The 144179-nt window shown below is 44.9% G+C and overlaps 3 protein-coding genes across 5 annotated transcripts; all 3 read right to left on the reverse strand.

Annotated features, from left to right (window-relative positions):
• Positions 1-11664: 11664 nt before the first annotated feature.
• On the reverse strand, positions 11665-52001 carry RFWD3 (ring finger and WD repeat domain 3). 2 transcript variants are annotated; one of them, XM_046682803.1, is made up of 13 exons: positions 51904-52001; positions 46754-47579; positions 34383-34585; positions 29114-29184; positions 26982-27173; positions 26791-26882; positions 22256-22370; positions 21525-21753; positions 19008-19158; positions 17674-17850; positions 15810-16024; positions 14345-14556; positions 11665-12522 (listed from the first exon to the last, which is right to left on the reverse strand). In XM_046682803.1, exons 2-13 carry the CDS (start codon positions 47575-47577, stop codon positions 12379-12381), a joined length of 2625 nt encoding a protein of 874 aa, XP_046538759.1. In that variant the 5' UTR covers positions 47578-47579; positions 51904-52001; the 3' UTR covers positions 11665-12378. The 2 variants fall into 2 exon arrangements, with proteins under 2 accessions (XP_046538759.1, XP_046538758.1); XM_046682802.1 differs by having other exon boundaries at positions 26982-27176.
• Positions 52002-55703: 3702 nt separating this feature from the next.
• MLKL (mixed lineage kinase domain like pseudokinase) lies at positions 55704-76725 on the reverse strand. 2 transcript variants are annotated; one of them, XM_046680425.1, is made up of 11 exons: positions 76366-76725; positions 72029-72497; positions 68789-68863; positions 67764-67947; positions 65520-65617; positions 64272-64407; positions 61620-61704; positions 59624-59775; positions 59365-59414; positions 58971-59111; positions 55704-57203 (listed from the first exon to the last, which is right to left on the reverse strand). In XM_046680425.1, exons 2-11 carry the CDS (start codon positions 72483-72485, stop codon positions 57172-57174), a joined length of 1410 nt encoding a protein of 469 aa, XP_046536381.1. In that variant the 5' UTR covers positions 72486-72497; positions 76366-76725; the 3' UTR covers positions 55704-57171. The 2 variants fall into 2 exon arrangements, with proteins under 2 accessions (XP_046536381.1, XP_046536380.1); XM_046680424.1 differs by having other exon boundaries at positions 72029-72487; positions 76366-76722.
• A 9722-nt stretch (positions 76726-86447) lies between these two features.
• On the reverse strand, positions 86448-136148 carry FA2H (fatty acid 2-hydroxylase). Its single transcript, XM_046681849.1, has 7 exons — positions 135826-136148; positions 109725-109817; positions 99031-99173; positions 98322-98428; positions 90857-91029; positions 89154-89406; positions 86448-87917 (listed from the first exon to the last, which is right to left on the reverse strand). Exons 1-7 carry the CDS (start codon positions 136093-136095, stop codon positions 87838-87840), a joined length of 1119 nt encoding a protein of 372 aa, XP_046537805.1. The 5' UTR covers positions 136096-136148; the 3' UTR covers positions 86448-87837.
• Positions 136149-144179: the final 8031 nt, after the last annotated feature.

Raw genomic sequence — 144179 nt, forward strand, 5'->3', positions numbered from 1 at the left:
AGGTGCATATATATTCATATGTTATAGCCTCTTGGTGAAATGCCCTTTTTATCATTATATAGTGCCCCTCTTTGTCTCTCATTGCATTTTTCATCTTGAAGTCTGCTTTGTCTGATATAAGTACAGCAACACCTGCTTTCTTTTGCTTGCCATTTGCTTGGAGTACTGTTTTTCATCCTTTCACTCTGAGCCTGTGTTTGTCTTTGGAGCTGAGATGTTTTCCTGGAGGCAGCATATTATTTGGTCTTGTTTTTTAATCCATCCAGCTTCTCTGTATCTTTTGATTGGAGAATTCAATCTATTTACATTTAGATTTATTATTGATATATGAGGGCTTAATACTGCCATTTCATCTCTTGTTTTCTGGTTGTTCTATATTTCCCTTTTTTCTCTTCCCTTGTATTTCTGACTGCCATTTCAGTTTGGTGGTTTGCTGTGATTGTTTTCTCTTTGTTTATGATTTGTGTCTCTGCTCTGATTTTTTGTTTAGTGATTATTGTGAGGTTTATATAAAGGATCTCATAGATGAGATAGTCCATTCACTGACAGCCTCTTATCTCCATTAGCCTAAGCAGATTCCATCCCTTTCTTCTTCCTTGTCTAAGTTATTATTGTCACAAATTAGTGTTCTGTGTTGTGAGTTTGTGATTAAAATGAAGTGTTTATAGTTATTTTTGATGGTGTCTTTCCCATTATCTTTTATGTTATAATTAAACATTTGCTAACCTGTTCTTTTGGGGAAGAGGAGTGAAGAAGATTGGCCCTGAACCAACATTTGTTGCCAATCTTCTTCTTTTTGCTTGAGGAAAATTGTTGCTGAATTAACATCTGTGGCAATCTCTCTCTATTTTATGTATGTGAGATGCCGTCACAGCATGGCTTGATGAGCGAGGTGTGTAGGTCCACATCCAGGATCTGAACCCATGAACCCCCAGCTGCTGAAGCAGAGCACATGAACTTAACCACTATGCCATCTGGGTCAGCCCCTGCTAACCTGTTCTGATAGAGAGCTGTAATTTTCTGATTTTGTCTGTCTATTTATCTTCTTGCTCAAGGCTTTGTAAACCTTTGCTTTTTTGTTTCAGGTATGAGGGCATCCTTGATCATTTCTTGTAAGGTAAGTCTAGTGGCAAAGAACTCCCTCAGCCTTTGTTTATCTGGGAAAGTTTTCATATACTTGTAAGTCCATTTCCTTCCCCATGTTTGGGAAATTCTCAGCTATTATTTCTTTGAACAAACTCTCTGCTCCTTTCTCCCTCTCTTCTCCTTGAATACCTATAATCCTTATGTAGCATTCCCTAATTGAGTCAGATATTTCTCAAAGAATTTCTTCATTTTTTAAAAGTCTCAGTTCTCTCTCCTCATCCACCTGAAGCATTTATGTCCTCTAAATTACTAATTATGTCCTCCATAACATCAGCTCTTTTTCCTAAGGTTTCTAGATTGTTTTTTTAAAATCTCATTTGTTGTGTTCTTCATCTCCAGAATTTCTGTTTGCTTTTTTCCTAGAGTTTCAACCTCTTTGGTGAATAATTCCTTCTGCTCATTAATTTTATTCCTGATTTCATTGAACTGTCTTTCTGAGTGTTTCTGTAACTCATTGAGTTGGTTTTTTTTTATGCTTTTTTCTCCCCAAATCCCCTCAGTACATAGTTGTATATTTGAGTTGTGGGTCCTTCTAGTTGTGGCATGTGGGATGCCGCCTCAGCATGCCCTGACGAGTGGTGCCATGTCCACGCCTAGGATCTGAACCAGCGAAACCCTGGGCCACCAAAGTGGAGTGCGTGAACTTAACCACTCAGCCACGGGGCCAGCCCCTCGTTGAGTTTCTTTATGACAACTCTTCTGAATTCTCTGTCATTTAGATTGTAAATTTCTATGACTTGAGGATTGGCTTCTGGATACTTGTCATTTTCCTTCTGCTCTGGAGTGTTAATGTAGTTCTTCATAGTGTTTGATGAAGTGATCCTTTGCCAGTGCACAGTGGTGATATCAGGTCACAGATTCCACCTGCCACCACTGGGGAGAAGGGGACAGGAGCTGTGTTTTCTGAACCTGCTGCATATGCTGGAAGTTGTGCCAATATGCCTAATCTGCATTTGCCCCCTGGCTGCAGCCACTTGGCAGATCACACATGCACATGCAGGTGTTCTGGTGCAGGTCTGCTGCCTTGGTTGGGGACTAGCTGAGCTGGTGCGCTAGGTGGAGTAGGGGGACACTTTATTGAATGCATGCTGGCCCATTCTGCACTCACAGGTGGCCCACCTGGGCTGCTGCATTTGGTGGGGGTGCCCATGTGGTGGCTGACTTGCACCACTTGGTGTGGAGCATTCCTGTAGGCCAGGCTGCAACTCTGAAAGTGAAAGCATTCACATATGGGCCTGCTTGCTCCCCCACCTCCTCTTACAGTCACACACCGGCTGCTGTGTGAGGACCTGCAACTTAGATTGGAGGGGGAGGGGATCCACTTACCTCCTTCCACTGCTTCCCAGGAATCCAGTACCCCCATCTTTAGATGTATGGGTGCTTGGATCTCTCAGATGTCATTTTGTGCTTTGTAGGGAATCCTCTGTTGGTTAACGAATGTCCATCTGGCTGTTACTTAGTGGGGAGAGACTAAGGGAACAGCTTTCTCCACCATGATGCTGATGTCACTCCATATCATTTTCATATTTATTCATTTATTCAGCACTTATTTTCTGGGCACCTTTTATGTGTTTTCTGCCTTGACGACAGCACTGTTGTTGGAAGAACCAGCCAAGACTGTCTAGGTTTCATTATCTACTCCACCATTTATCTGCTGATGAGTTAGTCTGGGTTCTATGAAAAGCAGTCTCCAGAGAGGATTAGCCATGGAAGAGATGTATTAAGATGAAAGCCTCCCAGGAATGGGCCTGCTGTAGCATCTCTGCCATGCTCCCTTCGTTGGTGGGAGAAACTCTTTGGGAGTGTGGTCTCAGAGTGAATGCCATGATGGATTTCAGCAGTCCTGGTAGCAACCATAACTTGTAGTTCAGTAGGACACTTGCTGTGTCCTCTGCCAAGGTGCACCCCCTGTAGGAACCCAGGACCTTCAACCATGTGGAGCCCAGAGTTGCGGGGATGGGAAGTACAATTGGTCAATTACACTCCCCACAGTTGGAGATCTGAGAGGCAAATTTTCATGACCACCATATTTCACCCCTTGTGCCTCACAGATTTATTTCTCCACACAATTTTGGTGAGCAGCTACTCCTTAGTGTCCATGGATCTCTCTTTCTGAGGGAAAAGCTCAGAAGAGGGAGACTAGTGGGATAAACTAACATCCATCACTGCAGGTCATTTCAGAGCTGCCACTGTTATTCATCCCCTTCTCCTCCATTCTGAATTTCCTTTATGCTCAGCTAGCATCTCAGAAGTCTTTATGGCTTACCGGGTGATGTGACACAAGCCTTTATTTCTGAGGTGGCGGTGGTGGTAGTGTCTGAACCCTTATTAGTCACCATACCCTTCTTGGTCTGTTGTTGTATTGTTGCACATGTCTGCTCACAGTTACAGAGAGGAAATGGAGTACCAGAAGGCACCCAAATAGACCACCTGGGTATTTCCCCCTGCCTCTGTTATGTACAAGCAGCTGTACTTCCTCTTGTTGATCAGGGTTAGTTACCACAGTCAGTATGATGATTCCTCTTCTCACCTACTGGTCTCTGGCTACAAGGTTCCAAAGTGTCCTGGTAGCAGCCATAACTTGTAGTTTCAGTGGGATCCTTGCTGTGACCTCTGGCAAAGTGCATCCCTTGTAGGAACCCAGGGCTTTCAACCATGTGGAGCCCAGAGTTGCTAGGATGGGAAGTACAAGGTCACCCAGGTCACTGGGAGCAATGGTAAGTGGGACCCTCCTGTTTCCCCATGTTAGTTCCTGGACCCATACATTCTCTTTTAGGGACACAGCACCATTTAGAGGTCTCTTATTTAACACTGCATCCTGAAGAATGGCACCCCACTCTTTCAGAGTGTTGTTTCTCTGTTAGTGCTTCAGCTGTGCCTTTAGAAGGTCACTACCAGTATTCTGTCAACTGGCTCCTTCTGGACGGTGTAGTATATGACATGACCAGCAGATCCCATGGTCATGGGCCTGCTTCTGCAATCCCTTCCCTGTAAAGTTAGTCTCCTAGGTCAAATGCCATGCTGTGTGGCAATTTGTGTCTCAATCAGGCATTCCACTGGCTGAGGCTCTGAAAGCAAGAAAGGCAATTCTACACCCAGAATAGGTATCTATCCCTGCAATGATGAACTGCTGGCCTTTTTAGAGGAAAGGGGCCCATTGCAGCTGACTTGCCACCAAGTAGCTGCTTGGTCTTCTCTAGGAATAGTGCACATCAGAGACTCAGTGTTGGTCACTGTTGCTGACAGGTTGAACATTCAGAGGCAGCCTTGGTAACTGGAAGTCTGTTCTCCCATGTGGACTTTGGGCCCATATGTAGCCTCTATCTCTGTTACCATGGCCACTCTCTTCTTGTGCCTAGTATATCAGGTCTGCAGGAGCTGAAGCCTGGCTAATGTCAACTGGCTGAGTCATTTTGCCTACTTGGTTGTTCAGTACCTCTTCCACGGTGGAGGCTTTCTGGTGGGCATTGTCATGTGATAAAAAATCTTTACCTATTGTGCCTTCTCCCATATAGTTCATCCACATGCCTATATCCCAGACTAGGCTGTTGGACCCTGCCCAAGAATCTGTATATACTCTCACTTAAGACCACTTCTCCTTCCATACAAAGTGGAAAGACTAGGGGCACAGCTTACAGCTCCACTCATTGGGAATATTTTTCACCCTTCACCATCTTTTCTGGGCATACTTGCATCCTTTAGGTCTTTTATTTTTTTTTTTAAAGATTTTATTTTTCCTTTTTCTCCCAAAGCCCTCTGGTACATAGTTGTGTATTTTTATTTGTGGGTCCTTCTAGTTGTGGCATGTGGGATGCCACCTCAGCATGGCTTGATAAGCAGTGCCATGTCCGCGCCCAGGATTCAAACTGGCGAAACCCTGGGTTGCTGAAGCAGAACATGAGAACTTAACCACTTGGCCATGGGGCCAGCACCCATCCTTTAGGTTGTTAATGGTGGTTGTAATCTCCACCACCATCCATCCTCCAATAAGACATTGCTTTTAATTTACTATCTTGGCTGGTGGTGGGGAGCAGTTTCCAAAGTTTACATTTGGCCTTGCCTGTCATGCTCATTCTTACCCCATAGGCCAGAAACACAATGTGAGGTTATTCTAGATCATTTCCAGTTATATATCTGGGGACAGGGGAAATGACCACTGGTTGGGTCCACATTTCCAGTTGGGTCACTGTAAGCCATACTTCAGCCAGGACTCCACTTATTACCTGGCCCTCAGAGGCCAGGGGGCTATGACGCTTTTGGTCTCAGTATCAATTGAACTCAGACCAAGTGTCTAATGGTCCTCAAAATATTTGGTTATTTCCCTTTCGTGAATGTACATCCAGCCAAGTAAATGGCCAGGAGTCTCTCTGGGGAAGGACTGAGGGAATCACCGTGGTGGTATATACTTGCCGTGGGGCTGCAGGGTCTTTATTCCTAGGTTCCCAATTACTTATTCATCAGTGGGTTCTGGATCTGAAAACTGGCTCAAGTCTAGAAACTGAGCAAGAGAGCATGACTTAGTGGGGATGACCACGCTTAGCCTCCTGCTCTGCCATTCTTGTGGGGTTTTTTGGTTGGAGATGTTAAAAAGCACCCTTGTTGGCTGTATCTATTTTGCCCCTAGGGATTTTCTTTTTTCTTTTTCTCCCTAAATCCTCCCAGCACATAGTTGTATATTCTAGTTGTGGGTCCTTCTAGTTGTGGCATGTAAGACGATGCCTCACCATGGCCTGATGAGTGGTGCCATGTCCACGCCCAGGATTTGAACTGGCGAAATCCTGGCCGCCCTCCCCCACCCCCACCACCCCCGAAGCAGAGTGGAGGACTTAACTACTCGGCCACGGGGTCGGCCTGGGATGCTATCTTCTATTAACCTTCTCCACAACTCCCTGCTGGTTAAGACCCTTGGTTGCCTGTTCATTCTTGCTGGTAACAATGGTAATTGTGGTCTTCTGGCTTGTGGCAGTTAAGCATTACCACCTGGGCTTTATAATTCTGAGGCCCCAATCATCCCAATCTTAGCACCTGTTTTCTGGCACACTCCTGGCACTACTTGTGTTAGTCTAGGTCTACCAACAGCAGACAAGAGGGGACTAGCCATCAACAAAAAAACAAACAACTCAATTAAAAAATGGACAAATGGGGTCAGCCTGGTGGCGTAATAGTTAAGTTCGCACACTCTGCCTTGGTGGCCCAGGGTCCATAGGTTCAGGTCCCAGGCACAGACCTATACACGGTTCATTAAGCCATGCTGTGGCAGCATCTCACATACAAAATAGAAGACTGGCACAGATGTTAGCTCAATGACAATCTCACTCAAGCAAAAAGAGGAAGATTGGTGACAGATGTTAGATTGGAGCCAATCTTCCTCATCAAAAAAAAAAAAAAAAAAACCCCACAAAACCATAAAAAATAACAAATGTGCAAAGAACTCAAATAAACATTTCTCCAAAGAAGATAAACCAATAGCCAATAAGCATATGAAAAGATGTTTCACATCCCTAATCATTAGGGAAATGCAAATCAAAACTACAACGGCGACTACCAAAAAAAACAGAAAAGAACTAGAGTTGGAGAGGATGTGGAGAAAGTGGAACCCTTGTGCACTGTTGGTGGGAATGTAAAGTGATACAGCTGCTGTGGAAGAACAGTTCCTCAAAAAACTAAAAACAGAATTATCATATGATCCAGCATTTCCACTTCTGGGTATACACCCAAAAGAATTGAAAGCAGGGTCTCAAAGAGATATTTGTACACCCATGTTCACAGCAACATTATTCACAATAGCTAAAATGTGGAAGCAGCCCAAGTGTGTACTGACAGGTGAATGGATAAGCAAAATGGAATATTACTCAGTCTTAAAAAAGAAGGAAATTCTGACATGTTACAATATGGATGAACTTTGAGGGCATTAGGCCAAGTTAAATAAGCCGGCACAAAAAGACAAATACTGTATGAATACATTTATATGAGGCAATTAGCAGTCAATTCACAGGGACAGAAAGTAGAACGGTGGTTGCCAGGAGCTGTGGGGAGGGAGAAAGGGGAGTTAATGTCTAACGGGTAAAGAGTTTCAGTTTTACAAGATGAAAAGTTATGGAGATGGATGGTGGTGATGCTCACAGAACATTATAAATATATTTAATACCACTGAACTGTACACTTAAAAATGGTTTAGATGGTAAGTTTTTATGTTATGTGTATCTTCCCACAATAAAAAGAACTGGAAAAAAAGGGGGGAGGATTAGCCTTGCAAGAAATTTATTAGGGGCAACATCTATAAAAAAAAATTGGGTGAGTGAGAAAGCCATCAAACCGTGATGCAGGTGTCACCCTCTGTGAAGCAGAGAGGGAGGGAAGGAAGGATGGTTGGGAGAAACAGATCAAATTTAGGCTGAAGTTCAATTCTAAGAGTTTGGCCAAGGCCATCGGAGAGTCTTCAAGCTAAAGTTGCCCGTCAGGAGTTCAGTGTCTCCTAGAAATGGGCCTGGCTTAGTATCCCTGCAATCCTTAGTTGCTGGCTGGGAGCAACCCTTGGGAAGCGTGGCCTTGCTGTGGATGCAGTAATGGATTTCGGAGCTGAGCAGCTGGAACTATAGTCGGACATCTGAGAGGTTCATTTTTATGGCCACCACACCCAGGCAAATTCTATTTTTTTAGAAATGTTATTTTTCTTTCTTTTTTTTTTTTTTTAAAGATTTTATTTTTTTCCTTTTTCTCCCCAAAGCCCCCCGGTACATAGTTGTATATTCTTCGTTGTTGGTCCTTCTAGTTGTGGCATGTGGGACGCTGCCTCAGCGTGGTTTGATGAACAGTGCCATGTGCGCGCCCAGGATTCGAACCAACAAAACACTGGGCCGCCTGCAGCGGAGCGCGCTAACTTAACCACTCGGCCGCGGGGCCAGCCCCTATTTTTCTTTTTTTTGGTAAAGATTTTATTTTCTCCTTTTTCTCCCCAAAGCCCCCCGGTACATAGTTGTATATTCTTACTTGTGGGTCCTTCTGGTTGTGGCATGTGGGACGCTGCCTCAGCGTGGTTTGATGAGCAGTGCTATGTCTGCGCCCAGGATTCGAACACTGGGCCGCCTGCAGCGGAGCGCGCGAACTTAACCACTCGGCCACGGGGCCAGCCCCTCCCCCCTCCCCCCATCACTTTCTTATGACAGGCCCTCATTCCTTCCTGATCTGTTCCTGGCTAACCTGACAGACAATCAATTTTCTGTACCATGTTTAAGAGAAACAACTGAGCCACACCAACGCCCAATACCTCCCTCCCACCATGGCTCAAGCCTGGAATTACCAGGACCCTTCTGGAAGCACTGCTTTAACCTTATGGTGACATTTTAATCAGATGGTAGGGAAGGTCTATGGGCATGATTCAGACCTGAGCACTGCAAAGAGTTTGAAGGCAGAGTATGACTATTTATCCCGGGGAAGACATTCTCTCCTCTATTCCAGGAACAAGTGCCCTGCTAAGCCTCCACTTTCATTAACCAACAGTCCATCCAACTGTCGGCAGCTCACAGTTTAGCTTAGGTAACAGAACCTCCAGTCTTTTTACCCAAGCATCTGTTAAGTGAAGTTCTGAACTTCCTTTGTTTTCCTCTCAATGTGCAACATTTCCTTTTAATCCAGATATTGTTATTTGGGCCCACGTCTAGCCTCCAGGTGAGCCATTCTGCTTGGTGAGTCCATAACTGGATGAACCTATTGTTACTCTTTAGGGGCACACGAGGGGTCATGGCACTCCTTCGCACATCGTCTCAACAGCAGGCTCCTTCCTCAGCCAGCACTGCACTCCGCTCTCTAGGAGCAAGACAGAGCAGCTCCACCCACTTCTTTCCCCTTTCAGCTGACGTCTGTGATAGCCCTGAACTGGGGGGGTTCTAGCCCATGTGTCACGGACTCTTCACTGGATGGTGGTGTTCCCAGCCTCAGCACCCAGAAACTCAAGACAAATGAGGGCATTTGTAAGTGTCATGATATGCAAGACTGTCTGTTTTATTTTCATTTTAAATGTAGGAGAAGTTGTAGGGAATCAGCCTAGGCTGTTCTGGAAACAGAGACATCAAGGGTGGAAGTGAGCTTCCACCCAGGTTCCCCAACTCCTGCTCAGCTGTCACTATTGGAAAGTAGAGAATGTAAAGACTAGGGAATGTAAAATTTAATTGAATACCACCTAAATGCCATTTTCCTTTAATAGAATTTTTAACCTCTTTCTTCCCCTGTAAATTGGAGTAACAATACTTATTCCACAACATTGTTTAAAAATATATTAGGAAGGGGCTTTGTAAACTATAAAAGGGTTAAATAAACAGGAGATCATTACCAACAAACAGAAATTGACTGATAAAAGGGCAAGGACACACAAACATCTATTTTCAGAATTTCACTTACAGCCAGTCACTGAATGGGAAACAAGAGGCAGAGTATTATGAACAAGAAGACAACGATGTAGGGTTTCTTAGTAACTGGGGGTTTATTTCTGCCCCAGGACCTCTGTCATCTTCTGTTGGAGTACCAGGCTCCATTACAATAGTAAGCTAAGACCTATGGATTCAGTCCTCCCGGAATCTAGTATACAGACTCAATTTGCTATTCAGCTGGAACACATTTTCAGCCCTTCCAGTCTAATCCCAGAACACCATGATTTATGGCAATAGAAATTCCTAAACTAAACAGAACAAAGAAACTGAGGCACTTGGCCAGAACTGTGCTCAGTAGGAACCCAGGAGCCCACACTTGCCCGACACTGCTGCCACCATCAGAAGTGCTGCCAAAGACTAGAAGAAATAAAAGGGTAAGTCGTCTTCTCCTCCTATATTGCAGTCTTCTGGATTCAAAGAAACTAACAGGAAGACAGCAGGCAAAGGGAGTCTGGGATATGTAGTTTTTAGGAGTTAGCCCCTTGGATCTGAGAGTAAACAGACAAATAACCAGCGAAGGGGAATTCTTACTAGGCAAACACACAGCTTTCCATTAGCAACAGTGAAATAGAATTGCCAGCTAACCCTTAAACCACCTCATAAACGTAAATGAGATGTTTACTTCAGATCCAGGGGCCGTCCTGTGTAACTCAGACCTAGGACACTGCCTGAAATGGAGAAATCTCCCAGACTGGGGTTATCCCCTCTCCCAAGAGGCAGGCCTGTTCCTGCCTCTGGCAGTCAAAGAGACAACAGACACCAGGAGCCGGTACACATGGCAGATGCTTTATTTTCATAGTAACATTAAAACATAAAACACAAACATTAAAACATAGAACACGAACAGAGATCCAATTGCCCTGTTTCCAAAGTAGGTAAAGGATGTCTACAATGACAGGGTATTTTCAGTCTGCTTAACTCCCACCCTCAAATAGGAAAAGCACTTTACAGACAGGGTGACTGAACAGAGTGGGGCAGGGCCAGGTCTATAGATGTAATCTCCTGCCAGGCAGAGGGGGCCTGGGGTGGGGGGGTTGGGGGTGAAGTTTTTTCCTTTGGAGAAATTAGCCATAGTCATATGAATTTGTTTCTAAAACATTCAAATTTACCAGAATAATGCAAGGCTTGGCAAGACATGAGGTTCACTCAGCTTCCTTCGGTTCCTACGCGTTGGGGCATCAGCTTCAGGTTAGTGTACTTCAACACTAGTCCAGTCCTAACCCTGCCCAGGTTCTGCCCCTGCCAAAGACAAAGGCAGCCAGGGCCTGACCATCTGCATCCTCTCTGTGACAATCTGTGGAAACCAGATGAGTTCTGCTTTTTAATTCAAATCTCTTTCTGCCACTGATGCTCTAGGCCTGGCAGTCATTCTTAATTATCAACATAGCAAAAGGAATATCTTTGAGAAAAGGGGGCTCTTTCCAGCCCTGGAAACTGGCTTTTTGAAAGATGACCTTAAAGAGAAAGAAGCCACTCTTTAAAAGGCATACCTAGAACTTGGAACTCTGGGAAGAATCGACTGCAATAACCTCTTGCTGCTAAGAAATACTGGAAACAGCTCAGGAGTTGACAGGTCATAACTGTTGTAAAATAAAAATAATGATAACTTTTCTCCAACAATTATTTAAGAAAATCACACTGTTAGCCATCCTGCTCCCAAGAACAGGGCAGTGGCCGTCCAGCCCTTGAGGCACGTTCTGCTGTGGACCGGGGTGTTGCAGAGTAGCCTCAGGCAAAGCAAACAGGTATAAACTGAACCCTCCGCTGGAAAAATTGCAGCTCCCAGTGTCGGACAACCCAGGGATGGAATGAAAGCTGGTGGGCATCTCCCTGCAAATCCACACACATCTCAAACCACTATTATCTTCCTGAGAATAAATATTTCACTAACAACACTTTATCTTTGATACTAGTAGAGACTTAAGCAAGAGCTTTGACATACCACTCATCTTTTCCTAATGAGAAGGAAAAGGAGTGATCGTCAAAGCTGGGCTTATATAAAACCCATCCTGAGATTCTAAGCTGGCTAGAAAAAAATGAGTCTTCCCCACTGCTCAAACAGCGGGTCTCTTTCCTTGGCTCCCAAACCTTCATGCCTTAGGAAAAGGTCTACGTCTCATCAGCTGCCTCCATCACTGGGCTTGTCAATATCACAGCACTGCACACCTGAAAGATAACTGTTGCTGCCACAAAGCAGATTAGATGTACTCTACCAGACACTTCTGTGGGGATAAGACCAACTTACTAAAAGGTTGTCAGCCCACAAGGTCAGAAATAGATCAAATCCCTCGCAAGGTTCTACAGTGCCCTCTTGTGTTCCACTGAAGACTCTTCTGCATCCATGCAGCGTCAAGAAGATGGTTAGTCCCTTCAGGGACATAAGCATTCTCAACTCACGCAGCTCAAGTGACAAGACCACTCAGGCATGGTGTGACATCCTCCAGAAAATGCTTGGTGCACACTCATATCCTAAATAACTGCCAGGGGAGGATACTCTCTGAGGTCCAGCAGAAAGTCTGATCGAAAATGCAGATTCTCAACAAAGATTAATGAAAACTTTTAACCCAAGGAATGGATAACGTAGATGGAGTACCAGTCACTTACTCTTTTGGTGGACACAGCAAATACATGATCTGTAGTGCTTCAGTGACCTGGAGTCCTAGAATTACACCAATCCAAAGGAACCATGATCCCAAAAGTTCTCGGCCACAGACAATAAGCAGAGCTCTTGCTCAGGGCTGCTAGGTGCTAGCAAACGATCTTTAATCTTAACCAGCAGCATGCCTGGTAAGTTTCAAGACCATGGTCACTCCCACCTATAGAGGTGGACCATCTTCTCTGTTAAGGTAGCCAAGTAGCTGCTATGGTTCACCTCAAATGGGCAGATGTCCAAGACAGGCTGATGGGTCTGCAGATCCTGTAGCAAGGAGCCACTGCCAGCATCCCACAGCTAAAGATGACAAGCAGAGATAAAGGTCAGGAGTCATTCAGGTCAGCTGAGAGACTTGCTTTCTATTTTTTTAAAGATTTTTTTTTCCTTTTTTTCCCCAGAGCACCTCCGGTACATAGTTGTATATTTTTAGTTGTGGGTCCTTCTAGTCGTGGCATGTGGGATGCTGCCTCAGCATGGCTTAAGCGGTGCCATGTCTGCACCCAGGATCTGAACAGGTGAAACTCTGGGCCACTGAAGCGGAGCGCATGAACCTAATCACTTGGGCATGGGGCCAGCCCTGAGACTTGCTTGCTTTATCATAAGACAACTTTGAAAGAGCTGCAGAGAGCACACTGCCTGGGGAGCAAAGTAGCCCATCCCTAACCTTCACAAGGTTGCACCAAGCCAGCACACTTGACATGCTTCAGGCACAGCCTCACCTACTGCAATCAGCCATTAGTCTGCCTGGCTTTCAGAGCGGATCTGAAAATCAAGCTGAGCATCACCCCTTTAATCTGTGTGCCTGGCACTCTTCTAGGGACAGACAGGAAAAGAAGACAAAGTCCCTGTCTCTGCCTTCATGGACCCCATCTTCTAACTGGAGTTTTCTTTTCCTTTTAAAAAATGTTTTTTAATGAAAAAATTCTTAAGTAATAATAATTTTAAAGTAATAAAATTTTAAACTACAATGAGCTACCCATCACTCAGATCATTAAGCTTCTGCCACCTCTGCTTTATTGATTCTACTTTTTTCTTGGCTGATTTCATGTCATTTTACTCCTATATACTTAAGTATGCATCTCTAAAAAAAAGTTTCTTATAACAATGTCATCATGCCCAACAAAACAAACAATAATCTCATAGTATTATCTAACATCCAGTGCATAATCAAAATTTTCTGATAGTCTCTTGTTACATTTGGTTTGCTTGAATCAGGATCCAAGTAAAGTCTACATTACATTGGCAGTTATAAATGTTAATAAGTCTATTTTAATCTAGAGCAGATCCCAACCTCCCCGCTTTTTTTCTTCTGCCATTGTTGCAGAAGCTGGGCCCGTTGTCCCACAGGACGCCCGCAACCTAGATTTGCCTGTTTGCTTTCTGTGCTATTATCTACATTGTTCTCTATCTATTGCAATTCCAGTAAATGAAAGTTAGCACTACACTCTAGAGTGGTGCTATCCAATATGGGGGCCACTAGCGACATAAAGCTACTTATATTTATATTAAAAATTTAAAAATTAAGATTTTCATTCGCACAAACCACACTTCAAGTGCGCACGTGGCTAGTGTGACTATATTGGACAGTGCTGCTCTAAGGCTTGATTTAAATTCAGGTTCAAGGACATCTCACAGAAGACACCATGTGCTTCATATTGTCTTAACATTAAGAGGCAAAGAATTCCTGGTTAACCCACTTACAGTAATGCTAAGGCTGATCAATGTTTTCAGGTGGTGACAGGCTGACCCCTCCACTGTAAAATTTCCCATTAACCTTTCATGTGTTGGCTTTATCCTGAATTGATGAAGTGGATGCCTGAATCAATTATTTCATAGGGGTTTCAGTAGCCCCTTTTTTCTTTATAGGTTCACAGTCCCACAGGACACTATAACTCAGGTAAAAAGAATGAGGTGAATCTACAGATATTGAAATGGAAAGATATCCAAGATAGTAAGTTAAATGGGTAAAGAGCCAACGACAGAGCAGTATGTAAAGTGTGACTTGTGTAAAAAATAGTTTAAGCAACCACAGATATACACACATATGCAGATATATGCAATTACAGAGAACTTGAGCTTTTTGCTTTAAATTCTTCTGTATCAAAAATAATAGGCTTACCAGGGCAGAATTTGACGCTTCATCCCCAGTACACACCAGGATGTTGCCATCATTCTTTGGGTTTTGGAAAATGGCACTTTTGGTCAGCAGTTTGCAAGTGGGTCCCCCAAGGAATGTTTGTACAGGATGGCAGGAGCAAACTGGCTCTCCAGCATCATCCAGCTTGTAGGACATTTCCATCAGCACGCTTCGTAAGGTGGTATGATTTTTATCTACGGGACAGAGAAATCAGTGTTGCTTCACAGGGATGATCCAAAGAAAATAACCAAGTACCTGAACCTCAGATGCTTACAACCTAGTTGAATGGAAAAGCCACACTTTGTTAAACCATCAACAATAGCTACAAAGCAAACATAATAACAAGAACAAAACAATACAGCAAAAATGAAATGTAGAACCCTAGGCTAGGATGAAGCAAGGTATTTACAATAGGTTTTTGCCCATGAGGGAAATAATTCTGAGATCCTTTTTAGTAAAATCACTGTATCCTGCCAGACCTCTGCTTGGGTTTTTATCTTCCTTAAGAGTTCTGACCACAAGTTTTTTCTTCCTTCCCCCGTGAAGACCCCATGAGCCCCTGGAATTGCACATCTTTATGAAGTGAAAGCATACTATTACAGAGGGGGAATAGATACCTGCAGTTCTGCAGAGGCAAACAAAAGCTGGAGGACAAAATGGGACGCCCAAGCTTTCTACATAAGTCACAGCAAATCACAGCCTTGGAGAGAGAACACCTACGAGGTAACTAAGAACCAAAACGGTAGGAAGAGTTGGCTGACGCAGATGCTCAGCCCAAAAAACACATAACTGATTAGGCCTACCCAAAACTAGCTGAAGTATGGGCACTTTAATGACTATCTCTGCCAAAACACCTGCCTCACCATCAGTATAGTTCATTAGGAATTTAGATTCAGACCTCTCAGGCTACAAGAACCTGGGAGTTTAAGCACAGGTGGCTGTCCGGGGCTCCACCCTGGTTCTGGAGGCAGTGAGAAGTTCAGCCGGCTAGGCCCACCATGGCTGTCCATCTACTCCCCATTTACCTTTGTTGGCCCCAGATAAGGAGGAACAGCTAATACCCTACTCAGGCCCACCGGGCTGCCTTCATCTGGTCCTTTCTTTTAAGTGAAGTGAGGGGCAAGCAGCAGATATGAAACGGATGTGAAGGTGGCTCAGTGGCTTCAAGAGCTGGTCTCCTCATACCACCACTGTTCTAAATCATAGAGGCTCCTAAAGTGGCTACTTCACTTCCAGGGAGTATCTGGCAGACTATGTTCCCGTTCACACAAGTGAGGAGTCGGGAGGCAGGCTCTATGGAAGGACTTGGGGCCACCATCCTCACTGTAGTAGCAAGAGCTGTTAGCCTGTGAGGGGCCTCAGTACTATCTGAAGGGTAGGGCAAACTCTCCTGTCTTCCCCTCTACCCAAACCACAGAAGGTCCCACAAGGACACCCCAACACTCACCAGGCCTGTAGGTCACAAGACAGTGGCGGGTACTGCTCTCTGTCTGAAAGTCTATGCAGCCCCCTGGCTCCACAGGCAGCACATGAGGCCAATGAGAAAAGTCCATTTTCAGTTCCCAGAAGGAAGCGTTCTCCAAGGTTCCAGCCAACACTCCACCATACGGAAATGTAGCTGAGGCAGCTCGGGGTATGTATGACAAGGATACCAGTGGGCATCTGAAGGGAAAGAAAGGACACCATGTCTTTCACGTTCCAATACTTGGACTGCTCCAGACCCCACTACCAGGAGCCCTCAAGCACATTCCTACCTCTATAAGAAGAGATTAAAAACCTGTGGGTCACTATCCTTTATGTGATAAAAACTACCAACCCACTTGTAGAAACAAAAGGGCATATATGTAACATTCTGTGTCCAATTTCAGAGGAGACACCACATGCCCTAAAAGCAATGAAAAAATGGACTAGGAAATTGAATAGTATAAGATCACAATTACAAGAAAGCTAGACTGGTGTGAGGCTTCTGGAAATGGGGTTAGCCACATATACAAGAAAAGTCAGGAAGGAAACACAGCTTATACATCTAATAAAAGAAAGCTTCCAAGCTGTTGTTGACAGACCCTTCAATTAAAATACAGCCTAAAGCAACCACACTTTAATTCAGAAATAGGATCTTTTCTTTAGAGATTTTCTAAATCTCTTTCTGCAAGCCTATGACCAGCGTCACATGCCAAGAACTCTTCTCAGAAATACTGGCCTGCAGACCATGTTACTATGAACCCGTTTCTGCTGAAGTTGCCAAAGCGATCACTTTGTCTGCTTTATTTCACTGCCCTGTCAGAATGAAGCCAACCCAGGCAAACTAAAAAAATGAACCATACATACACATATTCTTTCCTTGCTGCTATTTGCTGTATTTTACTGCCTGCTCTATGTGGATCCTTCTACATCGATGGCAGTTACCTTGTTTGCCTGGAGCTCACATTTGTCTAAGTTTACATCAATCATCTTCAGGCCCACGACCACATCACTGAAGCATGATTCCACCCCACCGAAATGAAAAGAAAACCCAAGTGCTGGGCTGGGTTTCAGAAGTCATTATCACTGTAGTGATATCTTTATATTTAGATCCCTGTGCCTCTTTTTAATACATATTCAAATTGGAAATGGAAATTCCTCCTAAGACACTTCTCATTTTGGCCCAGGTCACAGACCCCACTCCCCTTTTGAGAACTTTATGCCTCTAGAAGAGTATTATCCCCAAATGGCACTCAACACATTCTGAAGAGCCACAGTAGCGCTGGTGGCCACCCACCCTCAGAGACGGGGCTGACTTCGCAAACCTCCCAACTCTGTAACTTGATTATGATAAATCATAGTTGTATTGTATCCTTAGACCAAGTTGGTTTAGCTGTGGATTACGGAAGTTTTAAATCACTTTTTATTGGGCTACTCTTTACTGATCTCTTCTAGTGTGTTAGACATGCAACTATTAGAGCAAATCTATGCTAACCATAGTTTACAGATGAAGCTACGACAGGCCAAGAAACATGACCAAGGTCACACAGCTCGTACACTGTGGAGCTGGGTTCTGAACACAGATCTGACTTCATTTTGCCATGCTGGGTGATGAGTATATATACTCTATATACTTGGTACCAGAGCTTTCTACCATGTGAAGTATGAACACAAAACTCTAAGGATCTTACTGATTCTGAAGTGAGAAGTGAGACTAATCAGTGGACTCAGAGAACTGCCCTCTGTGAGAAATTCTGACCATCTGTGAAACACTCTGGAAGGAGAGGATTAAAAAATAACAGTCCAAGAGAAAGCTGCTACCTACAGGAAAAAAGTGAGCAGCTCCGTACCTGGCTTTCTGAGGTACTAACTCCTGGATATGACTGCTCGTGTTTCGAAGGTCATACACCAGAACCGAACCATTGACCAGTCCGGCGTACATGTAATTGTTTTCATCAAGACACCAGCAGCAGCTCCAGACAGGACGTCCAGCGTTATAAGTCTGGACCACGGTATTTGTTTCCAGGCTGTGGAGTTACAAGAGACTTTTACAACTATGCATTAAGAAAATCAAATATGTAACGAAGATGTAAAGATTATCATTTCAACGATGATCTTTTAAGAACACACCCACACACCCAAACTCTATTTGGATTCCCAGTTTCTTCTAGGGGACTGCCCAGATAACTCCTTCTCATTCAAAAATATTTGTTTTGGGGGACACAGTTTTCCTTTGAGCTCTAAGGATGTAAAAGAATAAGTTAAAAAGCCATATAAACAGTACATTCCCCACCCTACCCCTTACCTTCTCCATAGTTACCTATTACACAGGTAATCATATTCAATGTGAAAAAATTAGAAAATACACATAAGGGAAGTAAAATAAATTATAATCTAAACACCCAGAGGTAGTCAATAACACTCTGGTATTTAACTTTTCTTCTTTTCCCCCTATTTTTGAAAACCACTAGAAAAAAATCATAGCACATACATACATATAAAATATAATGGTATGTTGAGTTTTGGGGCAAAATTAAGCTGAAGCAGTCTTGAAAAGTCAAAAGGCTTATCAGGCCTGATAGTGCTATCATGATGTCCCTCAGATTTAGTTGCAGAAATTAAACAGGAAGCCAACTATCAGAGATCTGATGAGAACTACTTCCTAAAAGATAAGGGCATGGAGCACACTGAGATCTAATTCACAGCACTTGCAGAGCATGTGAAAGATAAAAGGCAGTAACTGAGGGTTACTGATGAGAGAAGTCATCCTGGTACCCCAGGAGAGTGAGTTCCTGGTAAGCATTTCTGTTAGGCAGAATGATCCACGTAACAGATCAGGAATAAGCAATGCCAAGCTGGTATGGTGACTCCATGGTGCCAGATCCCAAGGCTCTCTCCATATTGTCATTCTACTATCTCTAGCGTACTACTCTCGTCTGTATGGCTTAAGAAGTATGTTGCAACATATATAATTTTAAAGAAACAGGACACTACACATACTGTTTTATAACCTGCTGTGTCCACTTAAAAGCAACAGATTTTAAATTCAATGAGCCTGAATCTCAGAAGACAATGCCTCACACCAAAAAAAAAAACAAGCTAAGACCATCATAATAAGGATATTAATTTCCACACTGTTCAACATTAAACAGCCCAGGGCCCATCTCCTCCCTGAAGGACTCACCTGGTCAGTTTAATAGTGCTGTCCAGAGAAGCAGAGAGCAGCAAGCCTTTGGACCGACTGCTGAAAGCCAGTCCGCGGATCTGTTTGCTATGCATGGGAATGTACTGACTGCTCTTCATGTTGGCAGTACTCAACATCTTAACACCAAAGCCTGCCAAAGGTAAGACAGAGTGAAACAGCACAATGAAAGTCAATCTAGGGCAAAGCAAACTACCTGTTCAAGAGGCTCCCTTGTTCATCTTTCTTGGCATACAAGTCCCTGGAAAACAGCAGGTCAAACAAAGAAAATAAAAATTCCCCAGGGTTATAAGTTATTTTAAAAAGCATATTCCATTCCAAACCTCCAGCAACAGGTAAATGGATAAATCATTGTATACATATACAGTGGAATACTAGCCATAAATAAAAGAGAATGAACTATTGATATATACAGTAATATGGACGTATCTCAAAAAACTTATGCTGAAAGCAGCCAGACAAAAAAGAGTAACACTGTATGATTTCACTTATGTAAAATCCTAGAAAACGTAAACTTATCTATAGTGATAGAAAGTAGATCAGTGGTTGCTTGGGGATGGTGAGAAGGGAGGGTCAGGTGGGAGATGGATTACAAAAGGGCATGAGAAAACCTGTGGGGTGATAGATATGCTTATCATCTTGATTGTGATGATGATTTCAGGGGTATACAAATATATCCAAACTTACCAAACTGTATGCTTCAAACATGTGCAATTTATTATATGTCAATTATACTTTAATAAAGCTGATAAGAGAGACAGAGAGAAAGAGACCATACCATTTCAACCACCAACACTCAAGATGCAGAAGAGACACTGAACAAAAAAGAATGAAGATAAATTTCTATCTCAGGGGGTCAAGATATGCTACATTTGTCTGAAATGGAATGAAAACAGATGACACCTCAAGAATCCCAATCAATGTATATCATTCCAGGAGGGCAAAAAACTCCAGAACTTGTCCTTTTTAATTTATTTCTTACTCTGTTCTCTTACTAGGCTATGATGATATATTTACTTTCACTAAATATCTATTATTATCTGAGTTACACATGATAGCCTTGAATCACACTTCAGCTTCTCCAGGAAATCAAGTGGGAGAGTTCTTTGCATTTTCTCCTGAAACAGAATTAGGAGAGCCAGAGACATAAACAGGGAAACTATAGGCTTTAAATCAAGAAGGGAGCATGAACACTTGCCTAGGTAATCATCAATGGCAACAAGGAGAAATCAGCACCAGCAGGATATCAAGAAGAGCTAGCGCTGGGGCTGGCCTGGTGGCGCAGCGGTTAAACACACACGTTCTGCTTCGGCAGCCCAGGGCTCGCTGGTTCAGATCCTGGGTGCGGACATGGCATGGCTTGGTAAGCCATGCTGTGGTACGTGTCCCACATATAAAGGAGAGGAGGGTGGGCACAGATGTTAGCTCAGGGCCAGGCTTCCTCAGCAAAAAGAGGAGGATTGGCAGCAGATGTTAGCTTAGGGCTAATCTTCCTCAAAAAAAAAAAAAAAAAAAAAGAAGAGCTGGGCTGTGCAGGGTGGAATAGATACATCAAGGAAAAAGGAACAGATCATACCCAATTGGGGGAACAAGGAGAAGAAACAAGTATTCTTCCAATTTTCAAAGACGTTTTATTTAATTATAATTCTTTTTATTAAAAACTTGGATGAGAAATAGGAACATTATAAACAATCTTCATATTTTCCCCTCAATTGGAGCCCCTTGATAATCTCTCAACTCATAGCTAATATCAGTGACTAGAAAAATATATGACAATCTAGGGATTCCACTCCCAATCCTAACTTTGAGGACACAGTTTTGAAGCATGTGAATGGAACTTCTAAGTGCGGAGACAGAGGAAATCAGGCTGAAGCAAAGGGCCCTGACAGTTGGCAGAAATCACAAGCTGAAGGTGGTACAAAGAAACATCCACAACACTGAGGAATGATTTAATTGGGCATGTGAGGAGATCTGGTTTTCCAAATTAATACAACCTAAAATTAAGGTTAAAAAGCACAATACGAGAAAATTAGTAGAGTATCAATGTATTCCCAAATTCTTTTATTTGGAATTTGTACACTACAGAAAATAAGTATTAGATCTTATTTCAACTTGAAGTAGCCCTTGGGGGAGTGTTTTTTGAGTACTCCCAGTCTAAAATGAATCTGTACCTTTAATAGGACATCCAGGGGGTGATGTCCCCCCTGGACTATCCCAGGAACCCACACTTCCAAGTACCTCATCTTCTTTCACTTTATCCCAGTTATCAGTATTTCTGCCCTTTTGGTGAACAACTCACAGAATGAAGTCAACAGACGCTACAGACATCTCTGCAGCATGCTAAGTGTCTGCACTAACAGGGAACTGACTAGGAAAGGTGATTTGGTGGGCTGTGGTCAGTGTGCACCCACTAGTGAGTCATGGATTCTCCAAAAAGAGAGGAGAGAAATAAATGTAGTCCAATAATGAACATGAAAGCAGAGGTTGTGGACTGTTCACCTGGAAGGAAGGAGGCCTGAGGAGAAGGTTGTGACACCACCAGGCAGCCCAGAGCATCACAGTATGTCATGATTCGGCAGTTTCCTGTCTGAGACACCGTGAAAGTCTTCTGGAAATGGTACTTGTGCTGGCCCTGGCTGGAGGGCATGCTGTTTAGTAAACGTCCTTGGGAGCCCCTGGGTTGCTGTGAAATCTGATCCTGATGCTGCACAATAAGTTTTTGCAAGTCCTAAAATAAAAAATATTTTATAAATGTGAAGCTTTTTCGTTTGATATTCCCTTCATGTACAATTCCTTGATTTAATTTAACATATGAAAATGTTAACACAAATCCCAGAGAGCTGCTGCAGTTTTCACGGTATTTCAACAAGCAACTGAAATAAGGAGAGCACAGAATCAGAAAATATTAGGGTTGAAAGTCTTCAACGGTTGTTTTGTCTAAAACTTTCATTTTATTGGCAGATTCAAGGAGGCGAAATGACTTAAACAAGCTTGAATTATCAGCTGGCTGTTTAATTTTTTTAAAAATCCAGACTGCAGTAGAATTCATCATAAAGTGTGTAAGCTTCAGACAAATACTCTAATCAGAAATAAAATAGCAGGTCATGTTTACATCCTGAAAAACTTAGTAAATCCTATTTGTATCCAAGATAAACCCAAGCAATATTTAGATTCCTTTTCTTTTCAATTCCTATCCCCCAAATTCTTCGGATTGGAAAGGGCCACCTCACCTGGACACGACTATGAAGCCTGGTGCACTCCTCAGTGAGGACTTGCAGCTGGAGCCGGCACTGTGCTGACTCTAGCTCGGCCTGCTGCCGCAGCATCTGCTCCTTCAGTAAGGAACTAGAGAGGGAAAGCCAGCAACAAGGGGAGATTAGGAGGCTACAGAAGACTTCCCATCAAGATGGCACAGTAAGTTCATGCTATGATATACATACTGTGCTGTAACTATGTCATGATAGTGAGTACAATACGAGAAAAATCTCTCAAGTCCAGAAACAATACAGAAAAGTAGCATGCAGGGCTGAACTCATGAGCCTACTGGGCTTTGGTGTCAAAGCAGGTAGTGACAGCCAGAAGTCAGGCTCCCTCTAGGGAATGAGGACTAAAAATAGAAAATGAGAGAACAGAGCCAAGTTCACTGCTTGAGTTGGGACCAAATTATATAAGAGTAAAATGACATGTTAAAAGACCAAGGTTCTCTATTCTATTAAAAGAAAATAATAAGCTATTCATTGTTCATCAGATACTCCTATAATACCACAAAAAAGGGTTGAAGTTAAAAAGAAAGTATATACCAGGAAAATGCTAACAAAAGAAAGACCAATTAGAATTAAAAAGCACAAATAGCTATAAAGAACAATGCATAATGAGAGGACACATTCACCAAGAATAAAAATCAGTGCTTGAATCAAGATTAAGAAAATTAGATAATAGCATTTTCTAAACACCAGATAACTGATCAGGAAATATAATAGAAATAAATTCACTGACAACAGCAATTCTAACAATAGCAACCTAGGAATAAAGGTAAAGGGCATGCAGGATCTTTACAAAGGAAAGCACACTTGTAAAAGACACAAGAAAACAGTGAATACATGAAAGGATATTATATAATGTCCATGGCTGTAAAGACTCAAAATCATGAAGATGGCACTTCTCAAGTTACTCTAAAAATATAGTGCAATTTCAATCAAGATCTCGGAGTTTTTCAGGGAACTCACCAAACTAATTTTAAATTAATATGGAAGAGCAAAATGGCAAGAACAGGAAAGTGAGTTTTGAAGAACGAGGTGGGAGGATGTATTTTAAAGCTACAATAAATTGTAACTTGGGAGTACTGGGCGAGAATCAACAAACAGAGCACGCAGCAAGAGTAGTTCATTCATACGTAGAAACTTAATTTAGGATAGAGGCAGCAATGAGAATTCACATAGAAAGAATATACTTTTTAATAATTATGCTAGAACTTGTTATCCATAAGACTAGATTTTAGATAGATTAAAAATCTGTGTAAAAAGCAAAACTTCTAAAGACTTTAGAAGATATTACGTCTTTATGACCTTGAAGCGGTAGACACAAAAAGCACAAAACAAGATATTCATAAACGATTATGTTAAAAATTAAAAACTCATGGTCAATAAAAGAGACCATAAACAAGTTAAAGAGAGAAGCCACAGACTGGGGGATGACATTTGCAATGTATACAACCAACAAGGAATCAATATAAGGAAAACACAAAGAAGTATAAATTAATAAGGAACAAACAATACATTTTGCTCAATATAAATGAGTAAAAGATATAAACACAATTCATAGAAGAGTATGTTCAACCCCATTAGTAATTGAGTAAATGCAAATTAGGTAAATACTATTTCACCCCATGAGACTGGCAAGAATTGAATCTGATAATAAAAGGAGACGAGTGTATGAAAAAAACAAGAAATCACTTACACTGTTGCTGGGGGGAGTATAAATTGTTAATCTTTTTTTTTCCCTTTCCTCTTCTTCTCCCCAAAGCCCCCCAGTACATAGTTGTGTATTCTAGTTGTGAGTGCCTCTGGTTGTGCTACGTGGGACACCGCCTCAGCATGGCCTATTGGGTGGTGCCATGTCCACGCCCAGGATTCGAACAGGTGAAACCCTGGGCCGCCAAAGTGGAGCCCGTGAACTTAACCACTCAGCCACGGGGCTGGCGCCCTGGTAGGAGTATAAACTGAAATGACTTCCTGGAAAAGCAATTTGACAAAATCTAGTAAAGTTGAAATTACAAGTACCCTACAATAAAGCAATTCCACTTCCAGACCTAAAGAAACTCTCGCCTGTCTCTGCAGCGTGGCTTATACTAACAAAACTACAAACCACCTTAACTGACCACCAATAAAAAACACATCTAGGTAAATTCGAACTAGAGAACTAGAATACCACACAGAAATTGAAACGAATAAACTAGAGCTGCAGGGATCAACTAGCATATATGCCCCAAACATAATATTAAGCAAAAAATCAAGCTACAGAAGGAAAATTATAATCTTGTAACATTTGAATAAAGTGTATAAACCTTCTAAATCTACTATATATGAATTATGGATATAGATCCTCTAGGGAGAGAGATGGAATTAAGGAGAACTTGGTTCACAAGGAAGCTTCTACTGATCTATAATGATTTCTTTCTTTCTTAAAAGGCCCAAAACAAATATGGCAAAACATTAGGATTTGAAAAAGTTGAGTACAAGGGTTTTCATTTATTAGTTTCTGTATTGAATGGCATTTTGAAATTTTTCACATTTTCTAAAGAGCCTAGGGAGCACCCTGATTGATTATAGTAATCAGCAAATTTTTTAATACAATCATCCATTACAAGCACACCTATAGGTTCCGCCTTTTCAACAAAATTTCCCTCTTCACATAGCTGCCATTTTAAAATGCTACAAATAAGTATTGGAGCAAATGAGAAAAAACCAGTAAGGAGGAAAATTAAAATCGTCTGCAAACCCACTCCTTAGTGACTACCTGTGTGGTTTTTTTCCAGTTCACACAAATAACGTGCTTTCAATGACAACATATTATGTGCACTTCAACATCAGTTTTAATGAGTGTGTAATACCCCATCACATGGATATGCCAGTGTACTCAACCCACTAACATGACAATCCTCTCAGCTTGGATTATTAGCAATGCTAAATGAAAAGTCTCAGTAAGTAAATCTTTGCATACATCCTTAATCGTTTCTTTAGAATAAATGCCTGAAGAATTACTACATCAAAGGCTTTTAATGGCTTTTGAAGCATACAGCCCAGGGCCTCTCTAAATAGCTGTGCCTGTGTACATTCTTACCAGTAATGTGTGAGAGAACCCATGTCCCATGCTCTCTCACAGTGGTGGGTATTTTTATTATTTAATGTTCTTGAAGCATATTTTAAGGAGCGTCACTAGCAACTATTCTTGGCTTTCAAAATCCTGATCATTTCTTGCATTGCACTGCATGTGCAAAGCTTCACCTAGGAGTCTTCTGTGTAGAGTGCTGTTGTAGGAGGGCTTAGAGACACGAGAAGCAAACATGGCAACATTTAAGCAATATGCCAGATGGTCTTTCTTTAAAGTATCATTAGCCCTATTCTAGTGATGAGGAGACTAAGACTTGGAGAGGGTTCACATGGCCATGAATTGGCTACAAAGAGTTAGGCAGGGAATCCCCGATTCAGTGTTCACGGTATTTAGCAGCAGAGGCAGGCAGTAAATTTAATCCCTAGCGAAGAATCTAGACAGGCTACAAAAAATCCAGGATATCTTTCAGCTTGGGTCTGCTGCCCAGGCAAGTGTGAGGTATTACTATAGGGCTGTAGGTTTCTCTATGGCTCCTGGATTTCAGGAAGGCTTAAGACACCACGTTATTGTACTTCCTAGGTCATATTACCAAAGGCTTAAGTCTGAGAGCTGATTCCAAGTTCATGGAAATGCCTAAGTGCTCCTGCAGAAGGAACGGCTGCTCCACTCCTGCTGAATCTACTTGTTCCAATCAGCACGCAAGAGAGGCTTCTGAAAGCAGAGGTTTACGAGAGGTGCTGAGGACACAGAAGGAGTAAGTGGCATAGTCTACCACCTACCTATCGCCCTGCTTTCACCTCCCTCTCTTTCAAGGAAGGAGAGTTTCACCACCCAGGTGTCAGTCTTCCCAGGATGGCTATGTCAGGTGACACAGCACTAGTCAATACTCCTTAGATTACAGGGATGAAAACTTTTTTAAACTGGCAAACTAAAGCTGAAAACCAATGTATTGACTCATGTAACTGAGAAATCCACTGGAGTCTAACCGCAAGCACGGTGGATTCAAGGGTCAGGAACCTGTCTTCCTCCACTTCTCAGCTCTGCTTTCCTGTGTATCGACTTCATTTTCAGGCAGACTCCCCCGTCCTCTGGCTGAGAAGGCACTTGGGAGTTCTGGGATTACCTTCTATTCTTTCTCAAGGGTTCGAGCAAAAGTCCTAGAGCCTTCATTCATTGAGCTAGCTGAAGTCACAATTATTTGTTACTCCATATCCTCATTTTTAATGCTGATGGAGAACAAACCATGCAGGCCTCCTTCAGAAGATGATCAGTCATGTATTATAAATCACAATGTGAGACAGACTGCCAAGAATCCCCACTCACAGCCCAAGTAGCCTCAGAAGCGCACTAACAGTGACTTATACCTCCTTTTTCAGATGCGCCTACAAGGAACCAAAAAAGGAACGTTCCAGCTAGGCAGACTCTTGCCACCTACCTTTTCATGTGCTCATGTTCACTAGTGTCCAAAGCTCTCAAGGTTCGGGCATAAAGGACAACGATGTCACTTTGCTTGGCTTTCTTGTTGCACTAAAGAGCCCAAGAGGACACAATTAGTGTAGTTCTAGCAATCCTCCTGACTCAACACATTGACTGTGTACATGCATAGTCCTTGCCTATGGTCCTTACCTGGGGACATTTTCGAGCCTGTCCTTTAAGCCACTTAGAAATGCACCCATATCCAAAGAGGTGTCCACAGCGTAATGCTGAGAGTCGGTGATCCCCAACATTGGTCCACTGTTCCAAACATATTGTGCAGGTGTCCCCTTCTTCCTCATCCACAGAAACCAAAGGTACAAGGGGGCTGGACTTCTGGGGAGACTGCTGGATGGAAACCAGAATACATTCAAATTACAGAAAATGCAGTCTTGAAGAAGATGTGCAACTCTATCAAACTAACAAAACCCAACTGAAAACTCTGTAGGAAAACTGCAATGCCTATGAATCACTTGCCATTCTTTCTAGAACGTAATCTAGTCAAACGTAATACAAGCCATGAAAATATCACTACCCTTTGAACTTACGAAATGCTTGCATTTTTTTTTCATTCAAATGAAGGAGGTATCTTTACAAAGATTAAAAACACCTAGCAGTTACGTAGATAACCAGGAGGAAATAGTAGGTTTGTTATACATTCAACATTAGGTTCATAATCAATTCAAGTGGCTGCAATATACTTGGCTCATGTGAATCAAAGGGAAAAAAAACCAAGAAAACAAAGAAAGGATATAAACAGTTTACAAAAAAATACAAATGATCAACAGGTGTTCACCTAGCAATTTAAGAAATGCAAACTAAAGAGACCATTTTTTTAATCTATTAGATGGTATAAAGTGATGTCTGATGACACAAAGCACTTTGACGATGAGGGAGAAATGGGCATGCTTACGTACTGCTGCTGTAAAGAGAAAGTGGCACAAAGTTTCCAGAGGGCAACTTGGCATTACCTATCAAAGCTAAAGTACATATATCTTTCCTCAGACACAGCAATCTCTCTCTAGAAATATATCCCATAAGCAGAGTCATAAATATTTGCCAAGATAATTGTACAAGGATACTTAGTCCAGTTTGATTTCTATCAAAAAAGAATGAGGGGGCCAGCCCAGTGCTGCAGCAGTTAAGTGCACACATTCCGCTTTGGTGTCCCGGGGTTCATCGGTTCCGATCCCGGGTGCGGACAAGGCACGGCTTGGCAAGCCATGCTGTGGTAGGCATCCCACATATAAAGTAGAGGAAGATGGGCACGGATGTTAGCTCAGCGCCAGTCTTCCTCAGCAAAAAGAGGAGGATTGGCAGCAGATGTTAGCTCAGGGCTAATCTTTCTCACAAAATAAAAAAGAAAGAAAGAAAAGAAATAGGGAACCATTAGTGTACATGACAAAGGAAGAGTTAATCAAAAATTTATTCATATGATGGAAACTATGCAGCTATTAATGAGATTTAACTTTATGTACTGATAACAGAAAACTCTACCAGATGTAATAAATCACAGGAAAAAGGAACCAGGCTCAGAACAAGGTATAATATAATCCCTCTTGTGTAAATTTAAAAATAGAACATTTATACACAAACTTACGGGTACATAAAATTGTTTTAGAAGGAAGAAATAAAAACACGGAGGCCATACAGAAACATGCAAAAAGTAGATCAATGATGTTTTGGGATTGGCAGAGTCCATAGTCGATGTAAATAACTCTCGTATTAAGGACAATGATGTGTTATTTTTAAAAATCAAAATATATCACATAACAATCATATTCTGCCAGGTAGTTCATAAACTGCATTCATATCTATTATTTTAATTGATACTTAACCTTGTTGTGTAGGTAGGACAAGTTATCCTCCTCCCCACCCTGCTTCCCCCACCCCTTCTACTTTTTAAACCTAAGCGGAAGCAGTCACACAAATGAGAAACTTGGATAGAATTCACAATTGCACCTCCTGCCTACAAAGTCCGGAAGCTTTCCATTTTGGCCTTCAACCTCCTTTTTTTTTTTTAATATATTTTTTTTAAGATTTTATTTTATTTTTTCCTTTTTCTCCCCAAAGCCCCCCGGTACATAGTTGTATATTCTTCATTGTGGGTCTTTCTAGTTGTGCTATGTGGGATGCTGCCTCAGCGTGGTCTGATGAGCAGTGCCATGTCCACGCCCAGGATTCGAACCAACGAAACTTAACCACTCAGGCACGGGGCCAGCCCCCTTCAACCTCCTTTTAAAACAGAAATCCAAGGCTTTCATTTAAAAAGATGCTCATATTACCTGTTTGGGGAGGGTCTCTTCTCCACTGATACATGTGACTTCTTGCTCTGCTGAGATACCTCCTACTTGCTCTGCCGAGCCGTTTCCAGAAATGATAGGACAGGTAATATACAAAAGAAGACACAAATCAGGCATGAGAGGCTAGCAGGAGGGAGAGTCTGACTCACCAAAGCTTTCCATTTCTAACTGGCACTGTTGTCGTAAAAGGGATGACAATTTCCCCAAGAAGCATCAGTGAATTTATTTTTTTAAAACTTATTTTGGATATTTTCACACAAATATAAAAGTAGACAGAACAGTATAATTAACCCAAGAGTACCCATTACCCAATTTCAAAAATAATCAATACTTTGCCAATCTTGTTCCACTGAAGCCCCCATTCCCATTATCTTCTTTTGGAATACTTAATAACAAACCCTAAATATCATTTCACTTGTAAAAATGTTTGTAATACTAACTGATAAGGAATTTTTTTTACATAAACACTATCATTATTATACCTAACAAAATTAGCAATGATCCTTTAATACCATCTAATACCCAGACCCAGTTCAAATTAAAAATTTTCCAATTATTCTAAAGTTGCTCTTTACAGTGGATTTATTCCAGGCAGGATCCAAACAAGGTCTCCACAATGAGCTTGAGTGTTACGTCTCTTAAGACTCTTTCGGGGGCCAGCTCCATGACACAGAGGTAAAGTGTGATGCCCTCTGCTTCAGTGGCCTGGGTTTGTGGGTTCAGATTCTGGCTACACCACTTGTCAGCCATGCTGGGGTGGCAACCCACATATAAAGTGGAGGAAGACTGGCAACAGATGTTAGCTCGGGATTAATCTTCCTCAGCAAAAAAAACCCAAAAAACAAATAAGAAAACCCAGACTCTTTCATTCTATGACAATTCTCCTTCACTCATTTTTAGCCCTTCCTTGTCACTGATTTGTTAGGAAGAGACCTGGCCATTTGTCTGATGAATGTCCTACCTCCTGGATTTGGCTGACTGCTTCCTTGTGGCACTGCTTCCTTGTTGCTTTATCGCCTACATTTCCTATAAACTGGCAGTTAGATCTAGAGGTCTCAGTAGATTTAATCCTGTTTGCTGGGAAGAGGAACGGCAGCAAGAACACTTCACGGGTTGTGTGCTTCTGACTGCAGCACATCAGGAGGCTCACAGTGGGTTCAGCTGGTGTCAGTCCAGTCCCTAGACCATCAGGTTCCTCATCAACCTTTCACAACCTCCATTAATGATCAAGAAGAGGATTTTTAATTTTTAGTCACTTTTCTTTTTGAGGCTCAAATTGTCCCACTATAGGCCAGTGGGGGGGGGGGGAGGGATCCCTTCAAATTGGCTCTTCTTCTTTTAAAAAATCCAAACTTTTATTGAAGTGTAATATGCACACAGAAAAATATATCATAAGTATTCAGTTTAAAGAATTTTCACAAACTACTATAAACCAGAACATCACCAATAACCACAAGAGTGCCTCTTATACCCTTACGTCCTCCTCGTATCTGCAAGGGGAGGGGCTCACCTTGCCTGCACCACAGGTAACCACTACACTAAATTCTAACACCATCGATTGATTTTTGTGTGTTTCTGTATATAAATGACATCTCAGAGTTTTTTGTGTCTGCTACTTTTGTTCCTCGCTGTCTGTAAGATTCTTCCATACTAATGTGTGGAGTTGTAGTGCATTCATTTTCACTGCTCCAGTGTTTTATTACATACAGTACTACATATGTAACAATTATTCATCCATTCTACTCCTGATGAGCATTTGTAGTAATCAGTTTTTCACCTATTACAAACAGCACTGTTACATTTTTGTACTTGTCTTTAACAAAAGTATGTACTCATTTCTTTGGGTATATATCTAGAAGTGGAATTGCTGAGCCATAGGTTATATATGCATAACGAGCTTGAAGGATACTATCAAAATGTTTCTACCAATTTACACTCCCATCAGCAGTGTATGAGAGATCTGGTTACTTTATACCCTTTCCGATACTTGATATTGTCAGTCTTCGTAATTTTAGCTGTTGTAGTGGGTGCATACTGGTTACCACACTGTGGTTTATTTTATATTTCCCTGATACTAATGAAGTCTTTTTACATATTTATTGGCCATTTGGCTACCCTCTTTTGGAAAAAAAATCTTTTGCCCATTTTTCTGTTAGATTGTAGAAGTTATTTATATATCCTAGATATAAGTCCTTTTACAGATATATGTATTATGAATGTCTTTTCCAGTCTGTGGGTTGCCATTTCACTCTCTTAATACTGTCTTCTGATGAGCATAAGTTCTAAATTAAAATTCACCTGTTTTATTATTGATTTGCTGGAGAAATCTGGTCCTTTGTCCTGTAAAATGTCCTACATCCTCGACTGGACTGACTGCTTCCTCATGGTACTGCTTAACTTTCATTTACAGTAAAGTTACAGAGTTGTACGACCATCACCACAATCCAATTTTAAAACATTTCCATCACTCCAGAAAGACCCATCATGCCAATTTAGAATCATTTCACATTTGCAGCAGCAGTCCTAGGCAACTACTAATCTACTTTGTCTCTATATTTACCTTTTCTGGACATTTTATATAAGTGGAAATATCTACGCTGGCTTGTAATTTTCTTGTATTGCTTCTAGATTTTGAAGTACTCCTTACTCCTGGGTTTTATCCTTCACATATTCTTCTAAATATTAGAATGGTTTCACTTTTTACACTAGATCTCTGATTCACTTATAATATATACTGAATTACAGTATGAGGATTCTTGCAACTTTATTGTTTTCTAGTTAGCTATCCAGTTTTAACAATACTAATGCAAAAGTCTATCTTTTCTCCACTGATTTGAGACATTCCCTTTACAATATAGATTTTCATACTCATTTAAGACCTTTTTCTAGATGTTCCATTTGTAGAATGTCCTACATTTTAGATTTGAATGATTACATCTTTGAAGTCTTGTTCACCTTTTTCTTCTACTCCTGCCTATAAACTGTGCAAAATGGTTATCATATCCAGAGTCTTAAGTAGACTCAGAGTTTTTTGGGGCAGCAACAGTACTTCCTAGGTGGTGTGGACATTTCTGACTGCCACACATCAAGAGGCACACAGGGTCTGGTGGTTTTCCTTCTCTGAGATGCTAAGACTGATCAATGGATTCTGGCGGTATCAGCTTGGTCCTTCCATTACAAAGAATCCCACCAACCTTTCAACCTAATGGTTTTAGGATGCACTGATGATCTTTGCCTAAATACATCATTTCATTAGGAGTCATAAAATGATGATTTATTTTCTATCATTCCTGCTCCAATTATTGGCTGGAATTTTTCTATTTAAAAAAACTTCCTTGGGGGTGGGTGAGAGGGATGAAAAGGCAGAGAATAGAGAATTTTTAGGGCAGTGAAAATACTCTGTATGATATTATAATGATGGATATATGTCATTATACATTTGTCCAAACCCACAGAATGTACAACACCAAAAGTGAACACCAATGTAAACTATGGACTTCGGGTGATCGTGGTGTGTAACAAATGCACCATTCTGGTGAGTGATGCTGATGGGGAAGAGGCAATGCATGTGTGGGAACAGAGGATATATGGGAAATCTCTGAATCTTCCTCTCGATTTTGTTGTGAACTTTAAACTACTCTAAGAAAATGAAGTCTTAAAAAAACCCAGGGGCTGGCCCCGTGGCCAAGTGGTTAGGTTCGCGCACTCCACTGCAGGCGGCCCAGTGTTTCATTGGTTCGAATCCTGGGCGCGGACATGGCACTGCTCATCAAACCACGCTGAGGCAGCGTCCCACATGCCACAACTAGAAGGACCCACAACGAAGAATATACAACTATGTACTGGGGGGGCCTTGGGGAGAAAAAGGAATAAATAAAATCTTTATAAAAAAAAAAAACCTCAGGGGCCGGCCCCGTGGCCGAGTGGTTAAGTTCATGCTCTCTGCTTCGGCGGCCCAGGGTTTTGCTGGTTTGGATCCCAGGCATGGACATGGCACTGCTCATCAGGCCACATTGAGGCGGCATCCCACATGCAACAACTAGAAGGATTCACAACTAAAAAATGTACAACTGGGGCCGGCCCTGTGGCCGAGTGGTTAAGTTCGTGTGCTCCGCTTCTGCGGCCCAGGCTTAAACCTGTTCGAATCCTGGGCATGGACATGGCACCGCTCATCAAGCCATGCTGAGGCGGCATCCCACATGCCGCAACTAGAAGGACCCACAACTAAGAATATACAGGGGGCTTTGGGGAAAAAAAGGAAAACAAATCTCAAAAAAAAAAAAAAAAATCTGCGTTTAAAAAAAAAAGCACAACTATGTGCTGGGGGGATTTGGGGAGAAAAAGCCGAAAAAAAAAATTAAAAAAAAAAACAAACCCAAATCTCTTTCATCAACTATTTGGTTTTCCTGAATACAGTTCACACAGGAAAGGCAAGATAAATGCCTAATCCTTTATTTATCAGTTTTCAGAGTAATGAATTAGGGCCCTAATAACTTATGATGGTGATAAAAGAGGTTTTTAAAAAAGTGCATAATTATGAATTTATAGCTTTTCATAGATTTCATGTATTTCAATCTATTTCAATCCACAATCCAAGATATATTCATTATTCTTTTTAATGCTCAAATTGTCCCATCTTAGGCCACTAGGATTTCTTTCAAGGCTGCTCCTGGGCCTACTGACATAACTCTACGAAACTTAGATGGCTTCCCTGCTTTCTAGCACAACAAAATGCCCTAAAAACATTGTCTATTTCCTATCCCAGACCTGGAAAGCTATTTCTCCAAGAAGCCCTGGTTTTTTTTAGTGGGAAAAGACCACAATGTGGGGTATCAGGAGGTTTTTAATGTAAGCAGATCACTACATAAAGTTCATGTGCACAATACATAACATTATAGTAGGACTTAAAGAGTGGCAGACTGGACAGGGGGCTGAATTTACAAAGCTTTTCTTTTAAAGAATCAACTTTTTTCTCAGATATCTAAGAAAATAAAGGGGAATGTAAAATGCCATTACAAAGTGACTGACTCACTGGGTCACAAATCACATTAAATTGCAAGCTAGATCAAATCCTCTCTATATAATTATGGCCAGTGAAAGCTCTGTACTATAAGGCAGGAATCTATCAGATTGGGGGCGGGGGGTGGGGGGAGAGAAAATATCGAAACACAAATCTAGAGTTTCTAGCCTTCTGAAGTCTAAGCTTTCTGCCTGATAGCCTTGCGAATCCAAAACTGGACAAAATACACACCTTCTAAAACGACAGCTCCAGGTTCCTCCGCCAGGACAACAACCTCTTCATTCTCTGTGGAGCTGTCACTGTCAGAATCGGACCTACTTGATACCTGCAAGTCTGCAGAGACAGGATTCCTGGTCTCTGAATCATTAGAGGTAGCTGGCAAGTGAGGCTGGGTCCTGCTCACTTGAAAGTAAGCATCCAATGGTGCTCTTGACCTACATATGCAGAAAGACAACAGAATTATAGTACAATGGATCATCATCACAAGAATAATCCACAGGAAGAATTGGAATGTAAATCCTAGTAATTTCAACCCATCCCCAGGTTATTAAATGCTGCCTTTGAACACTGAAGCAGGAACAGCAGATTTAGGCAGATGCTGGCTGACCTGGACATTCTCTTTTCCACTCAATTATTAGCCCACACTGGAGCTTGACCCTTCTGTTAAAAGCTAATTCCACTTTACTGGCCTTTGGCAGTGTGTCGCTATCTTTTAACAGACATGACTCAGCAATTTGTTCGCTGTTACTAGAGAACTGAAAAGAGAAGATGGGCAAGAAGAAAAAGGACACTGTTGATCAACATGACCCTACGGGATTCTGCTGCTGCAGCTCCGGAGACAAGTCTTTCAGAGCATTGTATGAAGTCTGGCTTCAGTCATCATTGCTTCACTTCTTATTTTAAGATAATATTTTTTTCTTTCTTGCAGGGGAAGATTTGCCCTAAGCTAACATCTGTTGCCAATCTTCCTCCCCACCCCACCCCCGCCCACAAAGCCCCAGTATACAACAGCTGTGTATAGTTCTAAGTTCTTCTGGTTCTTCTCTGTCAGCCGCCGCCACAGCACGGCTACTGACAGACAAGCAGTATGGTTCCATGCCCAGGAACTGAATGCAGGCTGCCAAAGCAGACTGTGCCAAACTTTAACTGCTAGGCCATCAGGGCTGGCTCTTAAGATGCCATTTTTCTTTTCAAGTTTAAATAATGTCAGGTTAAGATTAAAAACAGTATAATATCAAAAAATAACTCAAAATAAGAAGAGCTGGGAGGAGACAACACTCCAATCTATTCTGGCTGGCTGAGTTTCAACCGTAACCACTACTATACCTCAGTTTCCCTCACTTCCAAGAGAACAAGCCATCCCCACTTATGGCACAGAATTAATGAAGTTTAATATTAAAAACCAAAAAGGTGTTCTGAACTTTAGATCATACTTCCTAGCTAATAATTACAAAGTATTACTGAAAGGTGGCCTACTTTAAGTTTTAATAACTATCTTTATGACATTAAGATACATTATTGTCCAGAAACATTGTCAGACACTGCTCACACAAAAAAATTTTGATTTTTCATAGTTTGGCTGCAATTTATGACAAATTAGGGCTTTTTATTAAAAAATTAATGATTGAATGGAACAAAATAAACACTATTTGGTATCTAATTCAGTAGATAAAAGATTTGCTCTTGTAAAGAAAAAAGAAACGTGAATGAATTGAAATGAGAAGTAGCAATCAAGTGCTTTTTTCTTTTTGAGTCACAATTTCTAAGTGTACAATTCAGTGGTTTTTAGCATAACCATAAGGTTGCAGAACCATCGCCACTATCTGATTCTGAAACACTTTCATCACACCTAAAAGGAACCTTGTATCCATTAGCAGTTACTCCTCCTTCTCCCTTTCCCCCAGTCTCTGGCAACCACTAATCTACTTTTTTGTCTCTATGGATTTGCCTACTGTGAACATTTCATAAGAAAGGAATTACATAATATGTGGTCTTTTGTTCTGGCTTCTTTCACAACTTGATATATACAGAGATCACATCATCTGCAAATAGCTATGGTTTTATTGCTTCCTTTCCAACTGGAAAGCCTTTTATTTCTTCTTCTTGCCTAACAGCTCTGGCTAAAATCGCCAGGATAATGGTGAATAGAAGTGGCAAAAGCACACCTCCTTGTCTTGTTCCTGATCTTAGGGGTAAAGCTTTCAGTCTCTGTCCATTAGGTATGATGCTGGTTGTGGGTTTTTCACTGATGCCCTTTATGAGGCTGAAGATTCCTTCCATTCCTATTCATCGTTGTTGTTATAATACGATTTTGTCAAATGCTTTTTCTGCATCTGAGATATTCATGTTTTCTCCCTTTATTGTATTAATATGTTGTATCTCATCACTTTTTATATGTTGAATCAACCTTGCTTTCCTGGAACAAATTCTATTTGGTTATGGCCTATAGTACTTTTTATATGTTGCCGGGTTTGGTTTGCTAGTATTTTGTTGAGAATTCTTGCTTCTATATTTATAAAGGATATTGGTCTATAGTTTTCTTGTGATGTCTTTGTATGGTTTTGGTATCAAGGTAACACTGGGCTTACAGAATCAGTTGGGAAATGTTCCCTCCTCTTCCATTTTTTGGAAGAGTTAATGAAGTACTGGTGTTATTTCATCTTTAGGCATTTGGTAGAATTCACCAGGGAAGCCACCTCGTTCTGGCCTCTTCTTTGTAGGAAGCGTTTTTAAATTACTAATCCAATCTCTACTTGTTATTGGTCTATTCAGATTTTCTTTCTCTTGACTGTGTAGCTTAAGACTTTCTAGAAATTTGTCAATTTCACCTAGGTTACCTAATTTCTTGGTATGAAACTGTCCACAGTATTCCCTTATAATATTGCTTTCCTCTGCAAGGCTCACAGTAATGTTCCCCCTTTCATCCCTGATTTTAATACTTTGAGTCTTCTCTTTAGTCAGTCTAGCCAGAAGTTTGTCAACTTGGTTGATCTTTTAAAAGAACCAACTTTTGGATTAGTTGATTTTCTCTCTTGCTTTTCAATTCTCTATTTCTGCTCTACTGGTCATTATTTCCTTCCTTCCTTCTGCTTGCTTTGGATTTTGTTTGCTTTTCTTTTTCTAAGGCTAGGTTATTGATTTGAGTACTTTCTTCTTTTTTAGTATACCCGTCAACAGTTATAAATTTCTCTCTAAGCATTACTTCAGCTGCATAAAAGTTTTGATATACTATGTTTTTTTTGTTTTGGAGGAAGATTAGCCCTGAGCTAACTACTGCCAATCTTCCTCTTTTTGCTGAGGAAGACTGGCCCTGAGGTAACATCCATGCCCATCTTCCTCTACTTTATACATGCAACGCCTACCATAGCATGGCTTTTGCCAAGTGGTGCCATGTCCACACCCAGGATCCGAACTGGAGAACCCCAGGTGGCCGAGAAGTGGAACGTGCAAACTTAACCACTGTGCCACCAGGCCGGCCCCTATGTTTTTCTTTTCATTCATCTCAAAGTACTTTTTAATTTTCCTTGGGATTTCTTCTCTGACCTATTGGATATTTAGGAATGAGTTGTGTAATTTCTACATATTTGTGAATTTCCCAAAACTCTTTCTGGTACTGATATCTGCTTTCATTCTATTGTGGTCAGAGAACATACTTTGTATCACTTCAATCCTTTATTGAGGTTTGTTTTACGGCCTACTACATGATCTGCCCTGGAAAATGTTCTATGTGCACTTGAGTAATAAGTATTCTTTTGTTGTTGACTGGAATGTTCTATAAATGTCTCTTAGGTCTAGCAGGTTTCTTTTTTCTTTTCTTTTCTTTCTTTTCGAGGAAGATTAGCCCTGAGCTAACATCTGCCACCAATCCTCCTCTTTTTGCTAAGGAAGACTGGCCCTGAGCTAACATCTGTGCCCACCTTCCTCTACTTTATATGTGGGACACCTGCGACAGTGTGGCCTGCCAAGCAGTGCCATGTGCGCACCCAGGATCTGAACTGGGAACCCCCGGGCCGCCGAGAAGCAGAATGTGCGAACTTAACCGCTGCGCCACTGGGCGGGCCTCAGGTCTAGTAGGTTTATAGTGTTGTTCCAGTCTTCTAGTTCCTCGTTAATCTTCCGTGTAGCTGCTCTACTCATCATCGAAAGTGGGGTACTGTTTTGTGCCAGTCTTAGCCTACTGGTAGTGAAGCTACCAGCTAGAAATGCCGAGGGGTCCCAGTGAGTCTCCCACAGACATCTTTCCTTTCCAAACCAATGTTATGACCAGATCGAACCTTGTGGTTCTTATTATGATTGCAAGACGCCCTTCAGCAATAACCATCAGAAAACTTGGAGAAAAAAACATTTATCACTTACAGGCCCTGGAGTGTACAAAGCACACCAGGGAGCATGTGGTGAGGTTGCAGGTAGAGAGGGAGAGTGAGCAAGCATGGGCCTAGGGTTCTACTTTTATTAGGGTTGAGGGTAGGGGTCTAGGGTTTCGCAGACTTGCTCTCTATTGGCAAATTTAAAACATAAGAGCGGGAATTTAAAGTGCAGGGGAGGGGGGCTGGCCCCGTGGCCGAGTGGTTAAGTTCGCGCGCTCCGCTGCAGGCGGCCCAGTGTTTCGTTAGTTCGAATCCTGGGCGCGGACATGGCACTGCTCATCAGACCACGGTGAGGCGGCGTCCCACATGCCACAACTAGAAGAACCCACAACGGAGAATACACAACTATGTACCGGGGGGCTTTGGGGAGAAAAAGGAAAAAATAAATAAATAAATAAATAAAGTGCAGGGGAAAAAAGAAAAAGAAAGGAAGAAAACCCAAGCAGCCCAAATGGCCAGTTACCTAAATCAACCGGGACCTCTAAAACAAGGGAGCCTCATGGTTGTGGTGGTGCTAGGCACTTATCTAGTTGTGTGGCTGGCAGTGTCTTTATTGGAGACAGCCTTCAGTGAAGCACATGCCTCTTCGCAGTGGATGCCTCAGCAATAAAAGCTTAAGTCAGGTACTTGCTCTACAAAAGAAGAGCCCCTGCCAGGACTTACACCACAGGTACTGACATTTACTATTATTGGTGAATTATCTATCTCTCACATCAATTCTGTCAGTTTTTGCTTCATCTATGTGGGGGCTCTGTTGTTAGGGGCATATGAGCTTATAATTGTTATGTTTTTTAGATGGATTGACCCTTTTATCGTTACAAAATGCCCCTCTTTGACTCCTAGAACAATTTTTGTCTTAAAGTCTATTTTGTCTGATATTAGCATAGCAACTCCAACTCTTGCGTGGTTACTGTTTACATGGTATATCTTGTTCCATCCTTTTACTTTCAACCTATTAGTGTCTTTGAATACTAAGTGTGTGTCTTGCAGACAGTATATAGATTTTTATAAATCCATTCTGTTGATCTATGCCTTTTGATTACAGCATTTAATCCATTTGCATTTAGCATAATTACCAATAAGGTCGGATTTATGTCTGCCATTTTGCTGTTTGTTTTCTATGTCTTAGGTCTTTTCTGTTCCTCTCTCTCCATCACTGCCTTCTTTTGTGTTAAATATTTTCTAGCATACCACTTTAATACTCTTGTCATTTCTTCTACGACGTATTTTTGAGTTATTTTCTTAGTGGTTGACCTCAGGATTACAATTAACACCTTAATTTACAATAATCTAGTTCAGAGTGATATCATCTTATTTCAACAGTAACAAAAACTTTACTCCTATATAGCGCCATTCTCTCTCCACTTTTGCTGTTGTCATATAAATTACATCTGATGATTATGTGCCCATCAACACAGATTTATAGTTATTTCTTTTCTTTCTTTCTTCTTTTTGAGGAAGATTAGCCCTGAGCTAACTACTGCCAGTCCTCCTCTTTTTGCTGAGGAAGACTGGCCTTGAGCTAACATCCGTGCCAATCTTCCTCTACTTTATATGTGGGACACCTACCACAGCATGGCATGCTAAGGGGTGCCATGTCTGCACCCGGGATCTGAACCGGCGAACCCCAGGCTGCCACAACAGAACGTGCACACTCAACCGCTGCACCACCAGGTCAGCCCCTATAGTTACTTATGCTGTTGTCTTCTAAATAATATAGGAGAAAAGGAGAATTATAAATAAGAAATATATATGTATTGTCTTTTATATTTACATATGTAGTTATCTTTGTGGTGCTCTTTGTTTCTTCATATGGATTCAATTTATGTCTGGTGTTAATTTCAGCCTGAAGAACACTCTTTAGTAACTCTTGTGGGACAGGATTCCTCTGAGGAAATGGTTTTTTTTAAAAAAATCCTGGGGCCGGCCCAGTGGCGCAGCGGTTAAGTTTGAACATTCTGCTTCTCCGCAGCCCAGAGTTTCCTGGTTCGGATCCCGGGTGTGGACATGGCACCGTTTGGCAAAAGCCATGCTGTGGTAGGCATCCCGAGTATAAAGTAGAGGAAGATGGGCATGGATGTTAGCTCAGGGTCAGTCTTCCTCAGCAAAAAGAGGAGGATTGGCAGTAGTTAGCTCAGGGCTAATCTTCCAAAAAAAAAAAAAAAAAAAATCCTGAAATGCCTTATTGCTCTTTCATTTTTTAAGGATAGTTTTGCTTGACAAAGAATTTAGTTGAGTTTTTTCTTTCAATACTTGGAATAGGTCATCCAACTGCCTTCTGACTTTCATGATGATGAGAAATCAGCTGTTAATTTTGGGTATCCTTTGTACACGATGAGTCACTTCTCTCTTGCTGATTTCAAGATTCTCTCTTTTCTTTAGCTTTGACAGTTTGATGTGTCTAGCTGTGGATGGATCTCTTTTGAGTTTATTCTACTTAAGAGTTTGTTGAGCTTTTGTAATGTTTTACATCAGATTTGGGAAGTATTTGGTCATTATTTCTTCAAATATTCTTTCTGCCCCTTTCTCTCGTCTCCTTCAGGGACTCCCATTATGCACATGTTGAAATATTTGATGATGTCCCACAGGTCTCTTGAGATTCTGTTCATCATTCTTCATTCTTTTTTCTTTCTATATCTAGATAGGATAATCTCAATTGACCTATCTTCAAATTTGCTTCTTGACTTTTCAAGTCAATTCTTTCTTTTGCTTGCTCAAATTTGTTGTTGGGTCCTCTAGTGATTTTTTTCACTTATTGTTCTTGTTTATGCCAGCATTTCTATTTTGTACATTGTATAATTTCAATCTCTTTATTGAAACTATTTGGTGACACATTATTTTACATTTTCCTTTAGTTCTCTGAATATATTCATTTATTTTAAAGATTGGTGGGGCTGGCCCTGTGGCCGAGTGGTTAAGTTTGCACGCTCTGCTTCGGCAGCCCAGGGTTTTGCCAGTTCGAATCCTGGGCACGGACATGGCATCACTCATTAAGCCACACTGAGGTGGCGTCCCACATGCCACAACTAGAAGGACCCACAACTAAAAATACACAACTATGTACCGGGGGGCTTTGGGAGAAAAAGGAAAAATAAAATCTTTAAAAAAAAAAAAAAGATTGGCACCTGAGCCAATCTTCTTTTTTTCCCCTGCTTTTTCTCCCCGAATCCCCCGGCTACATAGTTGCATATTCTAGTTGTGGGTCCTTCTATTTGTGGCATGTGGGACGCCACCTCAACGTGGCTTATGAGTGGCGCCACATCCGCACTCAGGATCGGAACCAGCAAAACCCTGGCCCTGCGGAGCAGAGCGGGTGAACCTAACCACTCGGCCACGGGGCCGGCCCTCTCTGAATATATTTAAATAGCAGAATTAAAGTCTGTCCAGTAAGTTACAGTTCCTTTTTCTCCCCTGTGTATGGGTCATACTTCCTTTGCACATCTTGTAATTCTTTTCTTGAAAACCGGACATTTCAAATAATACAGTAACTTTGGAAATCAAATTTCCCCCTTTCCATGGTTTGTTGTTGTGATTTCTTACAGTTGCTACTGTTTAGAGACTTTTCTTAAGTAATCCCTAAAGTTTGTTTAGTTAGCTTAGTGGTCAATTCCTAACTGGACAGAGATTTCCTTAAACACCTAGAACTAGCAAGTCTCCCAGTCTTTGCCGAGGGACTGTGTGTATGTGTTGGGGCATGCCTTCCATAATCAGCCAGCTAGGCGACAATTCTGCCTTGGCTTTCACTTCCTGCTTGTGCAGAGCCTCAAGGTCAGCCAGAGTTGAGAGCTTAGTCCTTCTTAGGTTTTTCCTGAGCATGGGCACAGCTGCACAAAGCCCTGGGCATACGTGTGGCCTTCTAGATTCCCAAAAATACATCAGAGCTTTTCGAAACTCCTATGAAGCCCTCATTCCCCAGCTTTGCCTTTTAAGCTTTTTGGTGAGTCTATTGTTTGCCCCAGGGGTTATCTACCGCCTCAGGCAGCTGTTGGGGAAAAGGCTTTAGTCTTTTTAGACTTGGCAAGCTCTAAGTCAGGGACAGTCTTGTGAGTGGGATCTTCTAGGAAACCACTAAACAGGTCAAAAAAAGAATTCTTGGGGGCTGGCCTGGTGGTGCAGTGGTTAAGTTCGCACATTCCACTTTGGCAGCCCAGGGTTCGCTGATTCAGATCCCAGGTGCGGACATGGCACCACTTGTCAAGCCATGCTGTGGCAGGCGTCCCACATATAAAGCAGAGGAAGATGGGCATGGATGTTAGCTCAGGGCCAGTCTTCTTCAGCAAAGAAAGAGGAGGATTGACAACACATGTTAGCTCAGGGCTAATCTTCCTCAAAAAAAAAAGGAGAATTCTTTGGGAATGAGGCTTTGAAAGAGCTCCAACCCCATTTTCCTCCCTCTAGTGTCTGCCAGGCCATTGGTTTTCACTGTGATTGCAGGCAGTTGGTTTTCAAGGTCACCAGGGAGTTGAAAAGGGGTAGGGAATAGGGAATGCCACAAAGCTCACTGTTCTTACTGAGATTCAGCTGTTTTTCTTTAATAATCACTCCCTGAATTGCTACAAGCATTTCGTAAATTTCCAGAGTCCTGAAAAAGTTGATTCTGTTAAATTTTGCCAGTTGTTTCATTGCGTTTATGGAGAGAATTTTCTGAAGTCCTGACTCTGCCATCTTCACTGATATCACTCAGGTTTTCTTTTTGAAAAAATGCTAAGCAGGTTTACCAACTTATTTTCGGGAACTGTGTGAACAGCAGCTTTCACTACCATGAGAATAAGTATAAGAACATAACAGCATTTCCAAAGAAAAAAAATTTTTTTTTTAAGATTTTATTTTTCCCTTTTTCTCCCCAAAGCCCCCCGGTGCATAGTTGTCTATTTTTAGTTTTGGGTCCTTCTAGTTGTGCACGTGGGATGCCACCTCAGCATGGCTTGATGAGTGGTGCCATGTCCAAGCCCAGGATCTGAACTGGTGAAACCCTGGGCCGCCGAAGCAGAGCGCACAAACTTAACCACTTGGCCCCAGAACCTTTTAATCAAATTAAACATATACTAAAGTTAGGCTAATAGTTGGGCTACTGACATGCATACCAATAGCATAGAAACCAGTAAAAAATTAAGTGATTAACTACTTTTTAAAAAATCACTCATGAATATTGCTTTTATATAGCAAAACAGGCATTTCCAAGGTCAGCTGGGGACACAGAAAAGGGGAGCTATGAAGAGTAACAGGAGGCAGTGCTAGGGTTTCTCAGCCTTGAAACCCAAGAAATCCTCCTCCTTCCCTGCACTTATCTTTGAATTAAATAATAGTATAGTAAGTACTCGCCTCCTGCTTACCCTCTGTCGTCCTAGGTTCCATAAGCTCCCTGAGAACATACCCTGATCTGTCCTGATCACCAGTGTATCTCCAGGGCAAAGTTCAGTCTCCCACATAATGGAGTGTTATAGACATTTGATGAATGAGTGATGACGCTGGCAGCCAGAATCAAGCAGCCTCAAACAAAGAAACAGGAAAGGAGTTTGTGACCTTGGCTGGGAAGCCTGTTGGGAAAAATACCTCACTACTCAGCTTTCCCCAACTTTGGCTTCTTGGTGGAGTCTGACGCAAAAGCTGCTCACCTGGCCCAGGTTCTCAACACCTGGCCAGTGAGTCTGTCAGGCGGAGTTAATGCCAAATACCATAATGAGAAATTCACCTCAAGAAATGCAGAAGGAGTAAAATCAGTCCTGAGAAAGCTCACACTTTCATGTGACTTTAGTGTGAAATCTGCTTACAACACAATATTTAGGGAAAAAAAAGTTTTAATACCACGTTTATCTGGCTCCGGAACCCATGTTCTGTCCACTGAACTGCTCAGTCCCTGGCCCTTTAGGTTTATTCCCTTTGCGGGGAGACACATGCAATTGTCAGTCAAATAACTTGACTGACATCTTTCAACATCTAAATTTTGCAACCTAGTCCCTGAGCACAGATTCTACATACATCAAGCAATTTTCTGACTGGAGTTTGGCTTTGTGTAAATATCTTCTGGGAAAATCATGCTGACCAGGCCAACAAGAGAATTTGGTTTCTATGGTGTTTCTATTTCTCTCTGTAAATTAGTAACTGGTTTACAAGTGTCACTCTCCCGTGAGTTGATTAAGACAAGTTAGCGCCCCCCACCATGAGCAATCAACTACCCCTGACAAGAGTGAGCGTATGAACAAGGCTGAGGACTACTGCAGAGGCCTCTTGGCAGCCACCAGCTCCTGGCGACACCATTCTCAATTCTCAACCCACTTACTCACTTCAAGGGGGTCCCCAAATTGCAATACAAGTTGCCTTCACCTATGACACAAATGTAAGAAATCTTATCTTGTCTTCATAATCCAAGGGAATGACATCCTAAAATAACAGAGTAACATGCATTTGCAAGTCCTGTCAACACAGAACTATGCACCCAGCTTCCTTGATGGGTCACACCCAGAAGTGACCAGACACTACAGAGCAGGAGCCACAGTAAGAGTAGGCCCTGAGACAGTAATCAGCAGGATCCATGGAAAAAAGATGCTGAATCCAGAATCAGAAGGCACAATCCCAATTCCAGAGTTACCCCAGTCGAATCACAAATTATCCCACTGGCTTTCTTATTTGTTAAATGTAGGTAGTAGATGGCTACCACTTTTTAGTATCATCTCGTTCTTTTCTCTTTTTTTTAAAGATCTTGTTTTTTTTCCTTTTTCTCCCCAAAGCCCCCCAGTACATAGTTGCATATTCTTCGTTGTGGGTCCTTCTAGTTGTGGCATGTGGGACGCCGCCTCAGCGTGGTCTGATGAGCAGTACCATGTCGGCGCCCAGGATTCGAACCAATGAAACACTGGGCTGCCTGCAGCGGAGCAAGTGAACTTAACCACTTGGCCACGGGGCCAGCCCCTCATTCTTTTCTTTTTTTGAGGAAGATTTCCCAGAGCTAACATCCGGTGCCAATCCTCCTCCTTTTGCTGAGGAAGAGCTAACATCCCTGCCCATCTTCCTCTACTTTATATGTGGGACGCCTGCCACAGCATGGCTTGATAAGCGATGCATAGGTCGGCACGTGGGATCCAAACCGGCGAACCCCCGGCTGGCCCCATCATCTCATTATTTTCATAGTGTTAGAAAACAAATGGATCTGACTGAAGCTTCCTTTACTTGCCTGTGTAGAAAACAAGTCAGATCCAGGTTCCAATCCCAGCTCTAACCTCCTCCGCACTGGGGCAGTGAGATCCTGAAGCAAGTACTCTCTCAGGGTCCAAGTTCCTTCACAGTAAAATGAAGAGGTTGAATTCAATCTCTTCAAACATTATGAAAACACTTAGAAGGCCAAATGTGAAATGAAGTATTTCAAATAAAGCAGGAGGAAGTTAAAAAACAGACAAGGCATAGACAATTGTTATTCTTCATAATCACCCTGTCAAGACTTGACAGCTAAGCCCTTTAAGAGGCAACTTCAAACCAAAAAACTATGAAAGAAAACTATTTTTGACTCTGTAACACATTCTCAGGTGAAGGCTGGAACATTTGCCACTTAGTCAGATAAGCTGTAAACTAAGTGACATCCTACTTTTCACAAGGCTTCTCTAAATCCAGCCTGCCTGTCTCCCAAGACCACTGCACCACTAAGTGGAGCGCCAACCAACAATGGATCTTGGGAGAGTGCAGCAGCCTTGCAAATTAAAAAACACTTTCTTGGGGCCGGCCCCGTCGCTGAGTGGTTAAGTTCGCACGCTCTGCTTCAGCGGCCCAGGGTTTCGCTGATTCAGATCCAGGGCGTGGACATGGCACCGCTCATCAGGCCATGCTGAGGTGGCATCCCACACGCCACAACTAGAAGGACTCACAACTAAGATACATAACTATGTACCGTGGAGGGGGGGTGCTTTGGGGAGAAAAAGCAGGAAAGAAAAAAAGATTGGCAACAGTTGTTAGCTCAGGTGCCAATCTTTAAAAAAAAAAAAGAAACACTTTCTTGATGTACAAGATACAAACGATGTAAAGAAGGGCCAGCCTCTACAGGAACTGTTGCCAACAAGCTACCACCTAGTCTTCAGAGCTACCAAGGTTAACACATTCCCTCACTACTTTGTGAAGTAAATGAGGCAAGCACTTTTATTTTCCTCTGACTCCGGCCCATCCTTAGCAGCACCGGGGGTATGACCAGAGCCTAAGGTTCACAATTCCCAATCTGGCACTAATCACACGAAATATACACATATTTACCTGGCACTGTCTGTCCTCTGAGACCCTCCGACTCGTGTCCTGTGTGAAGCAGACCTCCTCCTCCTCGCTCTTATTGGCCCCACACCACTGTCTGAGGGTGGTCTTAGGAATTGCAGCATGCCATGAAGCCTCTGCAGCCCGCTGATGAAGCTGTTCACTGAATTCAACGAAGACACTCCAAGGGTACGGTTAGCACCAGATTCCTGTGTATGTTCCTCTGAAGGTCCTGGGTTGACGTTCTCCACACTCCCTTCTCCCAAGAGCTCCACTTCCTCTGTCAGGTCAATGGACACCTGTGGAGCAGGCTGGAGCAGGGGTGGTCCCCTTTGGCTGCTGACCACATCAGCAGGTGCAGGCTGAAGCAGGAGTGGCCCTCCTTGGCTGCTAACCACTTGAGCAGGAGCAGGCTGAAGCAGGAGTGGCCCTCCTTGGCTGCTGACCACTTGAGCAGGAGCAGGCCGAAGCAGGAGTGGCCCTCCTTGGCTGCTGACCACTTGAGCAGGAGCAGGCCGAAGCAGGAGTGGCCCTCCTTGGCTGCTGACCACCTGAACAGGAGCAGGCCGAAGCAGCAGTGGCCCTCCTTGGCTGCTGACCACCTGAACAGGAGCAGGCCGAAGCAGCAGTGGCCCTCCTTGGCTGCTGACCACCTGAGCAGGAGCAGGCTGAAGCAGGAGTGGAGCTCCTTGGCTGACCACCTGAGCCGGAGCAGGCTGAAGCAGGAGTGGCCCTCCTTGGCTGCTGACCACTTGAGCAGGAGCAGGCTGATCTGCAGCATGATGATCTAACTGCACGTGAAGATCATATTCCATTGCTTCATGAGCCATTACTGGGAAAGCAATAGTTGTAAAATGTATTAGCAAAATAAAAAACATACGATGTAGCTGAGATAATCATATCTAGTCTTGTAGAATTTGTTTAAAATCATTCTTGGCAAAACTGAGAAGCGTAAAGAGAAGATTTTAGTTACTTAAAGTCAGAGTGTTTTGGTAATCATCAACTTTTTCCTCCATAACAAGCGCTTATAAGCAGTTTTCCAGTTCCACCCTTGAAAACATGAAGTCATGTGATCATACCACTGTCTTCTACAATAGAAAGATCTATAAAATATGGAGATTGAACTATTCTCCCAGACCTCTTGCAGTTCTTTGTCGCAACCTGAATATGGACATTTACCAAAACAAATGCATAAAATGCTGTATTTAATTCTAGTAGGCAACATTCATCCTTCATGGCACCAAGTTACAAAGCATAAACAAAGGACATGTTTACACTTGCAAAATTAACTTGATTACTAACTCAAAATGGAAGTTTACCTAATTTCTCCAAAAAGGCTGAGTAACCTTTATTTACCCGATTCTTTTCATTATCTTTGTTTCCCATCTCTAATTCCACTTGTCAGTCTAGTCAACAAATACTTATCAATCACCTGTTATGTCTCTTTCATTATGTTTTCCATTTCTAACTGCATTACATCAGTCTATTCAAGAAATACTTATGAAGCACCTGTTATGCAGTCAGACACCCCAGAGGCAAAGACAAATCTCATATAAGAGTTTACAATCTATGGGGGCCGGCCCCACGGCCGAGTGGTTAAGTTCACACACTCTGCTTTGTGAGCCCAGGTTTGGTTCCTAGGTGTGGACCTACACCACTTGTCTGTCAGTGGCCATCCTGTGGCAGCAGCGGCTCATATACAAAAAGAAGATTGGCAACAGATGTTAGCTCACAGTGAATCTTGCTAAGCAAAAAAAAAAAAAAAAAAAAGCTGATCATATGAAGAGCCAAGAAAGTTTCAGAAGGAAATCAGTAGGCAGGGTCCCTGGTGAGCATGGATTTGGTGCTTTTGAGAAGAAATCACTGTAAGGAAGAGCAGATAGTATGGGATGAGTTGATGAGGCAGGATGCTATCACTAAAGGCCTCAAGGGCCTTGGTAAGGGCCTTCTCTGTTAGGAATGGACTGTAGGGGGAGCAGAGTGCAAGCAAGGTGACCAGTTTATAGGCTACTGTGGAAGTGTAAATTAGTGGTCAGAGGCTTGACAGCAGTGGAGATAGAAAGGAGTAGACAGCTTTAAGAATCCTCAGCATAGTCACGTTACTTAAAATCATGGGATAGATTAAACTACCTAAGAAGGAATAGAGATAGAAGACAAGTGGGCCAAAGACTAAAACCAGAGAGACTAACATTAAAATGACAGGAGTTATAGGAAGAGAAGCCAGTAAGGAAGACTACAAGTAGGAGGAAACCTAGAGGAGTATGGTGTCTCGGGAGAATGTTTCAAGGAAGGAATGCTCAAGTGTGTCAAGTGCTACCTGGGGAAGAATGGCCACTAGACTCAGCAACACGGAGATGACAGCCAATCCAGAAAAGAGTAATCTCCCGTAAGTGATGGGGTCAGAGGCCAGACTGGAGTGGGCAGAGTAAATGGAGGGAATTCCAATATACATGGTGGATAAAGCAAAGTATCCTTCTCTTTCTAGTCATCCCTGAAAACCCATGAACATAACAACAGGCATTAAAAAAAGGATAAACCACAAGGACAAAGCATATGCAAACAGGATATAAGATATGCAAATCAGTTCTTTGAGGCCATAGAGGAGACTGATGACTGGCAATTACTTAGTAGAGCTGAAAAGATGAAACAACAGCCTGGAAAGAGGGAAATGTGTGCTATTGGTTTCCCACTAAGGGAAGTGTAGAAACCAGGTACCACAGAAGGCAGCATTGAAAGATGGAGCTGCAAAGGAGGGCCGGTTGAAAGCCTGTAAAAGCAATCAGCCTGTCTCCCACTCAAACAACAAAAAGCCAGTCAGCCAAAGAAACAAACAAAACCTCCTCCCCGCTGTGCTGTAGAAAACTCGAAGTTTGAACCCAACAGGCTTAGGACCAGCATGGAAGGTGGCACAGATGTGACAATAAGGAGTTTTACAAACTGATCAAAAAGTCTACAAACTGAACAGTGTGAGGCATTTCCAACCTTTCTCCCCAGCTTTTTTCCCCTGCACAAATCCAGGATACAATATTCTGGTTTATATATATTCTCTATGCCCCAAAGCAGGGGATTAAAGGATTGTTCCCCAGAGAAAACTAGCTCAAGAAAAAAGATCTATAAATACTGACAGTTGTGAATCCCCCAAGAAAATGGCTGCATCTCTGTCCATAAACCTAACAGTAAAAGCCCACTGGTTGATAAGGTTCAGCCGGTCATACGGAGCTTTCAATCAGCTTTCTGGAGGGGGTCTCTCCTAATAATGAATAAATAGCTAAGGATCAACTGACATTTGAGGAAAGCCTCCAACGTGACAGAAAAAGATCCAACTAGACGAACAGAAGAAACTTGGAGAGAAAAATGGGAGAAAAGCAAGAAACAGTAAAAAAAAAAAAAGTAAATTAAAATTTAAAAAAATCCAAACTTCCAAGAAAAGAATGCCAGGGGAAAAAAGCACAAATCAGAAAACAATAATGAGTTCTTGGAAATAAAAATGACAGTCAAAATAAAGGATTTAATAGATGGATTGGAAGATAAAGTCAAGGAACTCTTCCAGAAAGTACAATAAAAAGATAGCCAAGTAAGACAATAACAAAATAAAAAGACTCAAGCCAGGATATCTGATTAACTGAAGTACCAGAAAGAACGAACGCAGAAAACCGAGAAGAAAGTAGCAAAAACCTCTGGTCAAGATAGAACCATAAGCTCTCTTCCAACTAAGAATCCCAACATGGTAAAGTTTCCTCAAAAAAATAAATCCAACAGAAAAGATCAGGTTGCAAACAAATCCATTATAATTCCATTTTTGGGACATTTAAAAACATGCAAAACCATGCTACTATCTGGACTTATATACAATTGCAGAATAAAACAAGCCTGGGCATGAAAAATAACAAAGGCAGGAGAGGGAGGGTGCAGGGTACACACGAGGCTTCAACTATATATATATACATAGTATTTTTATTTCTTTAAAAAGAAATTGGAAGCAACTATATTAAAAGGTCAAGGGCAAAATGTGTTAGATCTGGGTGATGAGTGCACATCTTTTGTTTTTTTTTTTATTATTCTCTGTACCTTTCAGTACAGTTAAATATTAGAAAATGAAGTAAATTTCTTCCCATCATATGCCAGTTCTGATTAGAAAGCAACCAGTTCAGATTAAAACAGGAAGGCAGACAGTCGAATCCTAGTCTGACTCATTCCTATATCCACAGCATCAAGTACCTAGCAGATGCTAAATACCTACTGAATTATCCATCATACACCTAAAAAAACCCAAACCAACCAAAAAAACCCAACAACTAAGAACATACCACCTGATGTAGAGAGATACAGATACAGCAGAGATACAGAACATCATCTCGGCAGAAAGTTCTATGGAACAGTGCTGTTCTGGAGCCAAGCTTCCCAGACAATGTGGGGAAATACGATCCCTCCAGTCCTTGGGGTAACCAGCGGTGCAAAAGACCGCCGGCTGGTCCCGCCAAGCCTTGAGCAGCCTTGTCCTTGACCTCGGCATGCCACACAAATGCTATTTTCTAGGTATGCCAAGAGAGTTGGTGCTTAAAATGTTAACCTCTCACTTGTCATCTCACCAAGCTTCGTTATTCAGATTTCAACGTCCTCAACAGGCCCCAATGAGCAAGGTAAGAGGCGGCCCCACCTCGGTACAAAGGATCCCTGCTCTGCCACGTACTACTTTCCCATCCTCTGCTAAACTGTAGGGTGGGGATAATGAAAGTATTTATGCCACGCTGTTGTTGTAAGGTAAAGTTGGATGAAACTAACGACTAGGTTTTCATTTTACTTGAAAGCGATGCAAAGAACGGGCGCTCAACGGGAGGGCAGCCGAGGGACCTCGCACTCCCGCCCGCGGCGAACTCGGCTCGGTCCGGACGGTCCGAAGTTCCTGCCTTCCCCGTCCCCCACCCGACCTCGGGCACCCCCTCCCCCAGCAATCCCGAAAGGGCGGGGGTTCGGGAGCTCAGCCCCGACCGTTGGCGCCGCCCGGAGGGGCCGAACCTCCTCAGGCCGCCGGATTCCATGCCCGCCCGCAGCCCACCTCGTGGGACGTCCCCAGGCCCCGCATGCAGGGACCAACCCGGGTCGTTACTGCGGAGCCCGAGGCTCAAAGCCTGGGAAGGGGCAAGCGCCCTCCTCACCTGAAGCCGGAAAGGCGAGGTCCGGCCCACGAGGGCACCGCAGCGGCAGACCGTTTCTTTAGTAGAAATCGCCTACGCCAGGGCCAAACACCACTTCCTGGGCAGCTCAAGCTGCCCGCCCGCGCCGCGGGCGCAGCCTATTCCTATTGGGCAGCAGTCCCAGCCGGCGGCCAATACCCTCTTTTCTTCTTCCTTTGGTCGCCCCTGGCTGAAACAGCGGCGCTCTCATTGGCTGGTCCCTCGTAAACTGACTAGGCGGGACCACGCGCGGGGAGCCCTCGTACAATTGGTAGAAATCTACGTCCGTCACCTCGCGCCCGTTTCCAAAGAGAAGAGCCGAAAAAGGGTTTTACCGCTTTTTATTTGAACTTTCTGGCGGGAGAAAGTTCTAAGGAAAAGATTTCTGGACCCGTTTCGAAAAGAAGACGGAAATATTAAAACTGTGGCTCCTGCTGCTTCTCCCCAGCTCTTTAGCGAAAGAGCTGTCTTTATGCAAAGGCTGGTAGCTAATCTAATAATTTCAAAATATTGCCCCCAGAATTCTGGAGCCCATTAAGAGGCGTGGGACACTCCCCTTCATATATATCCTCCTGCGGGGTTGGAGAGATCGTGCAAAAGAACTTGCCTACACGATCTCTTCAATTTGAAACGTTTGCAATACATTGCCTGCTGCTATAACTATCATCACATCGCTTAACTGCAAACATTTTTCAGTCATCTCGCTGAAAGACAAAATCTCACTTTTAAGAAGAAGACCTAAAAATGTAAACCTTAGACACAGACTACACATTGCCAAAATTTTATTTATTCAGCTACGAATTTTCAGTGAAATTGGTAGCAGAGGAGGCCATAAATAACTGAAAGTCATAGATAATCTGAATATTGACTTTTCGGTATTTTTCTCCTCTAAACTTTTCACCAAAGGCGGTATCAGCATTTGTACTTTTTTTCCTTTTCTTGCCTTTCTAAGGAAGTTGCTGCTGAGTCATAGAATGGCTCATATTAGGAGAAAGGAATTTTTTCTTTCATAAACAAACACATATATTAGGAGTAGAATGAAAAACGTTTTGAGTGACTCTCACTGTTGTATAAGTACTGCATGTCCAATGCAGAGAAATTAGACAATGCAGAGAGGCAGAAAAAAAATTGTCTCTATCCAGAGAAGTCGCGACCAACTTTGTTTAAATCTACATCTATCTAAATACAGTCATGCATCCCTTAACAACAACAAAGTTGTTAGGTGATTTCGTCGTTGTGTGAACATCACAGAGTGTGCTTACACAAACCTAGATGGTATAGCCTGCTACATACTGTAGTAGGCTGTATGGTCTAGCCTATTGCTCCTAGGCTACAACCAATACAGCACGTTACTGAACAGAATGCTGTAGGCAATTGGGACACAATGGTATTTGTACATCTAAACATAGAAAAGCTACAGTAAAAATACGGCATAAAAGATAAAAAATGGTATACCTGTATAGGGCACTTACCATGAATGAAACTTGCAGGACTGGAATTTGCTCTGGGTGAGTCAATGAGTGAGTGATGAGTGAATGTGAAAGCCTAGGACACTGCTATACACTTCTGTAGTCTTTATAAACACAGTACACTTAGGCTACACTGAATTTATAAAAAATAATTTGCTTTCTTCAATAATTAGTTAACTTTGTCTTACTGTAACTTTTTTACTTTATAAACTTTTTAATATTTTTAACTTTTTGACTGGTGATAACACATAGCTTAAAACACAAACACATTGTATAACTGTACAAAAATATTTTCTTTCTTTATATCCTTATTCTGTAAGCTGTTTTTTAAAATTTTTATTTATTTATTTATTTTTAAAGATTGGCCCTGGGCTAAGGTCTGTTGCCAATCTTTTTTTTTTCATCTTCTTCTCCCCAAAGCCTCTCAGTACATAGTTGGCTGTCCTATGTAGGACGCTGCCTCAGCATGGCCTGATGAGCGGTGCTAAGTCTGCGCCCAGGATCCGAATGGGCAAAACCCTTAGCTGCCAAAGTGGTGCACATGAACTTAAACACTTGCCCAGGGGCCGGCCCCCGTAAGCTGTGTTTTAAAAATTTTTTTAATTTTTTTACTTTTTAAACTTTTTTGTTAAAAACTAAGACACAAACATGCACATTAGCCAGGCCCACACAGGGTCAGGATCATCAGTATCACTGTCTTCCACCTCCACATCTTGTCCCACTGGAAAGTCTTCAGGGGCAACAACACACATGAAGTTATCATTTCCTACAGTAACAAAATGCTTTCTTTTGGAATATCTCCTGAAGGGCCTGCCTGAGGCTCTTCTTAAAGAGATGTCACTCTTTTCAGAAATATGTCCATGGTGATTTGCTTGATTTCTTTCTTTTTTTTAATCATAGTACTGATGTCTGAAATTTTCTTTTAAATGCATAAAAATTAGGATGGATTAGTGGATAGAAAGAGGCGTGGACAGGCGGATTTGTATGCGATAAAATACATATAGTAAACCGTTACTTGTAGAATTTAGATGGTACATATATAGGTGTTTAGAATATAATTCTACTAACTTTTCTGTGTATTTGGAAATTTTCATGAATAAATGTTGAGGAAAAAATTAGGTGCTGAGCCTGAGAGGATATCCTGTGCAAGTGAGGGGCCGTGAAGATTAAGTTTAATAGTTTCACAGTGAATCCACCTCTCCCTGTGGGTCTGCCAGAGTGTGAATAATTAATCTACAAGGGAGAATTGTCATTGTAACTCTTACAGTAAAGAGAACAAAGGATTTATTTTATTTTTTAATTTTTTTTGCTGAGGAAGATTTGCCCTGAGCTAACAGCTATGCCAGTCTTCCTCTATTTTGTATGTGGGTTGCCGCCACAGCATGGCCACCACTGAATGGTGTAGGTCCATGCCTGGGAACTACACCTGCTCTGCCACAGCGGAGAGAGCCAAACTTAACCACTAGGCCATGGGGCTGGCCCCAAGAACAAAGGATTTTAAAGATGAAAATAGTAGTACTTGATGGTAAACTCCAAAAAAGAATCATTTTAGGGGCCAGTCCAGTGGCTGAATGGTTGGGTTTGTGCCCTCCACTTTGGTGGCCCAGGGTTTCGCTGGTTCAGATCCTGGGCATGTGTAGCCGCCCCTGATGCAGGAAGGGTTAATAATCACTGGAAAAGGCTTGCCAGCAAACTGTGACCCAGAGGTGAGAATGCCGGTCAGCCAAAGATGGGTAAGACCCCCAGGGTGGGGCAACCTAAGACAGGCGTGGTCACCTGGGGGCACAGATGGAGACACATATCGATATTGGGAGCAGGAGGGGCCGTTGCCTAAGAGACCTTGCCTGCTCCGAGATAAAAATATACGAGCACAGCAATAACATGATAATATCAAAACAGAGGCCGAGGGAGGGCTCCTTGAAAAATCACTAAGAATTCTTGGCATTCGCTAATTACTTCATCCAGAACACCTGTGTATGTTTAACAGATGTAAGCTATGTATATATTGAAACGCTGGTTATAATAAACTCAGAGCGGCCATCAGCCCTCTCCGCATCTATCCTGGTGTGTACATTGGATCACGACACCGACAGCATGGGCTTGGCACTGCTCATTGGGCCATGCTGGGGTGGCATCCTGTGTGGCGGAGCTGGAGGGACCTACAACTGGAGTGTGTAACTGCGTACTGGGGGGTTTTGGGGAAAGAGGGAAAAAAAAAAGATTTGCAGCAGATGTTAGCTCAGGTCCAATCTTTAAAAAATAAGTAAATAAATAAAAAGAATCATTTTAAATGTTCCACCTGTCCATGTTTATTCATCTACATCTTTTTCTTTATAGAAAAACATGTTCTAGGTTTAAAAAAAGAAATCAAGAATAAGTAAAAGATAAAAAAGAATAGAAATCAGTCATAATTTTATTCCTCAGAGATGAATACTAGAAAATAAACCCCAAATGTGTTTTGTTTATTGTTGTCTCCTCTGTGATTAGAACAACGCCCAGCACATTTGCTGTTGAATGATTTGGGATGAGTTGCAGAAAGAAGAAAAAAAAGCAACATGTAGAGATAAGTGTAAGTGTATCCTAGTAAAGCATACACGCCAAGCAAAGGTGTAAAAATTTGGAACACATGGGCCACACGCAGGAGACGAGGGATTTGAGTCTGGCAGAGATTAAAATCTGGGAGTTCCTAGATTAATATATTTTGTTTTTCCTATATGGCATTAAAAGAATTTTTGATGAGATCCCAACCTTTAAAAAATCTGAATTTCCAGCTTCTTTTGACAAAACGGAAAGCTCTGGAAACATTGGGATCCCATTCCTACATGATAAAAATAGGCTGGAGCTGAGTGGAGGCTGTCCTTAACAAAGCTCATGTGTTCCCTGAAGTCACCTCCAAGCTCAACTCACTCATTTAGATTCCCTCCTAGACCCTAAAGGCAGTAGAGTTTTCAATCCCTGGTAGGAGAACTCTGGGACTTGATATTGGAAGTCAGGTTGGGGTCAGAGATACAAGGCCATGGCTATCCAAATGGGCAGTTTGTACTTAGTTCAGTGGGCAAGAGGAAGGATTGGACAGCATTCTCTCAGTTACTATTATTGTGTGACAAACCACCCCAAAATTTAGTGGCTTAAGACAACAATAATTTCTTTGGTTTATGATTTTGTGAACGGGCAGTTTTGGTTGGCTCAGCTGTATGGTTCTTCTGGCCTTGACTGGGCTCACACATGTGGCTGGGTCACCTGCTGGGATACCAGGGCTAGTATGACCTCAGCTGGGGCAGGTTGCTCCATGAGGTCTCTCATCCTCCAGCACACTAGCCCAGCTTGTTCACGGCTGGGTAAGGTTCCCAGAGAGGGAGTGGGAGTTTGTAAGGCCTCTTGAAACCCAGGCTTAGAACTGGCACACCATCACTTCTTCTACATTCTATTGGCCAAAGCAAGTCACGATGCTAGCCCAGATTCAAATGGTGGGGAGGAAGACTCCACTTCTTGACGGGAGGAGCTACAAAGTCACATTGCCAAGAGATGTGAATACAGAGAGAGAGGACATTTTTGCAAAGAGTCTGTCATAGTTACCATTGGAGGGGTATTTTTGACAATATCATTTGGAGTGGGATATGCTCAGTATGACTGGAATTGTTTTCTATTTGTAACAGAAAAGTGCTGCCAATCTATACCAATAGATAACTTCATGAAAGGATTTGAGAGAGACAGATGCCCAGCTTGTGCCTCTTCCAGCTTCTTGTCCAGGGACTCCTGAGTTTCAGTTTGAATACACAGCTTAGTGAAAGTCAGACAGTTTCTCCAAGATTTCTGTAAATAAGTGAACAGAAAGTGAGACAACAGCAGGGAGCCGACAGCTATGATAGAAACATAAAGATGTTTCTATTCTTCACAATAGTGTAGAAACTGCATTCCCCCGGGTCTGGCTAGGGCCTAAACCACCATCTGCATTCATGCCTTTATGATATGAAGTTCTCTCTTACTTGGTCAACTTTTTTTTTTTTTTTTTTTTAAAGATTTTATTTTTTTTTTCCTTTTTTCTCCCCAAAGCCCCCCGGTACATAGTTGTGTATTCTTCGTTGTGGGTTCCTCTAGTTGTGGCATGTGGGACGCTGCCTCAGCGTGGTCTGACGAGCAGTGCCATGTCCGCGCCCAGGATTCGAACCGACGAAACACTGGGCCGCCTGCAGCGGAGCGCGCGAACTTAACCACTCGGCCACGGGGCCAGCCCCTTACTTGGTCAACTTTTAAATACAAATAGCTTGTGGGAAGGATAAACTCACACATTAGTGTGAATTAGTCTCGGATATTAGATTCTCTAATACCAGGAGGACCCTGGGTTGTAAGAGAGCCTGGAAGAGGGAGGAAGAAGACATGGGAGAGTTTGAAGGCGAGGAAGGTACTACACAAAACATTGTCAACTTCTCTTCCACCCTGAAGGCTAATTCTTCAGGAAGCACCATTGAGTCTGTTCTTCTGCTCTGTGGTGGCAAAGAGAAAGTTTCAGATAGAAGCTAGGCCACAATTTTGATTTTTCACTCCAAAAGGTAGGCATGGTGGTGAAGGGAGAGGAAGGGTGAGGGATGGGATACCCTCTCATGTGTCTGTTAGAGTGATTCCCAATGGACCACCTATGAGACAGCCTTAAAGAACAGTCCTCATGCCACAGACGTCTGTAAATACTGATGATGTCCTTGGAGAACTGCCTTAAAAGGTTGGACACCTGTCTCCTTAGTTTGTGTCTCAAGGCATTTTATCTTCAATAATGAGTGTGCTCCACCCCCTTGTCTATAACTCAAAATACTCTCTCATGAGTGCCCCAGGATATATGCATAAGAATATTTAAAGGGGCATGGTTCCTGAGAACAAAGTACTGGAACAACTAAAATATCCACCAATAGTGGAATGGGTAAGTGAGGTGCATGGTTATCTAATGGTCCACTATAAGCAGTGAAAATGAATGAGTTGAAACCATCACATTAGCATGGATGAATTTCAAATCATGATGTTGAGCAAGTTATTGTAGAATATAGTATATCATTTTTGTTCTTGTACATGAGAAACCAAATAATATAGTGTACCTAGTTGTAAAACTATAAATAAATTTTTACCACAAAAGTTAGAACAGTGGTTACATCTGGAGGAGGGGGGAGGAATGTGAAAAGCAGGGAGTCACAGGATGTTGAAAAAAGAAAAGAAGGAAGGAAGAGACAGGAAGGGAAGGAGGAAGGAAAGAGAGGGAGAAAGAATATAGGTTAGAGAAGTAATCTGCCTTCTCAATACACTTTAGACTAAACCACACCCTTAGAGTGGGGTTTCTGGAGTTCTGTAGCATTGATACGTGGGCTGGATAATTCTTTGTTGTAGGGTGCTGTCCTGTGCATTGCAGGATGTTGAGAAGCATCTATTCACTAGATGCCAGTAGCGCACTCCACCCCACCCCACCTCTCCCGAGTCTCCCAAAATGTCTTTAGACATTGCCAAATGTCCCCTGAGGGGCAAAACCACCCCGGTTGTGAAGTACAAAGGAAATCTTTCACATGTGTGGCTCATGCTCTTTAGACCAGAAAGGTCTACCTTTAACAGAGGGTCGCCTGGAGGGCTCATATGACCGGCAGTCATCAATAATCTCCTGCAACTGTGAAGGGCAGTCTTCACCCAGAGGCTCCTGGTACCGGTCCATAACCACCCGCTGGTAGATCTGCTTGGAATCAAAGCCTAGCATAGGAACAATAGGATGGGAGGCTTAAAAATTTGATCTGGCACACCTCTCTCTGGATGCTGATGGCTGGCATCAGAACTAGAGACTCTGAGTATTGAAGAAACAAGAGCTTCCAATGACCCATTGACCAGCCCAGGCAGTGCCCACATTGGAGTACAACGCTCCCAGGACAGCATTGATGGGAATTTCTAGTCTATCGGAAGGAGACCCAATCCCAGCATCATCCGAGCCAGGCTTCACACTGGTTACCTTCAAAAGGGACCTTCCCAGTGGCAATTTCCCAGAGGACGATTCCAAAGCTAAAAGAAAACCAAGAAACTGAATAACCATAATGTTTCTCTTTTCCTATGCACCTCTAGGCATTTCCAGAAAACTCAGTGAATTTTCTGATTACCACCCGATCCCACTCAACAGAGTTGAGTTACAATGGTCCTCAAAGGTGGGGTTTGCCCTCGGCTTTCCCGTCTTGTTCATCTGAGTTAGAATCTGCACAAGAACATGAACACACCTGTATATTTCAGCTTTTATGTCATATTTACGATACACATTTTCCAGTTTCTCAGGTGAGATGTATGCTGCAGAAATGACTCTCTCTGCTTCTTTTCCCTTAGTTCCTCGACTGATGGAAGTCTGTGTTTTGCTCAACTCAAATCCTGCAAGCTAGATAGAGACGTGACTTAGAGACAAAAAGAAACAGCACGATCTTGGGAGTGGAGTAGAGGGCAGGGAGTTGGTGCTACACACAATTGTCAGCGGATGGTCTTTTGCCTCTGGGATTTATTTCCAGTGCTGTCCTCTGCCTGTGTGGCTACTCCAGCACTGGCATTATGGGTTCAACTTACAGCACATCGACCAAGAGATACACAAAGAAGTGTCTTCTATATAAGATGGGACAATGAAGGTTACTTGAGATCATGGCTGTAAAGCACCTGTAAGACTTGGTGAGCTGCAGTTGTTCTGGTATTACTACGTTAGATACAGGGCTTTCTCACTTGAAGACTCAACTTCCTTATGTCACCACATGACTTTCTTTCTCTCAGAGCAGATGAAAAAATGACTTGGGAGCATCTCCTCTCTTCTTTCTGATCATATAGAGTGGCCAGCCTGTTCCTTTGGATTTAATATAACTGTAAGTTACCCCACCAACCCTGCATGTCCAACGCCATGTTCTTTGAAGCCACAGCATAGTTAATGGCAGTGTATATTCTCCTTGCTCCCTGCACACCTGTCATTAGCACCATCAGTGTGCAAAGGGCTGCCAGCCCCAAACTCAGCCAGATACCCAAATCTGGGGGCAAAGTCAGGAAAAGGATTAGACATTTAGATGGCTCATCCCCCTTTCATTCACAAGTTCACTGAGCACTGACATCCTCTGACATCTGACACCATGTTAGATACCAGGGATGAAAGGCTGAATAACACATGTTACGGTTAGGTGGGATGAGCACCATGAGTATGGTGTAGATATGGTGCTTTGGGAGCACTTAAATCATATCAGTGAGGGGGAAAGGGATCCGAAAGGCGGAAAAGACCTGTCTTCTGTTATTTGAAAGCTGTTCCTGACGCTCATAAGGCTGGAAAAAAGAAAGCCATCAATGGATGACAAAGAAAATATTCTTTTAGCATTTGGGAATTGTGGACATTGAATTAACAAAACATTTTCCTCTTCCATTTGAGAATCTGACTTTCAGTTAACTTTTTGGTTCCATTCCCCTGGGAACCTGATAAAGGCACACTGTCACCTATGCTCCTACGTAATATTGCTGATGATAAAAGATGACTGTTGATTGGTAAATTGCTTATAGATGGGGGGTCAGGAGGTACGGGGACTATAAAGAGCTGATGGGGATGCTGGGCTTTGTGGTGACTCATAACTAGCATGCCCCTTGTGGGGACACGTGAAGGTGTGCCCACACAGTTGTTATAAGAGAATATTGACTTCTGTAGGTCATGAGGCTTCTACCCTGGACGGCCCTGCACCCCCCTGAGGGGAGCCTCTTTCTCTAGTACCTGGGGCAAAAGCAAAATAAATATCTCCTGGATGACTGTGGGGACAGCTGTGGGGACTACCACTGGAGAGAAGGATTTGATGCTGCCCTGCTGGCAAGCTGTGTTTCCTGCCTCATACCCTTCTAGGTGACTCCCAATATCAGTGAGACCTATGGCTGTCCTGTGCGTCCGAATGCTTAGTTGGACCTAAGAAGATCCCTTGGTGGGTGCTGGAGGGATGTAGAGGTGGTGTCCAAGCACCTCAAGGGAAATGGCTCTTAGCCCATTCCTGCTAAGCAGGCAGTGAGGGAAGACAAGCATCAGAACAGCAGACAGGATTGAGTCTGTCCTGTGGTGGGCACACAGAAAGGTGTCCAGCCAGTGGAGGAGTTGAGCTCAGTTCTAAGGTTAAGGCAGAGAAACAAGCAGGCACAGCACTTCTAGGAAACGTGTCCCTCTCCCACCACCAGTCACACAGGCCAAATCCAAAGAACCCCCTGGAAGGCTGCACTCACCTTCACTTTGTAGCCATCAGTTACCAGGAAGCTTGTGCTGCTGATGTTTCTGTGGAGTTCTGGAGATGCTTCCGAATGGTGCAACCTGACATGACCAAAGGCAAGGAGAATTAGTGACCTTTGCACAGACTTTCTTGGGGGGCTTGACAGTCATTACTGGGATAATGAGGCTGGTCAGTATCACGCCTTCTTCATGGGTAGCTATCCATGGATAGGTGGGGAAACCAGGATACAGAAGTGAGATTTGACAGTTGTGTACTGTGAGTGTAGAGCAGAGCTAAGATGGAACCCCAAGTGTCCATTGGACAAGTGGGTGTGACAGTCCTTGGGCAGCGTGTATGATCTGGTACTAGAGGTCACGTTAGGTGGAGAAAGATGAAGGTGCCTCTCTGGTTCTCTGCCTAGGGAGTGATGGGCAGATCAAAGTGCCCAGAGGCATGGCTGGATGGTTGGACCATGCCTAGGATGCTTCTGGTTGAAACAGGATGTGAAGCTGGGGTTTCCTCCAACTTAGTAAGTGGTAAGTGCTTTGGATTGATGGAGCCCCTGCATCCCAACTTGGTTATTATCATAGTAACTGCCTTAGGTTGAGTTCTCCCAGCAGCAGATCATGAGCCAAGGATTTGGGTACAAAGTGATTTATTAAGAAGGTATTCCTAGGCAAAACTGGCAAGAGAGTGGAGGAAGCAGTATAGAGAAGAAGAAGAAATAAAGCGAGAGTGTGATTTCACTTGAAGTTCCAGCCTCAGCATGATCCCATGGGGCTCTCTGGAGGATAATTACCCTTCAAGGTTTGCTCCGCATGAAGCAAAGAATCTGGACTTTTGTACTCACACCTGTTGTTCAATGGCGATGGACTGGGAGCAAGGGGGACTGAGACAGGAACGGTGGAGATAAAACTCATGGGCACTTTCAGCTATCTATAAGGGCAAAGGGGCTCCAGCGCCCACGGATAGTCCTCTGTAGATGGCAGCCGTGAGGTGTCAGCAGCAAAGCATGCCGAGTGGGGGATGAATATGCAGAGCCGGCGAAGAGGCCGTCTGGATGGGGCACTGACAGTATTCCCTACAGTCCAAAATTACTTCTTATAAAACTCACTAGTGTAGGGAGTCCAGAAGAAATAAACTTTATGATTTCAAAGAAATAGCTAGGCAGGGTCTCCAAAAGTATGGGATAAGTGGTATGCAAGATGACATCGTGACAAAATTATTCTCTCTTCAATTTATTCCAGTCTTTCTGATCCTATCAAGGAGAAAGTCTTGGTTGGTGTCAGGTGTCTTTAACATCTCTCTAAATCTGTTAATATCTCCTTTGTACAAAGAGAACGTGGGTCTGAATTATGGACCTTTGGCAGGCAGCATGATCCAGACAGAATTTCATAACGTTGTTTTGGTTTCATTTGTGGTCACCTTTTTGTGGCAAGTGATTCTAGTTTCCAATTTATGGTAATAATAGAAAGTATCCTTTTCTTTTACTTATTTAGCTTCTTAAAAAGTGAGCTATTTTAAGGAAACATATGAAGTAAATAATACTAGCAGGATTGTGGATATGGTAGAAACTATGGAAGTGGTCTGTGAGTGACTGACCTTTGGGGATCCTTGGGCTAAAGGAAGCACAGACTATATGAGAGTAGGTAGAGTTGACAGATAAAATACAGGACATCCAGTTGATTTTGAATTTTGGATAATCAATGGATTTTTTTTAGTATAAATATGTCCCAAAATTCCATGGGACATACATCTCCTAAAAAATTATTTATTAATTATCTGAAATTCTATATATCTGAAATTTTAGTAAAAGTATGTCTTATGTAATATTTGGGACATATTTATACTAAAAAATTATTCATTGCTTATCTGAAATTCAAATTTAACTGGGCACTTTTTTTTTGTTTGCTGAGGAAGATTTGCTCTGAGCTAACATCTGTTGCCAATTTTCCTCTTTTTGTATGTGAGCCACTACCACAGCATGGCCACTGACAGACGAGTGGTGTAGGTCAATGCCCAGGAACTGAACCTGAGTGGCCGAAGAGGAGCATGCCTAACTTACCACCTAAGCCACTGGGGCTGGCCCTAACTGGGCATCTTGATGTTTTGTTTTATTTTGCTTTTTTTTTTTTTTTGCCTGAGGAAGATTCACCCTGAGCTAACATCTATAGTCAATCTTCCTCTTTTTTTGCTTGAGGAAGACTACCCCTGAGCTAACATCTGTGCCAATCCTCCTCTACTTTATATGTGGGTCGCCACCACAACATGGCTGATGAGTGGTATAGGTCTGCACCCAGCATCCGAACCCATGAACCCAGGCCGCTGGAGCAGAGCACACAGAACTTAATCACTATGCCGTGGGCCAGCCCTAGGATTTTGTATTTTTACTTGCTAAATCTGGCAACCTTAAGAGTAAGAGCTGTCCAGCTCCACAAGAGCAGCCTGGACAATAAATTCCACCCTCAATTCTGTGAGCTGGTGCTCACTGGGCGAAGCCTCCTTTTCCCTCCTGTCTAAGGTGTTCTAATCAGAGTAAGTAGAAAACAGCTTATGGAAGGCGAGACTCGTGGGGCTTCCAGCCTGTTCTCTCATCACATCTGGGATTATCAGTAGGGGAGACAGACTCATTCTGTTCTTCTTGGTGCCCTTTCACCCCCTCTGGTACCTGTACAAGCCTTTGGCTGCCTGCAGGACCAGGAAGATGCGCAGAGCAAATATGATGTCCTTGTCCTTGTCCAGCAGTTCTCGCAGGGTCCCGAGCTCACAGTACTCCATGACGATGGAGAATTGAGGTGGGGTCACTGATGGAAAGGAGCCAAACACTATGAGGATCCTGCTCCACTCAGAGCTCCTACTCTCTGCAGCCCACCTCCCCCTCTCTCTACAGAGACAGACTCAGCTCTGCTGCGAGTCTCATTTCTCCCCCACCCTCTATCCCCATCTCACACAGTTTGCTCCCCGACCTCCTTGAATGGGTCAAATACCTGCAGAGTTCCCATACCTCTTCTTCGTGGTATAGGGTATGTCATAATTCTACATTTGGCTTAGCTACTTGAGTAATGTCCCCCCCACTCAACTGTAAGCCCCAAGAGTACAGAGTCTGTTTTATTCATACAGTGCTCACAAGGAGCTGAGTAAATATGTGTGGAAGGAAGGAATGATGCACAGACTTCAGGGGCTGGCGAGGTGAGAGAAACTCAGACAAGAAGCCGAGGTCTCAAGTCATGGGCCTGAGATGCAGGAACCAACACACACAGTGTCAGTCACTCAGTCATCACCCAGGAGAATAAACGTCACTGGAAGTTTTCGTTCAGGCTGGAATTCTAAGCCCCAAAATCAGGTCACCTGAGGCTGTGGAGAAACTTCCAGAGGGGATAAAATGGGGGTTGCTCTGTCCTTTCTGTAGGCAAGAGGAGCAAAACAGAACCAGCAAGAGAAGCCATGCCATGAGGGAAAACGTGGCCACATTAAAAAATAAAAATTAAAAAGAAGCTGACACATCAGGTTCTCGGCAAAGAGGCGGTTAATTTAGTTTTTAGGCTTAATCTACACCGATGACGATCAAGGTTAGATTCCTTGTTTAGGTCAGTCAGCCTTATATTTGATAGCAACGAAATGCACCCATCACCTAGGGCAACATCTGAACAAGTGCCCTCTCAGTTCCCAGTGGTCTGGTAGGAGACATGGCCACATCAGTGCAAACCAGCCCTCTGGCTGAAGCCAGCTTCAAACCCTCTTCTCAAGAAAGAAGATGGGAACTTGCATCCTGGGAGTGGAAACAAATTAATGTTGATAGTAATACCAATGTGTAGATTTTGCCCCTTTGACTGTTCTTTAAAAATGCAACACATTATAGCACAGAAGATATATGACAGACCACCAAGAGCATGACCTATCCCAGAAGCACCCTTACCTGTTTCATCAATGCAAATCCCAAATATACGCAGGATGTTGGGAGAATCAAATTTCTTCATGGTTCTGATCTCATTATTGAAAGTATGCCTCACTATTCTATGAAGATAAAAGGGGAAATTAAGATTTCAGGACTGGAAGGTCCCCCAGAGAACATCTGGTGTAGTGATTGTCTGTGTATGTGTGGGGCGGGAGGGACTGTCAGCATCTCCTGGGGTGAGAACTGGTGCTGGGATGAGCTTGGCCACTGATGGCAGCGTATGGAACCCCTTAGATGTATTTGGCAGCAGAATTAGCATGTACGATACATGCTACAACACAGATTTACCTTAAAAATGTCATGCTAAGTGAAAGAAGCCAGACACAAAAGTCCACATATTGTATTATTCCATTTGTGTGAAATGTCAAGAATAGGCAAATCTATAGAAACAGAAAGTACATTAGTAGTTGCCTAGGGCTAGAGTTGGTGGGTGGGAGTGAATGGGAGGTGACTGCTAATGGGCATAGAGCTTCTTTTGGGGATGATGAAAATGTTCTAAAATTATATTGTGGTGATCATTGCACAACGCTATAAATATATTAAAAGCCATTAAATCGTACACTTTAAATGAGTGAATCTTATGGTATGTAAATAATATCTCAATAAAGCTGTTAAATATAATCTCAGTCAAAATCTCAATGTGTATTTTGAAGAATGTGATAAACTTTCTCCGATACTCACTTAGCTAAGTCACCCTGAGAAAGAAGAGTCAAGAAGAAGGAGATGCCTTACTAGATATTGAGAATTATTACAAAGTCATAATAAAAACAAAACAAAACAAAACAAAACAAAACAAAACACAGTGTGTTAATGGTACAAAGACAGACAAGTTGACCAGTGGAACAGATGAGAGAGATCAGAGCCCCATCCATGTCTAAATAGAAACTTCACATACAATAAATGGGGCACCAAAAATCAACAGGGAAGAACATTTAATAGATGGTGTAGAGAAAATGGACTCACCATGTGGACAAAAATAAAACTAGGCCCTATATAACATCACATACAAAGGTGGATTCCTGCAAGCTTAAAGCTTAAATGTGAAAAATAAAACTGTAAAATTAATAGAAGAAAATCTGGAATAACTTTGCCACCTAGGGTTGGGGAAGGGCTCCTCAAGAGCACAAATTTTGGTGGATTTGATTACAACAAAATTTAAGAGGTCTGTTTGATGATGGACACCATGGACAAAATTAAAATGTGGATAACGTGATGAGAGACGACCTTTGGAATACTTAAAACTGACAAGTGATTAATTTCCACAATACATAGGATCTTCTACAAACTGACAAGACAACAACAGCAACTGTGACAGAAAAAAGGGCAGAGGATATGAACAGGTACTATATAGAAGTGGAAACCCAAATAGCTAAGTCATAAGAAAAAAAATGTTCAAATTCATTAGTAAACAGAGAAATGCAAATTATAATAAGTATAAGATATTACTTTATAACTATAAGGATGAAAAAAATTAGAAAGCTGGATAATACCAAGGGTTGGTGGAGACATGCAACTATAGAGCTTTCAGTCATTGCTGGTGGGAGAGTAGGTATATTCAATCCATTGTGAAGAATTATCAGGTAGAACTTAGTCAATTTCATATATGCAAATCCTATGATCCATCAGTTCCTCTCCTGGCAATATAGCCCAAAGAAATTCCCACATAGGTCCATAAAGGCATATATCATATTATTTTTGGTGGCGAAAAGTTGGGAACAGATTGGGTTCTATAACTGGAAAAATAGCTAAAATGTGGGTCTACACCACGGACAGCAATCAGAAGGAAAGGACTACAAGTCCATGATGCTGAGTGCAAAAAGTAAGAAAAGCAGGAAACAGACATACAACGCTACCATTTGTGAAAAATGAAAATGTATGCACATGTAATGACAACACACATTTTGCAAGAACACATACAAGCAAAACACTTTATTGTCTGTGGTGGGAGGATGGGGAACTGAGAAACATGAATGAAAGAGAAAATATTTTTAAAAATACATGAATAAAAGACAGAAGTTTCTAGCATTGAGGTGAGAAGACATGCAATTAAGCATAGGCTCTGCTCCTTAATAGTGGGGGCAAGTCATTTAACCCTTTGGGGCTGGGCTTTCCCCACCTAAAAATGGAGACAATGTCCCTCTCTCCTTGGGAAGTTATAGGGAGGAAGTGGAATGATGCATGAGACAACTATACAAAAGGACTTACCCAATGCTTCTGGCCTGTGATTTGCTGAATACTTTTATGGCCACTGGAGATTTGTGGTATTCTCCTTTATAAAGTGTGCTGAATTCACCTTTCGTTAGTGGGATCCCATTCCATCCTGAAAGCTCCTCTTTCTTAATCTCCTTGATTTGATCTTGTGGGATCTCCTTCATGGGTTTCTGTAAGTCTGACCTCAGCCAGGGAGAAAAGGAAATAGAGTCAATGAGCTGAGGAAGGTGTCCTAAGGGAAAGAGGCATCTTTGGAACACGTGAGTGGGAAGCCCTTACACCATAAACCAAAGCTGGCACTGGCTGGAGTGTCCAATTGATGCATCTAGGGGAGAGGTGCCAATGCCTCTGAGTGACTGGTAAAGACACAGCTGGATGGTTAACAGAAATGTGTCCTTTCTCTCCTCTTCAAATCCTGCCTGTCTCTCCAGCCTAAATCTCCATTTCTACCCGTCTCTTTCACTTGGCACTTGAGCATTTAGCATCTTGTCTAGTCATTTCAGTTCTAATACTTAGATACATAGTTCAGGCTCAGTAACTCCACTACTGTTATGTGTTCACATGTCTCTCTTCCCTCTCCCTTCCTCTACCCCATGGCTGTGAGCTCCTGGAAGGCAGGGTCCTTCTCTGCATCTTAGTTTCCTCTATGTACAGGTTCTGTCATAAAGCAGATACTCTCAGTTTTGTTGAATGAATGAATGAGCATTTAAAATTTGATATGAATTTCTTCTTACAAATTCAGCAAAAGGATTGAAGCTGTGATGCTATCTAAAGGAAGTTTTCAGCACTTTGACAGGTGCTAGAAGATATCTTGCTGGTCAAGAAGCTCCCTTCAAATGCTGCTCTATGGACAAAAGCCTGGGCTGGCCACGAGCACATTCCAAAACCTGTTAGCTGCTTCCAGCCATCCAGCCCAGAAAACAGACAAGGATGGGGGTAGGGGCAGGCCGGAGTTCCTAGTAAACAAATGACTTCTAGTTTGGGGAAAGTCAGAGGTAGCAGGGCACATGATAACTCACATTGCCTCACGATTCTCCTGGTTTCTTCCATGCTGATTTCCAATTTTCTCAATGAAGCTTCTACAATTTCATCTCCTGCAGGAAAAAGAGTAGCAAATACTCAAAAATAGAAATGCTAATTAAAAGCACACAGAGATACTGTTTTTTTACCTGTCAAATTCATTGTGGTAGGAATTATTACTGCTCAAAAATATTTATCTTTCTACTTCTAAGCACACAGGAAGTGCCTTGAAGCCTGGCCGTGTGACTTGCTTTGGCCAAAAAATGAAGTGAAAGAGATGTCAGGGAAGTTCGTGTCAACAAAAAAGTGCCAAAATATTGAAATATACTGGAAGGAAGACAGTGACATTGGAGAGTCTCCTGGACTTTGCCTGAATGAGAAATAAGCTTTTGTTTCCTTAAGACATTGAAGTTTTGATAGATTTTTTTTTAACCACAGCATAATCTAACCTAACCTGATTTATATACTCAGAAATATGTTTAAAAATTGATAACATACTATACAGAGTGGCCAACCATCCTGGTTTTCCCAGCACTGAGGAGTTCTGTGGACATGAGACCTTCAGTGCTAAAACCAGGAAAGCCTCTAATGGAAAAAAGTATGGAGAAACAGACACTCTCTATACATTGTTGGTAGGAGTGAAATTTGTGTAACCTCTGTGGAGGGTAATCTGGCAACCTCTATCCAAATTGAAAATGCTCATACTCTTTGATCCAGCAATTAGACCCAGTAATTCCACTTCTGGGAATTTTCCTAAAGATATCCTCAAATATATACAAAGATCTCATTGCAGGATTATTTACAATAGTTGAAAATTGGACACAAATGCCCATCACTAGGGAGCTGCTTAAATATATCTGGTCCATGTACACGAAGAAATACTAGACAACTCTATGGATATTTACATAGAAGAATATTCAAGATTATTTAATGAAAAAAGCAAGAAGCAGAACAGTGTGTCAGTATGTGGCCGATTGTGTAACAACAACAAAATACATACACTTGATGTCAAGGTGAGTCAATATACCTTGATGTCAAGGGTGAGTGGGGGGCTTTCTTCTCATGCTGGGCCTTTTTTGTACCTTTTGAATTTTGTACCATGGGAATGTATTACGTAACAGAAATGTTTTTACAAAATTTAAAAGCGAGAACAGGAAGTAAATCCTTTCCTCTAAGTTGATGACACCAATATGCCTCCCACCTCCACCAGGAAATGGACCGATGAGCACAGAAGATTAGGAAGGTCAGGGAGCAATCCTGCTCTTCAGCTGGGTCAGCCTCTACCCCGCCCCAACTTCCCTCTAACCCAGTCTCTGACTCTCTTTCTCCTTGGCAGCAGCTGTTTGTTTGGGGGATTACAAATGCTTCACTTTCCGTTATCCAGAAAAAGATTCATTTTTTCTGCAGGTCTCCCCCAGACCTGATTTGTCCTGCTGGAGTCTCTCCTGCTGATATGACTTGGGATGGACTGCCCTCCCCATCCAGGTGGCAGAACAGTTCTTCCTCTGGGCTCTGGTGCCCAGAAGATTCATCCAAATGTCCTTTACCCTCTCCTCCTTCCTCTTTCTCCACCCATAATCCTTACAAGAGGGAAGGATTTGGAATTCGTATCACCAGGATCTGTAAAAGCGTAAAGAGACCACATTTGTTTCCATTCTTCCGCCCTCTTCCGTCTTCTGCTGGCCATGGCTCCACTGTCATCCCCCACTCGAACCTAGCCCACATCTCATCCCCTTAGAAACTTGTCCTCCACTAAGTCAAACTAGGGCCATTCTAGTTTAAGCCATGGTCATCTCTTACATGGGCTCTATAGTGGTCTCCTAACTGGGCTCAACTCCCACTCTTGGTCCGCAGGGGTATGTTGAATTATTAGTCCGAGTTCTTCACTCCCAATGTAGGAGGAGGAACATACATCCACACCCTGGCCATAGCCTCATAACAGGCACTTTGTACTTCCTGTCCCTTCATGTTGGCTTTGGCCATGTGACTTGCTTTGGATGGTAGTGGACGTGATACAAGTAGAAGTTTCAAATGTCCTGGCACAGTTGGGCTTGCCTTGTTGCAATTCTGCCACAAGAACATTCTCTGGGTACTCACTGCTTCTTCAGCCTTGGCTCCAGAGTGGGACACATGGATAGACCCAAATTGGACCTGGTGCCTGGAGTCAAGCCCAGACAAGCCCACATGAGATGAGGAGAACCTCAATAGATCTACAGATTCGTGAGAATGAGAATTAATAACCATTGTTTTAAGCCTCTGAGTTTGGTATGGTTTGTTGTGCAGCATCAGTGCAGCAATAAATGACTAATACACATCAGTACGGTCCATTTGCCACATGACAGCCTGAGTGATTTTCTTTTAATACAAGTCAAATCATGACAGGCCCAAGTTTAAGGACCTTCCTTCAGTGGCTACCTATGACTCTTAGAATAAAATCTAAAATTCTTATCATGCCTACACAGCCCTGCATGACCTTGCTCCTTTATCTTTTGGCCTACGGTTCCCCACTTTCATCTGACTCCATTCTCTCCCTTGCAACCACACTGAAGTTATCCTGGCCCTCTGGCTGTTCTTTGTACATACCAACTTATTCCCACCTCGGGGCCTTCACACTCACCATTGTCTCCGCCTGGAGTGCACCTCTCCTTCATCTTCACATGGCTTGCTCCTTCTCATTATTCAAGGTGTTCATTCAAATGTCACCCCATCAGAGAGGCTTTCCCTGACCACTCTCTCTGCACCCACTGTCTATTTCCACCTCCCCACCCCACTTACGACTTTCATTGCTTTTCAATAAAACAATTTACTTAGCCCTCTATCTGCAGACTTCATGTTCCATGAGGGCAGAGATCTCATCTATTTTGCTCTGTGTGTATCTTTGTGTTTGCTTAGTTAATTAGTTAATTCTTCCTCCTGGATAATTTACATATTAACTGAAGATCCTGGATAAACTAAGGCTGGAAGGAATTAGCTTCTGGAATTTCAGGTATCACATCAAAAAGAGAAGGGAAAGGCAAAGAAGACGCATCAGTATTATCTCCCCTCCCTTTTGCCCGTTGGCTTGCCCAAATTTCACCGGCCCCCACCATATCCAGGCCCAGGGACGTTAGGAGTTCCGAGTCATATAAACAGACATCTACTCAAATGTCTTCAGCCTTCCTGCTCCTTTGGTAAATCAAAATGAAATTAATATGCCCCCATTTGCACTCCCTTTCCCCCACCCCCCACCAAAACCTTACCACTTTCCAGATTTTGGAAGACTTTCCTGTCTTCCTCTGCATCCTGCTGATCTTCCTGCTGCCAGGACGCTTTTTGTCTGATGCTTGAAAGAAGGATCCGTTGATCCACCTGAAGTTGCAGTGAGAACTCTTCCCAGACATCTCTCAGCCTTTCATTCACTTCACTGAAGAGTATTTTCTCATGCCCTGCTGTTAGAAACTTCAAGATACTGGGTTTATTGCTGAACTCATGTATCCGCCCCTGGGCTTCCTGGAGGACAGCATGGAAACGGTCCAGGGCATTGATTATCTTATCAGGTAGGCTCCTCCCTCCTTCGATCTGGAGCATTTGCAGAGGCTGCAGCAGGCCATTGACACGTTGCCCTAGACGCTGGCACTGTTTCTGGCAGTATTTCATCTCGTTACACTGTTTGTAGATAATCTGGCCCAAGGAGATGATCTGCCCCAGTTTATCCATACCTAGAAGAAACTGATGGAACTTAAGTCCCAGGATCTCCTGCATATTTACTACTGGGCTAAAAGAACATCAAGGATGTCTGTGATTTAAATGGCTGAAGAGGTCTCCCCACTATTTTCATGTAAGGTAGAGACAGCCTGATGTCCACTGAAATCTATTCTGTCCTTCCACAGTAACAGAGTTAAAGCCAGGAAGTGTGGGCCCAGCTATATCTCCCAGCCTTTCTTGTGACTTGATGTGGCCATGTGACTAGTCCTCACCAATGTGGTATGAGTGGATATGATATATGCTACTTTGGGCTGAGGCAGGTTTGTCTCCTTTACGCACTGTCACCTGGATGCTAGGATGATGCAGCCCTAGGTGTGGTATAGCCCCAAGAAGGAAAGCAGAGTCCCAAGAAGGAAGAATCCTGGATCCCTGAATCATTGCTTGGAGGAGAGTGGCTCACAGGCCTGGAATGTCTGCCATGGGCTGTTAAGTGAGCAGGGAATAAATTTCTATTGCATTTGAGCCATTATATTTTGGGGCCGATTTGTTACATCAGTTGAGCCTGTCCTAACAAATGTATCCTGTCAAAGGATATGGATGGCAATAGGATGGTGGGTTGGAAAGCTCAAGCCCTGTCTAAAGCAGGCAAATGTTACTCAGCAAGTCACCAACTGATGCTCTTCAAGGATAAAGGGCCCAGTGGTGGAAGATCTCCCAGCTTTCAAAGAGCAGTCATAATCTGGATTTTTGTGTTCAATCTCCCAATTTAAAATCCTGCGGCTAAGTCAAAAAATGTTTTAAAACCTACGCAGTCCAACACTGTGTAGGTCAAATAAAACATGTTTGCCAACTGGATATTGCCCATGAAGCCCCAATTTGCAACCTTGCCCACAGTTGGCAAAGGATATTCAGGATAATAATAGAAGTTGGCTTCTGTCAATCTCAAATATACCTTTCTGTCTCTTTTCCCAATGCTCGAGCATCCCTGCCTCCCTAGTCCTCACCCCAAGCCCTCTCTACCCCATTTTTAGCAAGCTGCGAATTGGTTCCAGCCTCCTCATTGGCCTAAAATCAATAAGACCTCATGTTGCAAGTGCTGCCCCCCCAAGAGGTATTTGCACTAAAGATTCTAAGGTTTTCCAGGCTCAGAGAAATTGTGGTGGACATTTGTGTTTCCCCACACAGCATCCATTTCTCTACTTCCTATTACTGACCAGGTTTTCAGTAGCTATCTGCTCCTTCCCCATTCAGCAATGAGTTTGCAGGGAATGGTCCCACCCCTGGTTCCAGGGGTGAGACATCGTGTGTCTAAGCCAGGGGTTTTCCATCGAAGGTGACTTTGCCCCTCTTGGGACTTTTGGAAACGTCTGGAGACATTTCTGGTTGCCACAGATGGGGAACGGGTGCTACTGACATCTAGCGGGCAGAGGTCAGGGTGCTACAAGGCATAGGACAGCCCCCTCTCGCCCCCCCCACCCCCGCCAACAAAGAATTATCCAGCACAAAATGTCAACAGGGCAGGTTCAGAAACTTCAATCTAAGCCATCAGACAATTCCTAATAGCCTATCACAGTGATTAGTTCAAAACTGGGCACCTGGGCCAATTTGAGCAGAGAAGACTATTTGCTGGGGAGCTTCCCTAAGACAGCCTGGGAAGCCAGCTTCTAACTCTTAACCTCTCTTTCTCTTCTCTGAATATGACAGAGAAAGCATGAAGCCCGGATCCTAAAGCCTTGGAACGAAGCTAACCTATGCATGGCAGGATGGAAAGAAAAGAAAAATCTGAGTCTTTGATGACAACATTGAGCCACTGGTTTGAACTGACCCTGAAGTCTACCTCATTCCTCAATTACAGGTTTCACGAACCAATAACCTTGCTTATTGTTTAAGCCAGTTTGAATCATGTTTGTTATACTTGCAACTCAAGGCAACTGGGTTCAGGAATGAATGATCATAACAACGATGATCACAAATCTCCCTATTGACCTAACACATGCTAACTGCTTTGGAATCACGAGCTCACTGTGGTTTTCGTCGTGTTATAGATAAAGATACTGAAATTCAGGGAGATTGCATTTAAATAAGTACAAGGCCATGGAAACAGTTTCCAATGTACTTTTAAACAAAGTTAATCTCAACAGCTCAATGAAACAGGTTGGACACACATTATCACCATTTTACAGATCAGATAGCCATTTGGAGAAGATAATTGGCCTGGAACCCAAATCTGGCTTTAAAATATGAGTAAGAAACTAGCAAAAGTGAACTGAGATAAGCAATCAATTGATAGACTTTCATTTTTGTTGCCTTAGAGTTGCATTGACCTGGCAAGGGAAATAGGTATTAAGGAATGACTAAAAAGACTCAATGGATCTCAGGGTATCCAGCTATTCCCAGTTGCTAAGCAGATGACTTCAAGGCCATTTCTTGGGACTGGGAGGGCAATGGGCTTTACATCTTTCTCTGGTCCTCCGGAGACAGAAATACATGTGAAAGCGTTGCTCAGGGAATCTTGTGGATTTCAGCCGCATAGCTCCAAGCTCCACTTATCTTATTAGTAGCCTCATCAAAAAGCCATATCTCCGCAATAACCAGTCAGAAAAGATAATGGGAAAAATATTTCATTAAATGGCAATTTAAAACAATAAATTTTATAGGAAAAGTGATGGGATGGTATGAAGGAAATCACACAAATCAAAGCTTGAAGAAATGGAGAGAATTGTTACATTTCTGGTTGGTAAGACTAAAAATGACAAATCTGCCAATCCTTCCCAAATGTAAACCCAATTTAACGCGGTTTCAATAAGATTCCCAATGGTATATTTTGGTATTGAAACCAAATGATCATAAAGTTCATTTGAAAGAGAAAATTAGTAGCCATAACCATGATTTAAAAAAACAGGTAAATAAAGGGACTTACCTATAAGATATTAAAATATTAAAAATTGAATTAACCAAAATCGTTTAGGGCTTATTAAGCATATGATAAAGATATTGAAAGGCTCAAAGGGACTATAACTACATATATACTTTGACCCAACACTGTGAATTTCTAGGAATTTATGCTGTAGAAAAGCTTGTATGTATATAGATAGACGGATACTAAGCTGTTCATTGCCGTGCTGTTTCTAATATGTAAGAACTACTAACAACTCTAATAAGAATGTGTTCATATGTTTTAAAAGTGAAAAATCTTAAAATGGTAGTAACAATATAAACCCAAAAAGAACTCCGGTGCCATTTCCCTCTCCCCTACAATAAAAAATGGTATGAGGCACTCCTTTTCTGAAGCTACATTTCACGTCAGGCTATTCTCCCTGTGCCTAAAATGGATCCCCGAGCTGGGTGGCATAGTGGTTAAGTCCGCGCTCCGCTTCGGCAGCCAGGGATTCGCAATTTCGGATCCCGGGCGTGGACATAGCGCTGCTGGTCAAGCCACGCTGTGGCGGCATCCCACACAAAGTAGAGGATTGGCACAGATGTTAGCTCAGGACCAATCTTCCTCAGAAACACACAAAAAGAACTGGAATTATCCATGTTGGTAATTTCCCCACTGACAACCGGGAGTTCGCCTGTCTAGGGCTGTTGGTACAATTTTTCTGAGCCAGGTTCCCGAGGCCGCTCCCTGATCTCCACCTAGATCCCCACCCCTGCTCCGCTTCTTCCTTAGCAGGAAGCAGAGAGACCTGAGTAACTTCACCATCAGAGCGGAGGAAACGAAACCAACTGGGTCCTGAGTTCCAGAAAAGCGGACTATAAGTCACCCTCATCCCTACCCCGGGTTCTCCCATCACTGCCCGGGAATCCGGCTGCAGCCCCTCTGCGCCGCCCCTCCTCCCCCCCACCCCGCCTCTGGGGCTCGAGCGCGCCCCGGGACGCCCCGCAGACTCACCCTCGTCCCTCCCGAAGGCGTCCAATCTGTTCCAGGAAGACACAGGCTTCTCCGAACGCTGCCTGCTGCCTGCTGCCCAGGGGAGAAGTCTGCAGACGCGAGGCTGGGGGGTTGCGAGTCCAGAGCCTCCTTCCCTCGAGTACCCGGCGCTCTGTGCTCTTGACGGCAGCGCGGGATTTCATACGGGCGGCGCCAGCTGTGGCGGGGCGGTCCTGCTTCCTTCCGAAGTGAAACTCGAGACGGCACGTTGTGCCTAAGTCCAGCCCCTACACGGGTCCCTCCAATCAGCCTTTGAACGGCTGTCAGTCTTGCACCCTCCAAAGGCCACTGCCCCTGGGCTGGGACATGGGCAGGGAAGTCTAACGCGTTTCCTTGGAGCTTTGCACGTGGTTCTTGCTGCCAATCACCAGGCTCACGACGCCTGGCTCCCTAGAACCCTTTTCCAGGCAGTTCATAGGGAAGCCTCCTTCCTTCCTCCTGGTGTTCTCCTCCTGTCCTTTAGACACTCTTCCTACCCTCCCAAATTCACTCTGTTATAGAGTACTCATGGGTGCCAGGCTCTCTGCTTGGGGCTGGGGATTCAGAAAGGAATAAGGTCCCAGGGAACTATTGTAACCAGGACACAATATGAGAAGGATTGGATGGGCAAAAAACTGTGGGAGCCAGATAGAAGGTTCTTGTGTCTGCTTCTCTGTGTTTGAGAAGGGGGTTGGGATGTGGTGGGGACACACACCTAAGTGGGAAAAAGAGCACTTCCTCCTCTAAGGTCATTGCAGAGCTTTCTGTTACAGTGTGAGATGTGTTTTATTAAAGTTAGCTGTGCCCCCAGCTGGAAAGTCTAAGTGATGTCATTCATTTTCTCATCAGGCTATTTTACTCTGAAAGGACAGACTTGGATTGTACAAAAAGATGTTATGGATTGGGAAGGCAGGGGTTGAGGATGTCTGGGGTGTTTGTTTATTCACTTTTTTGCCCCTGCTATTGTTCCCCATCTATCGCATCATTAGTTTTCTTCTTATCTTAGGTCAGCTTCTCTAGAAGCAGAGCCTGAGAGAGAGATTCAGGTACATGTGATTTATTGAAGGAAGGCTCTCAGGACAGAGGGTAGGATAGGGCAGGGGGGAGAAAAAACACTAAGCAAGGATGTGGTCTCAGTGGATTCTACCTTCAGCCAGATTCCTTGGGGAGGTCTGGAGCACAACGCTCTGGAGCAAGAGGCAGCTTCCATTCTGCCCAGGATAGGTCACATGTGAGATCACAATAAATCTTAACAATTTCAAGAAGCTTGAAATCATACCAAGTACCTTTTCTGACCATAATGGAATGAAACTAGAAATCAGCCGAAGGAAAAATTAACAAACACATAGAAATTAAACAGCACTTAAACAACCATTGTGTCAAAGAAGAAATCAAAAGAAAATTAGAAAACACCTCAAGACAAATGAAAATGAAACACAACATACCACAACCTATGGGATGCAGCAAAAGCAGTACTAAGAGAGTAGTTCATAGTGATAAATATCTACGTTAAAAAAGAAGAAAAATCTTAAATAAACAACCTAACTTTACACTTTAAGGGGCTAGAGAAAGAAGAACAAAATTAAGCCCACAGTCAGAAGGAAGGAAATAACAAATATTAGAGCAGAAATAAATGAACTAGAAAATAGAAAAAAACCAATGAAACTGAGTTTTTTTAAAAGAAAAGATAAACAAAATCAACAAACCCTTAGCTAGACCAAGAAAAAAGAGAGAGATTAAAATAAATAAAATCATAAGTGAAAGACATTACAATTCATGTCACAGAAATAAAAAGAATCATAAGAGACTATGATGAACAATTGTATGCCAACAAACTGGATAACCTAGAAGAAATGGATAAATTCCTAGAAACATACAACCTACCAAGACTAAATCATGAGGAAACAGAAAGTCTGAACAGGGGGCCGGCCCCGTGGCCAAGTGATTAAGTTCGTGAGCTCTGCTTCGGTGGCCCAGAGTTTCACCAGTTCAAATCCTGGGCGCGGACATGGCATCGCTCATCAAGCCATGCTGAGGTGGCATCCCACATGCCACAACTAGAAAGACCCACAACTAAAACTACACACCTATGTACCAGGCAGCTTTGGGAGAAAAAGGAAAAATAAAATCTCTCTCTAAAAAAAAAAGAAAGTCTGAACAGATCTATAACTAGTATGAAGACTGAATCAGTAATTAAAAAACATCCCAACAACAAAAGCCCAGGGCCGGATGGCTTTACTGGCAAAGTCTATGGAACCCTTTAAAAATAATTAACACCAATCCTTCTCAAACTTTTGAAAAAAACTGAAGAAGAGAGAATACTTATAAACTCATTTACGAGGCCAGCATTACCCTGATACCAAAGCCTGACAAAGATACCACAAGAAAAGAAAACTACAGGCCAATATCCCTGATGAATATAGGTGCAAAAATCCTTAACAAAATACTAGCAAACCAAATCCAACAGCACATTAAAAGGATCACACACCATGACCAAGTGGGATTTATTCCTGGGATGCATGAATGGTTCAACATATGAAAATCAATTAATATGACACACCACATTAACAGAATAAAGGATAAAAACACATGATCATTTCAATAGATGCAGAAAAAGTGTTCCACAAAATTCAACACTCTTTCATAACAAAAGCTCTCAACAAACTAGGAATAGAAAGGAATTCTCTCAACATAATAAAGACCATATATGACAAACCCACAGCTAACATCATACTCAACAGTGAAAAATTGAAAGCTTTTCCTCCAAGATCAGAATAAAGCAAGAATGGCTACTTTAACCACTTCTATTCAACACAGTACTGGAAGTCCTAGCCAGAGCAATTAGGCAGGAAAAGGAAATGAAAACATCCAAATGGGAAAAGAGGAAGTAAAGTTGTCCCTGTTTGCAGATAATATGATCTTATACATAGAAAACACTAAAGACTCCATAAAAACTCTATTAGAACTAATAAGCAAATTCAGTGAAGTTGCAGTTTACAAAATCAACATACAAAATCAGTTGTGTTTCTATATACTAATGACAAACTATTTGGAAAGGAAATTACGAAAACAATCCCGTTTACAATAGCACCAAAAAGAATAAAATACCTAGGAATAAACTAACTAAGGGAGTGAAAGATGTACACTGAAAACTACAAAATATTGATGAAGGAAATTAAAGACACAAACAAACGGAAAGACATCCTGTGTTCACGGATTGGAAGACTTAGTATTGTTAAAATGTCTATACTCCTCAAAGTAATCTATAGGTTCAATGCGATACCTATCAAAACCCAAATGTCATTTTTTACATAAACAGAAAAACAATTCTAAAATTAATACGGAACCACAAAAGACCACAAATAGCCAAATCATTCTTGAGAAAGAACAAAACTGGAGGTATCACACTTTCCCATTTCAAAATATATTACAAAGCTATAGGAATCAAAGCATAAATGCCAACATACGGACGAATGGAACAGAATAGAGAGCCCAGAAATAAATCCACACATGTACACTGATCTTTCTTTCTTACTTTCTTTCTTTTTTGAGGAAGATCAGCCTTGAGCTAACTACTGCCAATCCTCCACTTTTTGCTGAGGAAGACTGGCCCTGAGCTAACATTCATGCCCATCTTCCTCTAGTTTATACGTGGGACGCCTACCACAGCATGGCTTTTGCCTAGCGGTGCCATGTCCATACCCAGGATCCAAACCGGTGAACCCCAGGCCGCCGAGAAGCAGAATGTGCGAACTTAACCACTGTTCCACCGGGCCGGCCCCGGTCAACTGATCTTTGAGAAGGGTGCCAAGCATACACAATGGGGAAAGGATGGTCTCTTCAACAAATGGTGTTGGGAAAACTGGATATTCACATGCAAAAGAATTAAATTGGATCCTTATCTTACATCACACACACAAATCAACTCGAAATGGATAAAACACTTAAGCATGAGACCTGAAACTATAAAACTTCTAAAAGAAGACATAGAGGAAAAGCTTTGTGACGCTGGTCCTGGCAATAATTTCATGGATATGGCACCAAGAGCACAGGTAACGGAAACAAACAAGTAGGGTTATATCAAACTAAGAAGATTCTGCACAGAAAAAGAAACAATCAACAGAGTGAAAAGGCAATCTATAGAATGGGAGAAATTATTTTCAAATCATATATTTGATAAGGGGTTAATCTCCAAAATATATAAGGAACTCCTACAAATAAACAGTAAAAAAACCCTAATAACTTGAGGAAAAAAATGGGCTCAAGACCTGAATAGACATTTATCCAAAAAAGACATACAAATGGCCAACAGGTATATGAAAAAAATGCTCAACATTACTAATCATCATGGAAATGAAAATCAAAACCACAATGAGATGTCATCTCACACCTGTCAGGATGGCTATTATCAAAAAAACAAAAGACAACGAATGTTGGTGAAGATATGGGGAAAGTGTTACCCTTGCACACATTGGTGGAAAAGCAAAATGGTGCAGTCACTATGGAAAACAGTATGGAGGTTTCTCAAAAAATTAAGAGTAGAACTACCATATAATGCAGCAATCCTACTTCTGGATATTTTTCCAAAAGAATTGAAATCAGGATCTCAAAGAGATAACACTCCTATGTTCATTGCAGTAATATTCACAATAGCCAAGATGTGAAAACAACCTAAATGTCCATTGACAGATGAAAGGATAAAGAATATGTGGTATATACATACAATGGAATATTGTTCAGCCTTACAAAAGAAGGATATTCTGCAATATGCAACAACATGGATGAATCCTGAGGACATTATGCTAAATGAAATAAGCCAGTCACAGAAAGACAAATACTGCATGACTCCACTTATATGAGGTATCTAAAACAGTCAAATCCATAGAACCAAAAAGTGGAATGGTAGTTGTCAGGTGCTGAGGGAGAAGAGAAAGTAAGGAGTTACTAACCAATGGGCATAAAGTTTCAGTCAAGCAAGATGAACAAACTCTAATCTGCTGTACTACACTGTACCTATAGTCAACAATAACACATTGCACATTTAAAAACTTGTCAAGAGGGCAGATCTCATGTTAACTGTTCTTTCCAAAATAAAAAGAACTATAAGAAAATACTATGAACAATTGCATGTCAACCAATTAGATAACCTAGATGAGATAGACAAATTTCTAGACACGCACAAATTACCTAACTGAATCAAGAAGAAATAGAAAACTTGAACAGATGTATAAGTCAAGAAACTGAATCAGTAACCAAAACCCTCCCAACAAAGAGAAGCTCAGGCCAGATGGCTTCACGGGTGAATGCTACCACACATTTAGAAATGAATTAACACCAATCTTTCTCAAACTCTTCCAAAAATAGAAAAGGAGAGAACACTTCCTAACCCATTTTGAGGCCAGCATTACCCTGATACCAAAGCCAGACAAAGACACAAGAAAGAAAACTACAAACCAACATCACTGAACGTAGATGCAAAAATCCTCAACAAAATGCTAGAAAATGGAATCTTAGAGCATATTAAAGGATTATACACCACGATCAAATGGGGTTTATCCTAGGGATGCAGGAGTGGTTCAACATGTGAAATCAATGTAATATACTACGTTCTTAGAACACAGGAAAAAACCCCACATGATTATCTCCATTAATGCAGGAAAAAACATTTGATGAAATTCAACACGCTTTCATGATGAAAACACTCGGCAAACCAGGAATAGAAGAGAATTTTCTCAACATGATAAAGAAGATTTATAAAAAACTCACAGCTAACATCATACCTAACGGTGAAAGACCAAAAGCTTTCCTTCTAAGATCAAGAACAAGACAAGGATGCTCAATTTCACCACTGCTGTCCAACATTCTACTGGAAGTTCTGGCCAGAGCAGTTAGTCAAGAAAAAAAATTAAGGAATCCAAATTGGATAAGGAGAAGCAAAACTATCTCTGTTCACAGATGACATAATCTTGTATACAGAAAACTCAAAGAATCTATAAAAAAATTTCGCTGGAGCTAATGAATTCAGCAAAGTTGCAGGATACAAGACTCACATACAAAAATCAGTTGTGTTTCTATGCATCAGTAATAAAAAATTCAAAAAGGAAGTTAAGAAAACAATTCCATTTACAATGCCATCTGAAAGGATAAAATATTTAGGAATAAATGTAACCAAGTGGGTGAAAAGGCCGGTACACTGAAAACTACAAAACATTGCTGAAGGAAATCAAAGAGCTGTGGGAATAAACACCTGGACCTCAACCTCTTCCATCCTGCCAGTCTCTTGCCAGTGCCTGCATTTGCAGAACAACTGGCAGCCAAAAAACAAAAGAACACACTGATGCAGTTCACACAGATCAGCCCCTCAGGGTACCGAGAGGGATGGGGAAAGACAGTGAATCTGGAGAGCAAATGGAAGATATCTAGCACAGCTCATAAATTCCAATGTGTGACGTCTTTGTGGGTGGATTTCTGTTGCGTTTTGTTTCTATCAGCTTTACTCATGGTGCCTTCTTTCCTTGTGTGTTTTCTTTTGTTTGTATTGTGAGCTTACAGTCCTTGGAATTTATCTGTGGGAATTTTTTGAGGCCTGGATTGAAGTCGTGTTTCTCCCCAGAAGTTTTTAAGTGCTTCTTCTGAGAGCGCTGTGGCTCCACCCGTCACGGCTAGTTTACACTAAATTTTTGGTTTAAGGTGTTTCAGACCATCCAGTTTGCATGAATTCAAGCTTCAGACCTCCATGAGGGCTATGTTTGTGGATCTCTATTCTCAAAAGAGCCTTTCTCCACTCCATGCAGGCAATTTTACTTGTGGTGCCTTGGGAAGGTGGGCTTATTTCTGGTTCACTCTTACATTGAGAATATAGCCCTTTGGGGTCTGTAGGAGACACATCTGGTAAGTCTTGTCATATCCCTTCTGTCCACCTCTGGTCTTATCTTCAGTTGTGTTGGGAGGTTCTGTGTGAACCCTGTCTCAGCTTTGATTTCAGCCACAGTTCTGGTGGATAGTTCCCGGCAAGCTCACACTCAACTGGTACTGACTGCAACCCCCTGGAAGTGCACACAGCCATCTTTCTGCTTTTGCTCCAGGACCTTCGTCAAAGCCAATGAATCTGTCTGGCTTCCATGCCAGGACAACCCACATCTGAGAAGGGAGTCGACACTCTTGAAGACAACTCTCAACCAAGAGGAGAGGAAGCTGGTGGATAAGCGTCCAGCCTCTTGTCCTTTAAGTGGACAATTTCAGCCAGTATTCTGTTTCTCAAGACGCCCCTGCAGAATCCATAGGAGAACTTTACATATTCATCCTTATATGGCTCCCCACTTTCCCTTCCTAACCCTTCGCAATCTCTCACTCCTTATTTATGCAATTGCCTCCCAAATAAACTACCTGCATCCATTTTCTCATTCCAGGTTTTGCTTTTTAGGGAACCTAAATGAAGACAGGATCTCACCTTTATGCTTTTGTCAAAAAAAATTTGTTCTTCTTTTTCTTGTCATTTCTTCTTTTTCTCTGCTACAAGCTTATAAGCTGGATGGAGGAAAGATGAGAGTTCTGGTATTTTCCAAATTTCACATTCATCCTGTAGCATTCATCCTGTAGCATCTTTATTTTTTTTTTTTTTATTTTTTTTAAAGATTTTATTTTTTCCTTTTTCTCCCCAAAGCCCTCCGGTACATAGTTGTATATTCTTCGTTGTGGGTCCTTCTAGTTGTGGCATGTGGGACGCTGCCTCAGCGTGGTTTGATGAACAGCACCATGTCCGCGCCCAGGATTCGAACCAACGAAACACTGGGCCGCCTGCAGTGGAGCGTGTGAACTTAACCACTCGGCCACGGAGCCAGCCCCCATCCTGTAGCATCTTTAATAGATGAAATTTATTCATTGTGCTGTATCATCTAACCGTAAAGAATGCTCCCGTCAAATTTTTGCAGGTATCATAACTTTATAGAAATTTATATCTGGAGAGTTCATATGCATAGTTCTATAGATGAGACAAAGTAGCAAATCAAGAGAACAGACAAGGTGAAATAGTGCTGGAGTTTTACAGTCATAGACATCTGATTCCAAAAGTCACTATGACGGCAGTCATAAGGGGGCAGGGCCTCATGCTGTCACCAGAGGGCAGCAGAGGCCAGGGAATAGGTGGATAAGTGAGGGCCAAACAGTGGAACTTGCCAGAGTTCTGATAGGGGCAAGAATAACATTTATGGGGGCCTGTTACAAGTTGGGCATTGTGCTGGGCACAATAAGAAATCATACAAAGCTCAAAGGCAGAGACTGGGAGGCCAGAGCCAATGGAGGAGTGGAATGGAGCTGAGTTAAGAGGGCAGTTCTCCAGGTCAGCCAGGAAATGCCCAAAGACAGCATGTCTAGAAGGACAAGCACAATGGCAGAAATAAATACCATCGCTATGGGTCTGCTAAGGGCAGCTGGGGTGCTGCTAGAGAGTCAGGTGAGGTAAATTGCTAGGATCACTGAGAGTCAACCTGCATATTTACTTTACACTCATCAGAAGTTAATTGGCCCTTCGCCTGAGCAAACAAATTTTGATGATTTTTGTGTCTTCTTCCACTACAGAAATAAACATAATCATGTGCCATAAGTTCCAGGCTTTCCCATTGTGCTAGATATGTTGGCATTTTGACAATGTCCGTGCTTGCTTTAGCATCTAATCTTTGACTCTTACACTTAATCATAAAATTCTCTGATTCAGCCAAATGGCCTCTGAGTAAGGACTGTGCCATGAGTGTCAACTGGTTTGAGGTTAAGGGCCTCGTGGCACTTCCTATATTCTTCTCTTCTGTACAATGGGACTCACTCTCTCTCTTCCAAAGCCCTTGTGGAAATTCCTAACCCTCTGGAAAGTTACAGGGGACACAGCAAGGAGCTCTGGGGGAAATTGTCCAGTGTTCACTGAGTGGACCTTTCCGTCAGTAGGTTGACTTGGTTTTGTGGAGTTTTTTCCTACTATTTTTCCCCTAAATATTCTCATTACCATGCTACAAACTCAGATTTTGGTGTTTCCTACTAGTTGTGTTTCAATCTTTTTAAAGAAGTTTTTTTTTTTTTTAATTAATTTTTTGCTCCAGCTTGCTCATCTTAGACTTTTCTCTGGTGAACTTATTTACAAGTAGTTGATCTCTTCCTTTGCTCCTCCTTTTTGTTTCTTCCTTCCCCTGGGGTGTGATGCTCCGTGGTCTGATTTCCACTACTGTCTAGGAAATGGAGGATGTGATTCCTGCTGCTTGGGTGGGCCCGATTCCAGTGATTCCAGGAGACTGAGGGATGGGGGTCTCAGACAGGTCGCATTTATCTTCAGGCTGGGAGCTGCAGGAATAAAGCAACCGCACGGCTGCTAGAGCAGGGAGAGGCAGCAGCGGTGGGGGCTCCCTCCATGATGCCAGAGTCTCACCAACATTAGCTCGCTTCTGCTTCCGCGCCTGCGTTTGCTCCCGCTTCCGCTTCCGCTTCTGCATCCTCAGGCAGGCGAATCCAGAGCTCACGTTTGCCGGACCTAATGAATTAGACTTTTGAGTGTGAGGACCTGGATCTGTATTTTGACAGGTTTCTCTGGTAATTTTGAGGTGGTGACTGAGAAGACATCCTGAGAGACTTTCACCTAGGCTAAGCCGGCCTGAAATTGTTAGTTTCCACTCCGGGCATTTGTTGCTGGAGTCTTCCCCTTTTGTTTTAGGAAAATCAACTGGAATCTCAGTTGAGATGGGATAAATTCCAGAAGAAATGCCTTCCCAGTGGTGTACAAAGGCGGTTGGTGGGAGTGACACCCTCCCCCCCCCACCCCCGACCCCACTAGGTGCAAGCAGTGAGGGGAGATGCTGCCTGCAAAGAATTTTAAAACAGTAATAAAACCGAGTAAGAGGATGAGAGTTGGTCAGCTTTTTATCATCACCACGCCGCAGCCAAGCTACACAACCTGGCCAGTGATAAACACCCCTCTCTGCTGGACCGACCACCTCCCATCCCCCACCCTGCAGCCCCTCCCCAGCCATGATGACGTCTGGTGAGTCACCATCAACAAGTAGCAACTAATCTTTGTTGGTTTCTTTTTCAATGTTTTTATTTTTCAAAATATACAATTTATTTACACCTTTATTTCAAAACTGTAGTTTTTATATTTATTCCAAAATCTTTAAATAACTCCACAGTAAACAGTACAAATCACAGGATCGGTCAAACTGCTTCTCTTTAGCCTTTGCACACAGCGAGTTTTTAAAAAGTTTCAAGTAGTAGTGGTTTGTGGGTAAGAAGGGAACAAAAACAGGACAAAATTTTTTACATAAGCTCGACACGTAGAATTAGAAAGGACAATCTGAGCAGCTACTTGGTCTGGGGCCAGACTAAGGGCATTTATATAGTTTATAAATAAGACCCTCTTATGAACAGTGAGGGTTTTGGTTACGAGGAAGAAAGGGCTGGAACCTCATCTGCCAGGGGGAGCAGGGAAGCAAAGAACGAGGAGATAAGGCACCGCATGAAGGCTCCTTCTTGGCTTAAGGAGGCTGGAAGGGTCTTCAGTGAGGGAGCAGGGGCCCACCTATGCCAGGTGGAGGTCAAGAATGGCCAGGGATGGAGAGGGGCTCCCACTCATGAAGAGGCCTCCAAAGCCTTGGGGAAAAGCTTTGTGGTTCTGGAGGCAGGGGAGAGATGGCTAGAGCAGCTGGTGTTTCCTAAAGAAAGAGGCCTGGGCTCCTGCCAGCCTTGAGGTGATGCCAGCTACCCTGCACTCAACTGCACAGGCAGGTGAGGGCTGGGCGTGTGGGTGCTGGATGTGTTGTAGCCTGAGGCACTTGGTGGTACATCTGGCATTTGTGATTGGCAATGGTCAAAGGCTCTGCTGTGGGATTTAGGGGTGGCCTGTGGGAGGCATCATGCTGTCCCTTCTTGTGAGAGCCCTTCATCCACCTCACTGTTCTCCATTCATTAGGAGAATAGCCGGAGCTACCCAATCCTCCCCAGGAACATGGGGAAGATGAGGGCCACAGGCCTTGCAGACCCCACTCTTCGCTGTGGACATCAGCAGCTCCACTGTAGGGGGTGGCTCCTAGGCATCCCAAGGTGCTAAGACACTGGTGGGACACAGGCCTGGCTCCAGGGGTCAGTTTCCTTCATTCCCCTTGGGAAATTCCCCATTGGCCAGGTCCTAAAGCAGTCCTGTGGGCTAAGGCTCTGCGCAGGGATGCTGGTGGAGAGGCCGGGATGCTCCAGGAAAGAGCTAGTCCCTGAGGGCCATTTGGCCACCAAGTGGATGTGACCCTCCTGTGGTGGGTCAGGAGGGCAGTCTCAGGGTCAGTCTCAGCCTTCAGGGTCTCCCTAGCACCCCCCACCAAGCCCGAGGGCCGGACAAAGCCCATCTTGCCTGGCCAAGCAAACCTTCTTTGCAGGGTCTAGATGGGGGTGGGGGTGGGGCAGGGGCCACAGCGGGGCTGGGAGTTGTCACTGCATCTTCGAGTGGGGTTCTTCCGGCATAAGGGTGTGGAAAAAGTAATCCCAAAATTTAGAGCTGATGCCAAATCCTAGAGAGGGAGACAAATGGGGAGAAGATGAGGCACTGTTGAAGGAGTGGGGGAAATTTGCTCAGGAAGGGAGTCTGGGTGGGGGACCGGAGCATGTGGGGAAGGTTTCAACATCTGTCCCTGCTGGCCTTCCCAACCCTCAGGGCCATCTTGGTAGAAGTCAAGAGCAGGGTACCTGTGCTTCTAGTCTTCCAAGAATGCCATTGGAATAAACCCAAATTCCTGGGAGATCCTGGCCCCTGCCTGCCTCTTCCTCCCTCTCTCTTGCACTTCAGACTCTTCCTCCACTGTGAAGCTGTCAAGTTCATTCCCACTTCAAGGCTTTGCACCTGTTGCTCCTGGGATGCTCTTTCCCCAGACATTGGCTGCTGGCTTCTTTCAATTTAGGTCTCAGCTCTAATGACATCTCTGCAGCACACTTTCCTGGACCACTTTATCTAGCACTCTGCCGTCCAACATGGTAGCCACTAGCCCAAGTGATTACTGAGCACTGGGAATGTGGCTAGAGCTATGGAGGGGCTAAATTCCTAATTTCATTTAATTAACTTAAATTTCAGTTAAAAAACATACTTGATTCAGTTCCTGGAAAAACTTTAAGCACACTTGGAGCAACTCACATATGTGAATCTCCTTTTTTTGGCTGTAAATTTTATAAGTTCTAAATACAGATCAAGTATTTCCCAATGAAAATCTGACTTGAATTGAGATGTGCTGTAAGTGGAAAATATACACCAGATGTTGAAGACTTAGTACAGGGAAAAGAATGTAAAATACCTCATTAAAGAGTTTTTATATTGATTACATGTTGAAATGATAATATTTTGGTTATATTTGGCTTAATAAACTATATTATTAAAATTAATTTCATCTATTTATTTTTACCTGTAAGTGGGGCTACTAGAAAATTTAAAATTACATCTGTGATTCGTATTATTTTATTAGACAGTGCTGGGCCCCTCTCCCCACTGAAATGGTTCCTCTAACATCATCTTGCTTTATTTTCTTTGTAGCACATATCACTGACTGAAATGGTATTTGCTATTTATGGATTTCCTTGTTTGTCGTCTCTGCACAGCCCCCGACACCAGTGAGTAGCATGGGAGGCTCAGGCTTGCCTTGCTGTCTATGTATCCCCAGTACCCAGAACTCTGCCTGGCCCTCACTAGGGGCTCAATAGTAGCTTCAAATAAATAAACGAACAAATGAGGGAGGCTGGGAGGAGCTGGCGGTCCTCACCTGACTTCTGATGTGCAAAGTGATGCTTCACATGGTGGGCCTTCATCTTGTACAGGTAGGAGCCCTTGTGCGGTGAGCCGAAGTGCAAGTAGTAATGGGTCATGTCATAGAGGACATAGCCCAGGAGGCCCCCAGCAAACACAGTGCCCCCCACCGCCTCAGGCAGGAGGAGCCGCAAGACCATGTAGAAGAAGGCAATCATCAGAGAAGCTGGTACAGGGGGGAAGACCAGGCGGGACTCATCGAACGGTGCCTGCAGATGGAGAGGCTCACGTGTCAGAACACAGCCCAGGGCCCCTGGTCCCACCTGTAGTCACAGCATGCCAAGCCAGAAACGCTCCCCACAGAGGCCGGGGTGGAGCAACCCAGACATTGCAGTGAGGGGGCAGCAACCTGTCCTGGGTAGGCTTGGCACTTTCAGTGGCTTTGGGGAGGGCAAGCCACCATACTTGAAAGCCCTAGAAAGACTATCCTGCTCTCAGTTTCCAAGCCAGGATGGAATCTGGGAAAACTGTCCAAGAACATGGGGATGGATGTGTTGTGGGCAGGATGCTCACGGTTCCGAGTTCTGCTTTATGTACAAGAGGCCACTTTGGCTCTGGAACTTGTTAGGTGATAGAGGGGAGCTCCCCTGCCAGATACCATGTGGGGTACCTAGACTGAGGCCTGATGTTGTCCGGGAGGGCAACACATCAGTAAGCTGAGGTTAATGCAGACGCAAATGGTGGGACGATACTGGAAGTGTTAACAGATACATTCTCCCCAGACCCACGTGCTAATGGGAGTCATTCTTCCTTCCAAGGGGGTGTTGTCACAGCGAACCAGAAAACAAAAGAGCCAAGCCTTTGGCCCTGGAGCTTCAAAAGCCAAGGACCTGCCATAGAGGTAAGATTTTAGAGACTGCTTGGTGAGTATTCTGAGAAGAGAGAGACCCTTTAAAGTCTGGAAGAGAAGAGAGAGAGAAAGCAGGTGATAGTCACAGAGCGATACGCTGGTGTGGGCTTCCCTCCTCTCAGACCTGGAGCACCTGGACCCATGGTGTGCCGGGAAACTGGCTCTTGGAAAAAGAAGACAGGAAGGGAGCGGGGAGGGATGCCCTGGGTCAGGCTAAGAACAGCCTGTGCAGGGACAGCGAAGCAGCCAGGGGATACAGCTTCCTCTGGGCAGACCTGGCTTCCAGTCCCAGCCGCTGGAACTGTCGTGCTGTCCTTAAAGAGCCCGGGTGGGTGGGTAGTTGAGAGCACAGACTCCGGAGACCACAGAACAGGGCACAACATCCTGGCTGTGCCAGCTGTGACCTTGGGCGAGTTCCTTAATTTTTCCGAGCCTGTTTGCAGCTCCACAGAATGGGGAGAGCTGCAGCACCATCTGCAGAGGAAGCTCCGTAAGGACCGGGTTCCTGACTGTTTTGTTCAGTGGTGTCTGGAACCGGACCTGGCACATAGGGCGCACTCAGTGAACATTTGTTGAATGAATGGAGGAGTTGTGAGGATTAAAGATGGCACGTGGAATGTACCTGCAGAGTGCCTGGTATTAACATGATGGCATACAGACACACAAGCTCACTCTGTCCATGCCCGGTTCAGACTAGGACCCAGTCCCCGCTCTGAGCAATATCAAATACCCTTGATTTCCCCTCAGTCCCAACCTGACTCCCACAAAGATGGGCAGCAAGGCCCTGGGTGGGAGCCCACCCTGCTCACCTTGTGGTGCTGGCCGTGCAAGATGAAGTGCAGCGTGATGAGGTAATAACTGTTGCTGGGGGGCTTCATGTGGAACAGGAAGCGGTGGAGGACGTACTCCACTAGGCTCCAGAGGAACAGGCCCAGCACGAAGAGGCCCGGGAACACGGACTCGGGCATGGCTACTGAGTACTCTGCAGGAGGGCAGGGGAGAGGCAGGGTCAGGGGGGATGGCCTGGGGTGCAACAATGCCTGCTGGCTCCAGACATCTCACCGCACCGGTCACTGTGGGAGCTGCTGCCCTCTGTCCAGCAGCTATGGGGCCAGGCCACGCTGTTGCGGCCCTTGAGTCAAAAAGGCAAGGAGGCTGTGAGGATCTGTGTTGGGCTTGGAGCGGTCCTCAGACAAAGGGGCCACTGGCCAGAGGTCTGAGCTCTTCCTGAGAGGGACTGTAAGAGGAGTACTGTGGCCGGTGTTGGACCTCTGCTTGGTGCTATGGTCTAAATGTGTCTCCCCAAATTCATACATTGAAACCTAACTCCCAAGGCGATGGGAGTGATTAGGTCATGAGGTGACTAGATCAGCACCCTTTTTATAAAAGGGGCCCGAGAGAGCTCCTTTCCCCTTTCTGCTACATGAGGACACAACAGGGAGTCTGACCGGGAAGAGAGCCCTCACCCAACCATGCTAGTGCCCTGATCTTGGACTTCTGGCCTCCAGAACCGTGAGAAATAAATTCCTGCTGTTTATAAGCACCCAGTCTGTAGTGTTTTTTTATAGCAGCCTGAACGGACTAGGACACGGGTGAAGGGTGACCTTGCCTCATTGGCGTGGGGGAGTGGGAGAGGTGATCCCAACGATACCAGTAAAGCTGGGAGATTATGGATGGGGGCAGGGGAGACAGGAACCCCCAAGTAGAGAAATCTCAATGGGCAAGACTTGAGATCATAGACTATGAGGATGATGTGGAAAAATGGAAGATGATTAGTCTGGAGACCAGAAGACCAGAGAGATTAATTAGACCACGTGTGAGGTTCCCAACACCCAACTCTCGGATGACAGCCTGCAGTCCTTGAGGTTCTTGTTTCTTTTCTCCACTTCATTCATCTTTGCCTTCACGGGACTTCAGCTCTTGTCACTGTTTACTCCATGTCTGTCCTCACCCTCTTAGCTTGACTTCTCTTTTCCATAAGCCATTGCTTTGGCCACGCTTTCTCGTTCTTTTTAAAAATAACAGCTTTATTGAAATATAACTCACATATCATACAATTCTCTCATTCCAAGTGTACAATTCAATGCTTTTTAGTACACTCAGAGTTGAGCACGTCACCACGTCACCACAATTTTAGAGTATTTTACTTCCCTGGACCCATGAACAGTCACTCCCCATTTTCTCTGACCCCCAACATTTCTCAGACCCAGGGAACCACTAATCTACTTTCCCACTATTGCATTTGTTTATTCTGGATATTTCAGATCAATGGAATGAAACGATATGTGGTCTTTTATGACTGGCTTCTTTTAATTACATTATTTTCAAGGTTTATCCATGTTGTAGCACGTATCCAAACTTCATTCCTTTTTAGGGCTGGATAATATTCCACCACATCGACATACCCCATTATATTTATCCATTCATCAGCCGATGGACACCGGGGTTGCTTCTATTTGTGGCTATTATGAATAAAGCTGCTATGAACGTTCATGTGCCAGTTTTTGTGTGGACCTATGTTTTCAGTTGCCTTTGGTATATGCCTAGGTGTGGGATTGTTGGGTCCTATTTTAACTATGTTTAACCTTTTGAGGAACCACCAAACTGTTTTCCAAAGCCAGCCATTCTCTTTTGAACTTTATTCCATCTCCCTTGCCTGCCCCATGAACTCCTAACCCTGGATCAGGACAAGACGTACAAGCTGCTGAGCATTTGTGTAGCCATGGAGGGTTGTGTAGCCATGAGTCTGGTACCTTCAACCTCAGCTAGACCTCAAACACTGCCTGGTGATCCTTTTATGTCCCCAGGTCCAGCTGCCTCCTCACTGCCCTCAAACATCCCCCCCCCCTTCTTCTAGCTAGCCTCCTATTTCACAGAGAAAAGAGGCCTTGGGAGGAAGAGAGGGAGAGGGAGAATGGCTTCCTTCACAGCCTCCCTTCCACCTTCAACCATATCCAATTCTGCCCCCACCCTGGAACTTCCTTCTTGCTCTTCAGGGAAGAGGCGTGCACCCAGGTACCTGGGCACTGGATGGTGGTGGTAACGTTAACAATAATCATTGCAGATGTGTATTGATCAGTACCTACATGCCAGGCACCATTCAACTGCTTTACATGGATTCTTTCATACTTCATCTCACTCCAACCTTACGAGGGAAGCACTAGCATTGCCCATATGAGTGAGGATGCAGAGGTACAGACAGCTTCTATTACTTGTCCAGCTCAGCCCACTAGGTGGTGCACAGCCCTCAGCCTGCCTCCCGCAGAGCCCCTCCATCCCAACCAACCCCTCTGGGCATCTTCAACTTCTCCTTCTTCACCAGTTCTTCTGCTCATCTTTAAGACGTTCCTATCATAGACTCCGTCCCTTCATAGCCAAGCCTCCTGAAAAGGTAGGCTAGACTCAAGTCTCTACCACTTTCCGTTTGCTTCTCAAGCCCCTAAAGTCTATCTTCTGCAAAGAAGAACTATGAAAGCCATTCATGATGCGTTTCTTGCCAAATCTAAGCAATTTTTTCAATTCATCTCTAACTTGGCTGTGGTATATGACATTGGTAACTACTCTCTTCTTGAATCTGCAACTGGATAGGTTCCTAACCTGAGGTTTATGAACACCCAGAGGGTCCTCAGTTGGATTTCAGGGTGTCTGTGAACATGCTGAAATGATATCCCAAACGATGCATCTGTGTGCATTTTCCTGAGGAGTGAGTCCACAATTTTTCAGATTCTCAAAGGACCTGAGACCAACAAGGTTAGAATACACACCTCCACTTCCTGCCTGCTGGGACACTTGACTTTTCTCCTCTTCTCTACATGCCCTTTGTCAGGCTCCACTGTAGAAACTCTGCCTCTGTTCCCAGGGTCAAAGCCTTGACCCTCCACTCTCACATGCTCTCTGCTCTGTCCAGGATGTCAGCCACACTCACCTGCTGATGACCCCCAGATCTATACCTCCAACCCAACCCTGGACAGCCACTTGCTACTGAGCATCTCCACACAGCTGCCCATGGGCCCCTCAAAGTCAACAGCTTCCAAACGAGGCCAGTCATCTTCCTCTTTCTTCCTGCCCACCCAATTACCCCAGGCTGCTCCTCTTGGGTTCCTTCCCCAGTGAGGGGTGTCGACATCCATACATTACCAAGGCTTAAGTTATCCCTCTCTCCTGCATCCAGTCACCAAGCTCTATCAGCTCCTCTCTTTACTATCTCTTGGCAAAGTAAAAGAAGCCAGACACAAAAGACCACATATTGTATGATTCCATTTGTATGGAATGTCCAGAATAGGCAAATGTATAGAGATAGAAAGTAGACTGGTGGTTGTCGGGGACCACGGGAGGAGGAAATGAAGAGTGACTGCTCAATGGGTATGGTGTTTCCTTTTGGAGTGATGAAAATGTTTTGCAACTAGACAGAGGTGGTGGTTGCACAGCATTGTGAAAGTACTAAATGCCACTGAATGTACTCAATGCCATTGTTCACTTTAAAATGGTTAATTTTATGTTATATATCTCACCTCAATTAAAAAAAATCTGTCTGTCTGTCTGTCTGTCTATCTATCTATGTCTTGGGTCAGTTCACTGCTCTTAATCCCCCACTGCCGTATCATCTTTTGCCCAATGACTGCTTCAGCCTCCCACCCCAACTCCTTGCCTCTACACTCTCTTAAAACCTTTCTATGATGCCTCATTACCCTTAGACAAAGTCCAGACCCCTAGCATGACACTTATGGTCCCTTGAGACCCGGCCCTGCCAGCCACATCCCTGCCTTGTCTCCCCATCACCCTGTATGGGGTCAAAACAAACCACTGTGGCTTCTTAGAGCACCACGTTCCTCACCCTTCCCCACCCCTCCCCTGCATCCTCCTAATCTTGCTCATGCTTCCTTCACTGGAATTCCCTCCCTGCCTTCCTCATCCTTGGAGATTCAGCCCATGCATCACCTCCTATGAGAAGCCTCTGCAGACGCCCCTCAGCCCCACCCAGGCTGGGTTCAAGGCTCCCACCCTGCCCTCCACATCACCTTTGTCACACTGAACTGTGGCTGCCGTTTTACTCATTTCTCTCCACTAAGTTATGAGCATTTTATGGGCATAATTCATTTTATATCTCCAGTGCTTAGCCCAGCAGGTGCTCAGGCACATGTTGGGAGATGAATGGGTGGACACCAGCTTCTCTGAAGGGCTGTACACGGATGAGGTTTGATACGTGCTGTTCCGCGCAGAACCAGGTCCAGAAGGAGGGAGCTTCTGGTTCTGTTTAAGGAAGCACTTCTGAAGGGGTGTGCCCAGCGTGCATGACCACAGGTGGCTGCTGAGGAAGGAAGAAAGCCCAGGAAGGCAGGGAGGTGACCTCCAGCTCTTTGGACCAGATTCCAGGCCCAGTGGCATTCTGACAAATCGTTCCAAATGAGTCTGTGTGCAACGGAAAGATTTTTCATGCCTCACCTGGAAACTAACATGTGATGCGGCTAAGATTCAATCCCTAAAATGTCCATCTCTCTCAAATCAGGTGTTAAACTGGTCTGACATCTCCCATCAGTGGGACCTGCTGTGTCCACACCCGGTACAAGATGCTTGCCTAACAGCATTGTCTGCGAGTGGCTGTTTGGCCTTGGCTGGGCTGCTCTGGTTGGCCAGAGGCTCTGCTTCCAGGGAAGCCTTGACACCTCTGGGGTCCTTCAGAACAATCTGGTGAAGTGCAGACAGCACAGGCTTTGGATTTGCAGACCTGGGTTCAAATTCTGGCTCTGCAGCAGCTACGTGTTCTCGCCACAGTAAAGTATCCTACCCATTGTGAAGGACTGTTAGGGCGGAGGGAGTATAATCCTTGATCATAAGATAAGTATATATATCATCTTCTAAGAATATACTATTATGTATTAATACCTATCATAGTAATATAATACTCCTCATATATAACAAGTAGCTACTAAAATTTTTAAATATAATGAGTCAAATATATCTAAGTTCCAATCCACAGTCCTCCTGTGCCCACCTTCTCTTGTTTCTCCTTGTCGAGCTCCGGAGGGTGCCTGGTTGGGGGAGAAGGAGCTTCTCAGCCCCCTGCCTCTCCACTGCCCAGAGTGCAGGAGCCCGCCATTGCTCCTTAGCTCTCTTGTCGGCAGGGAAAGCACTGGACACACAGCAGCATTCCCTGGCCGCAGACTTTGGCTTGACCTTTGCTGGCGCTCCCACTACACAATCCCCTTGGAGGTCTGCATCCTCACCCAGGATGCAGCTCGGCAATAGTTGCAGCTTGGGAGTCACTCTAACCAGCTCCCAGGAACTTCTCCGGGGCCATCCTGAATGTGCAGAAACTCTCTGCTTTTCAAGGCATTTTCACACATGCATCTAGGAATGCCAGCCTTGAACTGATCTCTCCGTTCAGCTTCCACTGCTTCTTGGCACCCTGACTCTCCTGCATTTATTCCAGTGTGCCTTTTGTCCAGCAGCTGCACTGGGACCCTGCTGAGGCCCCTCATCTTGCTTTGTGGCTCTTGTTTTCTCTGCCTGTGGCCAGTGCCTTGCCTGATGAGCTGGGGGCAAGGGAGGCCTGTGCATATTTCTCATGCCACCATCGCTGGCATCATGTCACAGGCCCACTAACCCTCTACACTCAACCTTTATTAGACAGCACGTCAGCTCTCTGAAGAGGCCTGTGGTTCTGACCAAGCCCTCAAATCACTCTCCCTGCCATGCAGAAGAGTCTCCTCCTATAGGTCAAGTCTCCGCCCGCCCCCTCACCCCAGCATCACCCCTGTCGGCCCATCAGGCCGGAGCTGGTACCGAGTGGCATCTCTGGAGGAATCTGCAGAGGGACCTGGGCCAAAGCTCCGGCATCCCCTGCCCCCTCCAGCCGCCAGCCCTGGCGGCCCTGCCTCTGTTGGTGATTGTTAGGGGAGCACCGGGCAGACAGTGGGCAATTCAGTGAGCAGGCCTTCTGAGCAACAAGCCCTGTGCTGTGCCTGAGCTATTCAGCGTGGGCAGAAAAGGGTAACCTTGGCTCGTGGGGTACACACACATTAACCCTTGGTGACTGGGAGTAGCTCTGGGCTCTGGGGGACTTCCTGCAGTTTGCTTATCCCTGCCCCGTCCTGGATCAGGTGGGATAACCAGGGCTCCCGTCCTGGATCAGGTGGGATAACCAGGGCTCCCATCGCTGTCACTGTGGCCCTTCTCATTTAAACCATTCAGCCTTCGATTGGCCACTCCCAGGAGAGGTGGGCAGGAGAGAGCCTCAGAGTGTGGAGAGGAGGAGCCTGCATCTGGCAGAGGGAGAAGGGTTCAGAAGGCTCCAGTCAGGAACATGGTGTGTGACCAGGAGATGGAAGCCCACCTGAGCTCTCCCAGCACCCCTCTCCTGTCTGTCCCCTCAGCCTCTATCTGAGCCACCTGCCATGGCCAGCACCTCCTCGAGGCAGGCTCAGCCAGGACGGACAGACCACCGGGCAGATGGTATGAACCTGGAGGCCCAAGGTAGGCGCTGAGCTTGGGAGGCAGGCTGGCAGAAGAGGCCACACCAAGCCCACGGCTGCCCTGAGAGACTCAGTCCTATAGGCTCTTTGGAAGTCACACATGTCAGCCCCTCTCTCTGTCCCCTGCCCCCTGAAGCTGAGGGGCACCTGGCCTCCTGGCCACGTGACCCTGAGTTGCTCACTTGACTTCTCTGAGGCTCCGTTTCCTCGTCTCTCAAAGGGCCTGATGACAGCACCTTTCTCATGGGGCTGTTGGGGGGCTTCAGTGAGATGGTCCCCAGACAGGGCATGTGGTAAGGGCTCAGTAGAGGTTAGTGGGGTGGCTACTCTGAGTCAGAGCTTCTGCCGCATGGACCTTTGCCTAGGAGACACTGTAGGACACTCCTGGATCTTTCTTTCTCAAGTTCTAATCTGTGCTATGTTCACAGGCCATTCTGGGTCCAGCTCTCAGCTGTGCCACCTGCTGAAAGGATTTCATTTAGTTTCTTGACAAACAATCCCAGAGCTTACATTTCCTAGCATTAGACTCAGTAAGAAATCCCCTTCTTTATTGCTACGCCACCTGATAAAATGATTTCCTTCAGTTTCTGCTAACGTGTTGCTGGCTTTTTAAACCATTTTGTGGGGGAAGGATCTGACATTTTTCTTTGGAAGACTATTTCTACAGATCAGACTCCTTTGAAAATGTTTGTGATGTGGTGGTTTGCAGTTCTGTGTTCTCAGAAACTCAGGACCAGGGTGAGCGCTGAGGTCTCCCGCCTCCAGGAGCCATGGGAGCAATTCAGGAAGGAACCGACATTACCTGTGGTGAAGGACGTGAAGAGTCGGACGTTGCCCTGGGCGAGGGTTCGGTAGTAGGACCAACTGAGGTACAGGATCAGGGGCATCCAGACGATGGGGACGCTGTACCTGCAGGAGGGCCATCAGGGTGAGAGAGATACAGGGCTTGACAGGGTCCAGCTTCCCTAGAGACACACCTCTCAATTAGAGGGAGGATGACATGACACCAAAGCATGTGCAGAAACCATATGGAGACCTGGGGATAAAGGGACACTGCTGTGGGGGGTGGGGAGGGGAGGAGGAGAAAGAAGAGAGTCACTGTGAGTCCATTTGCCCCAGTCTCTGAGATGAGTTATTGGCAGAAAACAAAGGTGTTCCTGTGGCTACTGACTCTGTGCAGCTGGATAGATGCTGACCTCTTGTGGCAGAGGTACTAATTGCAGGCAAAATTGTTCCCATGGGCGTTGGGGGCTACAAACCCCTCCTAGGCATCTGGAATACAACAGGAGTGACACTCAAAGTGGTTTCTGGCTACATGTTAGGTTGTCACTTACTCGGTAGACAAAACCATGCATAGGAATGGATTATGCCTATGGCCTGTTCCACTATCCCCAAGAGCTTACAGTACAGCTCTGGCCTCTTGGGAGGGACCCAATTGCCCTTCCCCTTCATATCTGGCTGGCACCATCAGGATGAGGGACAGCCCACCATAGGCTCAGGGCAGGGCTCACCAGACAGTCTTGGTGAGGGACTCGATGAAGTCTGAATGGAAGAGGCGGATGGGCCTGGTCACCGGCTGGTGGACCCACTCATCGTACTTCTCACCCAAGTGGCCTACCTGCCACAGTATGGGCTTCCGCCAGTCCACCAGGTCCTGCAAGAGACAAAGTCAAGTGGACACTTGATATTCACACCTGTGCACAATCATTCTTCCATCTCCTAGTTACAGTATCTCCATCTCCACCCCCCACCTCAGCTCACATGGTCTGTATGGAGCTACCTACCCTCCTGCTTCAACGATCCAGAACTGATCAAGCTACTCATCTCAGCCTCCTGGCAACAGAAATGGGAACTAGGACAGGCTCATGCACCTAAGCTGATGCAATGAGCTGTCAGACACTCTCTCTTCCTACTGGAGTTGCTAAATTGGCAGGGCATGACCCTGGAGTTGCCAGAACCCTCTGAGGACTCAGTCAACAGAGAAGATGGCCAAGCCAGGAACTAGAGACACCAAACCCTGGTGATAACATCTGAGCACCCAGATTCAGCAGTGCCTGAGGCTTAAAGTCTTCACTAGGACTCTTTAGGTACAGGAGCCAAAACATTCTGTACTAGGAATGAAGTAGGCCCTTTCCCTTCCACCATGGGCTTTCTTCTTAGTGTTGGCCTGGGCAATTCATTCAGTCATCCACTCAAAAATTCATCCATTCAACACTTTTGCTTGAGATATATATATATATATAATATATTTATATGCTAGGTGTGGGGAAGAATAAACAGGAATATAAGAGACAGTCTTTGCTTCATACAGCTTAGTGCTTAATCAGAGTTCAGACTCTGCAGTCAGGCTGGGTACAAATCCTGGCTCCATCACTTACTGTGTGACCTTGGGCAAATTACTTGAATTTTCTGAGCCTCAGTTTCCCCAGCTATGAAATAGAAGTAATAATAATGGTACCTGCATAAAGTGCTCAGCAAGATGAGACATGTCAAGCAAGATAGTTTAATGGTGATGCAGGCAGGCTGAGGTCAGGAGGTAGAACGATTGGTACAAATGCCCGGGTCCAGGGTAGGAGAGGAAGGCTTTGAAAAGAAGCTGACATTTGGGCTGGAGCTCATAAAACATGGAGGACTTGGAAGGGGGAGAGGGGAAAGGAGGTGGGGAGGGAGCGTGGGCATAGATGTGGAATTGAGAATGACTGTGGACTATTTGGTACCTTGACACTTGATCTGCACTTGATCTGCAGGGCAGCAGGAAGAAATCTGCTGAGGGCTTTAGATGACAGAACACCCAGTACCCAGCCCAGGAGCTGGCATTTCACCCTCTAGGCCTGCTCTCTCCAAGGTGGGGTGTATGTGTGCCCCAGGGGTACTCACAGGCTGATCCCCAGAGGTGGGGAGAAAATATTCGAGACTATTTTTGATGTATTTGTTGCATCTATAAACCATATCTGAATGTTTCCTAATGTACATAATACAAGAGCACATTAGCACATACAAATAATTTATAGATAATTAAAATGTACATAATGGAGAATGTGTTCAAAACCTTTTACTTAAAGGGATGCAAAGGTCAAAAAAGTTTGGAGGCTGCAGGTCTAGGCAATGGGAAGCCCTTGAAGATTTCTGATGAGTCAGCGTAGTGAAGAAGATTAATCTGGACCAAAATCAGTAAACCAAAACCAGTTAAGAACAACGACGTTACAGTCAGGGGACCATCTTCAAAGCCTGGCCCTGCCATTTATCAGCCATGAGATCCTAGGCAACTGTCTTCATTTCTTAGAGCCCCTTGGCTTTCCCATCTGTAAAGCCAGGTGTGCCAGGACCCACCACCCATGATATGCAGTGATGTGTCCAGTGTCTGGTGCATGGTGAGTGTCAATAAATCTCCAATACAAGGAGTTAGGCAGCCACTGTAGGTGAGAAAGGAGGTGGTGTCAGGAAAGGACAGGAGAGGAGAAAAAGATATATGTGGAAAGAGTCAACAGTAACTCAGAAACCTGCCTTCCTATAGCCCTGGCTAGAATCTCATCCTTGCACAGGCCTCCATACCAAAGCTGGCTCGGCCTCAGCAGGTCTTTCAGCTCTGCTGGAGATGAAGCTAGCCCCACCACCACAGCCTTGGAGCAGAGGTCTGGGGGTCACAGGGCAAGAGGGGAAGGTCACTGAGCATTCTCTCTATGTGTGCAACCCGGGAAAGGCCCAAAGATGGTTGTGGTTCCAGCCATGTGAACTTGGCAGGTCCCAGGTGCTGGCTGCCTTCCTGTTTCTCAGGCTGGAAGATGATCCCGGTCAGCCTGGAGCTATCCCATCCAATACCAGTTAAACCAGGTAATCATCCAAACCTCACCTGGTCACTGTTCTCTTCCTGGCCCCAGTTGCCATGTCTCCTTGACTTCATCCCTTGGGTCTAGCAGCAAATGGATTCATTGGGTGCATGTTGACTCGTGCCTTACATTCCTCTGCCTTAGGTCTCTACACACACACACACACACACACACACACAGCATACCACCACCACCAGGAAAAAAAACTGGAGGAACCAGCTAGCGGCCTGTTTACATCTCATCTTTCAGCAGCCTGCAGAGCCCCACCTCAGAAGAAGCTAGGCCAGGGTCACAGAGAGATCTTGAGGCTTTGTCCCAATTACAACAACCTTGGGAGCTAACACTCATAGAGAATTTGTTATGTGCCACGCATGGTTCTAAAAACTTTGCATGAATTCAATCATTTGATTCTTACCATACCCCTAACTAGGCAGGTACTATTATTATTGTCATCTCCTGCAGATGAGCAAATTGAAGCTAAGTAACTTGCCCAAGGTTGCCCAGTTATGTCTTTTTGACAAATTGGCCCTTTAGTCATTGGGAAATAGCCATTTTGGTCCCTGGTAATGCTCCTTGCCCTGACACCCACTTTGACTGATGTTAATAGTGCCACACTGGGTTTCCTTATGCTTGGTGTTTGCATGGTCTATCTTTTCCCATCCTGTTGCTTTCTACTGTGTATGTCTTTACATTTAAAGTGCATCTCTTGCAGACAGCATATAGTTGGGTCTTGCTTTTCTATCTAGTCAGACAATCTTTGCCTTTTAATTGGAGTGTTTAGTCCATTTGCATTTAATGTTGGGGCAGGTCTACCATCTTGCTATATATTCATCCTTAACTTATCACCATCTATCTTGAATGAAACCCCTTGTTTTTATATGTTCCACTTTTGAATGTTGCACATCATGCTCTGTCACTGGTTTTCATTTGTACACTTAATTTGGACTTAGCTACCTTAGAGAATAAACATTTCCAACTATAGCATGGGGGTGTGGCCAGGTGGGCCTTTTTCTCAGCCAAGCAGTAGTTTGGGCAAATTTTTACCTGATGATCCATTTTGCCCTTATTTCATAAAGTGAGTAGAAAATAGCATAAGATTCATAATTAATTCAGTTAAGACCCAGGAAGAAATGTCTAGATGAGCAGCGAGCAGGGATTCCAGCCTGAATCTTATACCCTATTGCAAAGGGAGCAGAACAAAAGGACAGAGGAGGTGTGGAGAGCTGGAACTAGATTGCTGAAGAGGTGTTTGTTTACAGCTATGGTGGGAACGTTGCCAGCCCCCCTCCAACACAGGGGTTTCTCGTTTGACGTCTTGTTGCCCATTTGATCTTTGGACATGACTTTGGTTCTTCCCTTGGTAAACCAGTGGGTACTGGTCACTGGACAAATGGTGGGCTTGCTGCCTAGAGTTGGTCCCAAGGGTCTTCTGACTTGCGCCCTGGCCTTGGAGGGCCTCGAACCTGGGCTCTGTGTCGAGCTCACAGTGCATTCTGTGAGGTAGCCCTCCTTGGTGCCCAGGGAGGGTCACTTCTCCCTGGGAGCTGGAGGACCACCCTGGAGGGATCCCAAGAAGGCTCGCCCTCCCCTCTGCAAACATTCCCCTCAGTACTCAAAGGCCGACACCTACACTTCCACCACTGGAGCCTCAGTTCCGCTATTCCAGGGGAAGTAAAGTGAGCCTCCCACGTAAGTACAGAAATCAGGCCTGCTAACTTCCTCTGCATTTTATAGACAGGCACCCTGAGGCCCAGAGGTGTTAAGTGCCTCTTGAGAGTAGATTGGTTGGTCCCGAAGTGGGAGTTTCCCTTCTGGCCTCCCCCTGGCTGAAGCACCCTCCACACAATCTCCCAGGAGCTGGGACATTCACCGTATGCTCCACCTTCGTTTAGATGGTACATAGAACGACAGGGTGTCTTTTCTCAATTTTCTTCCAGTCCTGATCACTGATGAGAATGTCTCAGCTGGGTGCTAATATATTCAATACTTCTCACTTGCTGGTCATTTCCAACATGGCAGCCAGCTGGGAACTGGTTTGAGAAGGGAGGATGGCAAGAGATGATGGCTTGGGATCCAATGAGGTGGGAAGGGACTCAGGATAAATTTCACTTCCTACTTTCCCTGGCCAAGGACCCCTTGGCCCCTTAACCCTCACACACAAATGGCTCTCTTCCTGCCAAACTGGTACCTGGTCCTGGCCCCTTCACACTCCTACTTCCTAAGGCTCAGGGGACACAGAAAAGGCATTGACAAGGGTCTGCTGGCCTCTGTAGGAGGTTAGGTGGGGGAAAGGACCAGGGAACAGGCCAGTAATCACCCATCCAGTTCCCAGGCATCTAGGGGCTTCCATAGCTACCCTCACAATAGCAAATCTTCCTTTTACAGCTGTGGAACCTAACCCTCAGAGAGGGCAAGTGATTCATTCACGGCCACCCAGCTAAAGCTGGACTGCATGCTTGAGGGTGAGGATATGCCCAGAAACTGCTCTGGAGTGGGCTTGTTGGGGATGGTGGGGGCAGGGGGGTGTTGTCATTGGGTGAACTCAAAGACCTCATGTAACAGGCTGGGCCCCAGGAAGTACTTGCAAATTAGGGTGAGTTTGGCCAAAGCCTCTTGTGTGTCCCATTCCACCTCCCACCCCAGCTCTGCCCCTGCCCCAACAGGAGGGAGGAGGAGGGCCTCTCCCGGGCTATGCCAGGAATGCAGCTGCAGCTGGGCCAGCAGGGGGAAAGGGCAGCCTGCTGCTCGAGGGTGGGTGGAAGGGCGTGCTGCCACAGTGGGAAGGGGCCTCCTCTGCTTCCCCACCCACTCCTCAGGTCCTCCTCCTCCTGGGCAGCACAGGGGCCAGGTGGCATAGAACTCTCTCCAGGGACAGCCCCAGCTCAGGAGTGTTGAGCTGGGAATATGCTTCTCCCCAGAGCAAAAGACAAATGTGGCAAGATGGGGCAGGTGCTCTGTGCCAGCAGCTCCTCCCACCACCACAGCCCGGAGCCAAGGCAATTGTTTAAAGAAATGTGCACCCAGACCCCAGAGCTCACAGCTCCAGGGCAGCTTTCTGAGCCAGGGAGGCGGAGGCTGGGCTTCCAACCAGCAGGAACCAGCACGGAGGGGAGTGAGGACAATGAGCTTGCAAACTGGCCACTGTTTCTGTATCCTGCTCACAGGCCTCTGGGTGCAGAATTCATGTCTATTATCCTTCATACGGCGTAATTTTGAGAGAGAGGGCCTTTGACAACCTCACTTACAAATGAGGAAAATGAGGTCAGATGCTCAGCTGTATATGCTGCAGGCAGGACCTGCACCCAAGTTGTCCAGAAGCCCAGAGTCTTGACCACAGGGCCAGGAGGCCTCCTATCAGCTGGCTCAGGACCCCCATGGCTATGAATTCTCTCGCACAGAGGCTGTGAGGGACCCAGCAGGAGAATGTAGTGGCATATCTGGTGTGGTGGTCCATGGCGGCTCTTGGTGGCCTTGCAGGGGTGGCAGCAGGCCTGTGCTGTGCAGTCTAACTGGGAGCCCCCAGCTCAAATCCACAGAAGCAGTTCTGGACCACCTGCCTCCTCCCTGTGTGCCCTGTGACCCTCGCTGCACTCAGAGGAGGTTGCTTTGGGCTCCCCACCATGAGGGTTCAGGGAGATGAGAGTGGACAGGGAGCAGGGGCGAAGGGGCTGAGGCCCAGGGAGAGAGGAAGGAGGGCCGCGGCAGGCAGAAAGCCAGCATGACTTGGGTCCTCAGGCTGTAAACAGCAGAGGGCCTGCCTCGTCCCCTCATCCTAAGGCGAGATGGGCTGGTCTTTCAGCGGCAGCTCACTGTCTGATACCCATGTCTACGTTCTATTAGATCCTCCCGGCAACCCCACACAATATGGGGCAGGAATAATTTCCTCCACCTTGTTGATGGAGAAGCAGACCAGAGCCGTTTGTGATCACCCAGGGGCACCTCCTGCGCCCTAGCCTGCCTTGTCCACTGCCCTTACAGGGACAAAGAGGACAGCACCCAGCCCACCTGCCTGGTTTCTCCTAGGAGGTGGGTATTTTCTGAGCACTGCTAAGCTTTTCAGAAGAGGGGCAGGAGCTCTGGGCGAGGGGACAAGCAGAAAGGAGACTCAAGAGGCCCTGGGCTGCCGCCGAGAACAGTCCTGGGGAGGTCCCTGCGGATCCCTTCAGGCAGCCAGACCCTCCAGACCCCTGCTCTGGGGCGGGTCAAGGGGAGAAAGGAGGCCCAAGGGGGCCCAAGGCGACTGGGCCAGAGCATTGGGAAGTGAGCCAAGCCAGCTCCCACAGCAATGAGGCTGGTCCTTCCCCAGAGGTGGGCTGTCCAAAGGGCCTTTGTTCTCATCCAGGTGCCACTTTCCTGAGTTCTCAGGGATGTCTCTGAGGGTCCCGAAAGGGTAAAACCCATGTGGCCAACATCAACATCTTTGCCAGGCCCTGGGGACCCTCGGAGCAGCCTCCGATGCCAAGGGTTGTGTATGTGTGCATGCACTTACATATCTGCGTGTGTGTGTCTGGACAGAGGCCAGGGGGGTTGGAGAGCTGCATTTTGCTTTGTGACACACGTGGTGGCTGGATGAGTCTACCCACTGGTGCCTCCAGGAGCTGGAGTGAAGCAAGTTCTGCTGGAGTCTGGCTTAGCACGAGGCAGGATAGGGGAGATGTGGCCCCGCTTTGCAGACATCTCCTAGTGGTTACTCAGCCTCCTCCCTCCCTTCTGCCACCCCCTCTTGTGGTCACAGGCCTTAGGGTCTTATTCTTGGCTAGCTATCAGGGTAGAAGCGCTGGGACACACAGAGGCAGGCAGGGCTGGGGAGGGGGGCTCAGCAGTAACCTCTAAGTAAGCCACTAAGCTAAATAGCAGAGTGACTTTGACTTTGGGCAGGAAACTTCTTTTTTTCTCCCTGAGGAAGATTTGTCCTGAGAGCACATCCGTTGCCAATCCTCCTATTTTTTTGCTTGTGGAAGATCAGCCCTGAGCTAACACCTGTGCCAATCTTCCTCTATTGTTTTTGTATGTGGGACAGCGCCACAGTATGGCTGGCGAGTGGAGTAGGTCCCCACCTGGGATCTGAACCTGGGAACCTGAACCCCGGTGCCAAAGCAGATCATTGAGCTTTAACCGCTTGGCCCCCGGAGCCCAGCCGAGCAGGGCCCTGGGCAGGAGACTTAATGCTCTTCCTCATTAGTTAAATCAGGATCATTATAATCCCCATCTCTTCCTGTTGTTGGAAGGATTAAATCAGATAATAGATACTACAGTTAAAGTGCTTGGCTCCCAGCGTCTGGCACGTGGTGAGAGCTGAATAAAAGAAGCGTTAATTCAGTGCTAAGGCCGCTGCCTAGGGGGATCTGGGCAGGGAATTCTGCAAACCCTTCAAATCACACCAGTTCAGTCTGGTTCCAGGAGGCTGGCCCCTAAAGTGGGAAGAGTGGAGGAGGCTGCCAGGGGAGGGCTCTGATAAGGACACAGTGAAGCAGCAAAAAGAGGCAGTGGGACAAATGGGACAGGTGAGCCCAGAAGCCAGGAGCAGTGGGGAGCTCCGGCCTCCTCTCCAGGGGCAAGCTCCAGGCTGGCTGTGTTCCCAAACAGGGAGAGACACGTAGGGTGTAGTGGGAGGTGAGGTGAGGAGATACAACCTGGGTTCTTGTCTCACAAGGAAGCTGGGTCCTGCCTGACCGGGTGATCAAAGGGATGATTTAGAAACTGTTTCAGTAAAATTCCAGGCAGAGCCTGAAAGTCAGACTACATCGTACCTCTAAGCAGGGCGGGGCACTCACAACCTGCTTCCTGGACCTTTCTGCTGTCTTTTCAGAACCTTCTACCCTCTGCCCAAGCTCCCCATCCCAGTTTCTCCTCATTCTTTCCAGTGAGACTCCTTCTGGCCTGCAGCTTCTAGGACCAGGGAGGCTGGGCCATGAGAGCCCAAGACTCCTTTTCTCAGGAGCTCCGGGAGGGGTTCACCTGGAATGTAGAACTCAAAGGGTTAACTTTGACACATCCCTTTGTCCCTTTGTCCCTTTGCCCCAGGAGCCAGTGTGCAAATCCACCCCAAGCCCAAGGACCCTCAGCTGAGACAAAGCTGTTGCCCACTTGGCCTTTCTCCACAGCTCCTCAAGATCCAGATGCAGCCCCTGGCCTGAGTAAGAAACAAATGCAACGCTTACGTCAGGCAAGGGGCTCTCGGGCTCTCCCTGTCTCTCTGCTCCTTGCAAAGGGGCCAGGATTGACCATGTAGTGGAGAAATAAAAAAGAAAGCAAACCACTCTTCACTCTCCCTGGGGAGCCCAGGTCCCAGAGCTGGGTCTTCTCAGGGTGCTGGTGGAGGAACCAAGCCGACCACATTGCCGCCAGTGGGGTTGGGGGCTCCTTGCCAAAGTGGGTGTCTATGCCCTCTCTCTCAGCCATGGACACAGGAGGAGGGGTGGAAGAAGAGAGAAAGTGTGTGTGAGAGAATGACAGAAGGGTGGGGAAGGTGAGTCAGGCCTGAGCTGCCTGGCAAGGAGCCAGGAGCAGGCCCCGGGGGAAGTGGGGGATGGGAGGCCCTTCTTCTCCCCAGGTGGGGGCACAGGTCAGGGCTGAACAAGTTGGGAGTACTTGATCCCCCTGCCTCCTACAGTGACAGGGCCAGGGTCAGCCTTGAACCTGTGGCCCAGGGAGACTGGGAAGCCCCTTCCTCAGAGCAGGGCTGGCAATGAGGGATCTGCCCGTCCCCAGCCAGCCTCAGACGACAGCCCCCTTCCCTCCAGGATGAGTCTTTCTTGCCACTCTGCCCCGAGGGCTGCCCATGTTTATTCAGCCCTGGTCAGCTCTCTTAACTTCTAAGCCAAGACCACAGATGCTGGCCCCAAGGACCCCTCTTCTCTGCCCCTTCCACTAACATCCACTGGCCACAGAGCCCTAAGCCAGATGCACCAGCCAGATGCACCACAGCTCACTCTCTAGTCCTGCTTCATCCCCGTCCCTTTCTCACCTCCCACTGAAGCTCCTCCTTTTTCAGGAAGAGGTCCTGACTCCACCAGGTTCCAGGGTCCTTGTCCTCAAGCTGGCTGTCTCTCACTCCACCTGCCCACATGCAGAACAAGCCCAGGTCCCCAGAACTTCCAGAGAAGTTGCCATTTGTACCAAGACCACCCAACCTTGGCCCCTGGCCTGGGCAATGAGCAATCGCAGCAGAGCCCAGGGGCAAGGTCAGGACACTGGGTTCTGGCGAGCCCTCTGGATCCTGGACACTGTCCGGCCTCAGCAAGCCTTTCCCCTTGCTTGTCTTCTATTTCCCTTTGGGTCATGTGCCTCCCTGAAGGAGGAGGGGCATGGAAAACCCATCCCGGCCTCTCTAATACAGCACCCAAAGGTGTCTTTGCCATGGCTGATGGGCTTCTCCAGAGGCAGTGGCAATTCCCATGTGACAGATGCCACTTGTGAGTCCTTGGGGTCAGGGCCTCAGGAGTCTTGGCTAAAGGGGCCCAGCAGACAGTCAGCTTTGTGGAGTCCCCACCTCTCCTCTGGTCACCTGTGTTGCCTGGGTGTGCTTCTCGCATCTCCCCATTGTAATAAGTGTTTATGGGAGGGCATCTGTCTTCCCTACCAGTTTGTGTGCTCCCTGGGGGCAGGGGCCTGACCTGTTTGTCTCTTGTCCCCTGTGTCCAGCACAAGTGGGGGACATTCATGGACATAGTCACTCGTGTCTATTCCAGGAGGAAATTGCAACACTATGTTGCGAGAGTCCCATGGCCCAGGTTAGAGGGAGATGTTACCCAAGTCTGGTTCCCTCCAGAGCCCCAGGCCATGCTGCTTCTCCCCCTCCCCACTGAGGGGCTCCACTTCCACCTGTGACCACTCAGCTCCCCCAAGACTCCCCTAACCAACAAATAGGGTCTGATTAATCACAGCAAGGTACTGGCCTCTGAACACCAAGAAGGTTTGTCGTCAGGCTCTGCAGACAAACGTCACAGATGGCCCAGCTCCATCTCCCCCGGCCTCAGCAGGCCCCCATGCCCATATCAGCCGCCGACCCTCGAGAGTGATCACTGGTACCTGAGGCAGCTGCTTTGTGCACTGCTCAAGCTGGGCATGTCTGAGCCAGCTGACCCTGTCGTCGTGCCCTCCTCACTTCCAGGGGTCCTTGTGGGAGACCTCCCTCTTCTCTGGGATGTTTGGGGCCTGGCCCTGCCCAGACCTCCCTGTGCAGTTTTCTCGCACCCACCACAACCTCAGCCTGGGTTTGCTGCCCCAAGTCATGTCTGTGAGCTGTGGGCACCTCCTTCCCTGGCTTTATCTTCCCGGGCAAATGTCATGAAGAACCACAGCCTTTAGCTCCACATACCCTCCCCTGGGCCCTGGGAACCCCCGATCATCATCCCGTCCCATTCTGTGCCAGCTACCTTGTCCCAATCCACCACTTTGAGCTTTGGCTCCATCGTAGGGTCTGTCTCCTGAGTGTTCACAGAGGCTACAGCCCCATTCTCCACGGAAGCCTGGAGAGAGAAGATACGAGGTGATTACCTACAGTGGGTGAGGGAAGAGAGCCCCCAGCCGCCCTGCGATGAGGCAGCCAGGAGTGATGAGAGCCCTGTGGTGGGGCAGGGTGGGCGGAAATCAAGGGCGCTGAGCACAGCGAAAGCAGGCAGACACTGTTGTGGGTGGTATTAGTCTCTGTACTTTTCTTCTCCCTTAAAAAAATAATTTCTGCAAAAACAAGAGGCAGAAAGAGGTGGGAGAGAAAAGGCACTGGTGGAGGGACTATAAGGAAACGAGAGCTGTTAGTGGGACTGCTCTGGGCAAGGAAGTCCCTGCCAGCCTCCCCTGGGTCCCTGGCAGGTGTCAGGCAGAGGGAGTCACAGGGAGTCACCTGGCGGGCTCACTGTGGCACGCCCGATGACTACCCCACCTCCCTCCCTCCCTGGTAATTCAGCAGAGCTTGTGGGTCACAGGCTGGGACATCATGTCCATGTGTCCACAAGAAAGAAAGGCAGCAGAGAGTGAGGGAGACGGTCCATCCAGGAACGTCCATGTGTGGGTCAGCTGCCACACATGGGGCAGAGCTGGCAGAGGACAGCCTAAATGGGCTCAAGGTTAAATCGAAGTAGCAAAGAGGTAGAGACAGAAGGAAATGGAATGTGTGGGGAAAATCATGTGGCCCCAGCTGGCCCTGATGTCACATAGGGTGAGGCCGGAGAGGGCAGGCCAGCACGTAAGTACAACTCAGGCTTCCCTACAGGAAGGGTGGGGAGAACACTTGCCAATGGGGGGCCTGCCCTCTGCACCCCTGTGACTAAAGGAAACCAGGGTGCTCGTGGCCGTGGAGGTGCCCTTGGAAGCTGGGTATCGGCAAGAGCCTGAGGGGACTGAGCAGCCATCTGGGTTTTCTCTTGTCACGATTCTTACATTTTTGCTTCCAATGAACCAAGAAAACCTGATGGTGACTGTGATGCTGGCATTTTCTGGGAAAACCCACATGTAACCCAAATAAAAGGGAGCTTTCGTGGTCCTTCCTGTCTTGATTGGGGAATCTCACTATTTTTAGTCTGTGTCACCATGCTAATACCTAAATTCCTAAAAACGGATCTCTGATGATTTCTTAAGGACAAAGAAAAGTGTATAGCATACCATACAATGACACTCCCTAAATATCCAGTGTAAACGTCATATGATAATCTTGTCCTCTCTAATTCTGTTCTAGCCTCAAAATACCCCCAAGTTTCCCCATCACTGAGCTGTTGATTCTCCCCCCCCCCCCCCCCAGAGAGTTCTTTGCACCTGGTCACCCCAAGTCCTTTCTTAAGGAGAGTGACCTAATCCTTCTCTGCACCCCTAACTCCATCCCTCTCTCAACAAAAGGTGTATCTTGGGGCCTGCGCATGCCAAGCAGGGAAGGAGTTATCCTGTATTGTTATTTAATGCTTTTGTCTGTGCTATACTATTCAGACACCCCTGAGTGGCAGACACAGATCTGTTTTGGGCACACCCACCTGAACAACCACTGGAAGCAGAGGAAAGGGCCATCGCCTCTTCTTACTGGGCACTTGGTACCCACGCTCCTGCTCACTCAAGTCTGGACTGTTTCCTGAGAGCTCCAGTCCTTGGGAAAGTCTCCCTTCTGCTCAGCTGGCTGCCTCAGTTTCCAGAGATCACTCCTGGCTCTTCCCCTCTAGGACTGTACAAGTTCTTTCTTTTTCACCTGGCAGGCTTATACATATATGAAGACAGCCAGTACCCCCCACGCCCTGCCATCTGCTTTTCCCCAAGGCCCTCTTAGGACATAACAGGGTCTCTAAGTACAACGGTTGGTCCGTGTTCCTTTTCCAGGGCAGGTGTGATGGGGCCAGGGCAGAACCCCGCAGGGCTCGCACCTCCCTCATATAGAATGTCATACTTCAGGTCATGGAACTCCCATTGATCTTTCTGACTGCCATCTTACATGGCTCATTCACCTAGCTTATGTCCACCTGAAGCCTTTTTCGTGGACTACTGCTGCTGGTATGGAGTGTGGAGAGCTGGTGTGGTCCAGGAGGTGATTTGGACCTGCAGATCTGTTCATTGGAGGATCACAAAAGATGTGTGACGAAGACAGGGATACCCTGAGTAGTGATGAATGGGAGAGCAGTAGGCAGTGGAAAACAGAGAAAGCTTGAGAAATGGGATCCTCAAGGGGAGTTTGCAGGGATGGGAAGCCCTGGCTCCATATCAGCCTCCTCTTCAGGGGCTGGTGGTCTCAGTGAAGTATGGTCCCCTTCCTTGTCCCTCAATTCTTCCTGCAAGGATCTCATCCATGGTTACTGCTTTCATCCACTCATCCACTGCCATACATGTTTGAACATCTGCAACGTGTCAAACCATCAGCTCAGAAGACTCTACAACAGCTCTCTCTCTGACACTGGCCCCACTCCTTGCCCTTGAAGAATGTTTCCAACTGCCCACATCATAGTCTGACCCAAGAGTCCTGCTCTCCCCTCTGATACCACATTCCTAAGAGTGAACTTACTATGGTCCACTGCAGATCGGCTTATCCTTGACTTCCCTATATTTTAAGTCTTTCCCCTGTATCCGGTATTCCCAAACTCCTCTTCTGTTATGCCCTTGGATTAACCCTAATTGTTCCCTCTAGTCAGTGTGGACGACTTGCCATTTCCCAAACATGCCTTGCATTTTCCTTCTTAAGTGTCGCCTTGTCCAGGATGATGACAGAGGTCACAAATTCACAATATTCACAAATGCTTACTATGTGCCCAACCATTTAATCATCATAACTGTATGAAGTAGGCACAATTATCATTCCCACTTGACAGATGAGGGAACCTATGCATGGAGCAGCCCCACAGCTAGCGAGGGGTGGAGCCAGCAGTTGGACTCCGGAATATTCTCTTGACCACCATGCACTTCTTTCCTAACCATTCTAGACAGAAATGATCTCTTCATTTTCCGACTTTTAAAAAATCATACTTCCCACGTGTCCCAATGCCTCAGGTGGTCTTTATAATTTCCTGCCTCTTGTTTTTGTATGTTTGGGCAATTTTCTCATTTGTCCAATGGTGTTATAGATTCCTGTAAGGCAGAAAGCTACTGTTTTCTCTATCTCAGGCTGCCTAGGATGGGCTCTTGAAAATATTAGATGCTGCACTCACATTTCTTTTTTCTTTTTTTTGAGGAAGATTAGCCCTGAGCTAACATCCACTGACAATCCTCCTCTTTTTGCTGAGGAAGATTGGCCCTGAGCCAACATCTGTGCCCATCTTCCTCTACTTTATACGTGGGACACCTACCACAGCATGGCTTGATAAGTGGTGTGTAGGTCCCTGCCTGGGATCTGACCCAGTGAACCCCGGGGCACAGAAGTGGAGTGCGTGAACTTAACCGCTATGCCACCAGGCGGCCCCACTCATATTTCTTGAGTGGACCATTTTCAACGTTGGGTCTTCGCAAAACAGCCAAGGTCCCCTAGACTCCTGCAGTGTGGTAGGCTTGGCTGCTGGGGATGGAGCTCTGAAGATCTGCAGGGCTCATGCTCCTCGGAAATGTACAATAAAAAGGGTCGACACGTCTGCTTAGATGAGCAGGGTGGCCCAGGATACTGAACACAGCATCTTAGAGCGCCACTCTGGGCTGTATAGGACAGTGCCCACATACAAGGGTCAAAATTACAATAATCTGGGCCATAGATTTTCAGTGCCGTTTGGCCACACACAGGATAGGCACAAGCAGAACTGAAAGTACACGAGACCAATATGAGAGTGCCAGCATTTTATTTTGCCAAATAAAAATATTTTTAAAAATTATCATCGGCAGCTTTTCATAAATGAAAGGAAATTTCAATACCAAATAGGTAGGAAACACATGCTTTCAGAATAAAAGGCAGTTCTTCCCAAGGAAGGGCATTTGGCAAATTTACACTAACATTAAAAAAAAAAAAGGTTCTATTTAAAAATATTTATTAACGCAGAACAATTGCAACTTAAAATTTTCCGTGAGTATTAACTGTACATAATTGTTTTATTGGTTCAAAGTGGTGGGTGTGGGGGCTCTAAAATCGATGTGTAACAGGAAGCAGATCAAATTTTCACTTTGTTCCTGTTCTGAGGTTTTCTTAAAAAATTACTAAAAATCCGGTTTTGCAGAGACGTTGGCTAAAAGTGGGAAGAGGACGTTTAAGGTTTCCTCACTCAACTGGAAATCTTCCAGGTGAAATGAGGGAAGTGGCAGAGCCCCACGGCTCTCTGCCTGCCTCCTGAGAACCAGGAGGAAGAAGGGCTCGCACTCAGGGCATGGCCCACTGGCTGGCATCCCCAGCACGGAGCGGTCAGGGATTCTCTCAAGGTAGCTCCCTTGAATTGTGGACCAGCGCCGTCTGAGGGCTGGCGCTGGGGGCACAGTGTCTCTGGAGGATGAGGAAGGGAAGGGAGTAGGCACCGTTTCCTCCTTGTCCTTCACCCTCCTTCTGCTGCCCCAGCTTAATCACAACTTGAGAGTCCTGGAGCCACCAGGCAGTAATGTCGTGGGCGATATGCTTTTGGCAAATAAATCCCAGACTGACCATATAAGCAAGGTGCTCTCTGGGTGGCCTCATCACGACCACACCCCTCGCTGGCAGAAGCCCAGGTTATTAGTCACAAGATCGCGCACACCTCCAATCTGGGAGGAGACTTCAAGGAGAGCCAGAGCGCGCAGCACGTTGGTGCCGCCAGGAGCAGAAATTCCCTCAGGTACAAGGAAGTGTCCCCTAGCGTGTCTTTCATTGATTGTTTTCTCAAGTCCAGTTGTGAGATTTCAGAAGGTCTGAAGACCTTTTTCCGCACACAGACAGGACATAGCCTCCCTGGAGAAGCTCTCCCATTCCTGCTCTAAGGGCTGCTCCCATCTGCACCGGGCGAGGTGGGGTTGGGGGGGGCAGGGTCCAGAACTGAGTCCGGCTGGGAGCCGCTGCACCACACACACTGATCTGGGCCATGTTTTCCAGGCTTCCATGCCCCAGTGTTTATTTTATAGTTGAGCTGGGCTCACCCTTGAATTCCACAGGCAAATACCATCCATGAATCAGAAGTGTGTAAAGGTCATTCCTGGGATCGAGGGTATGGCTCAAACTTTAAAATACTTTTTTAAAAAAGTTTCTTGGAAACTTCCACAATGCATAAAAAACTCTCCTGATCCTGAAGGCATGCCAAAGGGAGCTTTAAAAACCAAAAAGCATTCAGAAAGTGAAAAATATGTGTGTTCTTTTCCAGGAGGTGAAAATCGTTGAGCGATGCCTTCGGATTGGATGAATTTCTGTATTTGTAAGGGAAGTGAGTAATTCCGTAGTCAGACTCATACTGGCTGTCACAAGAATGGTCAGCCCAAGTGTTAATGGATGAGGCTGGACGTGGGGTGTCCCATCCACCTGTGACAGGTGATATTCTTCTCAGAGAGTCCACCTGAAGGATACAAGACTATCCTGGGGCAACAAGAATGGAGCTGAAGACCCAGCCCCTTGTGCTGGCCCCTCTAGACCTCTCTACCTCGGGGAGGCAGGGAGCGGACCAGCTGGCTGCAATGCTTTTGTAGTCAGGCCCAAGGCTGTTTGGGGAGGAACCCAGTGAGTCCAGCAGGGTAGCCCCAGCTGAAAGCATCTGGCTTTCCTCCTGCATTGGCCTCTTTTTGTCTGCCAAGCTGGAACGTAAGTTCCACGAGGGTAGAGACCCTGCTGTCATGCGCACTGCTAGGTCCCCAGGAGCCAGCACACGGTCAAATACTTACTGAAGGATACATTAATGAGTAGATGGTGGCCTGTTTAGCTCTGGTGGCCCAGGCCTGGAGAGGTCCCCAACGTGTATGGAGGCCAGGCAGGAGGAGAGCTGCCCCAGCGCCTTCCAAAGCCTGTGTGTACTTGGAGAGAGAAGGTCAATGTGCTCTGCCAAGGAGATTGGGTAGACAGGCCCTGCTCATTCTGAGCTGAGAACCACTGGACATGCTGGGCAATAGGGTGGGGGCAGTGAGGAGGGCATTTTGATGCCTTTAGGTCCTTCCAGCCACAGTCCAAGGCTTCAGGGAAAGAAGCCAGTGAGACAGCCATGTCAACCCAACTTTCTCCCAGCGTAGGGCCAATTCCTGGCTGGTCATGAAGCATGATTTCCTCTTGGGTCAGCCCAAGCCATGGCTCTCCTCTCATGGAGATGGTCCTGCTGACACCACTGTCCCTTCTCCTGGGCTCCCTCCTCCTCCCACCTCCCTCACACTCAGTTCAGCATCCTCAGATCCAAACTCACAGAGGATGCAGGAGTGGTTCCCTGCCAGCACCCTGAGGTTCCAAGCCAGTCTCCCCAGCACATCTGTGCCTCAGGGAGGCAGCCCTCAGGGGGCAGGGGGAAGAATCCAGGGCCAGCCTTTAGTTCTAGACGCTGTGCATTCATCTCCAGGCTAAGGGACACAGTTCTCTACCAGGCTCCATTATCAACTTGCTGTGTGACCTGAGGAACTTCCTCTTGAAACAAGAAGTCGCTTCTCTCTAGAAAGCGCACCTCAGGTTCCTGCTCTGTCCTTGAAGGTTGAGCAGGTGACATCAATGAGTGAAGCAGGCAGGGTATGGTTCATGGTACGGACCCATTTTGTCTGCACATTAAACATGTAAGAATATTCTTCACTTCTGCAAGGAAAGATGCTCACTCAGAATTTCCTTAAAACATGAGGCACCAAGAAACAAAAAACCAAAACCATGAGGCACCCTTTTGCTAGAGACATGGGTACAGAGAAAAAAAGAGATGCAACAAGTGCAGTAATCAACAGTCATTGTCACTTGGTCTTGATATCAGGGAGGCTGCAGGGCACGGAGCAGACTGCAGTGAAGTGGAGGCATCAGGCCCTGTTAAAAGGGGTCAGCCCTGGGGCCGGCCCCGTGGCCAAGTGGTTAGGTTCGTGTGCTCTGCTTTGGCGGCCCGGGGTTTCGCCAGTTCGAATCCTGGGCGCGGACGTGGCACCGTTCGTCAGGCCACGTTGAGGCAGCATCCCACATGACACAACTAGAAGGACCCACAACTAAAAATTCACAACTGTGTACTGGAGGGCTTTGGCAAGAAAAAGGAAAAATAAAATGTTTAAAAAACAAAAGGGGGGAAACCCTGACTTAGGTCAGGTGAGGACAGAGTCCAGTGCTGTCAGACCTTCTGATTTCTCAGAAAAGCTGAAACACTAGATTTCTATGTGAAATCTTCAGGTTTTAAAATTTGACTTGCATTTAAAAGAAGCAAATGATGGGGACCAGACCAACCTGTCTGAATACAAATGTAACCCTTGGTCTGCTGGTTTGCAATGTCTGGGTGAACTGCAGCCTCCTGCCCCTGCTTCGACCACAGAGAAGGGTGGGCATGGACAGGCAAGAATGAGGGTTATGCACCCCCTGCACAATCCCCAGGACAGGGGATCCAGACAGGAGCCTGCATCCAGGCTGTGTCCCTATGGGGCACGTCTGCACAGTCAGCTGTACCAAGGCCCCAGGTAGGGTGGGTGACAGGCTAGCACCAGAGGGATCAAAGCCCCAGCAAGTTTCAATAACGGATGACCTCTTCCTCCCTCCAGATTAGCCAAGAGGATTGACTTCAGGAGGAAGCTGGGGGTGGGGGGCAGAAAGGGGTGGTGCATGCTGATTTCACCGGTTCTCCTCCCCTTGTGATATCTGGAGAGGAGACCAAATTCGTGAGGCTGAAGGAATCACAGTGGAGATGGAGGCCATGCACCAAGGATGTCACCTCCAGGGTCTTACTTCCAAGTATAGAGGCCCGTTATGGGTTAAATTGTGTCCCCACCACCCCCAAATTCATATGTTGAAGGCCTAACCCCAAGTACCCCAAAACGTGGCCTTATTTGGAAGCAGAGTCTTTGCAGATGTAATTAGTTACGACAAGGTCATCAGGGTGGGCCCTACTCCAACATGACTGGTGTCCTTTGTAAAAAAGTGTCTTTTGTAAAAAAGGGTAAATTTGTACACAGACACACGCAGGGAGAATGCCATGTTAACATGAAGGCAGAAACTGGGGTGATGTATCTACAAGCCAAAGAATGCCAAAGATTGCCAACAAACCACCGGAAGCTAGGGAGAGGCCTGAAACAGATCCTTCCTCATGGCCTCAGAAGGAGCCTTCCTTGCCAACTCCCTGATTGCAGACTTCTAGCCTCCAGAATTGTGACACAAGAAATTTCTGTTGCCCAAGCCACCCAGCCTGTGGGACTTTGTTACAGCAGCCCCAGGAAACGAACACAAGGCCTCAACCTGTTCCCCTGGGGTCAAGTCTAGGCCACAGAAGGAGAAGGACTTCAACCAGGAGAGAGAACAACTGAGAGAGGCACCCATGGAGATGTGGAGACGATTCTGCTTCTCCTCCTGCGCTGAGGAGGCAGCAGAAACCAGGGTCTTGCACTCAACACAGCCTTCCTACGGGGCCCTCCTTAGCACAACCCTTGGCCTACTTTGCACCCCTCCCCACCCCCAGCCATGTGAGTCCTGGGACAGCCATGCCACCTCCATGGTGAGCACCATTACCACCCTACATGTGCGGCCAGCTTCTCATTGGTGTCAACACAATTTCCTCTGAGAGACTGGAAGGAGGTATTCCATAGATGGGGGAAACTGAGCCACAGAAGGACCAAGTCACTGATTCAAGAACTCTCAAATGGTTGTTGGGAGAGCCAGGCAGGAGCCCACTTCCCCTGCTGTCTCTGCTAAGATTCTTCATGCACCTTCCCCTGCCCCCTCTAGGAGGACTCACCGGATGCTCCCAAGCCCCTGGCAGGGACTCTGCCTTAGCCCCCAGCCATCCTCCAGTGCCCCAGACCCTGTCGTCCCCAGAAAGACTTTGCTTGGAGGGTGCATGAGGGGGAGAAAAGAGAAGAACAACAGAAAGCCTGCCCTCTGCACGGCAAACAAACAAGCCGACCACAGAGGCCTTGAAAGGAGGCAGTGTGCTGAGGGGCGGGGGCTGCGGGAGGCGGGGGAGCCGGCATAAAGGAATGTTGTTCGCGAAAGCCGGGGCTGGGCACCAAGGGATGGACAGATGGCCTTTTATCCCGCAGCCTGGGTATGGCCTGAAAACCCTTTTTCTGAAATGAGATGGTGCCCCGGGCCCTGTGTCCAGCTGCCCCCACCCCATGGAGGCCCAGAGGAAGGTGGGGGCTCCAGGTGCCTCAGCAGGCCTGGGAGCATGTGGCCCTGGGCAGGTAGGAAGAGGCAGGCCCAGGGAGGAAGAGGACGGTGCTGGAGCCACAGCTGCACCAAGTGCCTTCTTTGGGAGGAAGCTTTCTGTGTTAACAAGCCCCCCGGAGGACCTCAGGGAGCAGTCTCCTCAGAGCTGCTGGTTTTCAGTAGCCGGAAATTTGGGGCAATGAAGGTAGCAGGATCTGCTTACTTCCGTTTCTAATAAGGTCCAAATCAGAAGTCAGGCCCAGCTAGGTCCCGTGGCCAAGCCTATCCTCAGAACATGTAAAATAAACTCTTTACGTGCAAAAACAAAACTAAAACAAACAACAAAACAGAAATCATAAATGGCAAGTGACAAGCCACAGAACCCCAAAACATACTCTCTTCTCACTCACAGTTACTGCAAGGCTGTTAGCTCCACCGGCCATGTCCCCGTGTTCATGGTAGGAAGACGAAAGGAAAAGAGAAAATGAGGACACTGTGCCTGAGGTGGGACCAACTTCTCCTGCTCTGGACATGTGGGGATCTAGACAAGACAGTCTCAACCTCCTGGGACCTTGAAGTCAGTTTGCCATGGACCTGGCATTGCGTCTACTCATGAAATGATGTCCCTCGGATGACATCAGCAACAAACTTGTCACCAGAAGCAGAAGCCAGCATAGATGGGCAATCCAGGACATGTGAAAAGGGGGCCAGTGGATTGAAAACACTAAATTACAGCTCAAAACTCACCCGAGTGTGCCCAGCAGTTTTCAGGCTACCAGATCCCACCATGGACCATCCGCATCCACATGGATCCTTTCCCCTTGGCCTCCAACCTCAGATTACGGCACCATTTCCAGGAAGGCATCAAGAGTAAGTGGATATGTGGTTTCTTCCAATGAAAGCCTGACTCTGGGATTTGGAGGAGCCCAAGGGGAAAACCCCAGCTGAGAGCCCGGGATTGGAGGTGGGACCTGGTGGACAGGGGCTCTTCTCTGAGGCTCTCCTCCAGGTCCTGCCTTAGAAAATCCTGCCTCATGCTGCAAGGGTAGGAAGGGTGGGATGGGAGTTTCAACTCTGATGTACAGTATCGGCAGCCTGCAGAAAATGAGTTTCTCAAGATTCATCCTTCTGTAGATTTGATGGGAGCTTTCTAGACTGCAGTCTATCAAGACTTAGACCTCACATTCTAGAGGTCTAGCTTATAGAAGGTGCTATCCACAAGGAAAATACACTTAAGCCATCTCCTCACTGACCCAACTTCTACAATGAGACAAATTTCAGATCTATCATATAGCCCTCCAATTTATAAGGATTATCTTCGAAATATTGTATTTTCCCTGTTTTTAAAGGAAAAATAAGCATTGATTTACAAACAACCTATATCACTCTTCCAGAAACAATATTGCTAAGTTTTCCTTTTACAATCTAATAACTTAATAAAGAGAAATAATTGTCGTTCTCATCATTGTTTACAAAATGGCAAAGGATTACACTGCTGAAAACAATAAAAGTCACTGAACTGTTCTACAAACAAAACAAAACAATAACAAAAAAACAACCTGCCTTACACTTACTACTTCTTTTTACTGATTCAACAATTCCCTCTCCCCCTGCCTGGACATGCAATCTTCTCCCATTTACAGTTGAGGATGTTTATGTTCAGCAAAGTTGACTGGCTTGTCTCCAGTAGAATGGTTAGTTCTGGAACACAGGACTGTTGGATTCTAAGCCTGTGTCTTCTTTTCCACTCTCATTTATCAAACCAGAACATTTCTTAAACTAGCAAAGTCTCCACAGTAAGCTCTAGAATTGATGTCTCCTCGTGAGCCTACACTCCATCTTTTATGCTTCTTAAACACCATGTCTTATATTTGTCACCATAATGGTGCTCCAGAACCAGGAGATGATGTCCTTGAACAACCCCAGGGAAAGCTGTCCTTCTGGGTGGTCAGTGCCTCTCTGATGTGGCCACAGTTCAGGGACATCACTAAATACACGATCTGGTGTGGTCAAGCAGAGAAGGCAAGAGGGAGCCATTTGTGACACCAGCTTCCCAGGCCAGAATTACCAGATGAGGACGCCATTATCCTAGAGAGAAATGCCTTGGGACTCTGGGCCACAGCTCTAGACCAACACTGCCCAACAGAACTTTCTGCAATGATGGAAATGTTCTGTATCTGTGCTGTCCAATATAGTAGCCACTAGCCATATGTATCTACTGAGCACTTGAAACGTGGCTAGTGTGACCGAGGAATTGAATTTTTATTTTATTTAACTTTAATTAATGTAAAATTAAATAGCCGCATGTGGCCAGTGTCTATCACTTTGGACTGCACTGCTCTGGACTCATATATTCAACTACTATTTGAAATCTCTACCTGGATGTTTCCTTGGCATCTGAAACTTAATGTGGCCCCAGTGAACTCTGTCCCATCGCAAACCTGGGCCCCAATCCCAGGACTCATCATTTCTATAAATCAAACTACCCGCTTGCTCATGTCAAAAACCTTGGCAACGCCCTCAACTCGTCTTTCCCTAACTCCCAACATTGAGTCCATCTTCAAGTTCTAGTGGTTCTTCCTCCAAGATATTTCCGATTTCTATCCACTTCTTTCTGACCGAATGGCCACCCAGTCCAGGCCACCTTCCTCTGTCACCTGGACAACAGTGATGGCCTCTTTGCTCTCTTCCTGCTTCCACTCTTGACACTCTTCAATTTACCCTCCATATGGCAGCCAGAATCATCAAATAAAATGTAGACCAACTTTTTCAATCTTCTGCTTAAGATCCTCGAGTGGCTGCCCAATGTACAAGACCTAAACCCTTACAAAGACCCATGAACCTTATTGAGACGTGGCCCCTGCTCACCTCCCCACTTTACCCCACACCATGCTCCCCATGTTCACAATGCTCCAGCAACACCAGAGCCTCTTTTTGGATTCCTGACGTCACCAAGTCCGGTTATACCCCAGGGCCTTTGCACTTGCTGTTCCCTATACCTAGACTGGTTTTTGTTTTTTACCCCATTCTTCTAACGACAGCTCCTTTTCATCCATCAGATGTCAGCTCCTCAGAGAAGCCTTCTCTAACCACCCTCACCAGAAGCTGCAGCTGCTACTCTGTCGCAGCCCCCTGTTCTAAAATATATTACCTATTATGTTGTATTTGATATATAATACATGTATATATTACATATAAGATATATATACACAGACTGTTTTATTTTTTTTAAGATTGGCCCTGTGCTAACATCTGTTGCCAATCTTCCTCTTCTTTTTTTTCCTTCCTTTTTTCCCCAAAGCCCCAGCATGTAGTTGTATATCCTAGTTGTACATCATTCAAGTTCTTCCATGTGGGACGCCGCCATAGCATGGCTTGATGAGCTGTGTGTAGGTCTGCGCCCAGGATCCAAACTGGCAAACCCTGGGCCGCCAAAGTGGAGCACGCGAACTTAACCACTTGGCCACAGGGCAGGCTCCCAGACTATTTTAAATATATATGTATATAGATAAACTGCATTCTGTTGTTGCCACCTGTAATTGTCCTTTCTGCCTCTCTGCCTCCACTGGCAGCTACACCTCGTGAAGGCAGCAGCCAGTCATCTTTTTCTCCCCAGCACCAAGCGCAGTCCCGGCGTGAGGAGACGTCCACCATGTTTGTGGTTGGATAGAGGAAGGAACGGTGGGGAGAAGAAGGCAGCCCTGCAGCCTCCTGGAACCACTTGGGGCTTTGCCAGCCTCATCGTTGACAACTGTCTGTTCCCGGCCAGGGTGCATGCCTCCAGCACTGCTCTCATCAAGATGAAGATGGAATGAAGGTAGCAGGTTGATATAGACCCTACATGCTCTAGCTGAGGGAAGGGGCAACTCTGAGAGGCTAGAATGTCACCACTCTCCACTTCCTCCAGAGGGGTGAGTGGTCTTGCCCAAGAGGGTCTGAGCACATAGCAACTCAGGTTCTGAAAACATCCATCCCTCATCACCTAATAGGAATCTACCTTAGCAGACACCGGGGCCCATAAGCATTCTATTTCAGTGTAATCTATATGTTCTGTATTACAGATCTCATTGCAGCCACACAAAGTCCTGTAGGGATGCAGGGAATAAGGAAACCAAGGCTGGGAGAGGTTAAATGACCCACACATTGTCACATAGCCAACAAGACCCAGAGCTAGAAGCAGAGCATGGGGCTTGGGTTGCAGATCCCAGGCTCCTCCTCTCTCCCTGAAGGCAACAGAGTGGGCTGCCCATTCAACACCCACTGCATCACTGCTCTGTGCCGAGCTCCACGCTGGGAGCTTGGGGATGCTGATTCTCTAGTAATGCCAAGAGATCTGCCCACTGAGCCACTTTTAGTGCCTCCAGTTTTTCCATCTCCATTTTACCTCTGCCCTTAGCCCTCTAGAACAGCGGGTTGCAAAATTTATGGTGCTTCTGAGCCACAAAGAACGCTCGTTAAAAATACAGATTTCTGGGGTCTTGCCTTTAGAGATTCTGACTTTGTAGATTTGAGGAATGTCTCAAGAATATGGATAGATATGTGTGGATCTGTATGCTCATTAATTCTTTAATTTAGTTACCTGTGTGTTTTTTCACTCAAATGAAATATCAAACTTTTCACACAAGTCTTAAATATTGGCATCTCTGTCGCTACTAGAGTCACTTTTCTGAAATATAACACAGCTCTCCAGTGCGCATCATATCCACTTCCATCTAGGTTGTTCGAGCGGCAGAAGTTGTTTAATGATATCCAGCCTGGGAGGAATAGCACCTCTCACCCCGAACCCCCACCAAATTCGTGTTTACCTGGAATCTGTGAACGTGACTTCATTTGGAAATAGTGTCTTTGCATTAATCGAGTTGAGATGAGATCGCACTGGCTTAGGGTGGGCTCTAAATCCAACAGGACTGGTGTCAGAAGAAGAGGGGAAATTTGGAGACACAGACGCAGAGACACGAGGAAGAATGCCCTAGCACGGGTGCAGGCAGAGGCTGGAGTGACAGAGCTACAAGCAAGAACACTAAGGGTTGCCAGCCCCACCAGAAGCTAGGAAAGAGGCAAGAAGAGATTCTTTCTCTGAGTCTCCAGAAGGAAACAACCCTGCTGACACCTTGATTTTAGACTTCTAGCCTTTAGAACAGGGAGAAAAGAAATCTCTGTTGTTCTAAGCCACCCAGTTTGTGGTACTTTGTTACAGCTGCTCTAGGACACGAACACAGTTTCACTGGATACGGGATGCCTTGTTGCACATGACCATTCGCACGCTGTTATTTCGTTTTATTTTATTTTTCCACTCAACCTTTAAGAACATGTCTGTAAGTGATGTCCACAATGTAACTTAGTATTTTTCCAACATTTTATGATGAAAAAATTCCAACACGCAGTCAAGCTGAATCTCACCATGAACAGTCGTAATGCCACCACCTACCACCTACTATTCACTTTACACTATTTCTTTGTGTTTTTGGGGGGTTTTTTTTTTGGTGAGGAAGATTTGCCCTGAGCAACATCTGCTGCCAATCTTCTTCTTTTTGTCTGTGAGCCACCACCACAGCATGGCCACTGACAGATGAGTCGTATAGGTCCAAGCCCAGGAACCAAACCTGGGCCGCTGAAGTGGAGCACACCAAACTTAATCACTAGGCCACCAGGGCTGACCCCACTATTTCTTTGTAAAAATAATCTTTAAAGGCTTCTGTATCCCAACATCTAGCTCTTGCAGCCACGAGGGCGTATCCTTAGGAGCAACTCCTAAATATGAATTAAATTTACTTGCCTCTCCTTTTTTAAAAAAAAAAATGGGTATAATTTTCATATAATAAAAAATTACCAATCCTAAATTGGATAAATTTTGACAATTACATGCCTGCTTGTAGCCAATACCCAAATCAAGATGTAGCACATTTCCATCATCCCAGAAAAGTCCTGAGAATTTAATAAGCTCCTCGGATTTTGATGAAAGGAAGACAGAGGATAAGTATCCAGGTCCCTCTGCCAGAGAGACAAGACGTTTGAGATTTACAGAAATTTCCAAGCGAGGTGCCAAGTTCCCTGTTTGCAAACACAACTGCTTCCCTGCTCTCCTAGCATCTGGCTGCTCACACACACAGAGAACTTGACCTCAGGCCCCTCCTCCAACCCCAGGCTGCGAATACAGTGCAGGAAAGGTACACAGGACCCACCAGCATGGAGTTCCAGCGGCAAGGCTGCTTCCAGGAGCTCCCTCCACATCCCTCCCCAACCCTGCCTTCCCTGAGGAAATCGCTACCATTCCATGACCACCGCTTGGACACCCACTTTTGACCCCCCCCCCCCCCCCCCCCGCCATGGGCTCACTCACTGGGGCTTGTCCCCTGTGTGGGCTTCCTTGAGCCACTTCCTGCCTGCTCTAGCTCCACACAACCTCAGGGTCCAGGGTGCACCAGGCAGCCCCAGGCCCTCAAAGTCAGACTCGATTGTGTCTCCTCAAGGCCAGCAACATGGCCCAGAAATAACGCTCAGCTCTGGTCCCGCTCTTTGCTTTCTCTAGTGGAGCAGGTGGGAGCAGAATCCCTGCTGGAATGAAGCAGAAAGAGGGGAAAAAAAAAACCACACTAACAGCTAAAACCCAATAAAAAACAAGTGATTTCACTGGTACAGAAAAGAGTCCAAAAATAGACCAAAATATATCCGTGAATGACTGATGAGCGATAAAAGTGTTTTTTAAATCAGTAGGAAAAGAAAGATTATTCCATAAATCTACTACGATAACCAGTTGGTCATTTAGAAAAACATAAACTTAAAATAATCCCTATTTTGTTCCTTATACCAAAAAAGTTTCAGTAGATAAAACATTTAAACAAAAACAAACAAACAACAACAAAAACATTAAAAATTATTAGCAGGATACTAAAGTATTTTTATTTTTGTGTATAAAATCTTAAAGTAGAAGTGGTCTTTCTAAGAATGATAAAACTTGATATCTTTACTACATGGAAAATTTAAAGGTTTAAGTGGAGAAAAAAACATTAAACAAGTCAAAAGACAAATGAAAACTGGAGAATAAATAGTAATGTGTATGATGGAAAGTAGGCTAATGTTCTTTCTATATAAGGAATGATTATAAATCAATAAGAAAGAACAAATATCTAACAGAAAGATGGACAAAGGAAGAGGCAAGTTACCAAAAAGGTGCAAATAGTTTAGACACATGAAAAGATATTCAATCTCTCTCATAGTTCATATAAATAAAATTTAAACAGGGAATAATTTTTTCACCCATTGGCAGAGGTTAAAAATACTGGTAATACACAGCATCTGGTGAGCGTGTGGAGAAATAGGCATTCTTACATGTTTTTGGAGGAGTTTAAATTGGCACAACCTTTTTAGGAGGTCAGCGTGTTTGACCCACTGATTAATCAGTAACGAAGAGCACAGAGAGTGAGTCACGTGTCAGGGCCAGGAGCGCCTGCTCCCCTCTGAGAATCTCCCTCACACGCATCCACCCCTCCCCGCACGTCACCCTAGAAGGCAGAGGTAGTTTATGAGGTCTAGAAAGCCATCCGATTCAGCTCGAGAGCCCCCCTCCTCTGTCTCCAAGGCCTGACTTCAGCCCAGTCAGAAGGATCAGAGGGAACCCTATACTGCACCCTATTGCTCTTAGCTCCCCAAGAAATGCATTTGCTTCCCATTGGTTCAATCTCACGCCTAAGATTTGTTCCTAATGGGTGTGCAATGGAAATTGACTGGGCACTTGGAGACCACATTCCATGATCTCTTAGCGCTAAAGGTTTCTAATCTATGAAATGGGAGAATTGACACCTGCCCCACCTATCTTATGGGCTCAAATAGAAATCAAAGGGAAAATATTTTGAAAAACATAAATTGCTATGCAAACTTAGGTGTGTTATTATTAGTTCTAAAAGGATCATTGTTATCCAAGTGTTCTTTATCTGAGTCCCTGGAGATTCAAGTTGCAAAGGACAGAAAAAAATCACCTTAATACTCAACTATTCATGAGTCAGCTGACCACTTATAAATTTATTTCCTCCTCAGATACTGACCACTACCCCCCAAACCCCCCAGTCCCCCTAGGAGAAGTGATGGTGGGGGCTGCTATCATCTGAGAAAATATGATGTAACAAAATGCAAACTGACCACAAAGGGAAATTGAAAATACAGGAAATTTCATGAGGCCAATGAAAGTGATAGAAACCGTTTTACTCACAATTCCATTGCCAAATAAAAATCTGGCAGTGTTAGGCCAGTTAACACTGAAAAACAGGCAATTAACAAAAGATGAGCTTCTTCAAAAGAGAACGACTTGTTTATCAAAGGATCAAGAGAAACCCTCAGCCCTAAAATACTCTTGCTAAAACAACCCTCGTTATGACCTCGTTATGCTGTGAAGGCCAGTGTGAAGTTTAGAATGTCACGTTGTGCTTTCACACTGTTTTGTTAGAAAAGCCACGTGTGCACAAAAACAACACTCCTTGATTCATTATTTGCTCAATGTAAGAATGGGCATGCAGTTGCAGTCTTACTTTTGCTGTCAGGTTACAATAAACTAAAAAAATATTTTTCAGTTTCGCTTTTCAGGATAATCAATTTCCCTCTTCCAACCTCCTGGCCCATTTTCTGTGAAATATTGGTCTTCATTTAAAATAGATTCACTTTTCGAACTAGTGTTTTCAGGTTCTTTGGATAAATACTCAGAAGCGCAATTGCTGGATCATATGGTATTTCTATGTTGAATTTTTTGAGAACACTCACATGTGGAAGATAAACAAACAAACACATAGATGTAGAGAACAGATTGGTGGTTACCAAAGGGGAAGGGGTTGCGGGGAGGGTGAGAAGGGTAAAGTGGCACATAAGTATGGTGACAGATGGAAACTAGACTTTTGGTGGTGAACATGAGGCAGTCTATACAGAAGCCACAAGATAATAATGTACACCTGAAATTTACGCAATGTTATAAACCAATGTGACCTCAATAATAATAAAACAAAAGTAGACTCACTTTAAGTGACCTTTTATCCTAGGAGTCAAGGACTTTCCCACTTAGGTGCAACAAACGACTGAACTTTTTCGGGCACCCTATCTCCAACCTACACTGGGCACTCCAAAGGGTCCTGTCTGGGACGAGAGAGAGCAATCACGAAATCAGGCTGATCTGGCCTTTCCCCTGGCTGGGGGGATGCAGGATCATGGAAGCTGTATTTATTCAGCCCCTTATAGGTGCTCCTTATTCCTCCGGGACAGCCAGTCTCAAAGTACGCGCCTTGAATTGACTTAAAAATTTGAAGTCTTTCTTTGACCTTTGTGGATAAATGATGCCCATTTCATAGACTTTCATTATTACCTAAGACTAGGGGCTATTTATTAGCAACTAACTGAGTTATTATGGACTACTAACATTTGGCATTTATAAAACTAAAACTAGCCAGAGACCCCTAAAAACCCTGATTCCATTTTCCAGTGGGAAATCTGAGCCTCATGAGATGCTAAGCAATGTTGAAAAGGCTCTGCTGGGCACAGAAGAATGTAGAGAACCAGAACTCTACACCTTTTAAATTTTATTGCTTTTAAAGGAGAAATTATGCCTAATTCACTTAGGTAATCATCAACCAAGTTTGTTGTAGATTGCGTGGTTCACTCTAAGTGTGTAGTCACATGTATTTGTGACGAAACTTCTGGCTACTTGTTTTCCTGTGACAAAACTTTAAGACATTCTGTACGCATCATAGTGCAAATATCTTACAACAAATCCCCCTAAATTTGCTTGATCTGGTAATGCTAATTAAATACCTTGCAATATACATCAAGGTAAGAACCAAAGTATTTGGATAATTATGTTTTGGGGCAATGCTTCACAACACAAAATCCTGAATATGAGCTTTACATTTCTCAATAATAAACTTCACGAGCGTTGCCAGCATCAAGTTTGTTGTGCTCCAATTTTTTTTACCATGACTGAGCTCTTTTTCCACTGGGGAACAGGAGCAGGTGGGGAGAGTGGTTTTTAGTCTTCTGCCATCTTAGACGAGCAGCAATCAGAGAAGAGGGAGGGAGAACCATTGTTCTGAGACTACTTGCTTTAGAGAAATTTACATAAAAATATACAGGAAGAGTAAACGGAGGTGGAAATCCAGGCAACCCGGGTCCTGCCCATGCATGTCATCCAGACACTCACAGCCCCATGGGGATTGGTCACAGCCCTGAGAGCAAGGAGGGCTCTTGCTTGGCATTTTCTATGGTTAACTTCACTCCTACCCTTGTAGGGGTCTCATGGGCAAGGGTGAACCGCAGTAGCCTGGTATGGAAGTAAATAAGTGAGGGCAAAGGCAGAAGTGAGTGACTCATCTGACAGCCCTTCATCCTTTCCATCAACTCCCAGCCCTTATAGCTAATAAAGAAGAAACTGGAAAGAGTTTGTTTTTTTGTTTGTTTTACATTTTAATTCTAGAAGTATCTTGTGTGTGCTAATTTTACCATTTTCCTTTTCAGTTATGCACATATCTCAGTTTTTCAAGCAGCTCATTCATTCATTTATTCAGACATTTATTACTTCCTGTTGGCATGCACCAGTGTAATGGTGTGTCCTAGCGAAACCCAGATGAATCAGACAATTCCAGTGTTCAGAGCTTATAGTTTAGTAGAGAAGATAAGACGCGTAGTGAAAATATAGTAAGGAAGAACATTATGAATGCTGTAATGAAGGTATGGGCAAAGTGCTATGAGAGTTTGGAAGAAGGAGAAAATCAATTCTAGATGGGGAGGTGAGGAGAAGCTATATGGAGGAAACAGCATTTGAGCTGGACTTAAAGGATGTGGCAATGGGGAGCCATTGAAGGCTTAGGAATATAGCCATAACATAACCAAGTTCTCTTTAGAAAAGTTTACAAGAAATGGGGTGCAGAAAGCATTGACAGGTAGAGACCTGCCCAGGAGACTTCTGCCATAATGAGCATAATGGGGCTCTGGCCAAAGTAGGGTAGCAGTGGGGAGTTATCCGGGAAGGAAGACTAAGGAGGCTAATGGGATTAGCACATGGTCTGTCCAAACCATCGACACTCCTTTTTCCAGTTATTCCTCATTTTTCCCCTTCTACAGCCTATGGATTCTCTAGGGCAAAGCAGACAATGGAGACAGGTGCTGTTAAAGTAAGAAAAACACAGGTAATCTCCCAGACGTAGTATTGCGTGAAAGAAGCTGTACAGCAGAATGCACACTGGATGATTCCATTTAAGCTTTGTGCACCTTTCCGGGAAATGAGAAGCAAGAGAAACCAGCAATGGAGACTGAGAAGTAATGACCAGGGGTATAGGTGGTGAAGAAGGTAGAATAATGCACCCCCCTCCAAAGTCTATGTCCCAATACCCGGAACCTGTGAACGTGTTACCTTACATGGCAAATGGGACTTTGCAGACATGATTAAGCCGACCTTGAGATGGGGAGATTATTCTGGATTATCTGGGTAGGCTCACTGTAATCACAAGGGCCCTTATGAGTGAAAGATGGAGGCAGGAGAGTCAGAAAAGGAGAAGTGACAGGAGAGCCGAGGTCTGAGCAATAGCCGGCTGGGGGCCATGAGCCAAGGAATACAGGCAGCCTGTACAAGCTGGAATAGGCAAGAAAACAGATTCTGCCCTAGAGCCGCCAGAAGGAAGGCTGCCCTGCCAACTCATTTTTGACCTCTGACCTCCAGAACTATAAGAGAATACATTTGTGTTGCTTTAAGTCACTGAGTTTGTGGCAATTCATTACAGCAGCAACAGAAAACGAATGCAGGTAGAAACCCAAAAGGAGGTGGTACCCAGAAGCCAAGTGAAGACAGTGTATCAGGGAGGAGGGAGTGACCTCAGTGACAAGAGCTGCTGCCAGACCAGGTGGATTAGGTGAGAACTGACCACCAGGTTTAGTGAGGTGAAGGTCCGGATGAGCCCGGCAAGGGCAGTTTCAGTGCTATGGGGGGTTTCAGAGAAAATAGGGAGCTTATTACATGTCCGTCTAAATTAATGAAGACAGCAGATGGCCCAGTGACGAGTGTGTGTCATAAGGAGAATAAACAAACAAGTAAGCGGAAGATGAGGGATGCTGCTCAGGCATCAGTTTGGGTTCTTGCCTGGGAAGATTTCCCAGGAAACCTTGGGATTTCTGTTTCTGGGATTCCTATTTGTTTCTTTATTTCCCCCAGAGAGTCCTAATTTCTGACCTTCCCCCCAATTTGCATCTCAAGGGCCCTTCATTCACTGATTTCTGGGATGACACTAGGGAGCACTCCTGGAGCCTGTGTTTACCCCGGTGTCATATGGAAACACAGTGACCTGGGTCCCTGGACCCTTTACCAGCTGGCCCTAAGTTCATCCTCCAGGTATGACTCACCTGGTTTCAAAGAATAAACTCATCTATGTGGCAAAATAGTGAGATTTGTAGGTAGAGATGAAAAGCCAGAGCTTGAAATTCCCTGGCAGGTAGCAAAGGATGGCAGCTGCTGATTGGCTAGGCAGGCTCAATGGGAAGCCCTTTTTGTTGGCTAAGCAGATCTCAACCCCCTTCAGTTAGCAGACTTAACATGTCCACTCCACTCTGCAGGCAGGAGCAGTCTGGCAAGTTTCCCAAGCATCAGCTTTTACTTGAATTCTCAACTCAGATCAGCTTTCCAAGTTGGGCTGTGCTCAAGATGGTCTGGAGGAGCCCGGGGTGGGAACCCCAAGTCTTCCTGCACCTAGCTCTCCTGCCTATTGTCCATCCCTATTTAATTACTCAGGTCCTAAAGCTCCGAATGGCCAGGCCCCAAAGCCTGGCAGAACCACATATGGCAGAATCTGTGGACTTCTCAGCCACTCAGAAAGAGATTCACGCTGTGGGATTAGGACCTTCAGACATCAGAGTTATCCCGACCGCAGTGGCTGGGGTGTCAAGCCTTGCCCTCCTCCAGGGTCTTCTCAAACAGAGGGTTTTTATCCAGGAGCATGGTCAGATGTTTGCCCACCAGAGGAGCTCTCAAGGTCTGTGTGTGTGAGGCGGGGAAGTATGAGCCGCCCTTTGACATTATTATCCTCTTGGCGGCAGGTTTGGGGTAAGGAAAGATTCCAGTTGGACTGTGACGAAAACTGTAGCTTTCTCACCAGAAAAATGCACCACCAGGCATTTTTACACACAATTTCATCTCTTTCATCAATCCCAGAAAATGAACCACAAACCCCAGAGTTAAAAAGTTCTGCTCCATATGTTTTCCAAGGTGTGATCAATATTCCACTGATGATGCCCAAGATGATCTTAGGGGATACGAGGATAAGCATTTCTGGTTTTAATAGAAATATTTATTTCATTTATTTTAAAGTGCATATAAAACCTGTGCTCTTACTTGTATTATTGCCTAGGGTAAGTAAATGGTAAAATAAAAAGTGAGTCTACTTAAAGATAAATATTAAATATAATAGTTTACGTGGTATGCCATTTCAGAAAAAACTGGGACAGTAATTTGTGGAGGACCTAAGTCTGAGAAACACAGTATCTACGGCCTTGGGAGGAGGTTTGGACCCAAAGTTCTCTCCTTTCCTATTTCTATTTTTCTTTCTTTCTTTTTTTTTTTTTTTTTAACAGAAATGCTAGTCACAGCTCAATAAATGGACTTCATGCCCCACTAACAAGGTGAGCTGCAGTTGGAAGAACACTTCTCCTACCTGAACTGGGAGTGAGGAGCTTGACCCTGCTGGCCCCTGAGGGCCAAGGCTCAGCCATCACTCTTTTACTTGCTCAAGGCAGGCAGCTCAGCTTCCCCAAGTCCAAGGCCACAGCCACAGCAGACCTTGTTTCATCCCCACAGTATGTTGGCCCAAACAAGTTTGACTTGTTTTGTGTGTGTGTGTGTCTTCGTGTTAGTGTGAATGTGTGTGTAAGTGTGTACACAGAGGGGGTGTGGCAAAGTGGGGAAGAGGAGAAACCAACGGGGCCAGGACTTCTCCATGGAAATTCCACAGCAGACCTCTAGGATGTTCCCCTCCAAGGACTACGCTTGGGAAGAAGCATCCCTAGGAAGGGCACCATTCAGAAATGAGGCCCAAACAACAGAGCTGGTTCATGACACTCCCCTTCCCCATCAGCACCCCTCCTGGTCCTCACATTACAGGAACCAGGCTCTAACCTCAACAGGTGTCAGTACCCCTGGTCAGCATCCCTGTTCCAGCAGGAGGAGAGGAGAGAGGTGGAGAAGGTAGCATGGGGGTTGCTCGAAAGGCTTAGCTAGGGAGAAGAACAAAAATGTCTTGTCTCCATTCAAGCCTTAAGAAGAGGGCTTCTCTCCAAAAGGATACCCCTCTCCAGATTTCTCCTCTGACTACCTCTCTCCCCCAGTTTAAAGACAACCCTACACTATCTTCTAGAACAGAAATCCGTAGACAGAAGCCAATAGGCAACCAGAGTATTGGGCAAATATGGCCACTGGTCAAGTTTGGGCCATGGGTTTGTAAATATGTTGTAGTTTTTAGTTTTTTCCCACATCCTCAGATTGGGCCCCGATATAAGAATGCCTGCAACATGGCCACACTGGGATTCTTGGGGTAACAGGTGAGTACAGGGGTAGGAAGCAAATTTGTCTGAGTCCTCCCTGAGGGTCAGGTAAGATGAAACAAAGCAAAACAAAATCAAACCAGAGTACTGGGTGGTTAGCGGAGCTGGCAGGTGGAGTCACCTAGGGCAGCTGGCCAGGAGTGATGCTCACGATGGTGCTGAGAGGAGAAGCCACACCCTAAGGCTCCTGTTTATAGGACACAGTGACAATGTAGGATGGCTCCCATGAGCCGTCACAAGCCTGGAAGTCTCTTGTATTCTGGTCCCAACCTCTCGTTTCCTACACTCAGCTTTAGTTATATCTATGGCTAAACCTTCTGCCCCTTCAGGACGACTCGACGCCAAACATCAACTTCCAAGATTAAATTGGGCTCCCACTGCACAATGCTGAGTCCTGGCATTTTACCTATGAAATCTCCCCAATTCAACCCCTTTCTCCCCTCCGTCGCAGCCACCATGGTGCAAGCCACTGTTACCTCTTGCCGGGGCTACACAGAAGCCTCCTGCCTAGTCCTTTACTCCACTTGTGCTCCCTCTATTCCTTCTTGGCACTGCAGCCAGGGTTCTCTTCCCAAGATGCAAATACGACCACGCCACACCCCTGCTTGAATCCCTTCCCTGGCTTCCCGTGGTCCTTAGAATAAAGTCCCAAATCCTGACCACAGCCTAGGAGGCCCTGCATGATGTGGCCCTGGCTGATCTCCGGCCTCCTCCCACATCCGTCTCCTTGCCCACCAGCCTCTGGTCACATTGGTTTTATTTCTATCCCTTGACTGTGCCAAGCCCTTCCCCTTCAGAGCCTTCACGCATGCTGTTCTGTCTGGAATGCTCTTCCCGCCACACTTTACCTGGCTAAGCCCTATCCATCGAATAGCTCAGTGTAAATGTCACTTTCACAAGAAAGCTCTCCCTTGAACGCCTCCTCTCCAGCTCTGTACTCTGACAGCAGTAAGTAATTAAATAATTACTGTGCAATTAGTATGTTCCCTCCCCTTTTCCCCTTTCTTATTAGACTGTTAGCTCCATGAAGACCATACTGGTTTTGTCCATTGGTGTCTCCCCAGTGCCTAGCTCAGTGCTGCCAACCATTAAGGGACCAAGTGAGTGAGCGAATAAATGACTGAAGAATTAGGCAAGATGGCCCAGTGAGGAGCCACCTGGAACAATGAGAAGCAAGTCCTCTCATCCAAAGATCTAAAAGCACTTGCTGGGACCATCTTGAAAGCAAGAACTAGAAGCAGCGAACAACTGTTGGTTTATGTCCAAGCATGGTGGCCCCACTGTCACCAGTCCTACAGTCAGGCCCGGGGCAGGCCAGAGGAGTTGGTTCGCCCCTGGCCCAAGCCTATCTGGAGCCCTGTGGGTAGTGGCCATCTCCCCTGCCCAAAGACCCCTGGGATGGAGACAGCATCGATTTTGGAGTCAGGTACACTTGGCTTTTCCACTAACTAGCTGTTTGACCTTGGACAAATTACAGAGCCTCCTTGAGCCTCAATTTCCATATCCTAAAATGGGGATAACAAAACCTACTCCAGGGTCAGTTAGAGGCTTAAGGCCATAATGAGCTGTACTGCACAGCAGCATGCAGCTCAAAGTGAGAATCCCTTCTCCCTCCGCAAAACTGGCTCACGGCTGTCATTTCACTCTCTTAGACACCCAAGGCAGCACACCAGACAAGGAATAAAGGGAGCTCTGAGGGGTCGGAGGACACAGTGCACCCAAGACACTGCCCCAACCTCTCCACCCACCTAGGGGAGCGCTAGTGCCAGACTAGGGCGGCACCAGGAAATCCAAACTAGCTGAGAAGGGTGATATCCGTGCCTTTTGGAAGCAGGAGTAGGGTGAGATAGGAAGAAGAGGACAGGTGAGCTTGGAAGCTACTATTCAAACAGAAGTGAAGAGCGGTTGCAAAGAGGGAGAGGCTGATAAGGAAACAGGAAGGAAAGACCGGGCTTTTGAGGGGGCTGGGAAAGGTGATCCAAGCTGTCAGATTACAGAAGCTGCTGAAGAAACAAGTAGGAAGGAGGGGGTAACTCGGAAGGTGGGAGAAGCAGCAGATAGAAGAGGGTCGGGGGAAAGCTGGGAGAGGAGGGGCAAGGGCCTGGGAGCAGGGAGCGGGGTCAGTGACCTGTTACCTGGAGAGAAGAGAGGGGAAGTGGAGGCGAGGGCGGAGGCTTCACCTTGCGTCCCTCCTAGAGGGCAGGTGAACGGGGCTGGCTGGGGAGTAGAAAGTTGGGGGAGGGAGGAGGAAGGTGGAAGGTGTGTGACCCCCGGACGGGCTGTACCTGAGGGTCTCCCAGCAGGTCGCCCACGTAGTACTGCTCCAGCCAGCGGCGCGCGTTGGCCGAGTGCCGGTGCGGCGGCCCGTCCAGGTCGGCGCTAACGTCCTGGCCAGCCCGTGCCCGCAGCAGCTGCTCGCCCCCCGGGTGGTGCCGGACGAAGCCGGTGAGGTCGTAGAGGCGGGCCCCGCAGCGGACCCAGCAGTCCCCGGCCGCCAGGCGCCGCTGGACCTCGGCTGCGGAGAAGGAGGCGGCGGGGGGCGGAGCGGGGGCCATGGCGGGAGAGCGGAGCTCGCAGCTCGAAGCCCGGGCGTCTGCTCGGCGGCTGCCCAGCGCGCCTCTTAACATCCCCTGAGCTCGGCCGCCTTGACGGGCCGGCCGCCGCCGCACCTGCTCATTTGCATGCCGCGCTCCTATTGGCCGCCCCGCGGGACGCTGCCGGAGCCCGGAGGGGCCCCCTTCCCCATTGGCCGGCAGGCAGCCCGGACAGACCAGCGAGGGGCGGGCCAGGCGCTGCCCGGCGCCCGCCAGGTGGCCCTAGGCAGGTAGAGGGCGCGCCCGCCAGGTGTGTCCCCTCGCTGGAGAGCGAAGGGGGCGGGCGGATGCAGGCGGGGCGCGTCTTCCTGTCGCTGCGGCTGTCCGGCCCGACATCCTCGGTGGTCTGATCGCCCCTGGAATAACTCTTCTGCTGCCTTATGGGAGAAACTTGCTGTTTTCGATCCTCAGGCTCCAGGGCAGGGCGAGGACTTGAGTAGGGCGGGTGAGGCACTGGCTTCCAGAGCAAATTTTAAGGGGGCGCCCCCAAATTCAGAAGTCACATTGCATAATATTTTAATATAATATTTTAAAAATCATATCGTTTCACAACAATATGAATGTACATAATGTCACTGAACTGTAAATTTAAAAAAGGTTAAGATGGTAAATTTGTTATGTATATCTTACCACAATAAAAATACATATAATAATTTTTTATAAATCATATTGGCAAACTAGAGCCTGTGGACTGGCCACCTGTTTCTGTAAATAAAGTTTTATTGGAACCAGGACTAGTGAGGCGATTGAGGCAGGGTGGTGAAAGTGAAGGGTTGGATCTTGTATTTAATATTAAAATGTTTTGGTATTTTGTTCATCATGGATTTTTGGCATTAATTTTGACTTTTTAAAACACCTCATTGAAATATTCTTTTGGTTTTTTATTTTTATTTTTTGGATGAGGAAGATTAGCCCTGAGCTAACATCCGTTGCCAATCCTCCTCTTTCTGCTGAGGAAGATTGGCCCTGAGCTAATATATGTGCCCATCCTCCTCCACTTTATATGCGGGACGCCTGCCACAGCATGGCTTGATAAGCAGTGTGTAGGTCCACACCCGGATCCAGGCAGCGAACCCCCAGCCCCGGAGCAGAGAGCACCAACTTAACCACTACACCATGGCCTGTCCTCTTCATTGAAATATTCTTTATCTTGATTACTGAGTTTTTTGGCGTGCTCTTGAATTTTGTGCCCAGAGCGACTGCCTCGCTTGCCTCACTCTTGTCTGGCCATGGGGGGAGGACCCTGAGGGGAGAACAGAGAATCCTGTCTCCATTATAGAATGGGAAACAGGGACCTAAAGGAGTAAAGCCTCGGGGTCATGCTAGATGGAAAGGAAAACAGAGTGTGCTCATCCGGTTTTGTTTATAACAGGGAAGAACTGCACACAACTTTATTTGCCCAGCAATTGGGGATCTCACTTGAACTCATGATTTGTAATCAAGGGATCCTGATACTGAGGCTGCTCCATTCAGTTGGCCTCAGTCTCTCTCAGGAAAAGGTATTTTTTGGATCACCCTTGTTTATACTTTTCTGGGAATGGGCATCTGTGCCCGGCCAGCGCTGTGGGGAAGTCTGGCCCAAGTGCCTCAGGGATCACCCCAATAATGAATGTGCCCAAGGTCAGGATATTTGTCCCTTCCTTCTCTCCCTTCCAAGACTTTCCTAGCTCACCCTCAGGGAGTAGGCAAGAGATGGGCTGAGTCTGTGGTTCTGTTATTGAACTGCTGTCCAACAGACCTGGAGACTTTAGGTGACTAATGTTGCTTTTCTCGAGTGCTGAATACCTTCACCCCACTTCCACGCCTACTCTGTTCCATATGCAAAAGCAATCAAGCACCCACTCCTAGGTGTCTTCGGGTACTTCCTGCTGAATATCTGTGGGACATCCCCTTTGGATTTCTCACCATTGTCTTCAACCCCTATTTTCTGAAGCTGAACAAACAATTTAGCCATCTTTGGAATTGTAACACACCTCTTGCCATAGTAATTCCACTTGTAGAAATTTGACCTTACAGATAGACTGCATACAGGTGTATCCATAATGATGTTAATTGCAACATTGTTTATAGACTAGAAACAACCCAAATGTTCATTATTAGGGAGGACTGATTAAATTAATGATGGTATCTTCAGACAGTGAAATAACTATGTAGCCATTAGAAAGAATGAGGTAAATCTATATATACTGATATGGAACAATATCTAGGACACGGTAAATGGAAAACAACAAGAATGGCGTGTATGGTATGCTAACAATTATTTTGCTGTTTTTAATTCTTTAATCTTTAAACACACTTTGAACGCAAACAAAAGAGTATATGTAAGTTTTAAAGCGAAAAATAGCATAATTGACTCACTGAATTTACCTCCCAACCAAAGAGCTAGGACATTACCAAAAACTTGCACCCGCTTCTGCCCTCCAATCCTTCTATCTTTCTGCCTTCTCCCAAGAAGAAACCACTGTCCTGACTTTTGTGCTTATCCTTCCTTTGCTTTTTTTTTTTTTTTTGAGGAAGATTAACCCTGAGCTAACATCTGCTGCCAATCTTCCTCTTTTTGCTGAGGGAGACTGGCCCCGAGCTAACATTTGTGCCCATCTTCCTCGACTTTATATGTGGGACGCCTGCCACAGCATGGCTTGCCAAGCGGTGCCATGTCCACACCCGGGATCTTAACCAGTGAACCCTGGGCCACCGAAGCAGAACATGTGAACTTCACTGCGCCACTGGGCTGGCCCCCTTTTGCTTTTTATTTTTAATATTTTTATCAAATCTATCTGTATGCCTATACAATATGTTGTTTAGATTAGCTTGTTTTTGAGTTTTATGAAAATCACATGATACTGTATTTTGCTTTATGTGGCATTGTATATTTTACTCGATATCATTTTAAGCTTCATCCATGTTGCTGAGGGTCACTGTAGTTCATCAATTTTCATTGCAGTGTCATTTTCCACTATGTGAGTTTATTCACCCATTTTCCTTTATTATAGATAGAAATTTGACTTGTTTCTTTTTTTCTGTAATGAGCGTTCTTGTACATATGGGGAAGAGTTTCTGGAACCAGTATACTCAGGAATGTAGCTGCTGGGTCCTAGGGTATGCAAGTGTTCAAATTTAGAAATCAATGTAAATTAAATTCTAAGTGGTCATCCATTTTACGTCTGCATGAAAGATGTATGACAATCCCTTGCCCTAAGTCTGGTGACAAGGTGAGGACGCCCAGTCTCCTCACTTACATTCACCGTTGTGTTAGAGGTCTTGGACAGCAACGTAAGGCAAACCAAAAACCCAAAACGTGTAAAGAGCAGAGATGAAGCCTAGAAAATCTCTCTACTTGTGGATAATATGATTGTTTACATAGGAAACCTCAACTAATTTGCAAAGCAACTAGAACTAATAAGTGAATTTAGCAAGTTCACAGGATCCAAAGTCAAAATACAAAAACCAATGTGTTTTAATAACTATCAGCAATTAGAAAATGAAAATTTTTAATTCCATTTATAATAATGTCAAGAAGCATAAAATATGTGAGAATAAATTTGACAAAAAAAATCCAAGACCTCTAACTGAAAACTGTAAAACACTACTGAGAGAAATTAAACAATATTTAAATAAATGGAGTTCATGGATCTACAAGTTCCAAGGTCACGGACTGGATGACAATATTAGAATCTCAAATCCTCCAATTTATCGAAAGATTCAACACAATCCCAATCATAATCCCACTAGGTTTTTTTGTTTTTGAAATGGATATACTTGTATAATGGAAATGTGCTAAGAGAATAGAACTTAAATGTTCTCCCCAAAAGAGAAAAGAAAAAAATTGATAAACTGCTTCTAAAATTTATAGGGAAATGTAAAGAACCCAGGCTACCCAAAGCAATACTGAGAAAGAACAAAGTTGCAGGATTTACACTTCCTGACTTCACATGTTCAAGACAGTGTAGTACTTGCAGAAGAAACAACAAATAGATTAACGGAACAAAACAGAGTCCAGAAAAAAGACCCAAACACAGAAAATAATTTTGTCCTTTTATTTATTTGACTTTTTGTTGAGGAAGATTTGCCCTGAGCTAACATCTGTGCCAATCTTCCTCTTTTTGTATGTGAGCCACTGTCACAGCATGTCCATTGACAGACAAGTGGTGTAGGTCTGCACCCGGAAACCAAACCCAGGTCACCGAAGCAGAGCACGTTGAGCTTAACCACCAGGCCACCAGGGCTGGCCCATTTCGTTCTTTTGTTTAGGTATAATTTACATACAGTAAAATTTGGCCTTTTTAATGCAGTTATACGAGTTTGGGGCATCTTCCATCCTGTTGTGAAGATCAGGTTTGTCTTGTGAAGATCAGGTTTGTCCCTACCACACTGTCTTCATTATTATAATAAATCTTGATATCTGGTAAGGCTGCTACCCACGCCCTGTTCTCCTTTAAGAGTGTCTTGCTTTATACTTGGATTTTCTCTTTTTTTTTTTTTTTTTATTTTTTTTTATTTTTTTTTATTAATGTTATGATGGATTACAAGCTTGTGAAATTTCAGTTGTACATTTTTGTTAGTCATGTTGTGGGTACACCACTTCCCCCTCCGTACCCTCCCCCCACCCCCCCTTTTCCCTGGTAACCACCGATCAGATCTTCTTCTCAATATACTAATTTCCACCTATGAGTGGAGTCATATAGAGTTCGTCTTTCTCTGACTGACTTATTTCGCTTAACATAATGCCCTCGAGGTCCATCCACATTGTTGTGAATGGGCCAATTTCGTCTTTTTTTATGGCTGAGTAGTATTCCATTGTGTATATATACCACATCTTCTTTATCCAATCATCAGTTTCTGGGCATGTAGGCTGGTTCCACGTCTTGGCTATTGTAAATAATGCTGCGATGAACATAGGGGTGCAACGGACTCTTGAGATATCTGATATCAGGTTCTTAGGATAGATACCCAGTAATGGGATGGCTGGGTCATAGGGTATTTCTATTTTTAACTTTTTGAGAAATCTCCATACTGTTTTCCATAATGGCTGTACCAGTTTGCATTCCCACCAACAGTGTATGAGGGTTCCTCTTTCTCCACAACCTCTCCAACATTTGTCGTTCTTGGTTTTGGATGTTTTTGCCAATCTAACGGGGGTAAGGTGATATCTTAGTGTAGTTTTGATTTGCATTTCCCTGATGATTAGCGATGATGAACATCTTTTCATGTGTCTATTGGTCATATTCATATCTTCTTTTGAGAAATGTCTGTTCATGTCCTCTGCCCATTTTTTGATCGGGTTGTTTGTTTTTTTGTTGTTAAGCAGTGTGAGTTCTTTGTATATTATGGAGATTAACCCTTTGTCGGATAAGTGGCTTGTAAATATTTTTTCCCAATTAGTGAGCTGTTTTTTTGTTTCAATTCTGTTTTCCCTTGCCTTGAAGAAGCTCTTTAGTCTGATGAAGTCCCATTTGTTTATTCTTTCTATTGTTTCCCTCAACTGAGGAGTTACAGTGTCCGAAAAGATTCTTTTGAAACTGATGTCAAAGAGTGTACTGCCTATATTCTCTTCCAAAAGACTTATTGTCTCAGGCCTAATCTTTAGGTCTTTGATCCATTTTGAGTTTATTTTGGTGTGTGGTGAAAAAGAATGGTCGATTTTCAATCTTTTGCATGTGGCTGTCCAGTTTTCCCAGCACCATTTGTTGAAGAGACTTTCTTTTCTCCATTGTAGGCCCTCTGCTCCTTTGTCGAAGATTAGCTGTCCATAGATGTGTGGTTTTATCTCTGGGCTTTCAATTCTGTTCCATTGATCTGCGGACCTGTTTTTGTACCAGTACCATGCTGTTTTGATCACTGTAGCTTTGTAGTATGTTTTGAAATCGGGGATTGTGATTCCGCCGGCTTTGTTTTTCTTGCTCAAGATTGCTTTAGCAATTCGTGGTCTTTTGTTCCCCCATATGAATTTTAGGATTGTTTGTTCAATTTCTGTGAAGAATGTTCTTGGGATTCTGATTGGGATAGCATTGAATCTGTATATTGCTTTAGGTAGTATGGACATTTTAACTATGTTTATTCTTCCAATCCATGTGCAAGGAATGTTTTTCCATCTCTTTATGTCATCGCCTATTTCTTTCAAGAAAGTCTTGTAGTTTTCATTGTATAGATCCTTCACTTCCTTGGTTAAGTTTATCCCAAGGTATTTTATTCTTTTCGTTGCGATTGTGAATGGGATAGAGTTCTTGAGTTCTTTTTCTGTTAGTTTATTGTTAGTGTATAGAAATGCTACTGATTTATGCACGTTAATTTTATACCCTGCTACTTTGCTGTAGTTGTTGATTATTTCTAATAGTTTTTCTGTGGATTCTTTGGGGTTTTCTATGTATAAGATCATGTCGTCTGCAAACAACGCGAGTTTTACTTCTTCGTTACCTATTTGGGTTCCTTTTATTTTTTTTTCCTGCCGAATTGCTCTGGCCAGCACCTCCAGTACTATGTTGAATAGGAGTGGTGAAAGTGGGCACCCTTGTCTTGTTCCTGTCCTCAGAGGGATGGCTTTCAGCTTTTGTCCATTGAGTATGATGTTGGCTGTGGGTCTATCATATATGGCCTTTATTATGTTGAGGTACTTTCCTTCTATACCCATTTTACTGAGGGTTTTTATCATAAATGGGTGTTGGATCTTGTCGAATGCTTTCTCTGCGTCTATTGAGATGATCATGTGGTTTTTGTTTTTCATTTTGTTGATGTAGTGTATCACGTTGATTGACTTGCGGATGTTGAACCATCCCTGTGTCCCTGGTATAAATCCCACTTGATCATGGTGTATAATCTTTTTGATGTATTGCTGTAATCGGTTTGCCAAAATTTTGTTGAGGATTTTTGCATCTATGTTCATCAGTGATATCGGCCTGTAGTTCTCCTTCTTTGTGTTGTCCTTGTCAGGTTTGGGGATCAGAGTGATGTTGGCTTCATAGAATGTGTTAGGGAGTTCTCCATCTTTCTCAATTTTCTGGAACAGTTTGAGGAGAATAGGTATTAAGTCTTCTTTGAATGTTTGGTAGAATTCTCCAGAGAAGCCGTCTGGTCCTGGACTCTTGTTTTTGGGGAGGTTTTTGATTACCGTTTCTATTTCCTTACTTGTGATTGGTCTATTCAGATTCTCCATTTCTTCCTGATTCAGTTTGGGGAGATTGTAGGAGTCTAGGAATTTGTCCATTTCTTCCAAGTTGTTCAATTTGTTGGCATATAGTTTTTCATAGTATTCTCTTATGATCTCTTGTATTTCATTGGTATCTGTTGTGATTTCTCCTCTGTCATTCCTGATTTTATTAATTTGCACTTTCTCTCTTCTTTTCTTGGTGAGTCTGGCTAGGGGTTTGTCAATTTTGTTAATTCTTTCGAAGAACCAACTCTTTGTTTCATTGATCCTTTCTATTGTCTTTTTTGTTTCAATATCGTTTATTTCTGCTCTTATTTTTATTATTTCCCTCCTTCTACTGACTCTGGGCTTTGTTTGTTCTTCTTTTTCTAGTTCCGTTAGGTGTCGTTTGAGGTTGCTTACGTGAGCTTTTTCTTGTTTAGTGAGGTGAGCCTGTATTGCGATGAATTTCCCTCTTAGGACTGCTTTTGCTGCATCCCAAATGATTTGGTATGTCGTGTTCTCATTTTCATTTGTCTCCAGATAATATTTGATTTCTTCTTTAATTTCTTCAATGATCCATTGTTTGTTGAGAAGCGTGTTGTTTAGTCTCCACATTTTTGCACCTTTCTCTGCTTTTTTCTTGTAGTTGATTTCTAGTTTAATAGCGTTATGATCAGAAAAGATGCTTGATATTATTTCAACTCTCTTGTATTTATTGATGTTTGCTTTGGTTCCCAAAATATGGTCAATCCTTGAGAATGTTCCATGTGCACTTGAGAAGAATGTGTAACCTGCTGTTTTTGGATGAAGTGTTCTATATATATCTATTAAGTCCATCTGGTCTAATTTTTCATTTAATTCTATTATTTCCTTGTTGATTTTCTGTCTGGATGTTCTGTCCATTGGTGTTAATGGTGTG

This window comes from Equus quagga, chromosome 13 (genome assembly GCF_021613505.1).
Source record: "Equus quagga isolate Etosha38 chromosome 13, UCLA_HA_Equagga_1.0, whole genome shotgun sequence".
NCBI lineage: Eukaryota > Metazoa > Chordata > Mammalia > Perissodactyla > Equidae > Equus > Equus quagga.

Excerpts from the sequence above, each read along its gene's own strand:
- RFWD3 (XM_046682802.1), bottom strand. The coding sequence starts at position 47,577 with ATGGCTCATGAAGCAATGGAATATGATCTTCACGTGCAGTTAGATCAT. Across the intron at positions 21,754-22,255 it reads GGCTTCATAGTCGTGTCCAG|GACTTGCAAAAACTTATTGT; the intron begins GTGAGGTGGCCC and ends TTTTTATTTTAG. Across the intron at positions 14,557-15,809 it reads TCTTGTGACCTACAGGCCTG|ATAAAAATCATACCACCTTA; the intron begins GTGAGTGTTGGG and ends TCTGTCCCGTAG.
- MLKL (XM_046680425.1), bottom strand. The coding sequence starts at position 72,485 with ATGGATAAACTGGGGCAGATCATCTCCTTGGGCCAGATTATCTACAAA. Across the intron at positions 67,948-68,788 it reads CAGGAGAATCGTGAGGCAAT|ACTTACAGAAACCCATGAAG; the intron begins GTGAGTTATCAT and ends GGCTGAGGTCAG. Across the intron at positions 65,618-67,763 it reads TCACAGGCCAGAAGCATTGG|AATAGTGAGGCATACTTTCA; the intron begins GTAAGTCCTTTT and ends TTATCTTCATAG.
- FA2H (XM_046681849.1), bottom strand. The coding sequence starts at position 136,095 with ATGGCCCCCGCTCCGCCCCCCGCCGCCTCCTTCTCCGCAGCCGAGGTC. Across the intron at positions 99,174-109,724 it reads AAGTGGTGGATTGGGACAAG|GACCTGGTGGACTGGCGGAA; the intron begins GTAGCTGGCACA and ends TGTCTCTTGCAG. Across the intron at positions 87,918-89,153 it reads CTTTGCACATCAGAAGTCAG|GATTTGGCATCAGCTCTAAA; the intron begins GTGAGGACCGCC and ends CTCCCTCTCTAG.